This window comes from Ranitomeya variabilis, chromosome 3 (genome assembly GCF_051348905.1).
Source record: "Ranitomeya variabilis isolate aRanVar5 chromosome 3, aRanVar5.hap1, whole genome shotgun sequence".
Classification (NCBI taxonomy): Eukaryota; Metazoa; Chordata; class Amphibia; order Anura; family Dendrobatidae; genus Ranitomeya; species Ranitomeya variabilis.
In genome coordinates, this window is record NC_135234.1 from 452885971 (window position 1) to 453030149 (window position 144179).

The following is a 144179-nucleotide window of genomic DNA, read 5'->3' on the forward strand; positions in this document are numbered from 1 at the left end:
TCCCCCTTGTTCACATCTGGCAGCTGTTAATTTGCCTCCAACACTTTTCCTTTCATTTTTTTCCCCATTATGTAGATAGGGGCAAAATTGTTTGGTGAATTGGAAAGTGCGGGGTTAAAATTTCACCTCACAACATAGCTTTGACGCTCTCGGGGTCCAGACGTGTGACTGTGCAAAATTTTGTGGCTGTAGCTGCGACGGTTCAGATGCCAATCCCGGGGACACGCACGCACGCACACACGCACACACACACACACACACTTTGACGGAGCGTTTTCATTGCAAAGACATGTTGGAAAAATGAGCCCTTAAACAGCTGAAAGTGAGCTTCTAAAGAAGTTTGGAGGTCGAAAGCCTCGGTCCACAGTGTATTCTGTCCTTGGTGAATAACTTGGAACGTACAGGAAGATAACTATAGGCATGGTCCCATGATGGCGGCATCTGAGGAAACAATTCAAGATGTAAAACCGCGGCTTCTGGCATCTCTGGGTACATCATGCAGGAGACAGGCATGTCGTATGCCACATGTCAACGTGCGGCCAAGAAAGGTCGTGTTTCCCCGCTCTTTCAGGAAAGGAGTGGTGATTGCTGGATTTCTTCCTCTGGGGTCATTTGACGAGTCGGGTGCACAGTAACAAGCCAGGGACCTTACAGGCGCTCCGGGAGAACATACTGTGTAGTCTGCACTGAGCCAGCGCCGGCTCTGTGGTGCGCGCCCCCGGAGTCGGGACCGCGCACCGGCCGCAGCTCGTGCACTTGTGATGGGTACGCGTAAGGATTCGGGAATGAGCGCAGACGGTTGATCACCGGCAGCGGAGCCATATACGAACGGGAAACCGAAATACACAGGGCACGTACAGCTCTCATCAGGAAGGTTACAGGCTGGGGGAGCACCCTGGCCATGAGGAGCGAGCGGGAGACGCCGCTGGCCGTGCTGAGGGGGAACCGGGAGAACCGGAGCAGTGACAGGCGAGATGTGGACCTGACCGGGACGGCGACCGCCGCCAAGCACCGGGAGGAACGGAAAGCGGCTTTGAGCAAGGTGAAGCTGTGAGGCATCATCCGTCCTCATCCTCCTGTGTTATGTACTACTACTGCCGTGTATTGTGCTGGGGACCAGGCTGTGATTGGCCGGTGACGTCACGTGACCGGTCCCCGTCTTCTGCCCCTTTGTATACTTGTGTCTGCAGCTATTAGTCCTCAGTATGGAGGGCACAGGCTGTACCCATGGGGGATGGTGCTACACTGCAGCTAATGCCGGCACATGTCACTGGCATATAACGGCCATTCAGCACTGCAACATCACATGGGCGTGTAACACTGGCGTATAATGGGCATGTAACAGGTATATGGTATATATATGGTATGTGTATATAATGGGCATGTAACAGGTATATGGTATATACACTGGTATATAATGGGCATGTAACAGGTATATGGTATATATATGGTATGTACACAGGTATATAATGGGCGTGTAACACTGGCGTATAATGGGCATGTAACAGGTATATGGTATATATATGGTATGTGTATATAATGGGCATGTAACAGGTATATGGTATATGTATATATGGTATGTACACAGGTATATAATGGGCATGTAACAGGTATATGGTATATATATATATGGTATGTACACAGGTATATAATGGGCATGTAACAGGTATATGGTATATACACTGGTATATAATGGGCATGTAACAGGTATATGGTATATATATGGTATGTACACAGGTATATAATGGGCGTGTAACACTGGCGTATAATGGGCATGTAACAGGTATATGGTATATATATGGTATGTGTATATAATGGGCATGTAACAGGTATATGGTATATGTATATATGGTATGTACACAGGTATATAATGGGCATGTAACAGGTATATGGTATATATATGGTATGTGTATATAATGGGCATGTAACAGGTATATGGTATATGTATATATGGTATGTACACAGGTATATAATGGGCATGTAACAGGTATATGGTATATGTATATATGGTATGTACACAGGTATATAATGGGCATGTAACAGGTATATGGTATATGTATGGTATGTACACTGGTATATAATGGGCATGTTTCACTGGTATATAATGGGCATGTAACACTGGCATATAATGGGCATGTAACAGGTGCATGGTATATATATGGTATGTACACAGGTATATAATGGGCATGTAACACTGGTATATAATAGACATGTAACACTGCAACATCACATGGGCATGTAACACTGGCATATAATGGGCATGTAACACTTCAACATCACATGGGCATGTAACACTGGCATATAATGGTCATGCAACACAGGTATTTGGTATATATATGGTATATACACTGGTATATAATGGGCATGTAACACAGGTATATACACAGGGATATAACGGCGATGTAACACTGCAACATAACATGGGCATGAAACACTGGTATATAATGTGCATGTATCACTGACATATAACGGGCATGTAACACTGGAATATAACTGGCATGTAACTGCATTATAACGGGCATGTAACATTGGCATATAACACTTGAACATAACATGGGTGCATAACATTGGAACATATTACTGGCATGTAACATGGGCATATAACATAGGCATGGAACACTGGTATATAACACTGGAGCACGGGTGTATAACTTGGGCATATATCACTGGCATGTAACACGAGTATAGTTAAAACGGCATAAAACACTGGCATGTAACATGGGCATGTAACTCGGGCATGTAACTCAGGCCTACTATATGGACATTTGACGTTGGGAGATTAACATATTATTTGAGCATGCTGAAGTCACTTGGTTAGCATCCGAGCATGCTAAGATAACACCTTATCCCAGCCCGTTTGCTCATAACCCTCAGATTTCCTCTGGTGTGTAACGTGTGTTGGACCTTGCCCTCTAGTAGTCTGGCACCACTAGTGTGACAGGCGGGGTGTGTGGCAGCACCATGGACAGCACCTGTAATGTTATAACAGCTCCTTCTCCCACCTCTTATATGGCCAAGTCAGACTGTCCCAGGCAAGAGATTCACAGTACAGCAGAGCTTTCTGTACTAGTATTGGTATTGGTGTATTTATTCTTAAAAGGAGGTAGTGAAAATGAAGCAGTACGACATTTATACTGTGCTTGTGGTTAGATTTAGCTTTAACTTCTTTTCCTACTAAAATCCATTGAATGGAGCATGCTCTAAATAAAAACCACACAGCAGGGGCTCCAGATCAGACAGCCGGCACTGCACTGCACGCACTGCCGTTGGTTCCCATGCCTTGTGATTTGTAATATCTGCATTGTGTGATCTCAGGATCTGTCATCATTGCCAGAAATCTGTTAAAATGGATGAATTCAGTCCGATTTGAGGCAGACCACCAGCAAACGCCCCTAAACGCTCCCCCAATTTCTGTTACTCCTTTGCTTTGGAGGGCACTAGAGAAGAAGCTGCTCTTGCAGACTGCTCAGTGTTCTTGTGGGCAGTTGTACATTCATGAAACAACCATTGTGTATATTATAAAAAGTAAAAGAAAGGACAGATAAGTTCAAGATTGTGGAGTACAGAAAGATATCAAATGTTAGGGATATATTGGATAAGTTTGCCTTTTTATTACAAATGAAGCCACAATAATTTCATAGTCTTACAGTAACACATGACATCCTAAAGCTTCCATGTAAAAAAAAAGTTTTGTGGAATCCATTTGCATAAAAAGCTCAGTTGCCGGTGGTTCAGGAGCCGCATGTGGCTCACATGCTCATTATATGTGGCCCGTGGCTGCCAGCTTGGTGCATTAGCTAACAGCTACGAAAAATAAAACATACCAATGAAGGATGTAATTCATTAAATCAACTAAAAAAGTCGTTTGCATGCTATGTAGTGCTAGAACTGAATACAGGAACACAAACCTATGAAATATCCATAAATCCATATTCAAATGGATAAGCCACAGACATTGCACACAAATATGTACAGTATATATTTATAAATACACTAATGACCACACAGACTTATTAAAAAATACATAAACATTAAAAATTGATGAAAAGATGTACGGTAAGCAGAAGGGCATAATGATAATGGAGAAGTTGTAAAGACAAAAACACAACTGTTGTATAATTGATATGAAAGTATGCATAAAGTCTATTCTTTACAATAGAGTGTAAGAAGAATAAACATATATATATATATATATATATCAGGGGTGCACAAACTTTGTAGTCTGAGGGACACATTGTCATTTGTATCTACTTCCAGGGGCTTGCAATAAAACCTAAGCCTCATCGTGTGGTACGATATGGCAATGGTACTCTAGTGGAGGTATAATGAGATTCTCAAATATATTCATGTGTAGCTGCTGCTGTTCAGGTCCTATTCTATATAAGTGGTACTCGTATCTCTCACATATCAGACACATACAGCACATACACCGCTCACATATCAGACACATACAGCACCCACACCACTCACATATCAGACACATACACCGCTCAAATATCAGATACATACAGCACACACACCTCTCACATATCAGATACATACAGCACACACTACTCAAATATCAGACACACATTGCTCAAATATCAGACACATACAGCACACAAACTGCTCACATATCAGATACAGAGAGCACCCATACCGCTCAAATATCAGACTCGTACAGCATCCAACTGCTCACATACAGCACACACCGTTCACATATCAGACACATACAGCACCCGCATTGCTCACATATCAGACACATACAGCACACACACCGCTCACATATCAGACACATACAGGACACTCTGCTCACATATCAGACACATGCAGCTGATATGTTATATATTTTAATCACTAGTTACTGAGAGGCTCCTATCACACAGTCATATCCTTGCACTGTGTGACTGGAGCTTCTGCAGGGAAGGAATGCTCTGCTTTTGTAATGGAGGAGCAATATTCCTCCTCTGCTTGTGGATCGCCCCCATAGGGCAGTGGGGTACTCGGTACCGGGTCCTTCGGTTATCAAGGGGGATGTCACTGTGGCTGACCTGGTCCATAGCCCTAGGGACGTCCGTGTAAAAGGGGGAAAGGTCTTTAATGGGATAATGTTTGTGATGCCACCTGCTTAGGGGTCCGCTGGGGTGATGTTATGACAGCTAGATGGTATAGCTTCCCACAGGTGAAGTATGTCCCCAGGGCTTCCTAGTGTGTAGCTGGTGGATGGTGGGAGGCGCAGTGAAGAACGAGGACACAAGGTTGCAGTCTCTTTACCTTTTTACTGAAGGCTCCAGCATCCACAGTCCAGAGCACCAGATCACAGGGCAGGCAGAGTCCGGCCGGTTTGCAGGCAAATCCAGAGTCCCCTTATCCAGGTGGAAACCAGTAGCCTTCCTCTAGCGCCTGGGTGTTGTAGTACCTTACTGCTGAGCTTCTCATAAGGTCCTCACAACTGTGGTAGATGTTCTAGATGTTGTGTCTCTCTCTGTCCCCCGGATAGGATAGGACAAACCCGTATGACTGGTGGCTTGAGGCTGTTTGTAGGGACTCTAGCACGCCCCGGCCTCTGTGAGGTGCCACCGTGCCTCCTGGGTGTAGGTGCGGACAGGTAACCTGCAAGTAGCTGTCCTGCCAGTCTCTGAAGTAAAGCGTAGAGATCCTTACTCCCTCGGTATTCTGACTACCGGATTTCTGAGCTTCAGAAGGAGGCAGCCTGCTCCTGGCTGATCTCCCTCTGATATCCTCTCCTTTGCTCTGCTCTCCTTCACGCTTGCTGCAATATGTTCTGCTTTCTATCCGTCTGTTTCCTAGGAGCTGCGGAAATTCAGGCCACAGGGCTCCTCTGCCTCCTTTCCCTCTGTCTTCCTGACAGGAACTGAACTCTGAACTCCCTTTCCCTCCAGATCGGGATGTTTTATAGGGGAGTTCACCTTAAACAGGCTTAGAGCTCCCCCTTCTGGTCTGGAGTGTGAACATGTTGCATGGTTTGTGATACCTGGTAAAGAGATCTCCTTTATTGCCTTCAAACGTAACATCACTCCCCCCTAGAGGAGAATGACATTACTGCAACGACCAGGACCCTGGGGCGCTGCACTCACCCCCCGCCCCCGTTTAATCCAGTTCTCTGGGACTGGGAGAAGAAAACAGCACTACATTAGATGGGAGGTGAGGACACTTGAACGTTGCATTACAAGAAACATATTTACATTGCCAGCCTACTTCTAAGAATTGACCATACCAATAACAGATGTACTTAACTATCTATGAACTGTAGTTACCCATACAGGTATACTATCTATTAAGTGCAAAGGTAAACATTTTTATTTTTATTCAAGTGAAAAACAACTATTCTTTTCTAAATACAAAATTTGTAACTAGCCCACACGGGTCCACTTTATTTAAATGCAGAACAGTCTATCAACCCTCACGGGCTCACTGCATTTTCTTCAGTCTATTCAAAGTACATTATCTCAGACTATCTAACTTTTAACTCTATAATATTAACTACATTCTATTGACTATGTAAAACACAATGCTATCTAACTATTCAATACTTTCAAACATTATCACTTTTAAGTAAAGTGCAACAAATAAACATTCCCTTTAAGGGCAAACCCAAGTCTTTTCTGAGGTAGTGCAACATATGAATCTCATCATCAATATTCAAGTCAGTTTAGCAATAAAGGTGACGTGATGCGAGGGACCCATGACGAACCCCCATCATTGGTCTTGGGTGCGCTACAAGGCGTGTACCTGACCCGGAATTCTGCCACACCAACGGGTTTTTCTTCAGGTCTGAAAAGCAAAGCAAATTTTTACAAGAAGATTAACAGCAGTTTCTGTTAGAGGCAGTCTGTGTAAAAGCCTCCTTTGTAAAACCAGTAGGAAGCACCCTTAAGAAGGTGCCAACTATTTACAATGGACAATTTCTGATCATGTGCAGTTCATGATTCACAGTTCTTTTCAATTAACTTGTGCAAAGCTGTGGATCCCTTTAACACGGGACCCCTTTAAGAGTTAACCCTAGACGGGTTCAGTACTTGAAAGTAGCAAAGGATGAACGGTTAACTATTTACATTCAGTTCAAATTTCTTTTAGGCAGACGGCTTCCAAGGCTTCACTTGGCATTGAATCCTTCCTGGCCTGGGAAGGGTTGGATCTAGGGTTACACCTGGGGCCAGGTAAACACCGTTAGTCTGTCTTTCATGAATTGTGAGATCATGGGCCGCAATGGAAGTCTGCGTAGCTTTGGTGTAGACATTTGCTACAACGGGCTGCAGCTGCTGTCTCAGTGGCGAGCTCGTTTTCTTGGGCCCTAGGTGACGCCATAAGGGCTGCACATCTCTGGACATCCCGAGCCCACCAGCTGTTTCCTTTTCGGTGCCGGGTGTAGGTTACAGCATCCCCTGGGTACAAGTCTGGATCTGGGTATTCCCCTCTAAGGCATGGTTCCACTTCATCCCGGGTGACATGGACCCTCACTGGCAATCCAATCTCCTGGATGAAACCCTTCCCCTTCTGGAAATGGAAAAACACCACGACACCCCATTTTACTGAAAGGCTGTCCTGCACGTCACCCTGGGCCTCTTGTTCCGCTTCCTCCCTCCACTGGGATATTAAGTGTTGTTGGTACTCTCCCCAGGGGAGGACTCTAAGGTCGTGCCCCTGTGGTCCGGAGCCTGGACGAGGGGCTGTCGGGGTTCCCATGGTCATAGCGGGGGAAGGAGCGGTAATGGGGGGCAAGCAGGTCCCCGGGATGTGGCCATGTCTAGTACCTACGCATGATGCAACTCCACCGGCGCCGTTCCACTCCTCTGAGGAAGGCGCTAGGATCAGCGGCGGAGGGACTGCGACTCCTCCATTGACAGCTCTGAGAGGTCCACACTCTCCAGCGGCGACATGGGGGCAAATAATTACATACTGCTGCAGAATTTTTGCTTTCTTGGCCTTTTTTCAGAGAATATGAATGATAACACCAAAACTTTTTCTCCACTCACAGTTAGTGGTTGGGTGAAGCCATTTATTGTCAAACTCCTGGGTTTTCTCTTTTGAAATCATAATGACAACCCAAAACATCCAAATGACCATGATCAAAAGTTTACATACCCTGGTGATTTTGGCCTGATAACATGCACAGAAGTTGACACAAATGAGTTTAACTGCCTACCAAAGGTAACATCCTCACCTGTGACCTGTTTGCTTTCAAGGGAGTCCCAAAAATGGCCTATAAACTAAGGCCCCTGGCATCAGGGGCTTATCTACAGCATTCTGTAATGCTGTAGATAAGCCACCGATATAACCTGAAAGATAAGAAATGCAGGTTATATTATACTCACCCAGGGGCGGTCCCGCTGTGGTCCGGTCCGATGGGCATCGCGGTCCAGGTCCGGCGCCTCCCATCTTCATACGATGTCGTCCTCTTCTTTTTTTCCTGCGCAGGCGTACTTTGTCTGCCCTGTTGAGGGCAGAGCAAAGTACTGCAGCGCAGGCACTGGGAAAGGTCAGAGAGGCCCAATGCCTGGGCACTGCAGTACTTTGCTCTGCCCTCAACAGGGCAGACAAAGTACGCCTGCACAGGAGCCGCAGCATGAAGACAAGAGGATGTCATCGTTTGAAGATGGGAGGCGCTGGACCCGGACCGCGATGCCCATCGGACCCGGACCGCAGCGGGACTGCCCCTGGGTGAGTATAATATAACCTCTTTTTCTCATCTTTCAGGATACATCGGGGGCTGTAGATAAGCCCCTGATGCTGGTGGCCTTAGTTTATAGGCCATTTTTGGTGTGACAGATTCCCTTTAACCAGTGTGTTTGTGCATAAAAGCTGAGTGAGTTTCTTTGGTCCAGACAGACTCTTGCATCTTTTGTCCAGCTACTGACGTTTCTGGATTGTGAGTCTTGGGGAAAGCAAAAGGCTTTGGATCTAAGGTAGAAGGTAGTTGAACTGTATAAAACAGGAAATGGAGGAAATAAGATATCCAAGGAATTGATAATGCCAGTCAGCAGCGTTCAAACTGTGATTAACAAATGGAAAATCAAGGGCTCTGTATAAGCAAAACCACAGTCAGGTAGACCAACAAAAATGTCGTCCACAACTGCCAGGAAAATTGTTCGGGGTGCAAAGAAAAACCCGCAAATAACATTAGCTGAAATACAGGACTCTCTGAAAACTAGCAGTGTGGCTGTTTCAAGATGCGCAATAAGGAAGCACTTGAAGAAAAATGGGCTGCATGGTCGAGTCGCCAGAAGAAAGCCATTACTGCGCAAATGCCACAAAATATCTTGCCTACAATACTCAAAACTGCACAGAGACAAGTCTCAAAACTTCTGGAACAAGGTAATTTGGAGTGATGAGACCAAAGTTGAACTTTTTGGCCACAACCATAAATGTTACATTTGGAGAGAGGTCAACAAGGCCTATGATGAAAGGAACACCATTCCTACTGTAAAGCACAGAGGTGGATCACTGATGTTTTGGGGATGTGTGAGCTACAAGGGCACAGGAAACTTGGTCAAAGTTGAAGGAAAGATGATTGCAGCCTGTTATCAGCAAACACTGGAGGCAAATTTGCAATCAACAGCCCGTGAGCTGCGCATGGGACGTACTTGGATGTTCCAACATGATAATGATCCAAAATACAAGGCCAGTCGACCTGTAATTGGCTACAGCAGAACAAAGTGAAGGTTCTGGAGTGGCCATCTCAGTCTCCTGACCTCAATATCATTGAGCTACTCTGGGGAGATCTCAAGCTCGCAGTTCATGTTAGACAGCCCAGTAATTTACAGGAACCGGAGGCTTTTTGCCAAGAAGAGTGGGCAGCTTTACCATCTGAGAAAATAAAGAACCTCATCCACAACTACCCCAAAAAACTTCAAGCTGTCATTGATGTTATAGGGGGCAATACACGGTATTAAGAAATGGGGTATGTGAACTTTTGATCAGGGTCATTTGGATGTTTTGGGTTGTCATTATGATTTAAAAAGAGAAAACACAGTAGTTTGAGAATAAATGGCTTCACCCAACCACTAACCATGAGGGGAGAAAACATTTTGGTCTTATCATTCATATTCTCTGAAAAAAAGGCCAAGAAAGCAAAAATTCTGCCGTGGTATGTACATTTTTGAGCACAACTTTATGTGTCCGACTTGGAAGAGAAGGCAAGTAAGCATTACACCACGACTGAGGGCCTATTTATACTGGTGGCCATGGCTGTTAAATGACCGCCATTTATTGGCCTTTTTTAAAATGATTGTTGTGTGTGCATAGATTATTATATTATTGGCAGCACATCACCTGATTACACAGGACGATGTGCTGCGGAGAGCAGTGATTTTTAAGTAAGCTTAAGCAGTTATCCAGTCTCAGAAGAAAACTGCAGATTGTCAGATCATAACAGTGTGTAATACGAACGCTATCACGATTGTCCAGTAGTCACATGGCGGCATGTGTGAGATTTGCATACTTGGGGTCACATACTGACTAATCTCATCCCACTTCTCTCTATTTTCTTCTACTGGATGAGACCACCCATATGCATTGAGAATACAGGGGATTGGTAGCAACGTACATATCATAAATTGTTATGATTCGGCAGACTTTACTTCTGAGACTGAACAACCCCTTTAAAAATAACTTTACCTGACAAATGAGTTTTTTGGGTAACCTGTTTGTACTGTCCGATAAGAAGCAAGCGGCCCTAGGAACACTCACTCCTGATGGGCTGTCTGCCAGCTTAGTACATTAGCTCCAGGTTTCCAAATGATGATGACTTTATGAGTAGCCCTGTCCAGAAAGGCAGATCTGGATGAGCATGTACTGGCCTTGATATAGGATGATGCTACCATTCAGAGGAGGTGCTGGAAGCGATAGTGTGGTGGGAGTGCTTGATGGGAGAATGACAGACGTAAGGTGGGAGCCCCCTGGATGTAAGTATACTGCCTCTGTGTGACTTCTATGACAAAGCTTTGGTTGTCATTATATCGGTAATGGGAGCTCTGGATCAGCACATAATGTGGCTCTCATGGTAAGAAAGGCGGGGGACCACTGCACTAGAGGGAACATAGCTGCTGACTGTCAACCTGCTCAATAGTCACATAGGCATGCAATAATGTCGCTGGCTCCCTCTGCTGGTGTGTGCAGGTAGGATGTTTTAAACCAATGTCTATGCAGCAGGATTAGGTTAAAAAGAAACAATTGGGTTCCTTTAACTCACAAATCTAAAAAGTAGAAAATGTTGCATCTCCACAATTTTTACAATTTTAATGACATAAGTTAGACTTGCAACATGCAGGAAAGAAAGTTTGCAAATCAACCTGTACTGTATAATGGACCACGCATTAGCTTCAACACTGTATAGTGGTCCCCGCAATAGCTATCACGCTGAATACTGGCCCCCACATTAGCTCTCATACTGTATAATGGCCCCCGCAATAGCTATCATGCTGAATACTGGCCCCCACATTAGCTCTCATACTGTATAATGGCCCCCGCAATAGCTATCATGCTGAATACTGGCCCCCACATTAGCTCTCATACTGTATAATGGCCCCCGCAATAGCTATCACGCTGAATACTGGCCCCACATTAGCTCTCATACTGTATAATGGCCCCCGCAATAGCTATCATGCTGTTTACTGGCACCCGCATTAGCGCTCATACTGTATAATGACCCGGGCATTTGCTCTCATGCTTTATGATGACCTCCGCATTAGCTCTAACACTGTATAATGGCCCCCGCTGTAGCTCCCAAGCCTTTGATTCTGGTTTCTGTCTGGCTTTGACTGTGGGCTACAACTTGCACAGCCCTGATACATATATGACAAAGAGCTTAACAGAAAAAAATAGAAACAGCCAGTGGGTGTGTATAGGGGCCACTGTGTGGGTATAACTCCCTGAATGTATGCAGGTAACCCTAAAAGAAATACTCTTGTCTGGACAAGACCCCTAATAGGGGATGGAAAGAAAGAGGGAATTAGAAGAGGGGGAGGTGAAATATTACTCATGTATAGATGAAAGTTCTCCCCCTGGAACGTCTTCTCTTTTTTTCTCTTTTCTGCCTTTGGGGGGTCTTCTTGCCCAGACTGAGTATACGTTCAGGCACCTACACCTATATGTGAACATCTATATGCACCTATTTGCTGTTTGTATTTTTTTTCTATTTGGCACTTTATCATATACTGTATATTCATCCTCAACTTTGTTGGGATTTATTTTTTTTATGGTGTGTGTGTAGCAAACAGTGTATAATATACGGGTGCCAAACCTTCCAGGCATATACCGATCTTCAATATAATATCAAAAAAATAAAGGCAGCACACCATTGAGATAAAATGAAAAAATAGCATTACGGTTCCCCTGGAAAAAAGATTCTCAGTAGAACCAAAATGTCGCTGAGCCCCAATGGGCTATTTAAACACTATTTTTTAATTTTGTCAATGATGTGCTGACTTCATTTTTTTTCTACTATATAGTTTTACATTTATATACACAGTAAAAGAGGCATATTCTCATCTGTGCTGTCCTGCAACCGGGGTCATGTCTGTCAGTGCAGTGCATGATACTGACTACTTATGTCAGTCCCTCTATCTGAGGCACCATTTATGGCAGCTGCTTTGAAGTCTTTTACAGCTCCGTGATGCTTGGGCGATTTGCACTGACAGACTCCGATCTGTTCAAGTAACCAGCGTGAATCTGACGATGCCTCAGGTCAGATTGCAAGACTGCAAATACAAGAAAATAAATCATCCAGGACTTGTCAGGAGGTGATCAGACACCTTTGGCCCCGGGTGCAGGGAGATCATGTCTCCCTGCTCTACAGTGGAGCTCAACTACATCGGCTCCCTGTGCACGCCGATATAGTTAACATTGGCAGTAGCTGCACGGTGGCGCAGTGGATAGCACAGCAGCCTTGCAGCGCTGGAGTCCTGGGTTCAAGCCCCACTAAGGACAACATCTGCAAAGAGTTTGTATGTTCTCTCCGTGTTTGCGTGGGTTTCCTCCGGGTACTCCGGTTTCCTCCCACATTACAAAGACATACTGATAGGGAATTTAGATTGTGAGCCCCAACGGGGACAGTGACGATAATGTGTGTGCAACCTGTAAAGCGCTGCGGAATATGTTAGCGCTATATAAAAATAAAGATTATTATTATTATTATTATAATATGTTCATGTGGTACATTGCTCCGAAAAGTTTTTTCATCATGTTGAAAAGAGTTATCCAATTGCCAGCTATGGATAACATTTCTGACCTTTGCCCACATTAGTTTTCTTACACATTTCCAGTTTACTGTTCCATGTCTCTTGTAGGTGGTTATACGTCGTCTTCCACCAAGCATTAGTAAAGAGCAACTCGAGGAACAACTGCATCCTTTACCAGCATACGATTATTTCGAATTCTGCACAGCAGATCCCAGGTACAGTTGTGTGGCAATGATAAGCGCTGCATATGTCAATTAGATGCTTCATTTACATTGTGATCTTTTGTTTATTTCTTATTTTATATTGGGTGTTCTCATTTGCTGAATGGCGTAACTAGTCTGTTGTTTAGGCAGAAACTGCAAAAATAAATCTCACATATTTTACTTCAAATTACAGACACATTTCATTCCAATAACTGTTAAAATGCTTGAAATATATGGGGGTTCACCTGTAATTTCTTCATAGATAGAAACTACATTGGTGACCTGCAGTGATTTGTTATACATGTTTTGCCAAAACCTCACCCTACTGCTGCTCGTTTTGTACCCACTGTACATGTTCGACAGTGGCTCTCATGTAGCAAAGGAGTGCTCAACAGAGCGAGTTCTCCTGTGTATAAGAGACTCAGGTGAGATGGCTGCTGCCTGAACTATTAGACAGCTATTTAAATTGCATGGGGGCTTTACTGAAACACTTGTTTGTCTGACATATATATATCCTTTTTCAGACGGCTTTATTTTCAGTCTTTGTATTGTCAGTGTGTGCAACAGACCGCACACTGACCCTATAGTGATCTAATGTCATGTCTAATAAATTAAAGATTACTACTAGTGTTGAGCGATACCGTCCGATACTTGAAAGTATCGGTATCGGAAAGTATCGGCCGATACCGTCACAGTATCGGAATCCAATCCGATACCGATACCCGATACCAATACAAGTCAATGGGACTCATGTATCGGAAGGTATCCTGATGGTTCCCAGGGTCTGAAGGAGAGGAAACTCTCCTTCAGGCCCTGGGAACCATATTAATGTGTAAAATAAAGAATTAAAATAAAAAATATCGCTATACTCACCTGTCCGACGCAGCCGGGACCTCAGCGAGGGAACCGGCAGCGTTGTTTGTTTAAAAATCGCGCTATTACTTGGTTACGTGAATTCCCGGCTTGTGATTGGTCAGGTCGGCCATGTTGCCGGGACGCGGACCAATCACAGCAAGCCGTGACGAAATTACGTCACGGCTTGCTGTGATTGGTCCGCGTCCCGGCAATATGGCCGCCCTGACCAATCACAAGCCGGGACGTCACGGGAGGCTGGACACGCGCTCATTTTAAAATGGGCGCGTGTCCAGCCTCCCGTGACGTCACGGCTTGTGATTGGTTGCGCCGCGATCAACCAATCACAAGCCGGGAGGCTGGACGCGCTCATTTTGAAATGGGCGCGTGTCCAGCCTCCCGTGACGTCACGGCTTGTGATTGGTTGCGCCGCGATCAACCAATCACAAGCCGGGAGGCTGGACGCGCTCATTTTGAAATGGGCGCGTGTCCAGCCTCCCGGCTTGTGATTGGTTGACCGCGACGCAACCAATCACAAGCCGTGACGTCACGGGAGGCTGGACACGCGCCCTTTTTAAAATGAGCGCGTTTCCAGCCTCCCGTGACGTCACGGCTTGTGATTGGTTAATGGCGGCCATGTTGCCGGGACGCGGACCAATCACAGCAAGCCGTGACGTATTTTCGTCACGGCTTGCTGTGATTGGTCCGCGGCCCGGCAACATGGCCGCCCTGACCAATCACAAGCCGGGACTTCGCGTAACCATGTAAAAGCGGGAATTTTAAACAAACAACGCTGCCGGTTCCTGCGCTGAGGTCCCGGCTGCGTCGGACAGGTGAGTATAGCGATATTTTTTATTTTAATTCTCTATTTTACACATTTTAACATTAATGTTGTTCCGATACCCGATACCCGATACCACAAGAGTATCGGAATCCCGGTATCGGAATTCCGATACAGCAAGTATCGGCCGATACCCGATACTTGCAGCATCGGAATGCTCAACACTAATTACTACATCTACATTAAGACAGTATCAGAACCATCATCAGGACATGAATACAGCACCAGAGCCAACACCAGTCCATCAATACATCACCAGAACCTCCATCAGTACTTAAGTACAGCACCTGAACCACTATCAGTACATGATTTTAGCTCCAAAACTGCTGTCAACACACACGTGGTCAAAATTGTTGGTACCCCTCGTTTAATGACAGAAAAACCCACAATGGTCACATAAATAACTTGAATCTGACAAAAGTAATAATAAATAAAAGATCTATGAAAATGAACAAATGAAAGTCAGACATTGCTTTTCAACCATGCTTCCGCAGAATAAAAAAAAATAGAACTCATGAAATAGGCCTGGACAGAAATGATGGTACCCCTAAAATTAATGTGACAAAGGGGACATGTTAAATCAAGGTGTGTCCACTAACTAGCAACACAGGTGTCTACAATCTTGGAATCAGTGAGTGGGCCTGTATATAGGGCTACAGATACTCACTGTGCTGTTTGGTAACATGGTATGTATCACACTCAACATAGACCAGAGGAAGCGAAGGAAAGATTTGTCTCAGGAGATTAGAAAGAAAATTATAGACAAACATGTTAAAGGTAAAAGTTATAAGACCATCTCCAAGCAGCTTGATGTTCCTGTGACTACAGTTGCACATATTATTCAGAAATTTAAGATCCATGGGACTGTAGCCAACCTCCCTGGACATGGCCGCAGGAGGAAAGTCGATGACAAATCAAAGAGACAGATAATACGAATGGTAACGAAAGAGCCAAGAAAAACTTCTAAACAGATTAAAGGTGAACTTCAAGCTCAAAGAACATCAGTGTCAGATCGCACCATCTGTCGTTGTATGAGCCAAAGTGGACTTCATGGGAAGCGACCAAGGAGGACACCATTGTTGAAAAAAAATCATAAAAAAGCCAGACTGGAATTTGCCAAACTACATGTTGACAAGCCACAAAGCTTCTGGGAGAATGGACAGATCAGACAGAAATGGAACTTTTTGGCAAGGCACATCAGCTCTATGTTCACAGGCGGAAAATGAAGCATATCAAGAAAATAACACTGTCCCTACTGTGAAACATGGAGGAGGCTGTGTTATATTCTGGGACTGCTTTGCAGCATCTGGCACAGGGAGTCTAGAATCTGTGCAGGGTACAATGAAATCTCAAAAATATCAAGGGATTCTAGAGAGAAATGTGCTGCCCATTTTCAGAAAGATTGGTCTCAGTCGCAGGTCATGGGTCTTGCAACAGGATAATGACCCAAAACACACAGCTAAAAACACCCAAGAATGGCTAAGAGGAAAACATTGGACTATTCTGAAGTGACCTTCTATGAGCCCTGACCTAAGTCCTATTGAGCATCTTTGAAAAGAGCTGAAACATGCTGGAAAGCTGGAAAAGGCAACCTTCAAACACAAGACAACTGGAGCAGTTTGCTCTTGAGGACTGGGCCAAAATACCTGTCGAGAGGAGCAGGAGTCTCATTGACAGTTACAGGAATCGTGTGATTGCAGTGATTGCCTCAAAAGGTTGTCAAACAAAATATTAAGTTAAGAGTACCATCATTTCTGTCTAGGCCTATTTCATGAGTTTTATTTTTTGGTTAATTTTGTGGAAGCATGTTGAAAAGCAATTTCTGACTTTCATTTGTTCATTTTCATAGATTTTTTTTATTTATTATTACTTTTGTCTGATTCAAGTTATTTCTGTGACCATTGTGGGTTTTTCATTAAACGAGGGTACCAACAATTTTGACCACGTGTGTACATGACTACATCACTAGACCCACTATCATAGAAATATAGAACCAAGACTGCCAACGTTGCAAAAAAACAGCACCAAAACCACGATCAGTGCATGAATACATCACCAGATTCGTCCTCAGTACCTCACCAGAACGTGCATCAGTACATCAAAGCAGGACGGACAAAAGTTGTTAGGAGTTGTTATTGTTACCAGCAGCCATTATCAGACTGCAGACCCTACAGGAGCCACAGTACTGATTAGATGCAGACAGTAGCACTATTAACGCCTTTCTGACATCGGACGTACTATCCCGTCGAGGTGGGGTGGGCCCGTATGACCACCGACAGGATAGTACATCCAGCGCGATCGGCCGCGTTCACCGGGGGAGTGCGGTCGATTGCGGCCGGGTGTCAGCTGACTATCGCAGCTGACATTCGGCACTATGTGCCAGGAGCGGTCACGGACCGCCACCGGCACATTAACCCCCGGCACACTGCGATCAAACATGATAGGGAGGGGGCTCCCTGCGGGCTTCCCTGAGACCCCTGGAGCAACGCGATGTAATCGCGTTGCTCCGAGGGTCTCTTACCTCCTCCTCCCTGCAGCAAGCCCGGATCCAAGATGGCCGCGGCATCCGGGTCCTGCAGGGAGGTGGCTTCACTGCGCCTGCTCAGAGCAGGCGCTGGGAAGCCTCCAGGAGCTGTGCACGTCAGATCGCCGATCTGACACAGTGCACAGCAAAGTGTCAGATCGGCGATCTTACACTATAACATCATGCCCCCCCTGGGGCACTGTTATAGTGTAAAAAAAAAAAAATTCACATGTGTTAAAAAAAAAAAATCCCCAAAAAAATGCAAAAAAAAATAAATATGTATATATATATATATATATATATGTATATATATATATATATATATATATATATATTGTTCCTATAAATACATTTCATTATCTAAATTAAAAAAAAACAATAAAAGTACACATATTTAGTATCGCCGCGTCCGTAGCGACCCGACCTATAAAACTATCCCACTAGTTAACCCCTTCAGTGAACACTGTAAAAAAAAAAAAAAAAAACACGAGGCAAAAAACAACGCTTTATTATCATACCGCCAATTAAAAAGTGGAATAACACGCGATCAAAAAGACAGATATAAATAACCATGGTACCGCTGAAAACTTCATCTTGTCCCGCAAAAAACGAGCCGCCATACAGCATCATCAAAGAAAAATAAAAAAGTTATAGTCCTCAGAATAAAGCGATGCAAAAATAATTATTTTTTCTATAAAATAGTTTTTATCGTATAAAAGCACCAAGACATAAAAAAATGATATAAATGAGGTATCGCTGTAATCGTACTGACCCGAAGAATAAAACTGCTTTATCCATTTTACCAAACGCGGAACAGTATAAACGCCTCCCCCAAAAGAAATTCATGAATAGCTGGTTTTTGGTCATTCTTCCTCACAAAAATCAGAATAAAAAGCGATCAAAAAATGTCACGTGCCCGAAAATGTTACAAATAAAAACGTCAACTCGTCCCGCAAAAAACAAGACCTCACATGACTCTGTGAACCAAAATATGGAAAAATTATAGCTCTCAAAATGTGGTAATGCAAAAAATATTTTTTGCAATAAAAAGCGTCTTTCAGTGTGTGACGGCTGCCAATCATAAAAATCAGCTAAAAAACCTGCTATAAAAGTAAATCAAACCCCCCTTCATCACCCCCTTAGTTAGCTAAAAATTAAAAAAATTTATTTATTTCCATTTTCCCATTAGGGTTAGGGCTAGGGCTAGGGTTAGGGCTAGGGTTAGGGTTAGGGGTAGGGTTAGGGCTAGGGTTAAGGCTACAGTTAGGGTTGGGGCTAAAGTTAGGGTTAGGGTTGGGGCTAAAGTTAGGGTTAGGGTTTGGATTACATTTACGGTTGGGATTAGGGTTGGGATTAGAGTTAGAGGTGTGTCAGGGTTAGGCTGGTTTCACATTTGCGTTTGTTGCCGCAGCGTTTGTACCGCATATAAACGCATGCGTCGTGTATTCTTATATTTAACATTAAAAACGCATGCTTTTTTTTTGTTCGCGTTTTGCCACGTTTGACGACGCATGCGTCGTCTCGTCGTTTGCGGCTTGGCGCGGAAATGCAACATGTAGTAAATTCTAGAGGCGTCCATTTGCCGCCAGGAAACGCATGCGGTCGATTGCGCAAGGGTTGCGACAAAAAAACGCATTGCTGTCTATGTAAACGCATGCGTTTTTAAGCACATGCGTTTGGTTGCGTTTTTGAACGCATGCGTTTCAATTGAGAAAAACATGTCTAGACACTGATAAGCCACCCCCCACCATCAAGGTGATAAAAGGGAGGGTGTGGACAGTTGCAGGTCACTTCTCACCAGACTCTGAAGCAGACGGGACACAGACAGGCTAAATCTTGGAGGAAAACAAGACCCTGAACAATGTGAGTATAACCTAGCCAATGCCTTCATTTTCTATTTTCTGTCTCTACATGTCCTAATTTCTGCCATTTCTTTCTTTCTACATGCATCAGAATGTCTTCTTCGGATTCTTCACCTGGTGAGTAGTTTCGGCCAGGACAGTCGGAAGTGGAGCATGTCAGTGAGGTGAGTACTTGCCTCGTCAGATTGGTAAGTATTCACTGTCACATCGACACGTGACAATTTTTTTTTTCTTTTTTTTAGAGCTCTTCTACTGCGGCAGAGACAGGGCAGGAGCAGCGGAGTCAAGGTCCGGTGGCAAGACGGCAGCGGGTACGTATACAAGGCTGACTGTTTACTATATCCTCAGTGTAATATTCTTGAATCTTCCTTTCTTTCCACTCGTATTTCTTTACTTTTTTCTTCTGGAATCCTTTTGTATGTTGACTTTCCTATTCATGCCATTTCTCAGCATCTTTTTTCTTTCTTTTCCTTATGTTAATTGAGCAAACTTTAATTACTTTCTTTAATTTTTAGGTTTCACAACGGGAGGATGACCTAATCGAGAATGACCTCCTTATCACCCTGGTCCAGGAGCGAGTCCCGTTGTGGGACACCCGGGATCCACTGCACATGGCCCAAGCGATGTGGGATGGCTGGGACAACGCCTCGAAACGGGTCCGAGCTGCATTTGGTAAGTATTGCACTGCAGTGTGAAGCAGCAGAGACCTTGGCCGTGCTCACTCGACTGTGTGTGGTGAAAGAAACTCTCAGGAGTTTCTCTCATCACACACAGTTGTGTGAGCATGGCCAAAAGTCTTTTTTCTGACCACAATTTTTTTTTAAACAGTATCCAAAGTCAAAACACGTTGGCGTTCGATGAAGGACCGCTTCAACAAGGACCTGCGTGAAGAGAGCCGTGTTCCCAGTGATTCAGGAGCAAGGATCAGACGCTACAAATACCATCGAGTACTGTCATTTTTAAGACCGGTCCTTGCCCAGAGAACAAAAGTATTTATCATGTGCATTAGGTTGTATTGTATTGCCATAATCTGTATTTTTACATTCCACAGGATTTTGCGTCTGGTAAATTTTTGATAGTAATTTTCTTTTTCCTTTTTTCACAGCACATACAGCACTACTGTTGGCCCAGGTTCTGGAGCGGTCCTTCATCCGACAGCCACGGACCCGTCCCAGCCATCAAGCAGCGCAGCAGCAAGTGGGCCTTCCACACTAACTGGAGACCAGGGAGCTTCCCCTTTCGCAGTCCTCTTCCACTGCCCCCTTTTTTTTGGGCTCCTCCTGGCAGCGGCAGAGGGCTTCGGACAGGTCACTCATGCCCGAGTTTTTGCACTTGAGCTCGGTTTTACATGACGCAATCAAGGCTTTGGGTGACCGAATGGATGTTTCACATAACCTCTTGAATGCACGTATCCAGGAGGTCAGCAAAAGCCTTGATCAAGTGAAAGCCGACCTCCAGAGGCCAGGCATCCCACTGCACACCCACCTCAATTCCTTCCACAGCTGGACACCACTACAGCACCACCACCATGCCGAGTGCAGTTGGACATTCCACCGCCACCACCATGACATCCGCTGCTCCTGCTTGGACCTCCACTGACACTGGAGTGCCCCCAGACGCAGGACCACGGGGTACTCGATACCGGGCCTCTCTGTCTCAGTTCTGGGGTTGTCACGGTGGCTAGACCCGGTCCGTGACCCTGCTAAGGGGCGTCCAATGAAAGATGTGATGGTGGTGCGTGGTGCAAGTCGTGATGAATAACGAGGACACAGGGTTGCAGTCTCTTTACCTCTTTACTGAAGGCTTCAGGATCCTCAATCCAGAGTACTGCTAACAGGGCTGGCTGAGACCGGCCGGTCCGAAGGCACATCCAGAGTTTCCTTTGCAGGTGGAAATCAGTGCCTACCTTCTAGCGCCTGTGTGTTGTAGTACCTCCCTGCTGAGCACCACAGGATAGTCCTCACAACTGTTGTGTCTGTCTCTGATGTTCTTTCTCTGATGTTCTTTCTCACAACTATTCTGATGTTCTTCTCCGTCCCCAGATGATATGGAAAGGACGCACCCGTATGACGGGTAGGCCTGGAGTTCTTCCGGGACCCTAGCGTCGCCACTCTCCCACAATTGCCCCCTATGTCTGCTTAGGTGATTTAGGTGAGACAGCGAACCTAAAATTAACTGTCCTGCCGCTGTTTAAAGTATTGCTTGGAGCCAAATACTTCCTCGTCGTTCCGGCCACCGGCTACGCGCCTCAGTAGGATGTTGCCTCGATCTTACGGCACGACTCCTACTGGCTTTATCTCCTTTTTGCTGCGATCTCGTTTCTCACTTCTCCACAATAAACTTCTTTTCTTTTCCTTTCTTAGGATGCCGCCGCAACGGGTGCAGGTGCGGCTCCGTAACGTTTTGTTCTGTTCGCTAGGTCACTGCCAGGATCCCACCCCTGACAGAGACCCCCCTGAATCTTCCCCCGCAACACCCTCTGCCACAGGATGTTGCCTGGATCCAACCCAGTCAGCTTCTGACTAACTTCCTATCCAGCCCCCAGTTTTACCAGATTGTGAGGAGTGGCCTAATACATAGAACCCTTTGCTCCCCCTGGTGGCCAGAGTGTGAAATGTAGTGTGTGACTGTGATACCTGGTCAGGTGAACTCCTTAAGTGCCATCAGACGTACCATCACTCCCCTTAGTGGCGGAGTGTCAGTACTGCAGCGACCAGGACTCTGGGGCGCTGCACTACACCACGATGCAGCAGGACCCTGGCATGGCCTTCCGTACCGCCACCTCCCCGATGCAGCAGGACCCTGGCATGGCCTTCCGTACCTCCACCTCCACGATGCAGCAGGACCCTGGCATGGCCTTCCGTACTGCCACCTCCACGATGCAGCAGGACCCTGGCATGGCCTTCCGTACCGCCACCTCCACGATGCAGCAGGACCCTGGCATGGCCTTCCGCTCTACAAGCGCTATGGACTCTGGCATGGCTGCACGCTCTACGAGCGCTATGGACTCTGGCATGGCTGCACGCTCTACGAGCGCTATGGACTCTGGCATGGCGGCACGCTCTACGAGCGCTATGGACTCTGGCATGGCTGCACGCTCTACTAGCGCTATGGACTCTGGCATGGCTGCATGCTCTACGAGCACTATAGACTCTGGCATGGCTGCACGATCTACGAGCACTATGGACTCTGACACAGTGCAGCCGGACCCTGACAGGTCACCCGCCACCACGCCACGCCATATGAGCCCACCAAGACCTCCCACAACCAGGCAAACAAAAAAAAAAACGTGCGCCAAGAAACTTCGCCACACACTTACTTTTTGGGCCACATCATATCTCAACTAGTTAAAAATAAAAAGACTGCAGTTTTCTGTGTTTTTAGTATACAGATATGAGGTGGCCCAAAAAATATTACATGTATCTCCATAATCTCTTTTTGTCTGTGCCTAGTGTGGCAGTCTGAAGAGAAAAGGGTGGAAATACAGTGCAGACCTCTACTGAACAGGTCAGGTGTCAAAAAACTCATTAGTTATGACACCTGACCTGTTGAGTAGAGAACTGCCTTGTATAACCACCATTTTCTCTTCTTTATACATAATCTATTACACACAAATTGAGGGGACAATGGCGATCACACACTACATATCTATGCTCACCTGCACAGGTGTCAGAAATAGTGAATTCATGAGCCTGTATATGTTCATCATGAATTCATTATTTCTAACACCTGACTTGATGAGTATAGATAGTGTGACAGTGATTGTCGCTTCAGTTTGTGTCCAATGGAAACAGGAGAAGAGAATCATGACACAATGACGTCAACAAGCTTACCAATAAAGCAACATGGCTGCCATCACTAGCAGTATGTTTCCAGTGCTTTATATCAGTATTTGTAAGCCAAAACAAGGAGTGGAACAATTAGAGGTAAATTCTGATATTAACATAATAACTAGCACCTATGCTTTTATCACCCACTCCTGGTTTTTGATTACAAAAACTGATATTAAATACAGATCAAATACTTCCAGTTTTAGGACAGCCTTGGTTTGGAGAGGAAAAAGATAGGAGACACGGTCAACACAAACAAAACTAAAGTTTATTAATGAGACATATTATTATCATTGTAGAAAATTACTGGTACAGATGTAATTACAACAGGACATTTACACAACATTGTCCTGCAATGACACACATCCAATATCTGAATCAAAAAAGGCAGCAAATTGGTCCCGCATGAGACCAACGGCTGCAGTTGACCGCAGCTGGTGATGCTGGAAATCGGGCAGTGGGTGTGCAACTGGTTCATCCAGTTCAATGTTGGGTTGCTCCTTAACCACTATATAATTGTGCAGAACCACACAGGCTTTGACCACCTCGTCGACTGTTTCCACTTTTAGATTTATGGCTGATGCAAGAATGCGCCATTTAGCGACCAGAATGCCAAAGGTACACTCTACTGTTCTTCGGGCCCTGGTCAGTCTGTAGTTAAAGATCCTTCTAGTGTGGTTCAAGTCCCGATTGGAATAGGGCTTCAGTAGGTTTTCACACATCTGAAAGGCCTCATCCCCAACCATAACAAATGGCATAGGTGGACCTTGAGTGTTGGGAAGAGGTTGTGGCGGTGGAAAATTGAAATTTTTGTCATACACACGGTGGCCCATATCCGAGTTCTTGAAAGTCTGGGAATCGTTGCCACGGCCAAAAGCTCCAATGTCCACGGCGATGAAGCGACAGTTCGCATCGGCTATTGCCATGAGTACAACAGAAAAATATTTTTTGTAATTGAAGTACTCCGATCCTGTTCTGGCTGGTTTAATAATGCGAATGTGCTTTCCATCCACCGCTCCTAAACAGTTGGGGAAATCACACACACTCCAGAATTGTTCCGCAATTTCAAGCCACATGTCGACGGTGGGTAGGGGTATAAACTCATCCCGGAGTACATTCCACAAAGCCCGGCAGGTGTCCGCAACTATTCCGGACAGGGTGGATATTTCAAGCCGGTATTGGAAGTGGAGGGATGATAAACTCTCTCCGGTGGCCAGAAATCTGGAAGTAAAACAAACACAAAAAACATTACAATCTATTCTTTTTATGGTGTGGTTACGCTTAAGAAAGAAAGGAAAATACCCAAAATATACATGTCAGAAAACACTAAATTTGGACTGTCATTGGTTTAGATTTTGAACGTAACCTTAATGTAACCAGCAGACGTTCCTCGGGTGGAATCGCTCTACGGAGCTGGGTGTCCTGTCTCCGTATGGCTCCTTGGACACGAGCAAGCAAATCCCGGAACGAGTCTTGCGACATTCGTGTGTATTCCTGGAATTTCTCCGGGTTGGCATTAAGCTCGGCATAGAGCGTGTGATAGGCTCCACGGCTCTCACGTAGTTCGATAATGGGTGCCTCCAAAAACGCCTACGTTGTCTCCTTCTCCATCTTTCGTGATTTCTGTCTTGCTCCCAAGCAAAAGCACAGGCAAGAAACAGCTTGAAGCTCAAATCCAGGTTGAAATAACAGCTCTCCATGCGAAGATCCATCATGACACAGGATACAGTAGCAAACTGTTAAAATTTCAGTAGCCCTAGGGTCTATATATAGAGATCCCATAATACACTCCCTCTGTAGTCCCATTGGCGGTGTCTGGTTATCTTGATTTTTCTCTTGTGAAATTTCTCATCATGCGCACCAAAAATGCAAACGCAGGAAAAAACGCATGTAAACGATGCGTTTTTTTAACCGCATGCGACAACGCATGCGTCTAAAAAACGCAGCGTTTGTACGCGTTTATATGCGTTTTTTCCACCACTTGCGGATGCGTTTTAAACGCTGCGGATTTAAACGCAACTGTGAAACTAGCCTTAGGGGTGTGGTTATGGTTACCTTTGGGATTAGGGTTAGGGATGTGTTTGGATTAGGGTTTCAGTTATAATTGGGGGGTTTTCACTGTTTAAGCACATCAGGGGCTCTCCAAATGCGACATGGCGTCCGATCTCAATTCCAGCCAATTCTGCGTTGAAAAAGTAAAACAGTGCTCCTTCCCTTCCGAGCTCTCCCGTGTGCCCAAACAGGGGTTTACCCCAACATATGGGGTATCAGCGTACTCAGGACACATTGGACAACAACTTTTCGGGTCCAATTTCTCCTGTTACCCTTGGGAAAATACAAAACTGGGGGCTGAAAAATAATTTTTGTGGAAAAAATAATAATTTTTATTTTCATGGCTCTGCGTTATAAACTGTAGTGAAACACTTGGGGGTTCAAAGCTCTCACAACACATCTAGATGAGTTCCTTAGGGGGTCTACTTTCCAAAATGGTGTCACTTGTGGGGGGTTTCAATGTTTAGGCACATCAGTGGCTCTCCAAACGCAATATGGCGTCCCATCTCAATTCCTGTCAATTTTGCATTGAAACGTCAAACGGCACTCCTTCCCTTCCGAGCTCTCCCATGCGCCCAAACAGTGGTTTACCTCCACATATGGGGTATCAGCGTACTCAGGACAAATTGTACAACAACTTTTGGGGTCCAATTTCTTCTCTTACCCTTGGGAAAATAAAAAATTGGGGGCGAAAAGATCATTTTTGTGAAAAAATATGATTTTTTATTTTTACGGCTCTGCATTATAAACTTTTGTGAATCACTTAATGGGTCAAAGTGCTCACCACACATCTAGATAAGTTCCTTAGGGGGTCTACTTTCCAAAATGGTGTCACCTGTGGGGGGTTTCAATCTTTAGGCACATCAGGGGCTCTCCAAACGCAACATGGCGTCCCATCTCAATTCCAGTCAATTTTGCATTAAAAAGTCAAATGGCGCTCCTTCGCTTCCAAGCTCTATCATGCGCCCAAATAGTGGTTTACCCCCACATATGGGGTATCGGCGTACTCAGGACAAATTGTACAACAACTTTTGGGGTCCATTTTCTCCTGTTACCCTTGGTAAAATAAAACAAATTGGAGCTGAAGTAAATTTTTTGTGAAAAAAAGTTAAATGTTCATTTTTATTTAAACATTCCAAAAATTCATGTGAAACACCTGAAGGGTTAATAAACTTCTTGAATGTGGTTTTGAGCACCTTCAGGGGTGCAGTTTTTAGAATGGTGTCACACTTGGTTATTTTCTATCATATAGACCCCTCAAAATGACTTCAAATGAGATGTGGTCCCTAAAAAAAAATGGTGTTGTAAAAATGAGAAATTGCTGGTCAACTTTTAACCCTTATAACTCCCTAACAAAAAAAAATTTTGGTTCCAAAATTGTGCTGATGTAAAGTAGACATGTGGGAAATGTTACTTATTAAGTATTTTGTGTGACATATCTCTGTGATTTTATTGCATAAAAATTCAAATTTGGAAAATTGCGAAATTTTCTAAATTTTCGCCAAATTTCCATTTTTTTCACAAATAAACGCAGGTAATATCAAAGAAATTTTATCACTATCATGAAGTACAATATGTCACGAGAAAACAGTGTTAGAATCACCGGGATCCGTTGAAGCGTTCCAGAGTTATAACCTCATAAAGGGACAGTGGTCAGAATTGTAAAAATTGGCCCGGTCATTAACGTGCAAACCACCCTTGGGGGTAAAGGGGTTAAACATTAGCTTAGCTTTTAGAAGATATCTTATATGGAACCCGAAAACACCAGCAATAGCACAAAATACCTCTTACAAGTGGGCAGCTCAGGAGACAGGAGCACACTCAAAGTGGAGTATGAATGCTGTAGAAAGTCAAATGCTCCTGTCTCCTGAGCTCCACACTTCTACTTCTTTATACCACATCCATACTCCAATGTGTGTGCACTCCTGTCTCCTGAGCTGCACACTTCTACTTCTTTATACCACATCCATACTCCAATGTGTGTGCTGTTATGATCCGGTGACCTTGGAGCCGCATGAGAGACTTTCTCAGGAGTAGGTGGTACCTGTACTGACCGCAAACCCTAAACTAACACCGCAACTAGAAGTAGCCGTGGGATGTACCTAACACGTCCTAGACACCTCGACACAGCCAGAGGACTAAATACCCCTATAGATGGAAATGGGAATTCTATCTTGCCTCAGAGCAGACCCCCAGAGGATAGGCAGCCCCCCACAAATATTGACTGTGAGTATAAGAGGAAAAACACACGCAGGCAGAAAAACAGGATTTAGCAAAAGAGGCACTTCTAGCTAAACAGAAAAGGATAGGACAGAATTCTAAGCGGTCAGTATTAAAATCCTAAAAATATCCACAGCAGATAATACAAATATACTACATCTAACTAAAGACATAGAAAGTATATCTGCATCTCCTGAGAATCCAGCATGACTGAAAAATCCAAACAAAGTCTAAGCTGGACAAAAACACAATGAATTGCACTGAATTGCAAAGCACACTGCATGTGTGCACAGAGACAAAAACCAGACACTTATCTTAGCTGAATTGGCAGCAGGGCATGAGGAGCCAGAGAGAGATGCAATCCCTCCAAGTACAATGGACAACTGGCGAGGACTCATGGATCCTGCACACCTAAATACCTAATAGAGCTGAAATCAGCAGAAACACCTGTCCAGGATTACAACCCCAAGACAACTACACTACCACCAACAACCACCGGAGGGAGCCCAAGAGCAGAATTCACAACAGTACCCCCCCTTGAAGAGGGGTCACCGAACCCTCACCAGAGCCCCCAGGCCGATCAGGACGAGCCAGATGAAAGAAACGGACCAAATCAGCAGCATGGACATCAGAGGCAAAAACCCAAGAATTATCCTCCTGGCCATATCCCTTCCATTTGACAAGGTACTGATGCCTCCGCCTCGAAAAGCGAGAATCCAAAATCTTCTCAACCACATACTCCAACTCCCCATCAACCAACACAGGAGCAGGAGGATCAACAGAGGGAACAACGGGCACCACATATTTCCATAATAAAGATCTATGGAAAACATTATGGATGGCAAAAGAGGCCGGAAGGGCCAAACGAAAGGACACAGGATTGATAATCTCAGAAATCCTATAAGGACCAATAAACCGAGGCTTAAACTTAGGGGAAGAAACCTTCATAGGAACATGACGGGAAGACAACCAGACCAAATCCCCAACCTGAAGCCGGGAACCAACACACCGACGACGGTTAGCAAAACGCTGAGCCTCCTCCTGAGACAACACCAAATTGTCCACCACATGAGCCCAAATCTGCTGCAACCTGTCAACCACAGAATCCACACCAGGACAATCAGAAGGTTCAACTTGCCCCGAAGAAAAACGAGGATGAAAACCAAAATTACAAAAGAAGGGCGAAACCAAGGTAGCCGAACTAGCCCGATTATTAAGGGCAAACTCGGCCAATGGCAAGAAAGCCACCCAATCATCCTGATCAGCAGACACAAAGCATCTCAAATAAGTTTCCAAAGTCTGATTAGTTCGCTCGGTCTGGCCATTTGTCTGAGGATGAAATGCGGAAGAAAAAGACAAATCAATGCCCAGCCTAGCACAAAAGGCCCGCCAAAACCTAGAAACAAACTGGGAACCTCTGTCGGACACAATATTCTCCGGAATACCGTGCAAACGAACCACATGCTGAAAAAACAAGGGAACCAAATCAGAAGAGGAAGGCAATTTAGGCAAAGACACCAGATGAACCATCTTAGAAAACCGGTCACAAACCACCCAGATAACCGACATCCTCTGGGAAACAGGAAGATCTGAAATAAAATCCATAGAAATATGCGTCCAGGGCCTCTCAGGGACCGGCAAAGGCAAAAGCAACCCACTAGCACGGGAACAACAAGGCTTGGCCCACGCACAAGTCCCACAGGACTGCACAAAAGAACGCACATCACGCGACAAAGAAGGCCACCAAAAGGACCTACCAACCAAATCTCTGGTACCAAAAATACCAGGATGGCCAGCCAACACAGAACAATGAACCTCAGAAATCACTCTACTAGTCCATCTATCAGGAACAAACAGTTTCCCCACTGGACAGCGGTCAGGTTTGTCAGCCTGAAATTCCTGCAGAACCCGTTGCAAATCAGGGAAAATGGCAGAAAGGACCACCCCTTCCTTCAGAATGCCGACCGGCTCCAATACCTCAGGAGAATCAGGCAAAAAACTCCTAGAGAGGGCATCAGCCTTAACATTCTTAGAACCCGGAAGATACGAGACCACGAAATCAAAACGGGAGAAAAACAGGGACCATCGAGCCTGTCTAGGATTCAGCCTTTTGGCAGATTCGAGGTAAATCAGATTTTTATGATCGGTCAAGACCACAATACGGTGCTTGGCTCCCTCAAGCCAATGTCGCCATTCCTCAAACGCCCACTTCATAGCCAACAACTCCCGATTGCCGACATCATAATTGCGTTCAGCAGGCGAAAACTTACGGGAAAAGAAGGCACACGGTTTCATCAAGGAACCATCAGAATTCCTCTGAGACAAAACGGCCCCTGCCCCAATCTCAGAAGCGTCAACCTCAACCTGAAACGGGAGAGAAACATCTGGCTGACGCAACACCAGGGCAGAAGTAAATCGGCGTTTAAGCTCCTGAAAGGCAGAGACAGCCACAGGGGACCAATTCGTTACATCAGCGCCTTTCTTCGTCAAATCGGTCAGGGGTTTAACCACACTGGAGAAGTTAGCAATGAAACGGCGATAAAAATTAGCAAAGCCCAAAAATTTGTGAAGGAAGGCTCTTCACAGATGTGGGCTGAATCCAATCATGAATGGCCTGAACCTTAACCGGATCCATCTCTATAGATGAGGGAGAAAAAATGAAGCCCAAAAAAGAAACCTTCTGCACTCCAAAGAGACACTTAGACCCCTTCACAAACAAAGCATTATCACGAAGGATCTGAAATACCATCCTGACCTATTTCACATGAGACTCCCAATCATCGGAAAAAATTAAGATGTCATCCAAATATACAATCATGAATTTATCAAGATAATTCTGGAAGATATCATGCATGAAGGACTGGAAAACAGATGGAGCATTAGAGAGCCCGAATGGCATCACAAGGTATTCAAAATGGCCTTCGGGCGTATTAAACGCAGTTTTCCATTCGTCACCCTGCTTAATACGAACAAGATTATATGCCCCCCGAAGGTCAATTTTAGTAAGCCAACTAGCCCCCTTAATCCTGGCAAACAAATCGGAAAGCAAAGGTAAAGGGTATTGAAACTTGACCGTGATCTTATTCAAGAGGCGATAATCAATACAGGGTCTCAAGGAGCCATCCTTCTTAGCAACAAAAAAAAATCCCGCTCCCAACGGTGAAGAAGATGGCCGAATATGCCCTTTCTCCAAAGACTCCTTAACATAACCCCACATGGCGGTATGTTCTGGCACAGACAGGTTGAAAAGTCGACCCTTAGGAAACTTACAGCCTGGAATCAAGTCAATAGCACAATCACAGTCCCTATGCGGTGGAAGGGAACTGGACTTGGGCTCATCGATTACATCCTGAAAATCAGACAAAAGCTCTGGAACTTCAGAAGAGGAGGAAGAGGAGATTGACATCACAGGAACGTCATTATGAACCCCCTGACAACCCCAACTAGTCACAGACATAGACTTCCAATCCAACACAGGATTATGTATCTGCAACCATGGAAAACCCAGCACAATAGCATCATGCAAATTATGCAACACCAGAAAACGACAATCTTCCTGATGGGCTGGCGCCATGCACATGGTCACCTGTGTCCAAAACTGGGGTTTATTTTAAGCCAAAGGTGTAGCATCAATGTCCCTTAAAGGAATAGGGTTCTGCAAAGACTGCAAGGGGAAACCACAATGCCTGGCAAATTCAAAGTCCATTAAATTCAAAGCGGCGCCCGAGTCCACAAACGCCATGACAGAAAATGACGACAATGAGCAGATCAAGGTCACAGATAACAGAAATTTAGGTTGTACAGTTCCGATGGTAACAGAACTAGCGATTCTCTTTGTACGCTTTGGGCAGACTGAAATGACATGAGAAGCATCGACACAATAAAACACAACCTATTCTGATGTCTGAATCCTTGTTGTTCCATTCTAGACAGAATCCTATCACACTGCATAGGCTCAGGCATCTGCTCTGAGGACAACGCCACAGCGCGCACAGTTCTGCGCTCCCGCAAGCGCCGATCAATCTGAATGGCCAGAGACATAGAATCACTCAGACCAACAGGCGTGGGAAACCCCACCATAACATCTTTAACAGATTCAGAAAGACCCTTTCTGAAAATTGCCGCCAAAGCATCCTCATTCCATTTAGTCAGCACAGACCAGTTTCTAAATTTCTGACAATACAATTCTGCCGCTTCTTGACCCTGAGACAGGGCAAACAAGGTCTTCTCCGCTTGATCCACAGAATTTGGTTCATCATATAATAATCCTAGAGCCTGAAAAAAGGCATCTACATTATGCAAGGCCGGATTCCCACATTCCAGGGAAAATGCCCAATCCTGAGGGTCGCCACGCAGCAGGGAGATGACAATTTTAACCTGCTGAATGGGATCACCAGAGGATCGAGGCTTCAGAGCAAAAAACAGTTTACAATTGTTTTTAAAACTCAAAAATTTGGACCTGTCCCCAAAAAACAAATCAGGAGTAGGAATCCTAGGCTCTAAAAGCGGAGTCTGAACAATATAATCAGAAATACCCTGTACCCTAGCAGCAAGCTGGTCTATACGAGAAACTAATCCCTGAACATCCATGCTAGCACAAGACTCCTCAGTCACCCAGAGGAAAAGAGGGAAGAAAAGACAAAGCAGGCTACAGAAAAAAAATGGCTCTTTCTTCCCTTCTTCTGAGATGCATTTAACTCATTGTGGGCCAGTTGTACTGTTATGATCCGGTGACCTTGGAGCCACATGAGAGACTTTCTCAGGAGTAGGTGGTACCTGTACTGATCGCAAACCCTAAACTAACACCGCAACTAGAAGTAGCCGTGGGATGTACCTAACACGTCCTAGACACCTCGACACAGCCAGAGGACTAAATACCCCTATAGATGGAAATGGGAATTCTATCTTGCCTCAGAGCAGAACCCCAGAGGATAGGCAGCCCCCCACAAATATTGACTGTGAGTATAAGAGGAAAAACACACGCAGGCAGAAAAACAGGATTTAGCAAAAGAGGCACTTCTAGCTAAACAGAAAAGGATAGGACAGAATTCTAAGCGGTCAGTATTAAAATCCTAAAAATATCCACAGCAGATAATACAAATATACTACATCTAACTAAAGACATAGAAAGTATATCTGCATCTCCTGAGAATCCAGCATGACTGAAAAATCCAAACAAAGTCTAAGCCGGACAAAAACACAATGAATTGCACTGAATTGCAAAGCACACTGCATGTGTGCACAGAGACAAAAACCAGACACTTATCTTAGCTGAATTGGCAGCAGGGCATGAGGAGCCAGAGAGAGATGCAATCCCTCCAAGTACAATGGACAACTGGCGAGGACTCATGGATCCTGCACACCTAAATACCTAATAGAGCTGAAATCAGCAGAAACACCTGTCCAGGATTACAACCCCAAGACAACTGCACTACCACCAACAACCACCGGAGGGAGCCCAAGAGCAGAATTCACAACAGTGTGCACTCCTGTTTCCTGAGCTGCACACTTTTGAGTGGTCGATGAGGATCTTAGAACCTGTGACCCTCACTGATCTGCTCAGAATTAAAAAGTCCATTTATACTGGCCTAACGGACTATCTAAACAGGCTGCCAATCACTTGATGCACAAGCAAAATGTTTGTTCGGCTGGTGAAATGACTTTTAAATATGTTCTCGGCAACCCATCGTCTTGTGTAAACATGGGCTGCTGAGAAAAATGCTATTCGATGCCCACAAAAGAATCATGTTATCGTTCGATCTGTACACATGAAAATGTAGATGGCCTGTCTAAGAAGGCAATTAAATGACTGCTGATCGACTTCATATAGCAGATTGTTAGTCGTTTAAAGTTGTGATTGGTAAGTGTAAATGCATCCTTAGATCTAGGTACCTTATAGTTGACATCTTCTCTGTTTGGAGTCGTTCTCATCCATTTCTTCTTCCTCTGGTCTCCATGTCATGATGAATTTTCAAAGCCAAAGCTCAACCTCTGCTGATTTCCCTTTTCTCTGTTTTTCTCCAGCGCATCCCAATACATTGTCCTCAAAAATAACAGCCCTCTCATGTAAAATATTCTTTCTACACATTACCCCTATATACTATAACTGTGACACTGAAACCCCTTGTGAACTATGACCACCAAACCGTCTACCTTATGAACTGCAGGCCTCACAATTCCCTCCTTATGTACTATGACTGCACACTGTCCTCCCTTATAAGCTACAGCCGCCACAGCACTCACCTTATGAACTGTAACCACCACACTGTCCCCCTTATGAATTATACCCACCACACCTTTCTGACTTATGAACTATGGACTCCACCTTGTTAACCCACAATGTCTCCTCTATACCGAGCTCCCTGTACATACTGAGCCCTCTTTCACACTGCCCCCCCTCCATATAGAGTTCACTGTTCACACTATTTCCCACATACTGCCCCATCTCCATATTAAGTACTTTCTTCACACTGTCCCCCCCCGACGCTGCCCCCTCTCCATAGTGAGTAGTTTCTTCAAACTGTCTCCCCATTCTGCCCCCTCTCCATACTTATCCCACTTTTCACTCTACTCCTCTCCATACTGAGCCCTCTTCACACTGTCCCTCCATGCTGCCCCTTTCCATGCTTCCTCTCTATACTGAGCACCCTCTTCACATTATCTTCCCCCATTCTGCTCCCTCTCCATACTGTGCCCTCACTCTCATTAATGACCCTTTCCCCTTGTATCCTTGACTCTACAGAGCATTGAGCGTTTATCGGCTGCTGCTCCAGCATCTTCCCTCCTCTGCGGTTCTGTAGCAACGTCTGTAGCATGATGCGGTGACCTCATTGGGCTGCAGTGATATCAGCAGCATGATGATGCCGATGCACGTTTATGACATCATAAATGCCGACACACATCTTCATTTGTATTTGGGTCTTTAAGCAAGTAATCTGCATCACCCCTTGTCTCACAAAGACACTGTTTTTTCTATTTCGTATAGTGGAGAGGAAGTGTTATAACATAACAAATATGTATATTTTTTAAGCTAGCGTTGCCCCGCAACCTTCTGCCTTAGACACCAGCCCTCCAGTTCCTAGTGGCAAATACGACCCTGGGTTTTTGCTTCTCAGTCTGAGCAAAGCATATAATCAGGGCAGAGACCCTGATTCAGCTGATGTATGATGGGTCACGTACTGAGCTTCTTGCTCTAGTTTTGACAATTTCACAATTTTATCTTCTAGCCTCTCAATAGGGAGCTCTGTACTGTATTAGTCCTCTCAATGATGAGCTCTGGAATCAGCTCTCTGGCCCTACATTATGACACTTTTATATGGGATAACATCAACTTAGTGAAATATTATCTTTAAAGAGGTTTCTCACACAAGAACACCTATCTGCAAAATAAATGATAAACGTCTGATTGCTGGGGACCCATCTAGAGCACGAGTATTGAACTTGTGTCTCTTCTCACTTCACCAATGCAGTGAGGAAAGGTTAAAATGGAGTGGTGGCTAAGCATGTGCTCTATTCAACGGCTATGCGACTGAGAAAAATACCAAAAAGATCACGGTGCTGGTTGGGGTCTCGGTGATGAGGCCTTCAATGTTCTCTTAATTTCCTTTTGGGACGCTCTGTAAAATTCTTCCACAATTTGTAAGCACAGTTGTTTACCGATTGGTGAACCTATGACTGTCTTTGCTTCTGAGAGACTCTGCCTTTCTACCATGCTCTTTTCATTTATAACAAAACAAGGCATAATTAAAGCGGGACGATCAGAGTACTAAATAGTGCTCAGAAGACCCGCAACCAAGAAGACAAACTTGCTCCATATGAATCATTGAAAGAAAGAGTACCAGCAGAGCCGAAGAATAAATGCAAAAAGTGTAAATATTTATTAATTCACAAGCATAAAGATGCATAAATACATAATATACAAAATAGAAAAGGGAAGGTTAAAACAGAGTGAGTCACTTGCCAAGATCACACCGCAAAAAAAACCCCATACATATAGTGTTGCTAGGGAAGCAAATGCATATTCAGGCCATGTCACCACTGTGGGAGACAGATGCACACACCACACTAAGTAATGAAGGTAACAAGACACTGCTTACCGCTGAATTGTAGGGGGGCGGTGTGGACCAGGCAGGGACCGATCTGTGGAGGACCCCAACGCGCGTTTCGCAACGCGAATGCTTGGCTTTCTCAAGGGGAGGTGCCCAAAGGCAGATCAGGACTCTTCAAATAGTGCACAATCTTACCCATGTGACAGTGTCACGTGGGATGCCTGGACCAATAACCGCCGGTTATTGGTGACATGGCCTGAATATGCATTTGCTTCCCTAGCAACACTATATGTATGGGGTTTTTTTTGCGGTGTGATCTTGGCAAGTGACTCACTCTGTTTTAACCTTCCCTTTTCTATTTTGTATATTATGTATTTATGCATCTTTATGCTTGTGAATTAATAAATATTTACACTTTTTGCATTTATTCTTCGGCTCTGCATGCTCTTTTCATGCAGTAATATGACTTAGTAAAAAATGTACCCTCCAGCTGTTTTTTATTAGCATCACTTAATTGTTCAGTGTTTTGTTAAGCATGACCACACTTTTTCAGATGTGTTGCTGCCTTGAATTTCCAAATGATTTAATTTTTTTCATGTGAAATGGAGACTTCCAAAAGAGTGCAGGACGATGATCGTTTAATACTGATTCTGGAACAATGCCGATGCATGTACTATACTCTTGTTTTTCTTGCAGTCTATACCCACATCTCTTCTCAAGAGCCTACATCAATTTTAGAAACCCCGAAGACATTGTTCTCTTCAGAGACAGATTTGATGGATTTATATTCATTGACAGCAAAGGTTAGACATGTTCTACTTCTTCTCTGTTATATATCCTTGTTTACACTGATATGTACTGTATCATTAGAGATTATTAGTAGAAGAAGCAGCATACCATTCAATGTAAGCTATAAGTCAAAGCACAAGAGACATGGAAAATATTTCTGTTCCGAACATGCACATTTCAGTACGTTATTTCCCTGTTGTTTCAGTCCTTCGTGGTCTCACCCGATCACTTGTGATCCACATGTTCAGTTCTTATTTAGTGGTGTTCTGTTAGGGGACATTCACTCGTACACGTTTTTTCTTTGTGGACCACAGCAAATCTGAATGCGTGAAAAGCAGATTTTATGTGCACCTCCTGTTATAGAAAAAAAAATTAAACTATTTCTAATACAAATTGCTAATACTTGATTTCATTTGTTTTCTTTTTACATGATGACGTGAATAAGAGAAAACACTACAAAACACCAATATAAAGGGAAATGACCTATAGTTTCTGACATCTAATCCTTTGTATGTAGACTTATTAAAGGGTCATAAAAGGCTGGAATAACTCCGTCCTTGCTCTGACAACTGGAAGTGGAGCTAAGGAACCATCCCAGAGCAGCTGAGCTACTGTATGCTGTTTCCCATGTATTTCTATGGGAGTTATGGAAACAGTGCAGTTTCTCTTGGCTGTTTCCGTAGCTCCACATGGACACAGTAAGGACAGAGCTATTTCCATCTCCACCATGAAAGGCTGATATGGGAAAAACCCTTTAACATGTTACATTCTGGTAAATTCTGGGGTTGCTATATGAGCCCCTTATCATCTCCACCCTTTGCAGACAAAACTGTAGTCTGTATTGTGGCCTGCCATGCTAATAACACCTATAATACGTTTCCCCAGGTCAGGAGTATCCGGCGGTTGTTGAATTTGCACCTTTTCAGAAAATCTCAAAAAAGAAACTAAAGAAAAAAGACACAAAAGCTGGAAGCTTAGCAGATGGTAAGCATTATCCCTTTAATGTACACAGCTTTCTCCTACACCTTTACAACTTTAATAATAGAATACCTATTGTATGGGTATACAGGTGTATGATATAATTTAATAGGAAAACAATATTTTCCAGCTCCAATAAAAACATGGATTTATTCAAAAATTCTTAAAATGACATATCCACAAAAGGAAAGAAGAGATGATGGTTTGATGGACAAAGGTGACGCGTTTCGGACGCTATTCCTGAGTCTTTTATCAAAGCTGCTCTATTGCATGTGAGCAAACATTAAATATATTCTTGATTATGTGCACCTTATGGAATTAGATCTTGTGATCTCCCCTTATATGAGGGAGGTGTTCCGGGACACATCACTGCGATATCACATACTAATGTGAACTGCAATGAAAATAAGAACAACATTAATGAAAGAAACATAAAAATAAACAAATGAAATGAACGAACAACATAGCGCACAGCAAAGAAGAATCAATAAGCTATTTATATATTACTGGTAAAGAAACATAACCTCTTCGCACGTATTCAGACCATTGGGAACACAAGTGCCTAAGTTGTACTTCCAATAGGCTTCCCTGGTTCGTAAGTGTCTTCTGTGATCTCCTCCTCTGTCTGATTTCCTAACCTTTTCTATGCCAAAACTCGGAAAGATGCAATTTGCTTATTGTGGTGAGCAATGAAATGTGACGCATATGAAATAGTGCAGTTGGCAACATTATCACTGATATCGTCCGTCATGTGATCCGAAATGCGGACCTTCAATGTTCGTGTTGTGCAGCCAGCATACATTAGATCACAATTAAAACAATTAATAATGTATCCTACATTCTTAGTGTTACAGGTATTTTCTATGTAATCTTAGAGCAGCATGATCTACAGGTTAAGAGCCTGACTCCAGTGATGTGTCACTTACTAAGCTGGGTGTTGTTGTTTCATTAAAATCAGTGTTTTATAGCAAGATATTGTTACTGCAGGATTAGGTTTCTCCCTGTCTATAACGTCGCCCCTACCCCTGATTAGCAGCTTTCTGCCAATGTACAATGTATACAGAAAACTGTCAGTCAGTTAGTGGTCGGTGTGGGGTTAATACAGACCTCAGCATGCTGCATTTGCAGTAGACTGATTGTATCTTGTTTCACAACTGCTGCACCCAGTAAACTAAATGATACATAGCTGGAATCAGGGTCTCTGCCTCTAAATCATGTTGTTTTCAGATTACATAGCAAAAACCTGCTAGCAGAATCCATGTAAGATCATTACGATCTATGCAAGTTGTCAGTGAAAGCAAACATTTACAAAGTAGAAAGACTATTAAAGGGAATCTGTCGTGTCTGATAATGTTATTAATCTGCAGATATAGGGTTAATCTGAAGGTTAATGGTGTTATGAATATTGTGGAGAATAAACGTGGATTTTCTTCATTACTAATGAATTGATGAATAGGTCCAGGGTACACAGATGAGTGGTGTATCCTGACGAAGTGTCTCTACTGCAAAGCTTGTCGATAAGTAAACTGCTATTTAATACAGTCCTGTGTACCCTGGACCTATTCATCAATTCATCAGCAGCATGGAAAATCCATGTTTTTTCTCCACAACAATCTCATCTGGTCTGGTGGCCTATGGATCTGCAGCAGCTGAGCATAAACGTATTGGAAACAGTGGTGTGAAGTGAACACAGCCTTATCAGGTTACCATAGCCTTTATAGAAATGTAACTTTATACTGGATACAACTCTATTGCGCTCTATGTGCTCCCTAGCTCCTGTCCCAATAGCGTTATGAAAGTGGCGTCCACTGTACTGAAAGTGCGAGAAGTGGGAGAAAAGGAACTTTATTCACTGATAGTACTGATCTGATGCCCCGCATAGCCGGCTGTCAGTCAGTGCCGCGGTATGGTTACAGTACAGCTGCTGCTCTGTGCGCTGTAATTGCTCCAGGCACGCCTGCATGACTGAAAGCCGGCAGCACCTGGGAGGAATATAGTTAATTTTCTTGACGTAATGACAAAACATACATTAGTATGTGTGTATATATACTTTATATATATATATATATATATATATATATATACAGTATATTGTGGGATTTAGCTCCATTCCTGTATATATAAAACTAGCTATTGAACCCATTCTATGACCATGTGGCAAGTATTTTTAGTGTTACATTTATACAGTGTCTTTAATAAATGTGCTGACTCTAGCGCAATTTTATCGAAGTAATGTACTGCAACGTATATGGCTAATGGCGATGGCCGGCACATGCGCACTGCTATGTTGGCGCTGTAGTAGAATTCTTAAAAAAAATGATGCCGGAGTCAACGCGTGTGAATCCCGCAATATCAGGCTCCATTTTTCTGAAGTAATGTACAACAGCGTCAACATAGCAGTGCACACGTGCCGGCCATAGGCATAATGGCAACTGTCGGCGCGTGCGCACTACTATGTTGGCGTTGTAATACATTTCTTCAATAAAATGATGCCGGAGTCAACTTGTGTGCATCCTGTAATATCAGGCTCCATTTTGTTGAAGACATTGTGTCTGTAAATTCGCATACACAGTGTCTTCAATAAAATGGCGCCATAGTGCAGTATGCGCATGCGCTGACTTCGGCGTCACACTGTGCAGGCACCGCCTATCCCAGCTTCAGACAGAAGGACACATCCACCGATCTATCTATATAATCGTCTAAGGGGTACTTCCATCTGTTTGTTTGTCTGTAACGGAAATCCCGCGCCGCGACCAATCAGCGACAGGCTTAGTCCGGCCGCGAATTGGCCCCTCTCTACTCTCCTCCAGTCAGGGCCCCCTCCCTACTCCCCTCCAGTCAGCGCCAGTGTGTCGCCCCATCCCGGACCACTTTTTACTAATAGTAAAAAGATATAATGTTAAAAATAATAAAAAAAATAAAAATCATGCTTTTCTCACCTTCCGTCGACTCCGCAGCTTTCCCAGCTCTTCGTGATGCGGCCGGCAGCTTCCTTTCCCAGAGATGCATTGCGAAGTTACCCAGATGACTTGGCGGTCTCACGGGACCGCTACGTCATATGGGTAATTTCGCAATGCATCACTGGGAACAGAAGCTGGCGGCAGCATCGCGCGCATCGGGACAGCTTCGCTAGATGCCGAAAGGTGAGTATATAACTATTTTTTATTTTAATTCTTTTTTTCACAGGGATATGGTGCCCACACTGCTGTATACTACGTGGGCTGTGTTATATACTACGTGGGCTGTGCTATATACTACGTGGCCTGTGTTATACACTACGTGGGCTGTGTTATATACTACAAGGGCTGTGTTATATACTACAAGGGCTGTGTTATATACTACGTGGGCTGTGTTATATACTACGAGGCTGCTATATATAACGTGGCTGCTATATACTACGTGACTGCTATATACTACGTGGCTGCTATATACTACGTAGCTGTGCTATATACTATGTGGGCTGTGTTATATACTACTTGGCTGCTATACACTACATCGCTGTGCTATATACTACGTGGCTGTGCTACATACTAGTTGGCTGCTATACACTGTGTTCCAAATTATTATGCAAATTGGATTTAAGTGTCATAAAGATTTAATTGTTTTGTTTTTCAAATAAACTCGTGGATGGTATTGTGTCTCAGGGCTCAATGAATCACTGAAATCAATCTTAAACACATGTGATAATTAGTTTTCCAGGTGATTCTAATTAAAGGAAAACTACTCAAAAATGATGTTCCACATTATTATGCAGGTCATAGGTTTCAAGCAATATGGGAAATAAAAAGGATCTCTCTGCTGCTGAAAAGCGTTAAATAGTGCAATGCCTTGGACAAGGTATGAAAACATTAGATATTTCACGAAAACTTAAGAGTGATCATCATATTCTGATGAGATTTGTGACTGAAACAGAGCACAGACAGAGTTCATGCAAATAAAGGCATAATGAGGAAGTTTTCTGCCAGACACATTCATTGGATTAAGAAAGCAGCTGCCAAAATACCATTACAAAGCAGCAAACAGTTATTTGAAGCTGCTGGTGCCTCTGGAGTCCCTCGAACCTCAAGGTGTAGGATCCTTCAAAGGCTTGCTATGGTGCATAAACCTACTATTCGGCCACCCCTAAACAGTGTTCACAAGCAGAAACGGTTACAGTGGGCCTAGACATACATGAAGACTAATTTTCAAGCAGTCTTGTTTACTGATGAGTGTCGAGCAACCCTGGATGGTCCAGATGGATGGAGTAGTGGATGATTGGTGGACGGCCACCATGTCCCAACAAGGCTGCGACACCAGCAAGGAGGTGGAGGAGTCATGTTTTGCGCTGGAATCATGGGGAACCAGCTGGTAGGGCCCTTTAAGGTTCCTGAAGGTGTGAAAATGACCTCGGCAAAGTAAATAGTTTCTGACTGACAACTTTCTTCCATGGTCTAAAAAGCAGAAACGTGCCTTCAGGAACAAAATCATCTTCATGCATGACAATTAATACCTCTGAGTAATTGGCTTCTATGGGCATAAAAGGAGATAAACTCATGGTGTGGCCACCATCTTCCCCTGACCTCTACCCTATAGAGAACCTTTGGAGTATCATCAAGCAAAAGATCTATGAGGGTGGGAGGCAGTTCACATCAAAACAGCAGCTCTGGGAGGCTATTCTGACTTCATGCAAAGAAATACAAGCAGAAACTCTCCATAAACTCACAAGTTCAATGGATGCAAGAATTGTGAAGGTGATATCAAAGAAGGGTTCCTATGTTAACATGTAACTTGGCCTGTTAGGATGTTTTGGAGTTAAATAGCTTTTTTGTTCAGTGAATGTGACCTCCTAATGCTGCAAATTCCACAAATGAGTGTTTTCAGTTCTTTAAAACATATCAAATGTTTAGAAATACTACTGTGCCTAATAATTTGGAACAGTGCGTTTTGAGTTTTTATTCATTTTTGAGATTATATTGTTATCATTGGGAGGTTTCTTCAATAAAATTCGATGTATACTCTAATGGGTGATTACTTTTATTAGACTGACTGTCATTTGCACCGACCATTTAGGAAAATCCGAGAAAAATGTAATTTGCATAATAATTTGGAACATAGTGTATATTACGTGGCTGCTATATACTACGTGGCTGTCTTTTATATACTACATGGTTGCTATATATTATGTTGCTGTGCTATATACTACATGGGCTGTGTTATATACTACGTGGCTGCTATATATTATGTGCCTGCTATATACTACGTGACTGCTATATACTACGTGGCTGCTATATACTACGTGGCTGTGCTATATCCTACATGGGCTGTGTTATATACTACTAGGCTGCTATACACTACATCGCTGTGCTATATACTACGTGGCTGTGCTATATACTACGTGGCTGCTATATATTACATGGCTGCTATATACTACGTGGCTGTCTGTTATATACTACGTGGCTGCTATATATTACGTCGCTGGCTATATACTACATGGGCTGTGTTATATACTACGTGGCTGCTATATGTTATGTGGCTGCTATATACTACGTGACTGCTATATACTACGTGGCTGTCTGTGTTATATACTACGTGGCTGCTATATACAACGTGACTGTGCTATATACTACATGGGCTGTGTTATACTGCGTGGCTGCTATATACTGCATCGCTGTGCTATATACTACGTGGCTGTGCTATATACTACGTGGCTGCTATATATTACGTGGCTGCTGTATACTACTTCACTGCTATATACTACGTGGCTGTCTGTTATATGCTACGTGGCTGTGCTATATACTACGTGGCTGCTATATTTTACGTGGCTGCTATATACTATGTGACTGCTATATACTACGTGGCTGTCTGTGTTATATACTACGTGACTGCTATATATTACGTCGCTGTGCTATATACTACATGGGCTGTGCTATATGCTATGTGGCTGTGCTATATACTACGTGGCTGCTATATATTACATGGCTGCTATATACTACATGACTGCTATATACTACGCGGCTGGCCGTGACCAATCAGCGATATTGGCACGGAATTTAACCCCCACTCACAGCGCGACGTACATACATGTTCTAGAATACCCGATGCTTTAGAATCGGGCCACCAACTAGTATATATATAAGATGCTAAATAAAGTAAAGGACCTTTGTAATTTCCAACACATTAAACTGCTAAGAAACTATAAATGTTCCTACTAGGACAATGGCAACTAAACAAGCTTTTTTATTGTACAGATGTGGAATATAAGAAATTTTTGGAGAACTACTGTGCAGAAGAGGAAAAGATTTGTGCAAATCCAGAAACACTATTGGGAGAAATTGAAGCCAAAACAAAGGAGCTGATTGGTGTGTACATCTCCGTCTATTGCTGTGTGTCTATCTAATGCTGTCATCATGTCTAGTTCCATTTCCATTGATAAAGAATACTTTGTATAATATTATTGCAATTTTGATTTTCAGCGAGAAGAACGACTCCACTTCTCGACTTCATCAAAAATCGGAAGTTAGAGAAACAGGTATGGTAAAACACAATGCCAGAACAGGTGTAATGTAACACAGATTCTTGTATCACTTCATGTTGGCGGCTTTATGTAACCTTGTTATAGAGAATACGAGAAGAAAAAAGGGAAGAGAGGAGGAGACGGGAGTTGGAAAAAAAGAGATTGAGAGAGGAAGAAAAAAGGAAAAGGCGAGAGGAAGAAAGGCGTAAACGGAAAGAAGCAGACAAGCAAAAGAAATTGTGTGAAAAAGAAATACGTATAAAGGTAGCAATGTATATCTTCTTCTGTGTAATTTCATGAATAATACGTAGTAAAATAGAACATAGAGTTATAGGCGCCAATTCAGCAAACAGTATTTGTCAGAATTTTACTGTAAAACTGATTTTTTTTTACAAAAGTATTTTCGTAAAAAAAAGTGACTTTTGGAATATTTATGCCAGCCTGGCCAGATCCACCACCTCATTACAGGGGATCAAAAGTAATTGGGCAAATTATCTTTATCATAAATAAAATGTTTATTTTTAATACTTCGTACAGAATCCTTTGCAGAAAATGATTGCCTGAAGTCTGGAAGCCATGGATGAAAGCAAACGCTAGGTTTCCTACATTGTGATGCATTACGAGGCCTATACTGCAGCTGACTTCAGTTGTTGCTTATTTGTGGGTCTTGCTGCCTTAAAAGGGTAATCCCGTCTCCAAGATCCTATCCCAATATTGAATAGTTGAAATAATAACAATATTAGCAAATATCTCCACTTTGAAATGTAGTATAGTTCTTCTGATTCACTATGTTGCTTACCCCATGTGCAGGGCATTGCAGTAGCTTAGGTATCCATTGTTACAACCACTCATAAAGTGACAGTTAGTTGTTAAGTGGTCAAAGGGTTTGCGATGTGGTGATTGACTCTTCTTTGCCTTAAATATCTCCGGGGTTGCTTTTGCAGTATGTTCTGGGTCACTGTCCATCTGTACTGTGAAGCTCGGTCCAATCAACCTTTCTGCATTTGGTTGAATCATTCTGGTACAGGTTGATCTTAGTTTCATCTTTACAAAGATTGCTTTTCCAGAACTAAGCTAGCTTCTTTAGATATTTTCTTGGCAAAGTCTAATATCACTTTTCTATTTTTAAGGCTGTTTAATGGTTTGTACCTTGTGGTGGTCCCTCTGTATTTGCTCTCATGAACTTTTATCTTTATAGTACATTTTTCTACTGAAAACCTTCCTGGAGAGTGTTCTTCACTTAGGTGGACGTTGTGACGGGGTTTTCTTCACCATGGAAAGGATTCTGCGATCATCCACCACTGTTGTCTTCTGTGCACGTCCAGGCCTTTTTTTAATTTCCAGGTTCACCAGTGCGCTCTTTTATTCAGAATATACCAAACTGTTGATTTGGCCACTCCTAAAATTCCTTCTATTTCTCTGATGGATATTTTCTGTTTTCAGCCTAATAATGGTCTGTTTCTTTTTTTTTCATTGAGAAATTCTTTGGCTGCATGTTGTGGGTTCACAGCAACAGTTTCCAAATGCCAATGCCAAACATGGAATCAGCTCCAGACCTTTTACCTGCTTAATTGATGATGGCTTAACAAGCGAATAGCCCGTGCAGCCCATTAAGGAGCTTTAGAGATAACTGTCCAATTACTTTTGGTCCCTTTAAAAAGAGGCATCTACATATTGAATAATAATTCCTAAATCCTTTCTCTGTTTGAAATGTGAATACGCATTAAAATTAAAGCTGAGAGTCTGCACATTAACCCTGTACTAGTTATATAAGTGTATCTTCAATATATTTTTTTAAAAAGCTAAAATGCCAAAACTTGTGTTACTGTACAAATATTTCTGGACCTAAATGTATATAAGTTTTTATGTTAGAGCTATTTGAGACTCTAAAGCCATTAATTATTATGTGGGTAAATCAATACCTAAAGTACTATAAAATGTAGGGTATATACAGTGCACGTGTCCATATACTTACAATCACTGTCCTCCTGTTATCCATTCCATTCCGGTCCATTTCTGCACCGCATGACTACAGTTTAGACTAGCCAGATCACACAGTATTTTCTTTGTGAGCCAGAAAGGCCTCTCTCAATACAATCCTATTAGAGTCTTGATGTACCAGTCTGCAATTAAAATTGCTGTGTCTTTCGGCCAGTTTAAATTCTAGTCACGTGGTACAGAAGAGACCTTTCTTTTGATCGATTAACAGATATTAATCTTGCTGGACAATGCATTGATAAGGATTCAGTATGTTGGAAATATTTATATGCGTTTGCATAGTACTGTAGGCATTAATTCCGCCACATAATAATAAAAACACATTCCCAATTGGCTCTAATATAAAAGGTTTTATACATATGAAGATTAAATACAAGACCCAAAAATAAATCCTGTGATCATAGTTACACATAAAGTAAAGTTATATGTAGAATCATATTCTAAATTTTTTCACTATATGTTCACTTTAATATATTTCCACATTTAGCTCCTTAAGAAACCTGAAAGAGGAGATGAAATCATAAGTGAGAAACAAAAGGAAAAAGTAGATGAAATTGACCATGAAGAATTAAAATGGGAAAAATCATCTGGGAACAACAAAGTGAGAGCATTTGAAAACTTTGTGAAGGAACTCAAAGAAAAGTAAGAATAATTACTGTGTTTTTTTTCTACATATAAATTAAACATTTATTATATTTTTGGTATTTCATTCACATTTTACATTTTTTACAGTGAATAATATAAAAAGCAGATTAGAATGTGTCATCACTTACTACCATAATTTAAAGATATGTATATATTAAATTTTTTGGACTATAAGATTCACTTTTGAGCAAGAAATGCTCTTGCTAAAAAGTGTGTGCGTTTTCTAGTCCAGAGGCAGCTTCTTGTGATGGAGGAGAACGCAGACCCCTCATCCTTCCTGATCACTGTGAGAACTGCTCTCTCTCCTACCCAACACTAATTTATGTGATCAGTGCAAAGTAGGAGTAGAATCAACCAGGACCTGCACAGAGGCTTCACATCCTGAGTAGCTGAAGGACCTTCCACTCAGGTCCTCCAGGATCTTTCAAGTCATGTGATCAGTCACATGCCTGCAAGGAACTACAAGATATGGTAATGTACTGTGTGTGTGTGTGTGCGCGCGCGCGCGCGCCCAGATGTGCATGTAGCAGAGAAGTGTGTATGTAAATGTGCATGCAGCAGAGCTGTGTGTAAGTAAATGGGCATGTAGCAGAGCTGTGTGTGTCTATAAATGCACATGTCAGAGAACAACTACAGGAAAAAAAGCGCAATAGGGTCTTATCCGATGGAGAGTTTCAAAAGTACAATAAGATTGCACTCACCTATTTGATGTAAAAAAACGCATAACAAACTCAGAGTTTTGACTGCTGCCGCAGATCCACTAGGTCAGGTCAGCTCGTGACCAAGTCAGGGTAAAGATGAATGTCCGGACGTATTGAAGATAAAGATGATGGTTTATCCTGGAAATTCTTCTTTACAGCAGCGCGGATACTAATCACGTAATCTCCAGATTGATTATAAATGCACATGTAGCAGAGCAGTCTGTGTATATATGTGCATATGTAGCAGAGCGGCGGCTGTCCGTGTGGTACTGATGCGGCACAAGGTTGCCACACGTGTGCTACACGTAGTACACACACGGACACAGATATCTCCTGTAGCGTTTTTTCCGTTACTGGAAATATCAGGATGTGTGAAACCAGCCTTACCATCAGTGTATCATCAGTGTGTCCATTTTTTTCCATCAGTGTGTCATCAGTGTGTCCGTTTTAACCATCAGTGTGTCATCAGTGTCCGTTTTTACAATCAGTGTGTCATCAGTGTGTCCGTTTTTACCATCAGTATGTCATCACTGTGTCCGTTTTCACCATCAGTGTGTCATCACTGTGTCCGTTTTCACCATCAGTGTGTCATCAGTGTCCGTTTTTACAATCAGTGTGTCATCAGTGCGTCCGTTTTTACCATCAGTGTGTCATCAGTGTCTCTGTTTTTACCATCGGTGTGCCATCAGTGTGCCCGTTTTCACCATCAGTGTGCCATCAGTTTGTCCGTTTTCACCATCAATGTGTCATCAGTGTGTCTGTTTTCACGATCAGAGTGTCCGTTTTCACCATCAGTGTGTCCGTTTTTACCATTAGGGCTCATTTCCACTAGCAAGGAAAACGGACGAGTGCAATCCGATAAAAAATCGGATTGCACTCGGACCAATGTTATTCAATAGGTGTCTTTTCATTTGCGTTTTTTTTCTCAGCCGAAATCGGACTAAGAAAAAAATCGCAGCATGCTGCGTATATTGCTGCGAGTCTCAGACGAGACTCACCAATGCAAGTCAATGGGTGCGAGAAAAAAAACGGACGGAATACAGACCATCCGTATTCCGTCCGTTTTTTACGGATACATCACCATTCTGTGGCCTAGAACACTGTCCATGGTCCTGTAAATGACTGTAGAAAAATAGTTGCAGAAAAATAAAACGGATTGCATACGGATGTCATACGGATGTAAAACGGATGGTGCGATTAAAAATCGCATTGCACTCGCATTACACTCGCTTGACAATCGCAGACGCTACATCCCTTTTTTCGGTCCAGATTACGGACCGATTTGTCTCTCGCCAGTGGAAATGAGCCCTTAGTGTGTCTGTTTTCACCATCAGGGTGTCATCAGTGTGTCTGTTTTTACCATCAGTGTGTCATCAGTGTGTCCATTTTTACCATCAGGGTGTCATCTGTGTGTAGGTTTTTACCATCAGTGTGTCATCACTGTGTCTGTTTTTACCATCAGTGTGTCATCACTGTGTCTGTTTTTACCATCAGTGTGTCATCACTGTGTCTGTTTTTACCATCAGTGTGTCATCAGTGTCCGTTTTTACCATCAGTGTGTTATTAGTGTGTCCGTTTTTACCATCAGTGTGTCATCAGTCTGTCCATTTTTACCATCAGTGTGTCCATTTTTACCATCAGTGTGTCCGTTTTTACCATCAGTGTGTCATCAGTGTGTCCGTTTTCACCATCAGTGTGTCCGTTTTTACCATCAGTGTGTCATCAGTGTGTCCGTTTTCACCATCAGTGTGTCATTAGTGTGTCTGTTTTCACCATCAGTGTGTCATGAGGGTCTCTGTTTTAACCATCAGTGTGTCATCAGTGTGTCCGTTTTTATCATCAGTGTGTCTGTTTTAACCATCAGTATGTCTGTTTTTACCATCAGTGTGTCATCAGTGTGTCCGTTTTTATCATCAGTGTGTCTGTTTTAACCATCAGTATGTCTGTTTTTACCATCAGTGTGTCATCAGTGTGTCCGTTTTTACCATCAGTGTGGCTGTTTTTACCATCAGTGTGGCTGTTTTTACCGTCAGTGTGTCATCAGTGTCTCCGTTTTTACCATCGGTGTGTCATAAGTGTGCCCGTTTTTACAATCACTGTGTAGGTTTTTACCATCATAGAACACGTACATGCTACACGTATGTGTGAATGAGGCCTAATGTAGCAGCACAGTGAGATTATGCCACCGAAAATAGCAGCATGATATTACCATTTGTGATCGCCACTATTTCAGTACTTACCTTCAGGCACAGCACGTGGCAAGTCTTTTTATTATACTATTAATTATATATACCGTATATACTCGAGTATAAGCCGAGATTTTCAGCCCAAATTTTGGGCTGAAAGTGCCCCTCTCGGCTTATACTCGAGTCATGGTCGGCGGCGGGGTCGGCGGGTGAGGGGGAGAGAGGACTGTCGCATACTCACCTGCTCCCGGTGCTCCTAACGCTGTCCCAGCCTGTCCCATCGTCCCCCGCGCTGCAGCTCTTCCTCTATTCAGCGGTCACGTGGTACCGCTCATTAAAGTAATGAATATGGACTCCACTCATAGGGGCGGAGCTGCATATTCATTACTGTAATGAGCGGTACCAGTGACCGCTCATTACAGGAAGAAGCTGCGGTACCATGGGACATGCAGGGACAGCGTCAGGAGCGCCAGGAGCAGGTGAGTATGTCATATTCACCTGTCCGCGTTCCATCCGCCGGGCGCCGCTCTGTCTTCCCGTCCTCTTGCTGTGACTGTGCAGGTCAGAGGGTGCGATGACGTATTAGTGTGTGCGCCGCCCTCTGCCTGAACAGTCAGTGCGGAGAGACGGGACGCTGAGGAGCAGCAGGCAGGGACGAGAGGCGAGTATGTCATTTTTTTTTTTTATTGCAGCAGCAGTATTACATGTGGCACAATGCTGTATGGAGCGTCTATGGGGCCATAAAGAACTGCATGGAGCATTATATGGGGCATCTATGGGGCCATAACTGCATGGAGCTTTATATGGAGCATCTATGGGGCCATAACTGCATGGAGCATTATATGGGACATTATATGGGGCCATAACTGCATGGAGCATTATATGGGGCCATAACTGCATGGAGCATTATATGGGGCATCTATGGGGCCATAACTGCATGGAGCATTATATGGGGCATCTATGGGGCCATAACTGCATGGAGCATTATATGGAGCATCTATGGGGCCATAACTGCATGGAGCATTATATGGAGCATCTATGGGGCCATAACTGCATGGAGCATTTTAAGGTGCATCTATGGGGCCATAACTGCATGGAGCATTATATGGGGCATCTATGGGGCCATAAAGAACTGCATGGAGCATTATATGGGGCCATAACTGCATGGAGCATTATATGGGGCCATAACTGCATGGAGCATTATATGGGGCCATAACTGCATGGAGCATTATATGGGGCATCTATGGGGCCATAACTGCATGGAGCATTATATAGGGCATCTATGGGGCCATAACTGCATGGAGAATTATATGGAGCATCTATGGGGCCATAACTGCATGGAGCATTATATGGAGCATCTATGGGGCCATAACTGCATGGAGCATTATATGGGGCATCTATGGGGCCATAAAGAACTGCATGGAGCATTATATGGGGCTCCTGATTCAATATGGATATTCAGAAACACTTAACCTACTGATGTCTCAATTAATTTTACTCTTATTGGTATCTATTTTTATTTTTGAATTTTACTGGTAGCTGCTGCATTTTCCACCCTAGGCTTATACTTGAGTCAATAAGTTTTCCTTGTTTTTTGTTGCTAAATTAAGGGGGTCGGCTTATACTCGGGTCGGCTTATACTCGAGTATATAGGGTATATATTATTTTGCCTCTATGTGAACAAAAATACCCTGGTAAACTCATCTGTTAAAGAAATAATGGTTAATATTGAAATGTGTCTATGCATGTATAACTTATAAAGCCTATGTTTTGGGGAAAAAGGTACATTTTTTCAAGCTCTTTCTGTTATATTTGAAGGGGTTTTTGGACACTCTAAAAAGTTCTTTGCCTGTTATCCTAATGTAAATGAATAAAGCTTGTGTTCTATACGTCAGAGTATTGCACTTTCAGATGCTCATCACTATTGTTCCAACACCTACAGAGAGACTCCTCTTGGGCTAGCTGTCTGGCTCAGTTCATTAGCTAAGCTAGCCCCCTATTCTGTCTATGCATCAACTGTGGCAGAGAAGGGGGATGACAACTAATGAATTGGGTCAGAGGACCCGAAAAACACATCACTGACACAGACAGGTGGCGGAATAACAGCAGAAAGGGAGCTTAAAGAACTATTATAGGGGCCCTGAAATTGGGCCAGTAGTTCAGAAGTAAAGAACATAAGTAAGTTGTATTAATTCACATTTGGACAACAACCAACAAAAGATTCTTAGCTTAGGTCATCAATGTCTGATTGGTGGGGTCCAGCTCCGAGCATCCCCACTGATCAGCTGATATCAGCTCCAACAGTAGCCAGATGTGACCCGTGTATGGACAGCCCAAGGATTGGTAGTGGACAACCTCTAGAAGTGACATTACACAAAACATAAAATAAATACCATGTTTTCTGGTTGTAGAACACAAAATGACAGTGACAAGGAGCAAAGAGATATAGAAAGGAGATACAGAGATAAAGATCAAGATCGACAAAGGTATCATCGGATGGATGATGGCAGAAAACCGAGAAACCACTATGAGTTTGACAAGTTTCTTAGAAGGAACGAAGATGACCAGAAATGGGCAAAAGGATTCAGCCAAGATCGGGCCAGGAAAGGGAGCCACAACAACAACTTTGCAGCGGATGCTGTAGACAAACTGGGTAAAGAGGACAAGTGTGATGACATGGCATCCAAAAAGGAGCGCATAAGAAATAAGGTTCTTTTATTCTTTTAGGATCATTTCTCATTAGCTAACTATGCCCCCTATAAAGAGTGTTCTTTATGAACCGGGAATAAAGCATAAAGACCCACGTGTAAAAAAAAAATAACCGCATTTATCATTTCCATGTAGCATCTTTTCTGGATGTTATTGGTTTCAGTTTTAGTAATGTAGATTGTGTTTTATAAACCCAAAGATACACATCATGGTGAGTAGAAGTAAAAATGTGTGATTCATGGCATAGAACACAGTATCACACAGGAAACATCACAAAGAAAAATGGCGCTATTCTCCATAGAAACTATTCAACTGGATGTTTTTTATGGACTAAACACGAGATATGACAAATTGAATTCAATGTTTGCTATGAAAGTTTTTTTATTCATTACTTAGGAGGAAAGATATAAAAACTGCTTTTGACTCCCAAAAGCTACAGTCAGAAACACTTTTTTTTAAATATTTCAGTACTATATTTCTAATATTTCGAATTAAAAGTGGACACACCTTTTGTGACCTAACACAACAAAAAGGCAGCAAAATGCTGTGTGGTTATTTCTTTCTCTCGACAACAAATGTGGGGTAAAGGAGGATTGGGCATGTTATGCTTGAAAGTTAAAGGTATGTGCCCAGAAAATTCTGCTGCAAATCATGTGTTAGCAGAAAGAACACTGCTTAAAATAAGCACATTATTGCCTCGTTTTTGTCACATTTTTTGCATGAGTTTTTCTTACAGATATTTCATCAGTCATTATTATGGATGAAATCTGCTGCAAAAACGCTGAAAGAATTGACGTACTGTAGATGTAAAGGGGTATTCACATCTCAAAGATCCTATCCCAATATGTAATAGGTGTAATAATAATAATAATAATAATATTAGCAAATACCTCCAAATAGACTTATAGTATAGTTATTTACTCCATGGGTACAACCACTCATATTGTGATAGTTGTTAGTGATCACAATTCCTAAGCTACTGCAATGCCATGCACATGGAGGACTATAAACATAAGGATGAATGACCTCGGGGAGATGAAAACATCCAACACCGCGGAGACATCATCACGTGTTTCTCAGCGCAGTGATCCAGAACACCGCCCCCATCCCTTAAGGGAAATATGCAAATGCATGTAGAAAAGCCACGGAGACACCATCACGTGTTTCTCAACGCAAGCAATGAATAGCCAGGTCTTTCACTGGGAAGGAACAACCACGGGAAGGGCAGCATCCAATAAAGGAACACCACCTATGCCAAAACATGGTATCCATCCACAGACAGCTGTTTCAGGGTATTTGCCCCTCATCACTGTGGAGTAGGAAACTGGCTATTAGGAGCAGTGCCTAGTGAAAGTACTATAAACAAAAGGAAGAATGACCTCGGGGATATCAAAACATCCAACACCGCGGAGACACCATCACGTGTTTCTCAACGCAGTGATCCATAACACTGCCCCCATCCTTTAAGGGAAATATACAAATGCATGTGTCATGTCGGACGCTGTTCAGACCAGGTCGTCCGACAGACAGCGGTAATTCCGCTTTTGTCCACTATGCGCTCATTGGCGTCGGCTAGATTTTGTCTAGCTGGTCCGGGGTTAATTTACCTGGTGATCGGATTGGAAGCTGGGCCATGCCCACTGCCTTTAAATAGTTCTCCTGAACATTGGGCGTCGCCGATTCTAGCTTCAGTCTAGTGCTTGGTTATCTCGGTCTGGAGTGGTGAGCTAGTAGTTGGAGCATCGTATCTGGTGGTGTATTTCCCTTTGTCTTATTTACTCCTTCCTATATTTGTATTTATTTTGCCCTGCGCATTTATAGTGTATTCCTGAGTGACTGCGGCGTGGTGTATATTTTCCGTTATCCTTGTCTGTGCTAACTGTGGGTATTGGTGTATTATCTTTTCACTGGGTGGAGGGCGATGGTTTCAGCCTAGGGTTGAAACAGGAGACAGGGCGAGGGTCGAGGCCTAGACATGCACACCATCAGTGTAAACTCTAGGTAGAGGGTCAGTCAGGATTTCCCTAGTCTGAGGGAAATTGCAGGGGCCCGGGTTATTAGCTCTTACCCACCTAGTCTTCCCGTGACATTATAATCGGCCAACATTATTTCCATGGATCCCATGATTTCCATAAACCACCAGTTGAGGGCGCTGTTCCTACAGGTCACTGAGTTGAGGGGGGCAGTGCAGCAACAGGGACTAGCAGTATCTAATGTGCAAGCCGGAGTTTCAGATAAAGTTGCTGAGCCTAAATTTCCTTTGCCTGAAAAATTTGCTGGGGAACGCAGTAAATTTGTTACTTTTCGTGAAGCTTGCAAACTGTATTTTCGGATGCGTCCGATCTCCTCCGGTAATGAGGCTCAGCGTGTGGGCCTGGTGTTGTCATTATTAAGCGGGGATCCCCAAGCATGGGCGTTTTCTTTGCCATCTGATTCTGCTGCATTTGACTCTGTGGAGAGTTTTTTTTCCTTTCTTGGAAATATTTACGATGAACCTGGCAGAATGGCTCTAGCAGAATCTAAGATACGCACTATTCGCCAGGGGGAGCAAGTTGCAGAGGATTACTGTTCTGAATTTCGCCGCTGGGCGGTCGACACTCAGTGGAATGATTCTCCGCTGCGGAGTCACTTTATTCATGGAGTTTCTGATAGGGTTAAAAAAGCCCTCCTGAGGTACGAGACTCCTACTTTACTAGATTCCGCTATGAGTCTTGTTGTCCGCATTGATCGCCGTTTGCGTCTGGGGGAGCATGAGACGCCGCCTGTGGGAGGAGGTTTAGGTTCATGTGAGGTTGCTGCAGGTGAGCCCACGGAACCTATGCAAATCGCAGGGGTATCACATGTTAAGCATCGTGCTCTTGTACTCAGGAAGCAGGGAGCCTGTTTTTTCTGCGGTAAAACTGGTCATTTTATTAATATCTGTCCTCTGCTGTCAAAGAAAAATGCAACGGCGGAAAAACTTCTAAGCTCAGAGGGTGTGGAGGAGTCCAATCTGAGCTTATGTATATCCTCCATGATGGTTTCTCAGTGCATGCTCCCTGCCAAAGTTGTTGTCGCTGGCAGAGAGCTGCCAATCACAGCTTTTGTGGATAGTGGTTCTGCCACAAATCTCATTGATGAGGAGTTTGCGCGCACTGCTGGTTTTAGGATTGAAAAACTGCCTCATCCTATCCGCGTGGTCACCATCTATTCTGCTCCTCTCCCACAGGGGGAGATTACTGAGTTTGTGGCTGAGATTAAACTCCACATTGGGGTTCTTCATTTCGAGCAGGTTACATGTAAGGTGCTCAAGAGTCTTCCGGCACAATTGGTTCTGGGTTTTCCATGGTTGTCTACACACAACCCGGTGATTGACTGGAAAACTCAGGACATAATTCAGTGGAGTGATTTCTGTCAGGAGAATTGCCTGGCCACATGTGTGTCTGCTGTGACTTCAAGCGTTCCTGAGTCACTTCTGAATTTTGTGGATGTGTTCTCTGAGAAGGGTTGTTCAGAGTTGCCACCACATCGCTCCTATGACTGTACTATCAGGTTTAAACCAGGGGCTAAATTGCCTAAAGCAAGGATGTTTAACATCTCCGGTCCGGAGAGACAAGCGCTAAAGGATTACATTGCTGAAAGTTTGAGCAAAGGGCACATCAGGCCTTCATCCTCACCTGTGGCAGCAGGGTTCTTCTTCGTTAAGAAGAAAGATGGTGGACTACGGCCGTGTCTGGATTTCAGGGAGTTAAACCAGATTACGATTCGTGATCCATACCCTATGCCATTGATACCGGATTTGTTCAACCAGGTGGCAGGTGCTAAGTGGTTTACCAAGCTTGACCTCAGGGGGGCGTACAACCTCATAAGAGTCCGTCAAGGTGATGAGTGGAAGACGGCTTTTAATACCCCTGAGGGTCATTTTGAAAATTTGGTGATGCCATTTGGGTTGACAAACACACCTGCAGTGTTTCAGCATTTCATAAATGATGTGTTCTCGCATGTTTTGGGGAAATTCGTTATTGTGTACCTAGATGACATCCTCATATATTCTTGCGACCGTGATACTCATTTAGATCATGTCAGGCTGGTGTTACAGCTTCTCAGAGAGAATAAGCTATATGCAAAACTGGAGAAATGTGTGTTTTCGGTACAGGAGTTGCCTTTTTTGGGCTATATTGTGTCTGCTTCTGGTTTTAAAATGGACGCCGCTAAGGTGCAAGCGGTGTTGCATTGGGAACGACCTGATAACCTGAAAGCACTTCAGCGGTTCCTTGGGTTTTCTAACTACTATAAGAAATTTATCAAGGATTTTTCCATCATTGCTAAACCGCTAACTGACATGACTAAAAAGGGTACCAATTTCTCCATTTGGCCTGAGGCTGCTGTGTGCGCATTTGAATCTCTTAAGAACAGGTTTGTTTTGGCCCCCATTCTTGTGCAGCCAGATGTATCGAAACCTTTTGTGGTGAAAGTCGATGCGTCTGAGGTTGGTGTAGGGGCGGTGCTGTCACAAGGCTCATCCTTGAGCGGTTTTTCGTCCATGCGCCTACTTTTCCAAGAAACTGTCGCCCGCCGAACGTAACTACGATATCGGCAACAGAGAGTTGTTGGCAATCAAATTGGCCTTTGAGGAATGGCGACACTTCTTGGAGGGGTCGATTCATCAGGTTACTGTTATTACCGACCATAAGAATTTGCTTTATTTGGAGTCTGCCAAGCGTCTGTCTCCCAGGCAGGCTCGCTGGGCATTGTTTTTCACGCGGTTCAACTTTGTTGTCACTTACAGACCTTGTTCTAAAAACAGTAAGGCGGATGCCCTGTCCAGGTGTTTTCTGGGGGGAGAGCCTCGGGAAGATCCAGTACCCATCCTCCAAAAGGGTGTTGTGGTTTCGGCTCTCACTACCGAGGTTGAGGCTGAGATTGGCGAGGCCCAGGAGGAGGTACCATCTGAGCTTCCCATCAACAAAACGTTTGTACCGCTTTATCTCCGCTTAAAGGTTTTGGCGGAGCATCATGATGCTGTCCTGGCTGGCCATCCAGGGGTTAGAGGTACTTTGGAGTTGGTGTCACGTCGGTTTTGGTGGCCCAAGATCCAACAGGACGTGGTCTCATACATGTCGGCTTGCACCACGTGTGCTAGGACTAAGACGCCCCGCTCCCGTCCTGTTGGCACACTACTTCCTCTCGAGGTACCTAGTAAGCCATGGACGGAAATCTCCATGGATTTTATCACTGACTTGCCCTCCTCAGCTGGGAACACGGTCATCTTGGTGATTGTTGATCGATTCTCAAAAATGTTGCATTTTGTGTCTTTGCCTTCGTTGCCAAACGCTAAGACTCTGGCTCAGGTATTTGTGCAGGAGGTGGTCAGACTTCATAGGGTTCCGTCTGACATCATTTCTGATAGGGGTCTCAGTTTGTGGCAAAATTTTGGAAAGCATTTTGTTCATGGCTGGGGATCAAGTTGTCTCATTCTTCGGCGTTTCATCCTCAGTCAAATGGTCAGACCGAGCATATAAACCAAAATTTGGAACAGTACTTACGCTGCTTTGTTTCGGATAACCAGGAGGAGTGGTCGAAGTTCCTTCCTTTGGCTGAGTTTGCCATCAATAATCACCGCCAGGAGTCGTCTGGGGAGTCTCCGTTTTTTTGTGTTTACGGGCTTCATCCTCAATTTTGTACTTTGAGTCAGGGGGGCTCTTCCGGCGTCCCGGAGGAAGACCAGTTAGGAGCACAATTATCATCTGTCTGGAGGAGAGTTAAACAGCGCCTGTTGAGTGTGGGTGCTAGGTACAAACGTGTGGCTGACAGTAGGCGTGTGCCAGGTCCGGACCTGAGTGTGGATGACTTGGTGTGGTTATCCACAAAAAACATAAGACTCAAAATACCATCCCTTAAATTGGGTCCACGGTTTACTGGTCCATTTAGGGTCGCCGCTGTCATTAACCCAGTATCGTACCGGTTGGAGCTTCCTATGGTGTACAAAATACACAATGTGTTCCACAGATCATTGTTAAAGATGGTGGTGGGTCTTGTGGACGCGACACCAATGCCTTCTCCAGTCTTGGTGGATGGTAACCTGGAATTTGAAGTCTCCAAGGTGGTTGACTCTCGTGTAGTGCGCCGCACTTTACAGTACTTGGTACACTGGCGTGGTTATGGGCCAGCCTCGGACGTTCATGCGGATCGGCTGGTCAGATTGTTTCACCGCCGCCATCCGGACAAGCCGGGTCCTATAAGCCGTGAGGGCCCTGGGGTCCCTCGTAGAAGGCGGGGTACTGTCGTGTCGGACGCTGTTCAGACCAGGTCGTCCGACAGACAGCGGTAATTCCGCTTTTGTCCACTATGCGCTCATTGGCGTCGGCTAGATTTTGTCTAGCTGGTCCGGGGTTAATTTACCTGGTGATCGGATTGGAAGCTGGGCCATGCCCACTGCCTTTAAATAGTTCTCCTGAACATTGGGCGTCACCGATTATAGCTTCAGTCTAGTGCTTGGTTATCTCGGTCTGGAGTGGTGAGCTAGTAGTTGGAGTATCGTATCTGGTGGTGTATTTCCTTTGTCTTAGTCTTATTTACTCCTTCCTATATTTGTATTTACTTTGCCCTGCGCATTTATAGTGTATTCCTGAGTGTCTGCGGCGTGGTGTATATTTTCCATTATCCTTGTCTGTGCTAACTGTGGGTATTGGTGTATTATCTTTTCACTGGGTGGAGGGCGATGGTTTCAGCCTAGGGTTGAAACAGGAGACAGGGCGAGGGTCGAGGCCTAGACATGCACACCATCAGTGTAAACTCTAGGTAGAGGGTCAGTCAGGATCCCTAGTCTGAGGGAAATTGCAGGGGCCCGGGTTATTAGCTCTTACCCACCTAGTCTTCCCGTGACAGCATGTAGAAAAGCCTTGGAGACACCATCACGTGTTTCTCAACGCAAGCAATGAATAGCCAGGTCTTTCACCGGGAAGGAACAACCACGGGAAGGGCAGCATCCAATAAAGGAAAACCACCTATGCCAAAACATGGTATCCATCCACAGACAGCTGTTTCGGGGTATTTGCCCCTCATCACTGTGGAGTAGGAAACTGGCTATTAGGAGCAGTGCCTAGTGAAAAGGCTATAAACAAAAGGATGAATGACCTCGGGGAGATCAAAACATCCAACACCGCGGAGACACCATCACGTGTTTCTTAACGCAAGCAATAAATTGCCAGGTCTTTCACCGGGAAGGAACAACCACGGGAAGGGCAGCATCCAATAAAGGAAAACCACCAGTGCCTAGTGAAAGGACTATAAACATGGACATGCACATGGAGGAAGCAACATAGCTTATCAGGAGAACTATACTACATTTCTAATTGGAGGCATTTGGTAATATTATCATTATTACACCTCCTATATATTGGGATAGGATCTTGGAGATGGGAATACCCCTGCTACAAATCAGCAAGGAAAATATAAGCAATGTATGCATGAGAATTCAGGAATCTCATTCATTTTGCTGGGGCTAGAAAATCCTTCAGGTTTTGTGACAAGACAGTGCAGAAAATAGTGCCAAAAACTCACCGAATGCACATACCTTTATCCTTACAGGAGCATTCTCCTCTCCACAAACGTACATATACAGGTGATTCTCACAAAATTAGAATATCATCAAAAAGTTACTTTATTTCAGTTCTTCAATACAAAAAGTGAAACTCATCAATTATATAGAGTCATTACAAACAGAGTGATCTATTTCAAGTGTTTATTTCTGTTAATGTTGATGATTATGGCTCACAGCCAATGAAAAAGTAATTATCTCAGTAAATTAGAATACTTTATAACACCAGCTTGAAAAATGATTTTAAAATCCGAAATGTTGGCCTACTGAAATGTATGTTCAGTAAATGCACTCAATACTTGTTTGGGGCTCCTTTTGCATCAATTACTGCATCAATGCGGCATGGTATGGAGGCTATCAGCCTGTGGCACTGTTGAGGTGTTATGGAAGCCCAGGTTGCTTTGATAGCAGCCTTCAGCTCGTCTGCATTGTTGGGTCTGGTGTCTCATCTTCCTCTTGACAATACTCCATAGATTCTAAATGGGGTTAAGGTCAGGTGAGTTTGCTGGCCAATCAAGCACAGTGATACTGTTGTTTTTAAGCCAGGTATTGGTAATTTGGCAGTGTGGACAGGTGCCAAGTCCTGCTGGAGAAATACATTTCCATCTCCAAAAAGCTTGTCGGCAGAGTGAACAATGAAGTGCTCTAAAATTTCCTGGTAGACGGGTGCGCTGACTTTGGTCTTGATAAAACACAGTGGACTTACACCAGCAGATGACATGGCTCCCCAAACTACCACTGATTGTGGAAACTTCACACTAGACCTCAAGCAGCTTGGATTGTGGCCTCTCCACTCTTCCTCCAGACTCTGGGACCTTGATTTCCAAATGAAATGCAAAATTTACTTTCATAATAATAATAATAATCTTTTTATTTATATGGCGCCAACATATTTTGCAGCGCTTTCATCTGAAAACAACAGCTTGGACTACTGAGCAACAGTCCAGTTCTTTTTCTCCTTGGCACTGGAAAGACGCTTCTGGCGTTGTCTATTGGTCATGAGTGGCTTGACACAAGGAATGCGACACTTGTAGCCCATGTCCTGGATACGTCTGTGTGTGGTGGCTCTTGAAGCAATGACTCCAGCAGCAGTCCACTCCTTGTGATTCTCCCCCAAATTTTTGAATGGCCTTTTCCTAACAATCCTATCAAGGCTGCGGTTATCCCGGTTGCTTGGGCACATTTTTCTACCACACTTTTTCCTTCCATTCAACTTTCTATTAATATGCTTGGATACAGCACTCTGTGAACAGCCAGCTTCTTTAGCAACAGACTTTTGTGGCTTACCCTCCTTGTGGAGTGTGTCAATGACTGCCTTCTAGACATCTGTCAAGTCAGCAGTCTTCCCCATGATTGTGGAGCCTACTGAAACAGACTACGGGACCTTTTTAAATACTTAAATAGCCTTTGAAGGTGTTTTTTGTTAATTATTCTAATTTACTGAGATAATGACTTTTGGGTTTTCATTGGCTGTAAGCCATAATCACTTGAAATACATCACTCTGTAATGACTACATATAATATATGAGCTACACTTTTTGTATTGAAGAACCGAAATAAATTAACTTTTTGATGATATTCTAATTTTGTGAAAAGCACCTGTATATGGGATAGTCGGGAGGAACATCTATCGGCTGGATAAGCTTTTGGCTGACATTTTAAATCTGTGGGCAGCGCTTTACACACTTACTGTATTGTTAGTCATGGGCCATTGACATGGTCTTTACATTTGCTTCAATGGTTGTTTGCCCTAAAGTTTCCCTAATGTGCAGCTTTACTTCAGCAGTGGATTTTGGCATGTCATATAATAATACTATGAAAAATTTGTTATTTTGATATGGCAATTCTTGTATCATTGTAAGTGTGTTCTCGCTAACAGGATCGCCCGGCCATGCAGCTGTACCAGCCAGGAGCTCGCAGTCGCATAACTACCGGATTTACAAATAAACATGTGGAGGAACCACCTTTCATTAAGAATGATGCAGACAACATATCTGGAAGAAGCTCAGAGAAGAGTGAAGATGCTGGATAAAGCACAGGTCCTGGATAGAAAAGCATTTATGCAAGTTCTCTGATGCCACTTTTGACTATGGCCAAAAGAAGCTGAAGCCAAACCACGTGTTGCCTGCCTCATTCTTCCCCTGGAGAGTAGAAAAAATGGTGCATACTTTCTGCTAACCCATTTTGTGCCAAAGAGCTCCTAATAAATTGTACCGCAGCCCATTTACTGAGTTGATCTTTACGTTTCAGGGAGAGAACACACTACTAGTAGCTTTGAGCAATCTTTATATTTATTATTCTTATTTAATGTGAAATACTAGTCAACCTTTTAGTCTGATCGAAAAGAATGCAGAGATAGCACATGCAGTTTCATAAAGTTGTGTCAATGTTTTTTTCCCGTGTACTTCGGTGAGGTTAGTGACACTTGCAGCATTTCCAATGTTTCTGTATGCAAGTAAATAAACGTCATACTGTACCAATGTGCTGTTACAGTCCTTGTAGACATCTTTTTTTTTACCACTAAGGTATTGTCATTTTAATGCTGTAAATGTAGTAATAACAAACAACTTGAAGAGAATTTACTGCAACAAAAGAATCCACAGGTAACTAAAAATTTGTGTTCAACCTTTTTTTAGGTATAACATTTTATTATAAATGGAATTTTTAACTGTATGATGCCTGGAGTCTTTCCTGCAAAGTAACTTCATAATAGTCTTCTAGTGTCGTTTGGGTGCCTAGAAAGCCAGACACTGCGTTCTTTGATTTTTGTGAATGGACTGCTCTGCGTTCAGTCCTACTCATTCATACATTAATTTTTAATGAAAACAACAGATATTATGTAATGTCAGTGCCGGCATCCCTGCACCATCCCTCTTCCTCTTCCCAGCAGGGACGCCAACATGCTCACCCATTCAACCACTCTACTCTAGTCCCTCTTCCTCCCAGGACCTGCGCAGGTCTCCTGGATGTGTCCTTAGTGCCCACGTGTGGCACTCTCTGCATCCTAAAGGGGCAGCGTGCACACTTCTGAAATATAAATCATATATACCAGACCATAAAAACACCTCAAATACAAATTCCAGGGTGCCAAGATGTACTATACCGGTTCAGTGCACAAAAGATAGAGAAAACCTATAAAGGACAAGAGCACCAAAAGAACCACATTTTTATAAAAAATATATTTACTTTATTAGATCAGAGTAACATTACAAAATATAAAAACATAATAGAGATAGCAGGGAGATGACAAAGATTCACCACAAAAGGTGGCACAGCAGTTCCCAACAGGCAATTACTACCATATAGATTAGTCATGTACTCAGATAGTCAGCTCAGGAAAGTGCCAGTGCATTGTGCAGAAATGTATAACATCAAATATATTCACCAAATACAGGGTGAGTCTAAAGCGTAAAGATGCACTGGACACCGTACAAACTCATCTAAGTGTCATGCCCGACATCCGAGTGAGAGCAGAGCGCGACCAGTGAAAGTAAGTAATACATGGATTACCTGGGGAACCACGATGCCACCCACCAACCCCGGGAGAAGGCACGAGGCTGAAACACGCGTTGGGGTGTGTGGCATCGTGGTTCCTCAGGTAATCCATGTATTACTTTCACTGGTCGTGCTCTGCTCTCACTCGGATGTCAGGCATGACACTTAGATGAGTTTGTACGGTGTCCAGTGCATCTTTACGCTTTAGACTCACCCTGTATTTGGTGAATATATTTGATGTTATAAATTTCTGCACAATGCACTGGCACTTTCTTGAGCTGACTATTTGAGTATATGACTAATCTATATGGTAGTAATTGCCTGTTGGGTACTGCTGTGCCACCTTTTGTGGTGAATCTTTGTCATCTCCCTGCTATCTCTATTATGTTTTTATATTTTGTAATGTTACTCTGATCTAATAAAGTTAATATATTTTTTATAAAAATTTGGTTCTTCTGGTGCTCTTGTCCTCCTTTATAGGTTTTCTCACACTTCTGAAATATCTGCAGCCAATAGAATAGCTGGGAGACATAAGATATTTAAGGCACCCTCCCCTATATGCAGCAACTTTAGTGATTAGTGTGTACACTACCATCTTAGTTGTAAGGTCTGTATCCGTGCTCCCTGAACCTGATCCTGACCGTCCTATCTAAACCGTACTGCGTTTACCCAGTCCTGATCCTGATCTGCCTTCTCTGCATCTGTATTTCAACCCTTCTCCCATCCAAGTATGCACCTGCACATGTGATCCTATACCTGGGTCCAGCCTGTGTTTGTGGATCTGTCCTGTCTGTACCTGTTCCAGTATAAGCTCCGTCTTGCCAGCCGTACAGTATATATTCCTTCTGTTCACCAGTTCTTGGCCGGCCTGACTCTCTGAGTCCATCCATGCTTCCCTTCCCCTTTGGAGTCAGCTGCAGCAGCTTCGGGGTCTGTCCTGGAGTACCTCCTGGCGTCCACCTGCGCATCAAGTCTAACCACACAATCTGGGGCTCTAGTGAAGAACCAGGTGAGTGCTTAGTTACACCCCTCAAGGCTCTCCCCGGCACTTGGCACAGTGGTCCCACAACCACTAGTCCTAACATATTACTCTAATTAATATATGAAATTGCAGAGCTGCAGAAAATATTAAATTTTCCAGCTGCCAAATCTGAGGCTGGTCCTGCTAATTAGGCAAATATTGGATCAACACACTGATATTGGCATGGTTGGTCAACAATCTGATGTGCGTCATGGTGTCCTGACTCTCTACCAATGGCAGATATTTTTTAAAAAAGAAGGGTTTGGATATGTTGGATTGAATCCTTTTTCTCAAAATGGAGGTAAGCCACAGCAATCACTTATTTATCTGCCCATTGAGAACACAATACGGCTGAGATTAGTGCGCATGTGAATAGCGGGGTTGAGAGGAATATAAGTTGATTAAGCATTCAGCTGTCAGCTATCTTTAGACAAGAGTGGAGAATGGAAATAATAAATAATTGCAATATAGGAAGGGATGGGCAGGAATGCTTTTCTGTACTTGTACAGAGTGAATTCAGTTAGAACATATATCAGTGTCCATTGCAGAATAGGTAAACTCCAGTCAATAACACCATGTCTTGCATTTCACTAAAATAATGTGTTTCTTCTTCTTCGCATCCACACTGGACCTGGAACCTTCTCATTGAGCTTCCTTGTCTTTATAGAAACAGAATCGATTTTTCTGTTAACAGGATTAAAACTTATTTCTGATTTTGGTTTCATTTTTTCCCAAAATTCCTCACTGCTGCAGAGCTGTAAAAAAAATATGCAACACCTCAAAAACATGTTTGCTTGTTACATATACATCACATTGAAAACAATTTTTGGATTTAGGATGAAATAAACAGTCGGTGCCGTGTGCTAATATTACATAATGCAAAGGAGTGATCATGCGTGATGTGACACATATATTAGGCAATTAGCTGTAGGAACACTTAGAAATAAAAACATTCATAAGAAAGCGTACTTATGTAATGCATTATTAATGTAGGTAGTCATATCGACCATACATTATACAGCATGTTGGCAGTATACATCAGGAATAAGGGAGTTGGGGAACTTGTGCAATACACTGAATGTTGGTACAAGTTCATCTTTCTACCACATTAAGATTACATCCATAAATGTCGTATATGCTTAGGATTTTGCTGTTACTTCGTTGACGTTTTATTGCAATTTTTACCCTTTGCAATACAAATCTGTGAAAATCCGCAACATAAATTGTCAGATGGTGGATGTCAAATCTGAATACCTACCACGAAGTACTGTAATGCGGAGTAGAAACTTTGGATGGAGTATCCATTGCTTACACAAGCCATGTGACCCTAACCTAAAACTATCCACTAATGTAATCTGCTTTTTCACTAAGGCTGTGTGCACACGTTGCAGATTTTTCAAGTTTTTTCGCTATAAAACGCGAAAAAAACGCATACATTATGCATCCCATCATTTAGAATGCATTCCGCAATTTTTGTGCACATGATGCGTTTTTTCCGTGAAAAAAATGCATCGCGGTAAAAAACGCAGCATGTTCATTAATTTTGCAGATTTCCCACTATATTTATTGCATTGGGAACCTCCGGAAAAAATCCGCAAAAAAAACGCACGAAAAACGAGGTAAAAACGCGAGAAAAACACTCAAAAAACGCATGCGGATTTCTTGCAGAAAATGTCCGGTTTTGCTCGGGAAAATTCTGCAAGAAATCCTGAACGTGTGCACATAGCCTAAAAGTGTGTTTGGTACAACTATAGTTTATGGCGTAAAGGAGTTGGACAAATGTAATTGCAGTCTTGTGCATAACTGATTGCCGCAATTATCTTAAAGAGGAAGCAAAGCATACCAGTTATTTTACCATATGTGCCGTGTTTATGTTGGCGGCTCCATTAGAAGTCTCTGTCGTAGATTCCATCCAAATGTCTTTTAGAATCAGTTGTGTAATGGATCAGCACTTCAGTCATTTTCGTTGTTCTAAACAACGGAAATGAATAATGCAAATGTGAACAGAGCCCAGCTCGCAATTCTGCCTTTCTAGGAAGATGTTGATGCTCATATTTTCTTGTTTATTAATGGGTTTGGCATGAATGTTAGATCAAGCCAAAATATTAGAGGTTTTTGAACAGTACACGTAAAGCTCTTCTTTCAATCAATGTATGACTAATAGAGCTGGGCAGATCTTTTGAAATTTAAATCTCCAGCTTTGTAAAAATTTGCAGCAAATCTCAATATTGTAAAGCCTGTTTTTGTCTGGAAAATACAATAATAACACTCTAAGGTCTCCTAGGATTCTATTGAACCCCTTTTGAACTTTTTAATGCAAACACAGCTTTATTAATGACCAAGTGAAATCAGTTTACCTGGCTAGAGAAAAATGGTTGGTAACTGGTGATAACTAAGTACCTATTGAACACACTGCTGTATCAGATTTTTTAAACTACTTAAATTGTTAAAATGGTCAAAAAATTATCCATTTTAGGGGCCAGATGCCTTCCTTGCTAGTATTTATACATAGGCAGTGTAAATGGAAGAAGCTGTGGCTTTTTCAAAATTGGTAGGGCAAAAATTATCCCTGGTTTGGTGAGTATCAAGAGCTTTTTTCGTTATTAAGAACCAATAGCTGTTCAAAAACTATAGCTTCATTTATGGAACACAAACAAGTGAGCTGTTCTGAAATTTAAAAAGTAATGGCTTCCCAACTAATAGTGAAAAAATATCTCTTTTTTTGAGATCCACTGCAGGTTTGCTATTCCCAAATGATTAAAAAATGTAAAAGGTTGTTTTTCAAGCTGTCCAAAAGTTACCTTTTTTAGGAAGCAGGAACCAGCTAGCTGGTCTCAAAGTGAAGCAGTGTCTTGTCAACATGTCCCCTACACTTTCCTGTGTAAAAGGCAAAGGACAAGCAGGCAGATGTTATGGCCAATTTCATCATTGGCATTGGATGTAGGTGAGTGAAAGTCAGCACCGATACATGCCTGATTCATTTTGACAAATGTAAGGTTTTTTCAAACTTGTAACCTGGTACATTTGGATGTGACAAAGCCACTTGCCGAGCTGAATACCCTCTCTGATATTACACTGGAGGCTGAGCGTGGCAGTATGCCCATAGCAGACAGGACCAATTGTTGTCACTGGTGTAGTCAGCTGACCAGAAGTCCATGGGATCGAGTCTTAGGGTATATGCCTGAGAAAAGGACACAGTCTAGGTATAACTAAACCTGGCTGTTAAGCCAATGCATCTCTTTTTGCTGAAGTGCATCATTTTGGCTCAATGACAGATAAAACATCTGGTCCATCATGTAAAAATGTCAAATATACTGTTGATGTTGCTACAGCCTTGGCTACTTGTTTGTGGCCCTAACACTGGCTCATGTGGGGGGGAACTGTTGGGTCTGCAGGGATTGCAGAGAAGTCTGGTCAGTTGTGCGATCAGTTGCTGTTGAATATCCTCCACCAACAGAATGTGCAGCATCACCTGATATAGAGATGAACAACAGATTTTGCACAAGAGCATCTGTTAGGATCCTACAGTCAGAACAGTTCATGCTTCAAACAAATAGTATAAGAGCAACCAAACTCTGGACCGTAAGGAGGTAAGTGGAAATCCCATCTACTTTATAGCCTGGAAGGAATGCTGTCCCGTAATGCTGAGTACCCAAAAAGGACATTAAAGCTCCAATCTTGTCAGGAAATTTCACTCTAAGCATCTTCTTTTTCTTACTACTGACTCCTCTAAAAGGAGCCCCAATAGGGTTTTACTTTAATGCACCTGTCTGGGCTAGGCTCTGCTCACCTCATATATGGCAGTAACTCATTGCTGTGCTCCACGTCAGACTTTACAAGTTACCCCGTGTATGTCAATGAAATCTGTCTAGGCCTTTTAAGACCCAGTTGGATACATCCCTATGTCTTGCGTATTAAAATAGCTCTGTGAAAAATTTCACAGAAGCTATTAGGGTCTCAGTTCCTAGAGGGCACTAATTGAACACCATTTTAGTAAAATGGTGCTATTTATAAAGTCATTAAACCAGAAATTGAATGGATATTTACACAACGGGTCTGTTGTACCCAATGTCCCAGTTTATCAGTATAAGACATATTACAAATGAAATTAATAGAATGCTCCATATGATAATTACAAATCCATGGTGTACAATTGCTAAATTGGACAATCAAAACAGATATTCCAAAAAATTAAAAGTATCCTTATTTTAAAAGATTTCTTTTAAATAACATTCCCAGGCCTTTAGCAAAAAAGACAGGACAAAAAAAGCTAGGTAGTTTTATGTCCTAAAAGTATGTACCTTCAAGAGGTCACTGTATTCGGGTGGCATGTATGGGTGTAATGTTGGACTATTACACCATGTACCCAAAAAAATACTGGTTTGTTTTTTTTTTAACACGAACACATTGCAAGGTAGACAATTTCATTTAAATTTCTTGAATGTGAAAGTTTTTATTTATCTTATATAATATAAAATTATTTTTGGCATGCCCATCTCACAGGCCAGGAAGAACACTTTCTCTGATACACAAGCCTTGGTTTCAGGATTTTATTTCAGAAACAAAATAAGGACAGAGCGGTGTTAAATTTCCCCCCTTGTTTGCAGTATATGAAGAATAAATAAATGCTGTTGTTAATCTACTGTTAACCCAGCATATCACAGATGAATCAATTCACAGTCACACTGACTATATAGGTACAGCACCTCCCTATCATTTGAATCTTTGGATTATTGTTCCCAGACTGAAGCTTACACTCCCATTTTCTATGTGCTTCAGCACTGTACTACTACACCACAATCTAATTTATGCTTTTTCTATCCCTATGTAGAATGAACTGTCCACTGATTGGCTGTGCTAGACATTTGACATGATAGCTGCAAGGCATTATGGATAAGGCCACCTGGCCGCTTCTAACATCAGTCCGATCCCTGGCTGATGCAGTCTGCACCAGTGTATGAAATGGCGCAGGCATTTTTTTTCAATTCTCGCAAATAGAATCACAAATTATTTCAATTCATGGGGACCTGCAAATTTCTGAAAATTTGACTCAAAGTCAATCATCTTATTATCTTTAAGTACTACTCCACTAACCTTACAGTGTTGGACATGAAAAAAAGTTAGTTATGGTAATTAAATTCTATGCCTTCTATTAGTGAGGACAGCTGAAATATTTAGCGTGGTTATTGTTCAGCACTATGGGAAAGCAGCCAGAATAAAAGAGCACAATAACTAGAACATGACCTTTAGAAGACCAACATCTTAACATCACTTGCAGCTTACCTGCTGGAAAGCTTTGCATGTTTCTGACAGCTGCTTTATGTCTTCTGTATCAAGAAATGTTAAGATCCGTATCTTGAGGCTATCAGGTATCCGAACAATGAAATCAAATTGTCCTCGGCATAAATTTAATACATATTCCATTGTGCCTTTGCCGAAGATCTTTTCTAATTGTCCTAGATAGGTTAAAAAAAAGCCACATTGTAAATAATTTAACATGAAACTGAGACAAGGAAAATACTTTTTAAGAGAAAGCATAGTCTTAATAAATTAGATAATGATATGGTACCTGACCGTGACCCACCAGTGCACTTTTTTTTTAGGCACATCAGAGACTCTGCAAACGCAACATTGCTTCCGCTATCAATTCTAGCCAATTTTACGCTCCAAAAGTCAAATTACGCTATTTCCTTTCTGAGCCTTGCTTGTTATGATCTGGTGACCTTGGAGCCTCATGGGACTTTCTCAGGAGTAGGTGGAACCTGTACTGACCGCAAACCCTAAACTGACACCGCAACTAGAAGTAGCCGTGGGGTGTACCTAACACATCCTAGACACCTCGACACAGCCGGAGGACTAAATACCCCTATAGATGGAAATGGGAATTCTATCTTGCCTCAGAGCAGAACCCCAAAGGATAGGCAGCCCCCCTCAAATATTGACTGTGAGTATTAGAGGAAAAGACACGCAGGCAGAAATCAGGATTTAGCAAAAGAGGCCACGCTAGCTAAATAGGAAAGGATAGGACAGAATACTAAGCGGTCAGTATTAAAACCCTAAAAATATCCACAGCAGATAATACAAAAATTCCACCATCTAACTAAAGACATGGAATGTATATCTGCTTCTCCTGAGAATCCAACTTGACTGAAATATCCAAACACAGTCTAAGCTGGACAAGAAAAAACCATGAATAGCACTGAATTGTAAAGCACACAGCATGTGTGCTGTAGAAACAAAAAACAGACACTTATCTTTGCTGATTTGGCAGCAGGGCAGGAGGAACCAGACAGAGATGCAAAACCTCCAAGAACAATGGACAACTGGCAAGGGCTAATGAATCCTGCACACCTAAATATCCCAGTTAGAGCTGCAATCAGCAGGGACACCTGCCCAGGATTGCAACCCAGGGACAACTGCATTACTATCAACAACCACCGGAGGGAACCCAAGAGCAGAATTCACAACAGTACCCCCCCTTGAGGAGGGGTCACCGAACCCTCACCAGAGCCCCCAGGCCGATCAGGACGAGCCAGATGAAAGGCACAGACCAAATCAGCAGCATGGACATCAGAGGCAAAAACCCAAGAATTATCCTCCTGGCCATAACCCTCCATTTAACAAGGTACTGAAGCCTCCGCCTCGAAAAGCGAGAATCCAAAATCTTCTCAACCACATACTCCAACTCCCCATCAACCAACACCGGGGCCGGAGGATCAACAGAGGGAACAATGGGCACCACATATTTCCGCAATAAAGATCTATGGAAGACATTATGGATAGCAAAAGAGGCCGGAAGCGCCAATCGAAAAGACACCGGATTAATAATCTCAGAAATCCTATAAGGACCAATAAAGCGAGGCTTAAACTTAGGGGAAGAAACCTTCATAGGAACATGACGGGAAGACAACCAGACCAAATCCCCAACCCGAAGCCGGGAACCAACACACCGACGACGGTTAGCAAAACGTTGAGCCTCCTCCTGACACAATACCAAATTGTCCACCACATGAGCCCAAATCTGCTGCAACCTGTCAACCACAGAATCCACACCAGGACAGTCAGAAGGCTCAACCTGCCCCGAAGAAAAACGAGGATGAAAACCAAAATTACAAAAGAAGGGCGAAACCAAGGTAGCCGAACTAGCCCGATTATTAAGGGCAAACTCGGCCAATGGGAAGAAAGCCACCCAATCATCCTGATCAGCAGACACAAAGCATCTCAGATAAGTTTCTAAAGTCTGATTAGTTGGCTCGGTCTGGCCATTTGTCTGAGGATGAAATGCGGAAGAAAAAGACAAATCAATGCCCAGCCTAGCACAAAAGGCCCGCCAAAACCTAGAAACAAACTGGGAACCTCTGTCGGACACAATATTCTCCGGAATACCATGCAAACGAACCACATGCTGAAAAAACAACGGAACCAAATCAGAAGAGGAAGGCAATTTAGGCAAAGGCACCAAATGGACCATCTTAGAGAACCGGTCACAAACAACCCAGATGACCGACATCTTCTGGGAAACCGGAAGATCAGAAATAAAATCCATAGAAATATGCGTCCAGGGCCTCTCAGGGACCGGCAAAGGCTAAAGCAACCCACTAGCACGGGAACAACAAGGCTTGGCCCGCGCACAAGTCCCACAGGACTGCACAAAAGAACGCACATCACGTGACAAAGAAGGCCACCAAAAGGACCTACCAACCAATTCTCTGGTACCAAAAATACCAGGATGGCCAGCCAACACAGAACAATGAACCTCAGAAATCACTCTACTAGTCCATCTATCAGGAACAAACAGTTTCCCCACTGGACAGCGATCAGGTTTGTCAGCCTGAAATTCCTGAAGAACCCGTCGTAAATCAGGGGAAATGGCAGAAAGGACCACCCCTTCTTTCAGAATGCCGACCAGTTCAAGGACCTCAGGAGAATCAGGCAAAAAACTCCTAGAGAGGGCATCAGCCTTAATATTCTTAGAACCTGGAAGATACGAGACCACGAAATCAAAACGGGGAAAAAAACAAGGACCATCGAGCCTGTCTAGGATTCAGCCATCTGGCAGACTCGAGGTTAATCAGATTTTTATGATCGGTCAAGACCACAATACGGTGCTTAGCTCCCTCAAGCCAATGTCGCCACTCCTCAAACGCCCACTTCATAGCCAACAACTCCCGATTGCCGACATCATAATTGCGTTCAGCAGGGGCGAAAACTTACGGGAAAAGAAGGCACACGGTTTCCTCAAGGAGCCAACAGGATCCCTCTGAGACAAAACGGCCCCTGCCCCAATCTCAGAAGCGTCAACCTCAACCTGAAACGGAAGAGAAACATCCGGTTGACGCAACACCGGGGCAGAAGTAAATCGGCGTTTAAGCTCCTGAAAGGCAGAGACAGCCACAGAGGACCAATTCGTCACATCAGCGCCTTTCTTCGTCAAATCGGTCAAGGGTTTAACCACACTGGAGAAGTTAGCAATGAAATGGCGATAAAAATTAGCAAAGCCCAAAAATTTCTGAAGGCTCTTCACGGATGTGGGTTGAATCTAATCATGAATGGCCTGAACCTTAACCGGATCCATCTCTATAGATGAGGGAGAAAAAATGAAGCCCAAAAAAGAAACCTTCTGCACTCCGAAGAGACACTTAGACCCCTTCACAAACAGAGCATTATCACGAAGGATCTGAAATACCATCCTGACCTGTTTCACATGAGACTCCCAATCATCGGAAAAAATTAAAATGTCATCCAAATATACAATCATGAATTTATCAAGGTAAGTCCGGAAGATATCGTGCATGAAGGACTGAAAAACAGATGGAGCATTAGAGAGCCCGAATGGCATCACAAGGTATTCAAAATGGCCTTCGGGCGTATTAAACGCAGTTTTCCATTCATCACCCTGCTTAATACGAACAAGATTATATGCCCCCCGAAGGTCAATCTTCGTAAACCAACTAGCCCCCTTAATCCTAGCAAACAAATCGGAAAGCAGAGGTAAAGGGTATTGAAACTTGACCGTGATCTTATTCAAGAGGCGATAATCAATACAGGGTCTCAAGGAACCATCCTTCTTAGCAACAAAAAAAAAACCTGCTCCCAACGGTGAAGAAGATGGCCGAATATGCCCTTTCTCCAAAGACTCCTTAACATAACTCCGCATGGCGGTATGTTCAGGCACAGACAGGTTGACAAGTCGGCCCTTAGGAAACTTACAGCCTGGAATCAAGTCAATAGCACAATCACAGTCCCTATGCGGTGGAAGGGAACTGGACTTGGGCTCATCAAATACATCCTGAAAATCAGACAAAAACTCTGGAATTTCAGAAGAGGAAGAAGAGGAGATTGACATCAAAGGAACATCATTATGAACCCCCTGACATCCCCAACTAGTCACAGACATAGACTTCCAATCCAACACAGTATTATGTACCTGCAACCACGGAAAACCCAGCACGATAGCATCATGCAAATTAAGCAACACCAGAAATCGACAATCTTCCTGATGGGCTGGCGCCATGCACATGGTCACCTGTGTCCAGAACTGGGGCTTATTTTTAGCCAAAGGTATAGCATCGATGCCCCTTAAAGGAATAGGGTTCTGCAAAGACTGTAAGGGAAAACCACAACGCCTGGCAAACTCAAAGTCCATTAAGTTCAAAGCGGCGCCTGAATCCACAAACGCCATGACAGAAAATGATGACAATGAGCAAATCAAGGACACAGATAACAGAAATTTAGGTTGTACAGTACTGATGGTAAATGAACTAGCGATCCTCTTGGTACGCTTAGGGCAGACTGAAATGACTTGAGAAGCATCGCCACAATAAAAACACAACCTATTCTGACGTCTGAATCCCCGTTGTTCCGTTCTAGACAGAATCCTATCACACTGCATTGGCTCAGGCATCTACTCTGAGGACAACGCCACAGCGCGCACAGTTCTGCGCTCCCGCAAGCGCCGATCAATCTGAATGGCCAGAGACATAGAATCACTCAGACCGAAAGGCGTGGGAAACCCCACCATAACATCTTTAACGGATTCAGAAAGACCCTTTCTGAAAATTGCCGCCAAAGCATCATCATTCCATTTGGTCAACACAGACCATTTTCTAAATTTCTGACAATACAATTCTGCCGCTTCTTGACCCTGAGACAGGGCCAACAAGGTCTTCTCCGCTTGATCCACAGAATTTGGTTCATCATATAATAATCCTAAAGCCTGAAAAAAGGCATCTACATTAAGCAAGGCCAGATCCCCCGATTCCAGGGAAAATGCCCAATCCTGAGGATCGCCACGCAGCAGGGAGATGACAATTTTATCCTGCTGAATGGAATCACCAGAGGATCGAGGTCTCAGAGCAAAAAACAGTTTACAGTTGTTTTTAAAACTCAAAAATTTGGACCTGTCCCCCCCCAAAAAATCAGGAGTAGGAATCTTAGGCTCTAAAACTGGAGTCTGAACAATATAATCAGAAATACTCTGTACCCTAGCAGCAAGCTGGTCTACACGAGAAGCTAATCCCTGAACATCCATACTAGCACAAGACTCCTCAGTCACTCAGAGAAAAAGAGGGAAGAAAAGACAAAGCAGGCTACAGAAAAAAAAATGGCTCAACACCTTTCTTCCCTTCTTCTTAGATGCATTTAACTCATTGCTGGCCAGTTGTACTGTTATGATCTGGTGACCTTGGAGCCGCATGGGACTTTCTCAGGAGTAGGTGGAACCTGTACTGACTGCAAACCCTAAACTGACACCGCAACTAGAAGTAGCCATGGGGTGTACCTAACACATCCTAGACACCTCGACACAGCCGGAGGACTAAATACCCCTATAGATAGAAATGGGAATTCTATCTTGCCTCAGAGCAGAACCCCAAAGGATAGGCAGCCCCCAACAAATATTGACTGTGAGTATTAGAGGAAAAGACACACGCAGGCAGAAATCAGGATTTAGCAAAAGAGGCCACGCTAGCTAAACAGGAAAGGATAGAACAGAATACTAAGCTGTCAGTATTAAAACCCTAAAAATATCCACAGCAGATAATACAAAAATTCCACCATCTAACTAAAGACATGGAATGTATATCTGCTTCTCCTGAGAATCCAACTTGACTGAAATATCCAAACACAGTCTAAGCTGGACAAGAAAAAACCATGAATAGCACTGAATTGTAAAGCACACAGCATGTGTGCTGTAGAAACAAAAACCAGACACTTATCTTTGCTGATTTGGCAGCAGGGCAGGAGGAACCAGACAGAGATGCAAAACTTCCAAGAACAATGGACAACTGGCAAGGGCTAATGAATCCTGCACACCTAAATATCCCAGTCAGAACTGCAATCAGCAGGGACACCTGCCCAGGATTGCAACCCAGGGACAACTGCATTACTATCAACAACCACCGGAGGGAACCCAAGAGCAGAATTCACAACACTTGCTGTGCTCTCAAACAGTAGTGTAATAATTATAGGGGATAACTCAGGAGACTCTTGCGTGGAACAAGACAACTACAGGGCACAGTTTTATAAGTGGTAAAGTCTATATTATAACACGGTGATTCAAACAGGTGCAGAGAGAAACTCAAGTCCACAACACTTGGTGCAAATAATAAATGCAGCTTAGCAGTCTTCAGAGAAAAATGCAATCAAGCAGAAAGTCTATGAAGCACAGTTATTCTTGAGGATACTTGACACGAATAAATCCTTGTCTTAGTCCAGACACAGATAGATATGCTTATAGGCAGTTCAAATCATATCTTAGCTCAACCAGGGAGGCCTGGTTAATAGTCTCAGGTTATAGCAAAGCAGCAGCAGCTTACATGTCCAGCAAATGCAGATGAAGTAAACACAAGCAGCAGATGAAGCAGGATTACTTTTATCTTGTGTATACAGCAGGAACTCAGCAGAGTAGCAGGATCACCACACAGGTTCACAGGAGCAGGTATATAGCCAGGGAGTAATCAGAGGTCAGGAGTTGGATGCAAGGCAGAATACTCTAGCACAGACTGAAGGCTGGGGTGGAGTTTTATAGCAGGAAGACAAGTGCACATGAGACCAAAGACGCCATCTTGGAAGAGGGCAGTAATGCACAAAAGGTAAAAAATGTTCAGAGTCCTGACAAGTAGTTTTCCACCTCATACAGTGAAGGAAATAATTATTTGATCCCTTCATGATTTGTAAGTTTGCCCAATGACAAAGACATGAACAGACTATAATTTTAAGGGTAGGTTAATTTTAACATTGAGAGATAGAATATCAAAACTAAAATCCAGAAAATCACATTGTATAAATTGTATAAATGTATTTGCATTTTGCAGTGAGAAATAAGTATTTGATCCCCTACCAACCATTAAGAGGTCTGCCTCCTGCATACCAGTTAGACGATCTTAACCAACTTGTTACCTGCATTAAAGACAGCTGTCTTACATAGCCACCTTTATAAAAGACTCCTGTCCACAGACTCAATTAATCAGTCAGACTAAACTCTACAACATGGGCAAGCCTTAGGTTTCTAAGGATGTCAGGGACAAGATCATACACCTGCACAACACTGGAATGGGCTACAAAACCATACGTAAGACACTGGGTGAGAAGGAGACAACTGTTGGTGCAATAGTAAGAAAATGGAAGAAATACAAAATGACTGTTAATCGACATCGATCTGGGGCACCATGCAAAATCTCACCTCGTGGGGTATCGTTGATCATGAGGAAGGTGAGAGATCAGCCTAAAACTAAAACTGTTAATGATCTCAAAGTAGCTGGGACCAAGAAATACACCGTAAAGGTTTAAAATCTTGCAATGAGCATATTAAGACTCTCTGCACCCATCCCTCTTTTCAGAATGGATTCACAGACTGGACTCTCACCAGTTTTCCTATACAGGATTACCCTGTATCCTTTTGTAATATCCCATTTCCATAACAACAAATGTAACCTTTGCACTTAAAGTACCCTTTTTCCTCTCACATGTCTATTTTTTCTCCCACTGTTTTTCAGTACCACCCCTTTATTTTCCCCTTTTTTCTCCTTATTTTCATTGACTATCATGGAGTTAGATTTATTTTCTCTACACAGGTTTCAAGGAGCTACCATATTAATTTTTCTTTTTGCGTATTATTTACATGTTTTTTGTTATGAACCCCAAAAATTATTCAATTTTTTTTATTTGCATGTACTTTATTTGTCTAATTGTCAATATGATTGTATGACACACCCTCTCCCTTCTTTTTTTTCCTGTTTTTCCCCCACCCTTCTATTTAGCTCTGACGAAGGTCCCTATGAGGACCAAAAACGTTTAAAATTGAATGCTAAATAAAAAAAGGAACTTCATTTCACATATCAATTCTATTTGAGTGGCAAGTTTTTTTGACATTGTGATTTACGGCCTTGATACCCTACTTGGGCACCTCATCCTCAATTACGAGAGTGCCGTATATGACATTACACAGGGCTTTCTAAGGATGTCAGGGACAAGATAAAGCTACACGAGGGAAACTTGTTAATGATCTCAAGGCAACTGGGACCACAGTTACCAAGAAAACCATTGGTAACACATTATGCCATAAAGGTTTAAAATCTTGCAGTGCCCGCAAGGTCCCCCTACTCAAGAAGGCACATGTGCAGGCCCATCTGAAGTTTGACATTGAACACTTGGATGATTCTGTGAGTGCTTGGGAGAAGTTGCTGTGGTCAGATGAGACAAAAATTGAGGTCTTTGGCATTAACTCAACTCACCGTGTTTGGAGGAAGAGAAATGCTGCCTGTGACCCAAAGTACACCATCCCCACTGTCAAGCATGGAGGTAGAAACATCATGTTTTGGGGTTTTTTCTCTGGTAAGGGCATAGGACTACTTCAACGCATCAATGGGACAATGGGAGAACAGATGGAGCTATGTACCATAAAATCCAGAGTGACAACCTCCGTCCCTCCGCCAGAATATTAAAAATGGGTCGTGGCTGGGTCTTTCAGCAAAACAATGACCCAAAACACACAGCTAAGGCAACAAAGGCGTAGCTCAAAAAGAAGGACATCAAGGTCATGGAGTGATCTAGCTAATCCCCAGACCTTAATCCCATAGAAAACTTATGGGGGTAGTTGAAGCTCCGAGTTGCCAAGCGACAGCCTCAAAATCTTAATGATTTAGAGTTGATCTGCAAAGAGGAATAGACCAAAATTCCTCCTGACACGTGCACAAGCCTCATCATCAACTACAAAAAAAGTCTGACTTCTGTGCTTTCCAACAAGGGTTTTGCCACCAGGTATTAAGTCTTGTTTGCCAGAGGGATCAAATACGTAATTCTCACTGCAAAATGCAAAAAAATTTAAATAATTTATACAATCTGATTTTCTGGATTTTATTTTTGATATTCTATCTCTCAATGTTAAGATTAACCTACCCTAAATGTCTTTGTCAGTTGGCAAACTTAAAAAATAAGCAAGGGATCAAATAATTATTTCCTTCACTGCATGGGTTATCAGTGCCCTCAGGAGAAATTGCACAAAAAACTATAGGTCCATTGTCTACTGTTACACTTTTGAAAATTAAAAATTTGGGGCTAAAGGAACATTTTTGTATGAAAAATTAAAATGTTCATTGTTTCCTTCCACATGGTTTTAATTCCTGTGAAGCACATACATGGTTACTAAACTTATTGAATGTTGTTTTGAGCACTTTGAGGGGTGCAGATTTAAAAAAGCTGTCACTTTTTTGCATTTTCTGTCACATAGGTCCCTCAGAGTCATTTCAAATGTGATATGGTCCCTAAAAAAATGGTTTTTAAATTTAGATGGAAAAATTACTAATTGCTGATCAATTTTTGACCTTTCTAACTTTTTAACAAAGAAAAATTATGATTTAAAAATGATGGACATGTAAAGTAAACATTTGGCAAATGTTATTTACTAACTATTTTGTGTGATAAAACTACTTGACTTTAAGGGTATGAAAATTATAAAGTTTGAATATTGCAAAAATTTCACCAAAATTCTGATATTTTCAGAAATAAACAGACAAAATATAAATTAAAATTTACCACTTAAGTTAAGTACAATATTTAACGAAAAAAACATTCTCGGAAACATTGAGATCCGTTTAAGCGTTCCAGAGTTATTACCTTTTAAAGTGACACTGGTCAGAATTGAAAAGATTGGCCTGGTCATAAAGGTGAAAACAGGCTTGGGAGCAGAGGGGTTAAAATAAATCCAAAGAACTTCTATGAATATATTAATGTCAAAAAAGAAAAAAATCCAATGTCATCGGCCCCTTAAAAGGTGACTATAGTAATATTATTGTGGAGAACAAAGGGAAGGCTGAGATATCAAAGTGTTAATACCAGAATTGCATTATTTTTCATAAAGTACAAAACTGAATACTTATTGTTAATATACAGATTAAGCTCAACATAACGTTTATTTCCTGTATCTGCCTTTTTTAATTTATATTTGCCACTCTTTACATCCTGCTTCACATAGCTGAATGGGCGGTCCTATTTTTTTCTGCTAGAACTACATTACCCAGCAGCACTTGTTTCTCCTTAGTGCTGCGGTTCCTTCCCTCTCTCCTGTGTGCTGCTGACTAGCACCGTCTCGCTGAGTAATAATCAAACCAATCTGAGTGTAGAATTAATGTTTTGCTTCTGTGCACTGTCTGCTCCAGTTCAGTACAATACATATTTTTATGTCTCACCTGGGGGTTGGGGTGGTAAGACAGAAGCGTTTTCTTACAAAGAAAAACATCGAAGACTGAATATATTTTGCTTAACCCAGCATCAAGTCTTCCAAAAGCAAATGGGAATACATGTTATGGTCTGATGAGACCGAGGTTAAACTTTTTTGCCCATAATTCTAAAAGGTATATTTGACGCAAAGCTAAAACTATGCATCCCTAAAATAACACCATACCCATATTGAGGCATGGTGAAAAACATAACTAAACTCTATCTTGTTCCAACAAGGCAGAATGGCCAGCTAAGTGAGAGGGTCATGTGACACAGTCCATTATACTCTATTGTAAGGGGATGGGGAGGAGGCATGAGGAACAGGGAGAGGAAACAGATGGATGGAAACATGATGATCATGGTCAACTTTCTAATACATCTTTTACCCCACCCCAGAGCAGACTGACATGTAGACAATTAAGCACTACTGTATAGTATCTTTCATGTTCCTCTTGCTTGTCTCTGTGTGCTAAAAATAATGAAAATGAAGAGTAGGAATTCCTCTCTGTGTTTTAGAAAAAAAATAAAAATTGAGAGTCCTCAGTGGTTGATACCTTTTAATGGCAAACTGAAAACATGGTAATAAATAGCAAACTTTCGAGGCTACACAGGTCTCTTCATCAGGCATCAGTATAACCCAAAATCAGAAGAGTCACATATTCTACACAATAGGACATAAGATAGTGCAGTAAAATATTGTCAATGTACCGTTAATAGGCCAGAGGCCTAATGGGAAAAGAGGACAGAAAGTCATCTCCCAGATTGGCCATGAAAAGACTTGCATATTGCTGAGCAATCTTACTTCCCATTGCTGTACCACTCATGTGGGTGAGGATGAATTTTGAAAGTTTCACCACATCACCAATCAGCATCAACTCCCGTATTTTCCATGAAGACTTTGTGGGCATTTAATCCATCCTGGTGTCGGATATTAGCGTACAAAGATTCCACCTCCACGCTGGCAAGGATAGTTCCTTCTGGAAAGGACCTATAGGATTCTCTATATTTTGAATATTTTTCTATCTACTGGCTAACAGAACAAATATATATTTTCTCTGTGTGCTGTGTATAGAAGTGATCATGCAGCTAGTTATCTTCCCCCAGTTCCCTGGGGATTACAAGTTGAGAGAACATGCAAAAAAGGGGAAATTGGTGAAAATTCAGGATACGATCCATATATTTATACTCTGATCTCAGAACTGTCTCGTTTAACCATTGATTAACTCCTTCATGCCCTGTTGGATATGACCCTGCAAAATCCACTATCTAGAACCTAGTTTTTATATTGACCTTATTTCTGTCTTTTTTTCTAATCTTGTTGGTTCTGACCCGGTTTGTTGGCTATTCTTCTATTAACTCACTACACTAGCCAGAAGCTACTCTACAGACATAACCAGAAGGATACATCTCTGTATAGGGGTAAAAGGATGGAAAAATAGACAGAGGAATCCCTGGCACCTCCTAAGCTGAGTAGCTAGTGGCAAGACTGTCTGTGGAAGCATCACCATGACATACATATATATATCTGTCTCAAAGTAACAAGTAGTTGTCATTTCCTAAGCATGATTACCGTAACTGCAAACGCTGAGAGCTGACCAAGCAATGTCCAGGCTTGCCTGACTATTATTGTTTGCCATTAGAACAAGGTAAGAGCATATGGATACAATAGACAAGAAGAACATATTTTCTTGAATAAACAGTGCATAACTACTCATGAAATCATCACTTTATTTATTGTAGCACAGGGGGTATGAATACTTAGAATGAAATTTGAGTCTCTGATGTTGTAATTCTGCAATTTAATTGTTGCACTATGGTAACAGATACGCTAGACACATTTGCCTAATGTAATACATCAAACTATATCATTCACTTGTGAAATACTCATTCAAAGTATGTTGTGCTTGGCACTGGACTAAACCAATTCAAAGGCTGAACAAAACAGTGTCTGACATGTAGACACGGCCGAAGCCAACATTTCCCAGTGTTAGGCTATGTTCTCACTATCTTTGCCCCAACATCCTGTAGATTGTACGTCTGTATATATATATATATATATATATATATATATCTACTATATAATTGTCTAAGGGTCACTTCCGTCTGTCTGTCCTTCTGTCTGTCTGTCACGGATATTCATTGGTCGCGGGCTCTGTCTGCCACAGAATCCAAGTCGCTGATTGGTCTCGCCAGCTGCCTGTCATGGCTGCCGCGACCAATCAGTGACAGCCACAGTTCGATTAGTCCCTCCCTACTCCCCTGCAGTCAGTGCCCGCTCCATACTCCCCACAGTCACCGCGCACACAGGGTTAATGCCAGCGGTAACGGACCGCGTTATGCCGTGGGTAACTCACTCCGTTACCGCCGCTATTAACCCTGTGTGACCAAGTTTTTACTATTGATGCTGCCTATGCAGCGTCAATAGTAAAAAAATCTATTGTTAAAAATAATTAAAAAAATAAAAAATCATTATATACTCACCTTTCGCCGGCAGGTTTCGGTGGCAAGGATGGTTTGCACGAAGGACCTGCCATGACGTCACGGTCATGTGACCGCGACGTCATCACAGGCCCTGCGCACCTGCGCGAGAAGGACCTGCCATGACGTCACGGTCATGTGACTGCGACGTCATCACAGGCCCTGCGTGAGAAGGACCTGCCATGACGTCACGGTCATGTGACCGTGACATCATGGCAGGTCCTTCTCGCGCAGGCGCGAAGAAGCTGCGGTACTATGGGACAGGCAGGGACAGCGTCCCGTCCTCTTGCAGTGACTGTGCAGGTCAGAGGGCGCGATGACGTATTAGTGTGCGCGCCGCCCTCTGCCTGAACAGTCAGTGCGGAGAAACGGGACGCTGAGGAGCAGTGACGAGAGGTGAGTATGTGATTTTTTTTTTTATTCCAGCAGCAGCATTACATGTGGCACAATGCTGTATGGAGCGTCTATGGGGCCATAAAGAACTGCATGGAGCATTATATGGGGCATCTATGGGGCCATAAAGAACTGCATGGAGCATTATATGGGGCATCTATGGGGCCATAACTGCATGGAGCATTATATGGAGCATCTATAGGGCCATAACAGCATGGAGCATTATACTACGTGACTGGGCAAAATACTACGTGACTGGGCAATATACTACGTGAACATGCATATTCTAGAATACCCGATGCGTTAGAATCGGGCCACCATCTAGTATATATATATATATATATATATATATATATATATATAGTAAACAATAAGGGAAATAGCACAAAAAGATGTAAAAATTAGGACTTTAATGCCATGTGGTGTGGCAACGTTTCGGATAAAACAAATCCTTTCTTAAGCTTGAGAAAGGATTTGCTTTAACCAGAATGTTGCCACACCACAGGGCATTAAAGTCCTATTTTTTGCATCTTTTTGTGCTGTTTCCCTTTTTGCTTACTGTCTGAACGGCCATTGGAATATTGGTAAGGGAAGCGTGCACGCTTTAAGGTATTTTTTCTGGTGCTGTTCCTCTTTTTCCACTATATATATATATATATATATATATATATATATATATATATATATAGGTGCTTCTCACAATCTATGGGGTATTGTCAAGAGGAAAATGAGAGACACCAGACCCAACAATACAGATGAGCTGAAGGCTGCCATCAAAGCAACCTGGGCTTTCATAACACCTTAGCAGTGCCACAGACTGATCGCCTCCATGCCACACCGCATTGATGCAGTAACTGATGCAAAAGGAGCCGTGACCAAGTACCGAGTGCATTTACTGAGCATACATTTCAGTAGGCCAACATTTCAGAATTTAAAATCATTTTTCAAGCTGGTGTTATAAAGTATTCTAATTTACTGAGACAATAACTTTTGGGTTTTCATTGGCTGTAAGCCATAATCATCAACATTAACAGAAATAAACACTTGAAATAGATCACTCTCTGTTTGTAAGGACTCTATATAATATATGAGTTTCACTTTTTGTATTGAAGGACTGAATTAACCCCTTCACCCCCAAGGGTGGTTTGCACGTTAATGACCGGGCCAATTTTTACAATTCTGACCACTGTCCCTTTATGAGGTTATAACTCTGGAACGCTTCAACGGATCTTGGCGATTCTGACATTGTTTTCTCGTGACATATTGTACTTCATGATAGTGGTAAAATTTCTTCGATATAACTTGCATTTATTTGTGAAAAAAATGAATATTTGGCGAAAATTTTGAAAATTTCGCAATTTTCCAACTTTGAATTTTTATGCCCTTAAATCACAGACATATGTCACGGAAAATACTTAATAAGTAACATTTCCCACATGTCTACTTTACATCAGCACAATTTTGGAACCAACATTTTTTTTTGTGATGGAGTTATAAGGGTTAAAAGTTGACCAGCAATTTCTAATTTTTACAACACCATTTTTTTTTAGGGACCACATCTCATTTGAAGTCATTTTGAGGGGTCTATATGATAGAAAATACCCAAGTGTGACACCATTCTAAAAACTGCACCCCTCAAGGTACTCAAAACCACTTTCAAGAAGTTTATTAACCCTTCAGGTGTTTCACAGGAATTTTTGGAATGTTTAAATAAAAATAAACATTTAACTTTTTTTCACACAAAATTTATTTCAGCTCCAATTTGTTTTATTTTACCAAGGGTAACAGGAGAAAATAGACCCCAAAATTTGTTGTACAATTTGTCCTGAGTACGCTGATACCCCATATGTGGGGGTAAACCACTGTTTGGGCGCATGGCAGAGCTCGGAAGGAAAGGAGCGCCATTTTACTTTTCAATGCAAAATTGACTGGAATTGAGATGGGACGCCATGTTGCATTTGGAGAGCCCCTGATGTGCCTAAACATTGAAACCCCCCACAAGTGACACCATTTTGGAAAGCAGACCCCCTAGGGATCTTATCTAGATGTGTGGTGAGCACTTTGACCCAACAAGTGCTTCACAGAAGTTTATAATGCAGAGCCGTAAAAATAAAAAATCATATTTTTTCACAAAAATGATCTTTTCGCCCCCAATTTTTTATTTTCCCAAGGGTAAGAGAAGAAATTGGACCCCAAAAATTGTTGTGCAATTTGTCCTGAGTACGCTGATACCCCATATGTGGGTGTAAACCATTGTTTGGGCGCAGGGCAGAGCTCGGAAGGGAAGGAGCGCCATTTGACTTTTCAATGCAAAATTGACTGGAATTGAGATGGGACGCCATGTTGCGTTTGGAGAGCCCCTGATGTGCCTAAACATTGAAACCCCCCACAAGTGACACCATTTTGGAAAGTAGACCCCTTAAGGAACTTATCTAGATGTGTGTTGAGCACTTTGACCCAACAAGTGCTTCACAGAAGTTTATAATGCAGAGCCGTAAAAATAAAAAATCATATTTTTTCACAAAAATGATCTTTTCGCCCCCATTTTTTTATTTCCCCAAGGGTAAGAGAAGAAATTAGACCACAAAACTTGTTGTGCAATTTGTCCTGAGTACGACGATACCCCATATGTGGGGGTAAACCACTGTTTGGGCGCATAGCAGAGCTCGGAAGGGAAGGAGCGCTATTTTACTTTTCAATGCAAAATTGACTGGAATTAAGATGGGATGCCATGTTGCGTTTGGAGAGCCCCTGATGTGCCTAAACATTAAAAAACCCCACAAGTGACACCATTTTGGAAAGTAGACCCCCTAAGGAACTTATCTAGATGTGTTTTGATAGCTTTGAACCCCCAAGTGTTTCACTACAGTTTATAACGCAGAGCCGTGAAAATAAAATTCTTTTTTTTTTTCACAAAAATGATTTTTTAGCCCCCAGTTTTGTATTTTCACAAGGGTATCAGGATAAATTGGACCCCAAAAGTTGTTGTTCAATTTGTCCTGAGTACGCTGATACCCCATATGTGGGGGGAACCACTGTTTGGGCGCATGACAGAGCTCGGAAGGGAAGGAGCGCCATTTGGAATGCAGACTTAAATGGATTGGTCTGCAGGCGTCACGTTGCATTTGCAGAGCCCCTGATGTACCCAAACAGTACAAACCCCCCACAAGTGACCCCATATCGGAAACTAGACCCCCCAAGGAACTTATCTAGATGTGTTGTGAGAACTTTGAACCACCAAGTGTTTCACTACAGTTTATAACGCAGAGCCGTGAAAATAAAAATTCCTTTTTTTTTCACAAAAATGATTTTTTAGCCCCCAGTTTTGTATTTTCACAAGGGTATCAGGATAAATTGGACCCCAAAAGTTGTTGTTCAATTTGTCCTGAGTACGCTGATACCCCATATGTGGGGGGGAACCACTGTTTGGGCGCATGACAGAGCTCGGAAGGGAAGGAGCGCCATTTGGAATGCAGACTTAAATGGATTGGTCTGCAGGCGTCACGTTGCATTTGCAGAGCCCCTGATGTACCCAAACAGTACAAACCCCCCACAAGTGACCCCATATTGGAAACTAGACCCCCCAAGGAACTTATCTAGATGTGTTGTGAGAACTTTGAACCCCCAAGTGTTTCACTACAGTTTACAACGCAGAGCCGTGAAAATAAAAAATCTTTTTTTTTCCACAAAACTTATTTTTTGGCCCCCAGTTTTGTACTTTCCCAAGGGTAGCAGGATAAATTGGACCCCAAAAGATGATGTCCAATTTGTCCTGAGTACGCTGATACCCCATATGTTGGGGTAAACCCCTGTTTGGGCACACGGGAGAGCTCTGAAGGGAAGGAGCACTGTTTTCCTTTTTCAACGCAGAATTGGCTGGAATTCAGATCGGATGCCATGTCCCGTTTGGAGAGCCCCTGATGTGCCTAAACAGTGGAAACCCCCCAATTATAACTGAAACCCTAATCCAAACACACCCCTTACCCTAATCCCAACAGTAACCCTAACCACTCCTCTAACCCAGACACACCCAACCCTATTCCCAACCGTAAATGTAATCCAACCCCTAACCCTATCTTTAGCCCCAACCCTAACTGTAGCCCCAACCCTAGCCCCAACCCTAGCCCTAACCCTAGCCCTAACCCTAGCAATAACCCTAGCCCTATCACTAGCCCTAACACTAGCCGTAACACTAGCCCTAACCCTAGCCCTAACCCTAGCCCTAACCCTAGCCCTAACCCTAGCCCTAACCCTAGCCCCAACCCTAGCCCTAACCCTAGCCCTAACCCTAACCCTAACCCTAGCCCCAACCCTAGCCCTAACCCTAGCCCTAACCCTAGCCCCAACCCTAGCCCTAACCCTAGCCCTAACCCTTGCCCTAACCCTAACCCTAGCCCTAACTCTAGTCCTAACTCTAGCCCTAACCCCAACCCTAACCCTAATGGGAAAATGGAAATAAATACATTTTTTAATTTTTTTATTTTTCCCTAACTAAGGGGGTGATGAAGGGGGGTTTGATTTACTTTTATAGCGGGTTATTTAGTGGATTTTTATGATTGGCAGCTGTCACACACTGAAAGACGCTTTTCATTGCAAAAAATATTTTTTGCATTACCACATTTTGAGAGCTGTAATTTTTCCATATTTGAGTCCACAGAGTCATGTGAGATCTTGTTTTTTGCGGGACGAGTTGACGTTTTTATTGGTAACATTTTCGGACACGTGACATTTTTTGATCGCTTTTTATTCCGATTTTTGTGAGGCAGAGTGATCAAAAACCAGCTATTCATGAATTTCTTTTGGGGGAGGCGTTTATACCGTTCCGCGTTTGGTAAAATTGATAAAGCAGTTTTATTCGTCGGGTCAGTACGATTACAGCGATATCTCATTTATATCATTTTTTTTATGTTTTGGTGCTTTTATACGATAAAAGCTATTTTATAGAAAAAATAATTATTTTGGTATCGCTTTATTCTCAGGACTATAACTTTTTTATTTTTTTGCTGATGATGCTGTTTGGTGGCTCGTTTTTTGCGGGACAAGATGACGTTTTCAGCGGTACCATGGTTATTTATATCAGTCTTTTTGATCGCGTGTTATTCCACTTTTAGTTCGGCGGTATGATAATAAAGCGTTGTTTTTTGCCTCGTTTTTTTTTTTTTTCTTACGGTGTTTACTGAAGGGGTTAACTAGTGGGGCAGTTTTATAGGTTGGGTCGTTACGGACGCGGCGATACTAAATATGTGTACTTTTATTGTTTTTTTTATTTTATTTAGCTAAAGAAATGTATTTATGGGAATAATATTTTTTTTTTTTTCTTTATTTAGGATTTTTTTTTATTTTTTTTTTACACACATGTGGGGATTTTTTTTTTACTTTTTTACTTTGTCCCAGGGGGGGACATCACAGATCATTGATCTGGCAGTGTGCACAGCACTCTGCCAGATCTACGATCTACTGTGCAGGGCTGCAGGCTTACCAAGTGTCTGCTCTGAGCAGACACTCGGTAAGCCACCTCCCTCCCTGCAGGACCCGGATGCCGCGGCCATCTTGGATCCGGGACCTGCGGTGAGGAGGGAGGTAGGAGACCCTCGGAGCAACGCGATTACATCGCGTTGCTCCGGGGGTCTCAGGGAAGCCCGCAGGGAGCCCCCTCCCTGCGTGATGCTTCCCTATACCGCCGGTACACCGCGATCATGTTTGATCGCGGTGTGCCGGGGGTTAATGTGCCGGGGGCGGTCCGTGACCGCTCCTGGCACATAGTGCCGGATGTCAGCTGCGATATGAGCGCAGGCCGATCGCGTATGACGTACTATCCCGTCGGTGGTCATAGGGGCCCACCCCACCTCGACGGGATAGTACGTCAGATGTCAGAAAGGGGTTAAATGTACTTTTTTGATGATATTCTAATTTTGTGAGAAGCACCTGTGTATATATATATATATATATATATATATATATATATATATATATGCTGAAAAAAGAGAGTGGACGGCTCCTCCAAAGATCATGCAGTGATCTAATGCCGCTAGGCAAAAATATATATAATTGAACAAGATGTCCTTAGTTTAACATTCTGATCAGACTGTGTGAATCCCATTGCCATGTCATGATAAACCTCGTAATGGGTCCCTATCGCCATAACGGAGCGGAGCTGCGTGCCGACCACCGCCACAGCGGCAATGCAGCGGCAGGGCAGATGGACTGATGCCCCACAGCACCCATGCTGCAAGACAGAGTCCCCATGACTCCAGACCGCGCCACACCATCAGCACAAAACCACAGCAACAATGGCCGCCACACAGCACCAACACCAAATGTAAGGAGCTATGAAACTCACCTCCATCAAGCTCTTCTGTGAGAGCAGAAATGGGCTAGACCCCTTACTTTGTAGTCTCCTGCTAATTAAAATCACCTGTGCCAAATGGGAAGGGGGGAGTGCACTTCCAAAGAAAAAAAAAGGACAGATCATACAATATGCTGGAAAAAGAAGAGGTTCCCCGTGAAGTGGCAGTGGGCTTCATACAGTCTGATCAGAATGTTAAACTAAGAACCTCATGTTCAGTTACATATAAATTTTTGCCTAGCGGCTTTAGATCAACGTATTATTTTTGGACGTGCGGTTCATGCTCTCTTTTTGGTGTATAGCATATTCTTTCCCTTTTCTTGGACTAGCACTCCTCCCATTTGGCACAGGTGATTTTAATTAGCAGGAGACTGCAAAGGGTCTAGCCCATTTTTGCTCTCACTGAAGAGCTTGAGGAAGGTGAGTTTCAGTGCTCCTTTCATCTGGGGTTGGAGCTGTGTGGTGGCCATTGTTGCTGTGGTTTTATGCTGGTGGTGCGTCGCAGTCTGGAGTCATGGGGTCTCAGACTTGCAGCATTGGTGCTGTGAGGCACCAGGCCATCTGCCCTGTAATATGCATTAATTAAATCTTGTACCTTGTCTCTTTAAGAAAGATGAGATGTAGAGAATTGTGGGTAGTTACAGAGAGGAGGGGGAGAAGTTACTTTCACTTTGTCATGCATGCAGAGACAAGCTTATGCAACCTGCTAAAGAGAAATAAAGATAATGAAGATTTACTAGTGTGGATTACTTACAAAGTGTGGACATTACAACTGGCGACGAGGATGGGATCGAAAATCTTCTGCTGCAGTGAGTACTAATCCCTATTTTACTGATCCACACGGCTGCACCACTGAAAAACTTCATCATGGCTGAATACTTACACAGTTTCCCACAGTTTGATATGACTGATGTCACTAATCTCTCCCATAACTGGAGAAAATGGTTGAGCAGATTTGAGAACTTTCTAGAAGCCATAGATATAAAAGAGGAGAAAAGAAAGAAAGCATTACTTTTACATTGTGCAGGCACAGGAGTCTATGATATCTACTGCACATTACCTGCATCTGAGACAGATACATACAGCGATTGCAGCAAAGCTCTCACTGATTACTTCAATCCCAAACAAAACATCAGATATGAGAGATACAAATTCAGAATTGCTAAGCAGCTTCCCGAAGAATCCATAGACACCTATGTCACACGACTGAGGGAGCTAGCACATGGATGTGCATTCACAGATATAGATGATGAAATCCTAACTCAGGTAATCGTCACCTGCTCATCTAACAAAATAAGGCGCAAAGCTCTGCAGCAAGATCTCTCTTTACATGAATTACTCAAAATAGCCCGTGCTACGGAAATAGCAGATCATCAGGCTACTACAATGGAGAATGGGGAAAAGTCACAGGTACATAATCTCGTGCATAAAAATACACAAGACAAGCAAACCCCGAAACAGAAAAAATGCTATAGATGTGGACAGGAGTTCCCTCACCGCCTGGACAGATGTCCAGCTATAGGACAGACATGCAATAAGTGTGGAAAAGGGAACCATTTGGCAGCTGTCTGCAGATCAGCACAATACAAGCCTTCTCTGCCTATGACACGGCCTGCAGATGTAAAAATGGTAAATCAGGATACAGAAGAAGCATCTGGAGCAGAAAACTATGTGTTCACCACCTCTGCCACTGGCTCTGTACAGTCCCCCTGTATCACACTCCCAATCTGCGACACCAATATCACGTTTACAATAGATACGGGAGCGTCAGTGGACATCATAGACAGCACTACCTATGAGCAATTGAAGACAAAGCCAGTTTTGCAGCAAGTACATACTAAAATCTTCCCATATGTATCTAAAATACCTCTAACTACCAGAGGGCAGTTTGATGTTGAACTGAGCTATAAAGACAATAAGCAGAAAACTACCTTTCATGCGTTACAAGGATCAGGAGGCTGTCTTCTCAGCTATCACACTGCCTTGAAGCTAGGTCTCATCCAAATTATCCATACCATAACTGATCCTGCGGACATGGATATACAAACCATGGTGAATAATTTTCCCTCCCCTCCCTATTTAGTGGCTTGGGGAAACTAAAAGACTCTCAAGTACATCTTCATGTGGACGATAGTGTTCGCCCAGTGGCCCAGTCACATAGGCGCATTCCATTTCACCTGAGAAGGAAAGTAGAAAAAGAACTCCAATTCCTCATGGACGAGGACGTTATCGAAACCGTTACTGGGCCCACTCCCTGGGTCTCACCACTGGTGGTAGTTCCTAAACCAAAGGCTCCTGACCAGGTGAGATTGTGTGTTGACATGCGCCTACCCAACACTGCCATTCAGAGAGAAAGACATATCTCACCCACAATTGATGACATCATTCATGTGTTAAATGGAGCGACCGTCTTTTCAAAACTCGATCTCAATAAGGGCTATCACCAGTTAGAGCTGAGTCCAGAATCCAGATATTTGACAACATTTTCCACACATGTGGGCCTCAGAAGATATAAAAGATTGACTTTTGGGGTCTGCTCTGCAGCGGAAATTTTTCAGGATGCAATAAGGGGCGTTATTCAGAACATTCCAAATGCCTTTAATTACAGTGATGACATACTGGTGTTTGGCAAAACTCAAGCTGAACACAATCGTGCTCTATATGCCGTCTTTGAATGCCTCCTCTCTGCTGGACTCACCTTAAACAAGGAAAAATGTGAATTTGATAAAAATTCATTAGAGTTTTACGGTCATATTTTTTCGGCAAAAGGGGTACAACCTGATCCCAAGAAAGTGGAATCCATTAAATCAGCCTCAATTCCACAAGATGCCAGTGAAGTACGCTCGTTTCTTGGAATGGCCAGTTATTGTGCTAGATACATTCCAAACTTCTCAACAATTAACAGTCCATTAAGGGAACTTACAAAACAGAGTTGTGTTTTTCAATGGTCTCCAGACTGTCAAAATGCATTTGAAACAATTAAAACTGAACTTTGCTCAACAACCACAATGGCCTATTTTGATCCAGCTCTCCAAACTGAGCTAATTGTGGACGCCAGTCCCGTGGGGCTGGGTGCCATCTTAGCACAATATAAAGATAACAATCAAAATCCTCAGATTATTTCTTATGCAAGTAAAAGCTTAACAAGCACGGAACGGAAATATTCACAACCTGAAAAAGAAAGCTTGGCAGTTGTCTGGGGATGCGAACATTTTCACTTATTTCTGTATGGAGCTCCCTTCACTGTTGTCACAGATCATCAAGCACTCCTTACGATCTTTGGAAATCCCAGAGCTAAAATGCCTGCACGCATAGAACGGTGGGGTCTACGTCTACAGGACTACAACTACAAAATTGTCCACAAGCCTGGAAAATTCAGCAATCCCGCTGACTATCTGTCAAGACATCCGATGACTGATGATCTACCTGAGCATTCCGCCATTGAAGAATACATATGCTTCATTACAGCCCATGCAGTACCAAAAGCTCTTTCCATTGATCACTTTGTGAACGCCACAACAAGTGACAAGACACTACGTGCTTTAATACAAATCATCCGAAATCGAAGGTGGCATGAAATTCAAAGAGAAAAATTTCCCGATCCTGAGATTGATCTGACAGAATTAAAACTATTCTCAAGTGTACGGTATGAACTATCTGTCACTGAGGAATGCCTCATCCTTCGAGGTACCAAATTGGTTGTACCTAAGACTCTGCGCAGCTTAGTAATACAGATAGCGCATGAAGGTCATCTGGGAATTGTTGGCACAAAGAAATTACTCAGAGAAAAAGTGTGGTTCCCAAACATGGATCAATTGGTGGAAGAGAAGGTTAAACACTGTTCCACCTGCCAAGTTATCACTCCATCATCACAGCTGGAGCCTTTACAAATGTCACCTCTACCCACTGCTGTCTGGGAGGAGGTGGCAGTCGATATATATGGACCGTTACCAAATGGCCAATACATTCTAGTAACAATTGACGAATATTCCAGATACCCTGTCATTTCTTTTATCTCTTCAACATCTGCTACTAGTGTGATACCAGAACTGGATAACATATTTTCAGCATATGGCATTCCAAGAGTGGTCAAAACGGACAATGGACCTCCATTCAATGGACACGTGTTCACACAATTTGCTGAATACTTGGGGTTCAGTCACAGAAAAATCACACCGTGCTGGCCGCAAGCAAATGGAATAGTCGAACGCTTCATGCGCACCATGGGGAAACGAATCAAGGCAGCTAGCCTGGAGCACACCCCACTGAAACAGTCATTGTACAAATTCATGCGCAATTACCGCAATACGCCACATTCTACTACCAATGCTGCTCCAGCGCATCTAATGTTTGGCAGAACTCTGCATATACGAATCCCTGACATAGTCAGTCGTCCTGTACCAAGTGACTCCTCTGTGCGCTTAGCAGACTCTTCCAACAAACAAACCATGAAACACTATGCAGACAGAAGGCGAAGGGCACAGCCAAATGCTATCAAAAGAGGTGACGTCGTTGTGGTGCGTCAGAGACCAACCAACAAGACTTCAGCTGCATATTGTCCCGCAAAATATAACGTTATTGACAAGAAAGGCAGCATGGTCACGGCTGAGAGGGATGGACACTTCATAACTCGAAACTCTTCACATTTCAAAATTATTCCTCAAAATAATGACAATGGACATTCTCTGGGGGAAGATTCGGCACTCAACAGTGGAGAGAATCACCAGGAGGCAACAAGTTCTTCATTAATGGACACCATCGCTGAGCCCAGACGTTATCCATCAAGAGAGAGAAGGGCTCCATCCAGACTTATTGAAGAAGCGTGACTTCTTTTCTTTAACAGGGCAAAATGGACATACGTTTTCTTGGACATTTTTCTTGTTGCATCATTAGTTCATGTTATTTTATTTTAGCTTTATTCGTTTAAAAAAAAAAAAAAAAAAGGGGGATGTTGTAATATGCATTAATTAAATCTTGTACCTTGTCTCTTTAAGAAAGATGAGATGTAGAGAATTGTGGGTAGTTACAGAGAGGAGGGGGAGAAGTTACTTTCACTTTGTCATGCATGCAGAGACAAGCTTATGCAACCTGCTAAAGAGAAATAAAGATAATGAAGATTTACTAGTGTGGATTACTTACAAAGTGTGGACATTACATGCCCTGTCGTCGCAGTGCCGCTGTGGCCTTGGTCGGCGCATGGCTCCGCTCCGTTGGGGCAGTGTGGTGGCCATTGTTGTGTGTGGTATTGTGTGGTATTGTGCTGGTGGCACGGCGCGGTCTGGAGACATTGGGCCATCGGCACTGCCAGTGTATTGCCACTGTGGCGGTGGTTGGCCCACGGCTCAGCTCCATTAGGGCGATAGGGACCCACTAATAGGTTCGCCGTGAAGTGGCAGCGGGCTTCATACAGTCTGATCAGAATGTTAAACTAAGAACCTCATCAGTTCAGTTATATATAAATTTTTGCCTAGCGGCTTTAGATCAATGTATGATTTTTGGAGGTGCGGTTCATGCTCTTATTTTGGTATATATATGTATATTTTGTAGGGATTCACTCGCTCTGGTAGGCATTAGGCATTAGATAGCATTCACACAGACAATACAGCTTTGATCCGAACCTGTGCAGTTTTTATTGCTTTCCAGAGGTTGTATAGCACCAAAACAACAAAGTCATAGGGTACGTGCCCACAATCAGGAAATGGCAGAGTTTTGGATGCAGTATATTTTCGCTGTGTCCAAAACGCTTCATTCTGATCATGCAGCCAAATCGATATGTGTTTATTGAACCATGCGGATTTAATGCATCCAATACATTCTATTGTGGAAATTTCTGTTGCTGAAATTGAACTGAAACTGAAATTGACATACTGCAGCTCGTAACCCGCGCCACAGGTGAGTTTACACCGTGTCAAATAGAAGCACAGTGGGCATGGGATTTCCACCCTTTAGGGCCCATGCCACTGTATAAGAAACTTGCTCTCTCCTGTCGGCACTAACACAAGTGCCTGATCCCCAGGTTTAAACTGTCTCAGATTATACTCCCTGGATTTTTCTCTTGGGTTTTGAGGAGGCGCTCTTTTACTAGTCTTTTCACTTTGTTCTCACGAAACAATAAATCATTATGCCTTGCCCTTGTGGAAACCGACTATTGGCACCACATTTCAATTTTCCTTGGTCACTTTTAATTTCAAGTCTCTTAGCTAGGCAGTCCCAAAGTTGTCCTGGGACTCTTCCAGGTCAGATATATTAGCTTCAGGAGATCTTCCTTTCTAGCTAGTAGAGTGAAAGAAAATTCCCCATTTACATCATGTGCCTTTGCTACCATAGCTGATTCCTGGTGACATACTGAACTACTGGGTGTTACAGCTTTAGCATATAAGTATAAAATCCCTGCCGCCATCACTGCAAGGCTTCCCATCTCACCTCTTACTTACCACTCCGGGCCATGCTGTGGGCCTCATGTCCTTGCTTGCTGCATACTTCCTGGCTGGATGCATAGGCAGTGGCCCCGGCACTTCCTGGTTCTTATAGAGACTGTATGCACCTTCCTAAGGTGTCTCCAGCCAATTGCCAAGAGGCATCAGGTACTCAAGGCATCTCCACCCCTAGGGGGATGCCTGAGCAACAATCTCTCTCAGTCAGTGCCTTGCTGCTGAGTTGCCTGGGACTGGGGAGGCTTGTCCCTTTTGGTAGCGCCAGAGGTGCATCCGTTGTGCTCGGTCTGCCAGGGTGACACCCAAACATGCCATAATCTCCGCCTCCAGCTTATCGTACTTCTTGGCATCCTGTAGTGGTCGTAATAACCTTCCTGCAGTTCCCCACTAAGGTATAGGATCTCTGTCCATTGCTCTGGGGGCAGTTTTTCTCTATCACACCTTCTCAAGTACAGTCAGGAAACCCTCAACGTCATCCTCTGTAAGGACTCCTATACTATTCACTTCACCCAATTACCTTCGGTTTGGCTGGTGGGTGATGCAATCTCCCTTGCTTGGGCAGTTTCTGCCAGAGGTCCATCTGCTGCTGCTGTTGAACCTGCTGCTGCTAATGCTGCTACTGCTGTTGTAACTTCTGCAGTAACTCCTGCAGCAGCTGCTCAAACTTGCTGTAATATATACAGTTAGGTCCATATATATTTGGACAGAGACAACATTTTTCTCATTTTGGTTATACACAGTACCACAATTTAATTTTAAACAAAACAATTCAGATGCAGTTGAAGGTCAGACTTTTAGCTTTCATTTGAGGATATCCATATTAAAATTGGATGAAGAGTTTAGGAGTTTCAGCTCCTTAACCTGTGCCACCCTGTTTTTTAAAGGGACCAAAAGTAATTGGACAATTGACTCCAAGGCTATTTCATGGACAGGTGTGGGCAATCCCTTCATTATGTCATTCTCAACTAAGCAGATAAAAGGCCTGGAGTTGATTTGATGTGTGGTGCTTGCATTTGGAAGGTTTTCCTATGAAGTAAACATGCGGTCAAAAGTGCTCTCCATGAAGGTGAAACAAGCCATTCTTAAGCTGTGAAAACAGAAAAAACCCATCCGAGAAATTGCTACAATATTAGGAGTGGCAAAATGTACAGTTTGGTACATCCTGAGAAGGAAAGAAAGCACTGGTGATCTCATCAATGCAAAAAGACCTGGGCGCCCACGGAAGACAACAGTGGTGGGTGATCGCAGAATAATCTCCATGGTGAAGAGAAACCCCTTCACAACAGCCAACCAAGTGACCAACACTCTCCCGGAGGTCTGCGTATCAATATCCAAATCTATCATAAAGAGAAGACTGCATGAAAGTAAATACAGAGGGTTCACTGCACGGTGCAAGCCACTCATAAGTGTCAAGAATAAAAAGGCTAGACTGGACTTTGCTAAAAAACATCTAAAAAAGCCAGCACAGTTCAGGAAGAACATTCTTTGGACAGATGAAACCAAGATCAACCTCTACCAGAATGATGGAAAGAGAAAAGTATGGCGAAGGCTTGGTACAGCTCATGATCCAAAGCATACCACATCATCTGTAAAACACGGCGGAGGCAGTGTGATGGCTTGGGCATGCATGGCTGCCAGTGGCACTGGGTCACTAGTGTTTATTGATGATGTGACACAGGACAGAAGCAGCCGAATGAATTCTGAGGTATTCAGAGCCATACTGTGTGCTCAGATCCAGCCAAATGCAGCAAAACTGATTGGTCGTCGTTTCATACTACAGATGGACAATGACCCAAAACATGAAGCCAAAGCAACCCAGGAGTCTATTAAAGCAAAGAAGTGGAATATTCTTGAATGGCCAAGTCAGTCACCTGATCTCAACCCAATTGAGCATGCATTTCACTTGTTAAAGACTAAACTTCAGACAGAAAGGCCCACAAACAAACAGCAACTGAAAACCACCGCAGTGAAGGCCTGGCAGAGCATCAAAAAGGAGGAAACACAGCGTCTGGTGATGTCCATGAGTTCAAGACTTCAGGCAGTCATTGCCAACAAAGGGTTTTCAACCAAGTACTAAAAATGAACATTTTATTTAAAATTATTAAATCTGTCCAATTACTTTTGGTCCCTTTAAAAACAGGGTGGCACATGTTAAGGAGCTGAAACTCCTAAACCCTTCATCCAATTTTAATGTGGATACCCTCAAATGAAAGCTGAAAGTCTGAACTTCAACTGCATCTGAATTGTTTTGTTTACAATTCATTGTGGTAATGTCTATAACCAAAATGAGAAAAATGTTGTCTCTGTCCAAATATACTGTATATGGACCTAACTGTATATATATATATATATATATATATATATATATATATATATATATATATATATATATATATATATATATATATATATATACACTCACCGGCCACTTTATTAGGTACACCATGCTAGTAACGGGTTGGACCCCCTTTTGCCTTCAGAACTGCCTCAATTCTTCGTGGCATAGATTCAACAAGGTGCTGGAAGCATTCCTCAGAGATTTTGGTCCATATTGACATGATGGCATCACACAGTTGCCGCAGATTTGTCGGCTGCACATCCCAAAGATGCTCCATACAAGGCAGGATGGATCCATGCTTTCATGTTGTTTACGCCAAATTCTGACCCTACCATCCGAATGTCGCAGCAGAAATCGAGACTCATCAGACCAAGCAACGTTTTTCCAATCTTCTACTGTCCAATTTCGATGAGCTTGTGCAAATTGTAGCCTCAGTTTCCTGTTCTTAGCTGAAAGGAGTGGTACCCGGTGTGGTCTTCTGCTGCTGTAGCCCATCTGCCTCAAAGTTCGACGCACTGTGCGTTCAGAGATGCTCTTAGGCCTACCTTGGTTGTAACGGGTGGCGATTTGAGTCACTGTTGCCTTTCTATCAGCTCGAACCAGTCTGCCCATTCTCCTCTGACCTCTGGCATCAACAAGGCATTTCCGCCCACAGAACTGCCGCTCACTGGATTTTTTTTCTTTTTCGGACCATTCTCTGTAAACCCTAGAGATGGTTGTGCGTGAAAATCCCAGTAGATCAGCAGTTTCTGAAATACTCAGACCAGCCCTTCTGGCACCAACAACCATGCCACGTTCAAAGGCACTCAAATCACCTTTCTTCCAAATACTGATGCTCGGTTTGAACTGCAGGAGATTGTCTTGACCATGTCTACATGCCTAAATGCACTGAGTTGCCGCCATGTGATTGGCTGATTAGAAATTAAGTGTTAACAAGAAGTTGGATAGGTGTACCTAATAAAGTGGCCGGTGAGTGTATATATATATATATATATATATATATATATATATATATATATATAGTGTGGCCAGCTGGTAATAAAGAGAGTCAAGGTAGTCAAGACTGATTGAGTGGAATTACCGGAAGGGCACATAGCAGATGTACAGACATGCTACAAGTACCTCGACATCCCACAGGGATACGGTAACCATGATGAGGAGGCAAGGAAAGCAGCAACATCCAAATACAGGGTAAGACAGGTCTTGAAGAGCCAGCTCAATGGGAAGAATAAAATCCGTGCCATCATTACATATGCCCTACCAGTTATCACATACCCTGCTGGCATAGTGTGCTGGCCAAAAGAAGAGATGGAAGCTGCAGATGTGAAGACATGAAAACTCATCACAATGCATGGAGGTCTCTACCCTAAGTCTAACACCCAATGATTGTGTACCAACAGAAAGGAGGGTGGTCGAGGCTAGATAAGCATCCAAGCCACCATTACGGATGAAACAAAGAGTATCCAGGAATACATCAGAAAAATGGCACCAAAAGATGAGATGCTGAGAGAAAGCCTAAGGCAGCAACAACAGATCTGGAACAAAGAACAGGAACATGAAGCGCCATGGCAAGACAAGCTGCTGCATGGGATGTATCATCGACAGATAATGGCGGTGGCTGACATGGAGAAATCCTACCAATGGCTGGAGAGAGCTGGACTCTGAGACAGCACAGAGGCACTAATCATAGCAACACAAGAACAATCACTAAGTACCAGATAAATAGAAGCAGGAATCTACCACATAAGATGATACCCAAGGTGCAGACTATGCAAAGAAACCTCAGAAACAGTCCAACACATAGTGGCACGATGCAAAATGCAAGCAGGAACAGCGTATGCCAAACGCCACAACCAAGTAGCGGGAATTGTTTTCAGGAACATCTGCACAGCATATGGGCTAAGTCCCCCTAAGTCCAGGTGGGAGACCCCAGAAGAAGTGGTGGAGAATAAAAGGGCTCAAATCCTGTGGGACTTCAAGAACCAACCAGACATTGTGATAGTAGACAAGACCAGAAGACAGCAATGATAAGAGATGTGGCAGCGCCAAGTGACAGCAACATCAGAAAGAAGGAATATGAGAAGCTGGAAAAATACCAGGGCCTCAAAGTAAAACGGGAGAAGATGTGGAAGGTGAAGGCAACAGTGATTCCAGTGGTGATAGGAGCACTTGGAGCAGTGCTTGGGAAAATGGCTACTACAGATCCCAGGAGTAACATCTGAACTGTCTGTCCAGAAAAGCGCAATGCTGGGAACAACTAAGATCCTGTGCAGAACCCTCAAGCTTCCAGGCCTCTGGTAGAGGTCCCGAGAATGAGAAAGGACAAAAAAGACCACCCCCATTGGGGGGTGATAAGGAAGTTTTTTTTTTAATAAATATAATACATGTAACCACATTCTCACATGTACATAACTCTGGAACTAAGGGTGTTTTAAAAATAAATTATAATAATATTGATAAAAATAATAATATAACATAGTGCCTGCAGATAGGACTATATTTTCTTTATGACAGGTTCCATTTAAATGTAAAGCATAAGCACATTACAACTGCTTGCAAAGATTTATTTACTATAAATCAATAAAAACCTAAACATTTAGAAACAGAAATTGGAAAATGCTCACCCTATGTGAACAAAGGGCCCAACAGCCATCATTATTGCCTACAAGTTGTATAAGTGTTCTATCTTGTAGGGTGTGAAATGTTTGTTATCAAGTATCTGTAACCTATACAGTATTTTTAGTCTACCTAGACCTCTTTAGAACATTAAAGAGAAACTGACTCTAGGTCAAAAGTGGTCAGTTTTTCTCTTATTTTATTCCCACTGCTCCCCTATTCTGTTTTCCTCTTTTTCAAAATCCACCATACAGTTCCAGAGATATGGAAATTTTATTTAGTGCTATTTTTAATAGTCTCTAAAATGAGTGTTGCTCACAGGATGTGCCTTTAGACTGCTCTTCATCACTTAATTTTGAAGATCAAAAATGATGATCACTAAGTACTCTATGTTATTCATATGCACTATTGCTGTTACTGATTTACTTTCAACAGGGAATATGATCATTTTGTTTCTGTCTAAGGTTTTGTCTATTTATGATCCTATTTTGCATGCATACCAACTTATACGCCAGTTCATTTTTCGGTTAAGTTTCAGATTTCTGGACTTAGTGCAGATAATGGTGTGTCCTCCCTTTCTTTGAGCTGGACCTTAAGTTTATATAGCTTCCCCTTTCCTGTGTATCCATATTCGGGATCCGGTCCTGCTCTGCCCTTATTCAAAGTGATGTCATGTTGACACACGATAAGGTTGTAATACTAGAGGTTAGGACCATCCCTCTGGTGGGATGGCATTCACACATTTTTTGTTCAAAACCAATGTTCCCTATGTTATTTATAGGCACTATTTATTTTACTTATTTACTTTTATTTACTTACAGCAGGGTATATGTTAATTTTGTTTCTGTCTTAGCTTTTGCTCTTCATTACTACCCTGTGAGCACTGCCTACTTGTAGAGACTATAAAAATTAAAATATTGGTTGCAATAAATAAAAAAACCCATATCTCTGATGATGGATTTTAAAAATGAAAAAAGTGGAATACTCAAAATGTCAATCAAAATCTTTGCAAAGGTGTCCCCATATATTATAGATAACTGTCATCTAAAAATTTATTTATCTAATAGTTATCTTTCTTGACCTCCTATAAACACTGCTTAGTTAGTTATTTAACCCCTTTCCGACATACGTATACCGATGTCGGACTCCCCCTGTTTTGTGCGGGCTTCGGTGATGAGCCCGCACCTTTTTGGGCACATGACAGCTGATATATAAGAATCACACCCATCAGTGACCCAGTCCCATGATTGCAGGTCACCGATGGGTTGGTATGACAACCAAAGGTCTCCAGCAGGACCTCCAGTGGTCGGCGCTCACAGCAAGTGAGCATTTCTGCTACATGCAGGCGATCTGATCATCGCCCGTATGTAGCAGAGCCGATTGGACAAGTGCAGATTGTAGTCTCCCATGGAGGCTATTAAAGCATGCAAAAAGTAAAAAAATGTTTAAAAAAATATTAAAAAAATAAGAAAAATATAAAAGTTCAAATCACCCCCCTTTTGCCCCATTAAAAATAAAACAATAAAAAAAATCAAACCTACACATATTTGGTATTTCTGCATTCAGAATTGCCCGATCTATCAATATAAAAAAAGATTTAACCCGATCGCTAAACAGTGTAATGAGAAAAAAGTCAAAATGCCAGAATTATGTTTTTTGGTCGCCGTAGCATTGCATTAAAATGCAATAACGGTTTGTAGCGCCCCCACTGCCGCAGGGCCGAGGGGTACCCGGTACCGGGCCTCCAAGTCTCTGCTCTGGGGTTGTCACGGTGGCTAGACCCGGTCCGTGACCCTGCTGAGGGGCGTACAGTAATAGATGTGGATAGTGGTGGTGCGGTGCAGTAAATAACGAGGACACCAGGTTGCAGTCTCTTTACCTCTTTACTGAAGGTCTCTGGGTCCTCAGTCCGGAATACGGTTCACCAGGCTGCGCAAGTCCGGCCGGTCCAATGGCACCTCCAGAGTTCTCTTTGCAGGTGGAAATCTGTGCCTTCCTGCTAGCGCTATGTGTTGTGGTCCTCCCCTGCTGTGCTTACGGGATAGTCCCCACAACTGTTGTGTCTGTTTCTCGTGTTCCCTCACAACTCGATTAGATGATGTTCTGCTAATCCTCCGTCCCTCCCTGATGTTACGGTTGGGACGCACCCGTATGACGGGTAGGCTCGGAGCTCTTCCGGGACCCTAGAGTCGCCCCTCTCCACAGGTTGCCCCCTATGTCTGCGTAGGTGATTTAGGTGAGACAGCCCGCCTGTGACTGACTGTCCTGCCGTTGGTTTGAAGTATTGCTTGGAGCTAGATATATAAATACTTCCTCAGCGTTCCGGCCGCCGGCTGTGCGCCTCAGTAGGATGTTGCCTCGGTCTTACAGCACGACTCCTACTGGTATTCTCCTTCTTGCTTTGATCCCGTTTCTCACTCAGCACAATATATCTCGCTTCTTGTCCTTTCTTAGGGCACCGCCGCTATGCTGAGCAGGCACGGTCCCGTGACGTTCCCTCTGTTTGCCAGGCCTCTGTCAGGGTCCCAAACCTGACAGGGACCCTACCGAATCTTCCCCCACAACACCCTCTGCCACAAGGTGTTGCCTGGTTCCAACCCAGTCAGCTCTCTCCCTAACTTCCTGCCTGACCCCCAGTTTACCCACACAGTGAGGAGTGGCCTAATAAATAGCACCCTTAGCTCCCCCTGGAGGCCCGGCTGTGAAATGTATTGGTGTATGTGATACCTAGTCAGATGAACTCCTTCAGTGCCATCAGACGTACCATAGCCCCCCTTAGCGGCGGAGCCACAGTACTGCAACGACCAGGACTCTGGGGCGCTGCAGGTTTATCAAAAGATTGTATCTGCACCAAAATTGTATCAATAAAATTGTCAGCTCGGCACGCAAAAATTAAGCCTTCACCCAACCCGAGATCACAAAAAATGGAAATGCCACGGGTATCGGAAAATGGCACAATTTATTTTTTTTTAACAAACTTTGGAATTTTTTTTCACCACTTAAATAAAAAAGAACCTAGACATTTTTGCTGTCTATGAACTCATAATGTCCTGTACAATCATAATGGCAGGTCAATTTTAGCATTTAGTGAACATGGTAAAAAAAATATACCTGTGGGTTTGCACTTTTTTGCAATTTCACAGCACTTGAAATTGTTTTCCCGTTTTCCCGGTACATTATATGTTAAAATCAATAGTGTTTTTCAAAAGTACAACTCGTCCCGCAAAAAATAAGCCCTCACATGGCAAAAAAATTAAAAAGTTATGACTCTGGGAAGAAGGGGAGCGAAAAATGAAAATGCAAAAACAAAAATACTTCTGGTCGTTAAGGGGTTAAAAGTATGCCACTAAGAGACAACTCTGGAGGCTTATCTTCTAAGGCTACTTTCACACTTGCGTTTTCTGCTGTCCGTCCTTGTACAGCAAAATGACGGATCGACGAATGTCACGAAAATAGGGAAAAACGTGTGTGGCGCTTCCAGTGTAAAGACGGATGCTTCGTCCACAAATTCTGGGAATTAAATGTCCGGGACTCGAGAGAGAGAGACTTTTTCCCGGACTTGAAAATCCTTCCGGGCATGCTCAGAGGGGAAAAACGTGATACGTCGCTGGATTCCTGTGTGTGACGGTCAGCGACGGATCCTGCGTCCATAGACTTCCATTGTAGCCGACGACGGGCAGCGCAGGATGCATCGCTGACCGATTTTCCGACGTGCACAAAAAACGTTCCTATGAACATTTTCTCTGCACGACGGATGAAACGGATGGCCATCCGTCACAATCCGTCGCTAATACAAGTCTATGGGAAAATGCAGGATCCTGCAAATTTTTTGCAGGATCCTGCATTCTCAAAAAATGACGGATTGTGACGGATTCAAAATAACGCAAGTGTGAAAGTAGCCAAAGAAAGCAAAAGAATTGGACATTAAAATTCAACATGGGAGGATTCATAAATTTTAGATGGTCGGCTGGTCCCATTGAAAGTTATTTGTCAGAAAATGTCTTTTTCCATTTTTATTTTGAGTTAATATTGCCTGTTTTCATTTTTCTGATACATTACCACTATACCAACATATGGAAAGGCTGAGGTTTGGTTGGGACAGAAAGACACATTATGGCAGTGCCGCAAGAGAGATAAGAGAGGGTGAGAGTGTTGTTAGTGCTCATCTGGTGGCATTATATAGGGAAAATACACCTGTAAGGAAGGCCGGCATCATCACACTGGCGTATTGTATCCGATGCGAGAACATCGGATGCGATATGCTAATGACACTCGGCTCCTGCTCGCAGCAGAGCAGGAGCCGAGTGTCAGGCGTCTGTGCTCCGATTCTCTCGCACAGGGAGGATCGGAGCACAGCTGTGGAGGAGGCGGAGAAATGAATTTCTCCATCTCCTCCATTGCTGGGGTCCGCTTACAACGCACGTCACTCGGATGATGTCCGAGTGGTGTGCGCTGTCTCACTCGCACCCATAGGCTTATATGGGTGCGAGTGAGCCCAGAGTTTTCCTCGGTCCGAGACAATCGCAGCATGCTGCGATTGTCTCGGACCGAGGAAAACTGCTGACAAAAAGTCGGCTGCTGGGAGCTGCCCCATATGTTAACATTGGTCCGAGTGCAATGCGATTTTTTATCGCATTGCACTCGGCCGTTTAAAACGCCAGTGTGACGCCGGCCTTAGTCTTAGAATCAGTGGCTGTGGCCCCGTGGTTGGAGGAAAAATTCTTCCAGATAGCAATTCACTTAAGTGTAGATAGCACGGTATCTGGGCTGCGCTTGCGGTAATAAAGAACCCTTTATGGTATAAAATGAAGGTTTTTATTACTCAAATACAGTACTTGCCGGCTTTTTAAAGGTTTTTTTTTACCTTGAAAGAGGTGGCAGTCAGGTGCTGATGTAAGAAAAACCTCAATTTTATACCATTGAGGATTCTTCATTCCCCAAGCACAGCACAGGTATCGTGATGACCCCAGCAAAGTGAAAATATGAAAATGATAATTCATCTTTTCCAATATGGCTATAGATAGCTCTATATATCTTAAGGAACTATGCACACAGCATTTTTTCCATCCTGTATGAAAAAAAAGAAACTTTGTGTACCTTTAATTTTATTTGGACCACACTAAGGTACACTGTGGATGTACCTATAAGAATAGACCAACTGGTCTGCTGACATTACTACGTATAACATGTGCTTACAGTTTCTTCTATGCAAACAGAAGAATTCTAAGTGTACTTTTTACTGAATGGTGTGTAAACCATAATTACATTCAGCATTTCTATATGGGGTTTGCTATATACTTCAAACTTACTGTGCATCATTGTTTCGTATAAAAATTCATTATGCGTTTTCCTTACTTCCCTTGGTAGAATTTTCCTGTGCTCGACCCGGGCAGAAATTTTCCAAGATCTTAAAGTAACCTAGGAAAGATAGGAGTCAAATGTTGATTTTTAAGCATTACTTTACAATAAGTGAAAGAATGGATTTGTGTCAAAGTCTTTATGTAAAAGCCAATTCATTGTAATCGTAACGTAGCTACACCACCAGGGCTAACAAAGTCCACCAGATTTTTGATAAGTATTGGAGTGTTGACTGCTTTTTCTACTTTTATATTGTTTTTCAAAAAAGGGATTTTTTGCAGGGGAGACCTTGCACCTGTTATGCTTATATTTAATGTTTTGTTCCACTTTTTTGCCACAAAATTCTCTATGTAGACACAGCAATCTCTATAGCAAACTTTTTTTAGAATATAAGTGCAAGATATGCAGATGAGATATCGAAATATGGGTATATATCATGTTGTATTAAGCAGCTAAAAGTAAGCCTTTGGACTATATCTAAAAGGGTCTTAAGAATTGGTAATCAGGATGGTCCATATCTATGTTCACAGTATCTTGAAGTACAAAGGCTCCTGAGTCCACAAGAAATTCCCCACTGTATTACAACTAATAGGGGGTGATACCACCTGGTCAACATGTCTCTGTGTAAATGAAATACAGTGTGTGAATGAGGAAGAATTAGGATGTCATTATTCTTTATAAGCGTATAGTTGGGAAAGAACAGGTAGTTCAATACAGTTCTTGGTTCACAAGTTGAGACTTAGTGTCTCTAGGTTGGTGGGGGCAGGGCCGGACTGGCCATCTGGCAATTCTGGCAAATGCCAGAAGGGCCTGTCTGGTCGTTGGCCACCTTGTCTGCTAAGTTGTTAACAGAATCGGTGTTCTCAAGGCACACATACTCTTAGGAGTTATGACGGAGGTATCATTAGAAATATTAGCCTTGTAGTAAATCTTGCTTTCTTTCACGCAGGGTAATATTAGTAATATATCCCATCTGGTGCTTGGGGATGGGGACAACATGGGCCTGTGTGATTTCAAATGTCAGGGCTAAATTTCCGCCCCAGTCCGTACCTGGGTAGGGGAGATGTACAGCTGAAGTCGCAAGGAAAGAACTCAAGTGGGACAAAGATGAAAGAAGAAAACAAATTGAGAGACTGAAGGAAAGTTGCCATTCATGGATGCATTCCTGAGAAAGATATTCCATACCAAGGAGATGAGGGCCACACCTAGGTGGCATAACCAGGAGGCGCTAGGTGAAGGGTTCCCTTTTGGTAACCATGACAGAATGTGAATGACCGTAAGCTTAAGGAATGTAGGTTTCTTTGATTATTTTGTGATTTGTTTAATCAATTTTATACTGCGCATTTGATTCAGAATATAAAATCTTTCAGTTTATATATATACTTTTGTTGGTGAGCTTTCTTTGCTGACTGTCCCCAAGAATCTACATAGGGATATTGTTATTGTGTGATATTCTAATTATTTGATATTGGTATGGTCAACAATAAAGTTTCCTGATGTTGTTATTGTTCAGTATCTTTGACGTTCGATGTCGATATTGTCCTCAATAATGCTATTTCTTACATAAAGATTTTAAGGGGTTGTCCAGTTGACACAAGTTGTCACATATCGTGCTGGGATCCACAACAAGCAGCAGAATTGGGAGTTTTTATTCTTGACTAGACACTTTTATCCCTGTTACAAAACGGAGCAACAGGTCGCATGCCTGACTGCCACGACATTCATTTTTAATGGGGCTGTTGGAAAAAGTCGAGTGCAAAACTTCGCAGCCCCATAGAAAATGAATGTAGTGTCGGTCGAGCGTGCGCACTGCTACTCCATTCTCACAAGGATAAAAGTTTCCAGTTCTGCAGGATCAGAGCTGATCTCAGAGGTCTTAACCCAACTAATTACCAAGTTAACACCTTCGGAAAGGTGGTATCTTTTTGATTGGTGGATGTTCAAGTTCTGAGATTCACACCAATAGGAAGAACTGGAAACTTTTATCCATGATAGAATAGAGCACCTGTACGCATGCTAGACCGCTGCAACATTTGCCTATCCTTTGGAAAGGTGATAACTTGCTTTCACCAGACAAACCCTTTAGCTATAAGATGTAACCAAATTTAGGTAACTAAAAATAGAGATTTTACCTGATCCAAATTTGTATGATTGCATTATGTGAACATTTCTTCTCTGTTTCTTTGAATATTACATTTATTATTTTAGTGTAATTGGATTTACCAGAAGTTATTTTACTTTTGTTTCTTGTTTAATAGGTATCTTTATGAAACTCTTTTTGTTCTTGAAAACTTTATTATGTCTGGTTTTTAGAACTTCACTCATCAGATGAACAATGACTGTAATGCATTTGTGTATAAATTGTTTGTTCTATATGGTCACTGGGAAAAAGCCCAATAGAGTTAAGATGATGGCACATGGTGCTTTCGAAGTACCGCTACCACTGCATTCTGGCTACCAATTACGCATTGGCGGCTTAGGTTTATACTAGCAAAGAGCCAGCAATGATTTTGATGGGAAAACTCAGAAACAAGATAAAAGCTAATATACAAAATTTGGATAATAAAAAGAAACTAACCTCATTCTTTGTGATGACAAGATGGTGAAAATCCTTGCTTGGGGCAGGAGCTTGACTTTGGATTTCGAACAGAGTTTCTTGCAGAAGGGATGCCATAGCCAATATGTGAAATGTTCCACAAGTTTCTGATGTCTTTCAAACTTAATCTGTGACCTGTACAAAACTCCCTCCTTCTTTATATCGACTGCCAAATCTACCTTGATTAGAGAGCATCAGATTCTTTGGTTCCACCTGCTGAATGTAAGTGCTAATCTTTTATTCACTAAGTAAACCAGCCTTTGTTTACAGAGTAACCTGTGCAGTTTCTGGCAGGAGGACAGCAAGTGTAGCTCAAACCTTTGAATGAAAATCCACAGGCAGATTAATCCTTACAATGTAACAGCATTTCGGCTAATTGTAAAAGGGTCATTATCCTCAGTCACAAACAATAGCGAATTACATAGATACATAATTGCACAAGAATGTAAACAGATTTAGGTTTTATAAGGGATTGTACCACACATAGCACACAGATATTACAGGGGCAGATGATATATAAAATCTGGCTCTTCAATGCAGGGAAATTAAAAGATACTGTGTTTTTATAATGTATATGAAAACATTATCAATTGAAAAATCAGTATACAATAACTACTATGCTAAAAGCATAAACTTACAAATCAATGCAAATTGATCTGTTGAAACGTTTACATTTATACATTATAAATTATATACTTCACCATATACATTTATAAGTGTGAGAAGATAACATTTGTGAAGTCTCTAATCTTGGGCTACGCTATAAGAAAACAAAAACGCTACATAAAGTGTTTAAAAGATAAGCAGGTCACCTGAAATGTACTTTCTAAATATCTATCCTTATACCCTAACTAATATTGCAGTTACAGTAGCTTTATTATAAAATATCATAAACTTCTCCTTATCTATCTAATCTCTAAATGTGTTTTTTTTATTGTACTTCCTGTGACGTTTCGATTGAGTGGAGTCCTAAATGTGATGTCACATTAGACTTGGGCTGCACTCACTCTCTGCAGTGTCTATCACCCCTTGCTGAGCAGGATGTCACCAGGGGGCAGTGCTGCAGTTACTCATTTGTTTCTTTCTTCATCACTCCTGCATCAAGGGTGATGGACGCTGTGGTAGATGTGTAGATGTGAGTGCAGTGCCGGCACTCTCCTTCCTGCTGCCGTAGCTTTTATAAAAGGCGTTGTCAGAGGAAGGAGAGAGAAGCCGTGAGTGACACCAGTGGTGACCCACAGCTTCTGGCACTGCCCTCAACCAAATCAACGGGGGCGGCGTTGGTATCATACGCTGCGTCTATCACCACCCCTTGCTGACAATTCATTTGAGGGCAGTGCTAGAAGCAGTGAGTGACACCAGAGTTCCCCCTGATGACTATTCATTTGAGAGTGGGGAGTGTTAGTGTCACTCACTGCTTCTATCGTCTTCGCCCACTGCAAAACCTCCTTTTGTGTTCAGAGCATCAGAAAACGCTGCATCAGAGCATGGGGCAATCACATAAACAGAAGATCCAGCACAATGAACTTTATTCACCAAAGTGCTCATTGGAGGATAAAACACAATCAGCGATGCAGGTTACATGATGATCAATGCATTTCAGTTGGCTGTGCACCCTTAATCATGATAGAGTTATGGAGTTCATGCTACTTTTTAGTGCTGTCACTCTTCACAGTGGCACAAGAATCTAGTCAACTATATACTTGTGCCCCTTTGAAAAGATGGACACCACCATAAAGGATCACAAGTGGCACCTATTTGGTCTCCGCTTGTCTGTTTGTAATGGATGGCTCTGTCAAGGGCTCATATGAATCCTGTTTTTCAGAAATTCAGATGGAAGCCTTGGAAAGAAGCCATCAAATCACTGGTGAATGCAGTATTAACAGTCTAAAATTCAATCAACACAGGGCAACTAAAAGTCCATAGCCACTTTCACTCACCAAGCCCATTCACCCACTCAAGAAACTCAACTATAAATTAGTGCCATTATATAACTGTTGTGCGTCATTTTCAACAGATATCATTATTTGCAAAAACTTTTAATCAATAAGTCCTTCAGACTTGATTTTAATCAACTGCTGCAAGCATTTGGACTTTCTACGGTCACTTCTTTCCCAGACTGAGACTATTGTTTGATAGCTCACCAAGTTCTTATTGACCTACCCCAGCTGATGTCGAATAACCTGACGTGATAATTGGAGTAGGGGCCAGCCCTCCTCTCCCTCAACTAGGCTGTTTTCCAGGTTTTGATACTTAAAGGGTTGTACAATACATCACTATCTAATATATAAAGGTGTGTGTGTGTGTGTGTGTGTGTGTGTGTGTGTGTGTGTGTGTGTGTGTGTGTGTGTGTGTGTGTGTGTGTTTATTTATGTCCGGGATTGGCATCTGCACCGTCGCAGCTACAGCCACAAAATTTTGCACAGTCACACATCTGGACCCCGAGAGCGTCATAGGCTATGTTGTGAGGCGAAATTTTAACTCCACACTTTCCAATTCACCAAACAATTTTGCCCCTATCTACAAATTGGGGAAAAAGTGAAAGGAAAAGTGTTGGAGGCAAATTGACAGCTGCCAGAAGTGAACAAGGGGGACTTAAAGAATGAGAGTGATGGCGCCAAAGAATATATACCGTACAGTTGCTAAGGTGGGGCCCCTACATGGGATATTCACCACACACAGGGATATGAACACACACACAAAATGCGCCACACACTACCACGTGCTTGAATGCATATACCACCCTCAGCACACATTTCACCACACATACACCAACCTCGCCACATAAAAGTCGAAACACAAAAGTGACCGCTCAAAACTCGCCACGCGCACAATTCGTCACATGCAAAACTCGCCACATTCAAAACTAGCCACAAGTGCAAAACTCACCTCATGGAAAATTCGCCACACGCAAAACTTGCACACACGGAAAAATTGCCACATGCACAAAAGTTGCAACACATGCAAAAGTTGCCTCACACAAAACTTGCACATACTCAAAACGCACCACACATAAAACTCTCCACACGCAAAACTCACCATGCGCAAAACTTGCTGCACACAACTTGCTACACTAACCTGTCACATTTACTAAAGTTTAAATGAATATTTTAGAGTAAGAATTTATTGGAAAGCATAGGTTACTCAAAAAAAACTAATTTTTTTAATTAAATATAACTTTAAAAACCACCAACCTGTGGCTGTACCGAAAACCCAAAAAAACACTGTGAACAAAACTAGTGAGGAGAGATAGGTATACCCTATAAACTGTCTACGTAATGATCTGCCTATCAGCGGGGGTTGGCGCCCTATGGGATAGCGTTATGGCGCCCCCGCTCCACGACGGCTCGCCCTAGGGTCCCTAGAAGGCCCTAGCCAGCCGTTGGGCCCCTCTACCCACACAATCGTGTACTAAAGGACCCCTGCGGACTAAACATAGACCAAACCTACGTCTAGGGAATCCTAAACCCCACACCGTGATTTAAAAACAAAGTAGAGCACATGTAGACAAAGGCATATGTCAGCCTTTGTCTACATGTGCTCTACTTTGTTTTTAAATCACGGTGTGGGGTTTAGGATTCCCTAGACGTAGGTTTGGTCTATGTTTAGTCCGCAGGGGTCATTTAGTATACGATTGTGTGGGTAGAGGGGCCCAACGGCTGGCTAGGGCCTTCTAGGGACCCTAGGGCGAGCCGTCGTGGAGCGGGGGCGCCATAACGCTATCCCATAGGGCGCCAACCCCCGCAGATAGGCAGATCATTACGTAGACAGTTTATAGGGTATACTGTTGTGAATTCTGCTCTTGGGCTCCCTCCGGTGGTTGTAAGTGGTAGCGCTGCTGTCTCTGAATCACAGCATTTATCAGGTGTGTTCACTTTTTGCAATTCTGACTGGGCTATTTAGTCTTGCTTGACCCTTTAGTCAGTGCCAGTTGTCCATTGTTCCTGGAGGATTCACATCCCTGCCTGGTCTCTCCTGCTTTGCTGTTCATTTCAACAAAGATAAGTTCTGGCCTTGATTTTTGCTGTCCACATGCTGTGGCCTTATTGTTCAGTTCTTTTCCATTTTTTTGTCTTGTCCAGCTTGGTCTGTATAAGGATTTGTTTAGCCAAGCTGGTATCTCTGGAGATGCAGATATACCCTCAATATGTTTAGTTAGCTGTGGAGATTTTGTATTTTCTGTGGTGGATATTTTCTAGTGTTTTAATACTGACTGCATAGTACTCTGTCCTATCCTTTCTATTTAGCTAGAAGTGGCCTCCTTTGCTAAATTCTGATTTCAGTCTGTGTATGTTTTTTCCCTCTCCTCTCACAGTCAATATTTGTGGGGGGCTGTCTATCCTTTGGGGATTTTCTCTGAGGCAAGATAGTTTTCCCTTTTCTATCTCTAGGGGTAATTAGTCCTCCGGCTGTGTCGAGATGTCTAGGCAGTGATAGGTACATTCCACGGCTACTTCTAGTTGCGGTGTTAAGTTCAGGGTCTGCGGTCAGTACAGGTTCCACCTTCTCCAGAGTACGTCTCATGCTGCTCTTAGGCCACCAGATCATAACAGTACAACTGGCCAACAATGAGTTAACCGCATCTCAGAAGAAGGGAAGGAAAGTGCTGAGCCATTTTTTTTTCTGTAGTCTGTTGTGTTTTTTTTTCCCTCTTTACCTCTGGGTGGCTCAGGAGTTCGGCACTGGTATGGATGTTCAGGGATTGGCTTCTCGTGTGGATCAACTTGCTGCTAGAGTACAGGGTATTTCCGATTATATCGTTCAGACTCCGGTTTTAGAGCCTAGAATTCCAACTCCTGATTTGTTTTTTGGGGACAGGTCCAAATTTTTGAGCTTTAAAAATAACTGTAAACTGTTTTTTGCTCTGAAACCCCGTTCCTCTGGTGATCCCATCCAGCAGGTTAAAATTGTTATATCTCTGCTGCATGGTGACCCCCAGGATTGGGCATTTGCCCTGGAACCTGTGAATCCGGCGTTGCTTAATGTAGACACCTTTTTTCAGGCGCTTGGGTTATTGTATGATGAACCTAATTCAGTGGATCATGCTGAGAAGATCTTGTTGGCCCTGTGTCAGGGTCAAGAATCGGCAGAATCATATTGCCAGAAATTTAGAAAATGGTCTGTACTGACTAAATGGAATGAGGATGCCTTGGCGGCAATTTTCAGAAAGGGTCTTTCTGAATCCGTTAAAGATGTTATGGTGGGGTTCCCCACGCCTGCTGGTCTGAGTGATTCTATGTCTCTGGCCATTCAGATTGATCGGCGCTTGCGCGAGCGCAGAGTTGTGCACACTATGGCATTGTCTTCCGAGCGGAGTCCTGAGCCTATGCAGTGTGATAGGATTGTGTCTAGAGCTGAACGACAAGGATTCAGACGTCAGAATAGGTTGTGTTTTTACTGCGGCGATTCTGCTCATGTTATTTCTGATTGCCCTAAGCGTACCAAGAGAATCGCTACTTCTGTTACCATCAGTACTGTACAACCTAAATTTCTGTTATCTGTGACCCTGATCTGCTCATTATCGTCATTTTCTGTCATGGCATTTGTGGATTCAGGCGCCGCTCTAAACTTAATGAAATTAGAATTTGCCAGACGTTGTGGTTTCCCCTTGCAGCCTTTGCAGAGTCCTATTCCTTTGAGGGGCATTGATGCTACACCGTTGGCTAAAAATAAACCTCAGTTTTGGACACAATTGACCATGTGCATGGCGCCAGCCCATCAGGAAGATTGTCGTTTTCTGGTGTTGCATAATTTGCATGATGCTATTGTGCTGGGTTTCCCATGGTTACAGGTGCATAATCCGGTATTAGATTGGAAATCTATGTCTGTGACTAGTTGGGGTTGTCAGGGGGTTCATGGTGACATTCCTTTGATGTCAATTGCCTCCTCCCCCTCTTCTGAAATTCCTGAGTTTTTGTCAGATTTCCAGGATGTATTCAATGAGCCCAAGTCCAGTTCCCTTCCACCGCATAGGGACTGTGATTGTGCTATTGACTTGATTCCAGGCTGTAAGTTCCCTAAGGGCCGACTTTTCAACCTGTCTGTGCCAGAACATACCGCCATGCGGAGCTATGTTAAGGAGTCCTTGGAGAAGGGGCATATTCGGCCATCTTCTTCACCATTGGGAGCAGGTTTTTTTTTTGTTGCCAAAAAAGATGACTCCTTGAGACCCTGTATTGATTATCGCCTCTTGAATAAGATCACGGTCAAATTCCAATACCCTTTCCCTTTGCTTTCTGATCTATTTGCTAGGATTAAGGGGGCTAGTTGGTTTACTAAGATTGACCTTCGAGGGGCATATAATCTTGTTTGTATTAAGCAGGGTGACGAATGGAAAACTGCGTTTAATACGCCCGAAGTTCATTTTGAATACCTTGTGATGCCATTCGGCCTCTCTAATGCTCCATCTGTGTTTCAGTCCTTCATGCATGATATATTTCGGAATTATCTTGATAAACTCATGATTGTATATTTGGATGATATTTTGATTTTTTCAGATGATTGGGAGTCTCATGTGAAACAAGTCAGGATGGTATTTCAGATCCTTCGTGATAATGCCTTGTTTGTGAAGGGGTCTAAGTGCCTCTTTGGAGTACAGAAGATTTCTTTTTTGGGCTTCATTTTTTCTCCCTCATCTATAGAAATGGATCCGGTTAAGGTTCAGGCCATTCATGATTGGATCCAGCCCACATCCGTGAAGAAGAGCCTTCAGAAATTTTTGGGCTTTGCTAATTTTTATCGCCGTTTCATTGCCAACTTCTCCAGTGTGGTTAAACCCCTGACCGATTTGACGAAAAAAGGCGCTGATGTTACGAACTGGTCATCTGTGGCTGTTTCTGCCTTTCAGGAGCTTAAACGCCGATTTACTTCTGCCCCTGTGTTGCGTCAGCCGGATGTTTCTCTTCCTTTTCAGGTTGAGGTTGACGCTTCGGAGATTGGGGCAGGGGCCGTTTTGTCTCAGAGGAATTCTGATGGTTCCTTGATGAAACCGTGTGCTTTCTTTTCTCGAAAGTTTTCGCCTGCGGAACGCAATTATGATGTCGGCAATCGTGAGTTGTTGGCTATGAAGTGGGCATTTGAGGAGTGGCGACATTGGCTTGAGGGGGCCAAGCACCGTATTGTGGTCTTGACCGATCATAAGAATCTGATTTATCTCGAGTCTGCCAAACGGCTGAATCCTAGACAGGCCCGATGGTCCCTGTTTTTCTCCCGTTTTGATTTTGTGGTCTCGTATCTTCCGGGTTCTAAGAATGTTAAGGCTGATGCCCTCTCTAGGAGCTTTTTGCCTGATTCTCCTGGGGTCCTTGAGTTGGTCGGTATTCTGAAGGAAGGGGTGATTCTTTCTGCCATCTCCCCTGATTTACGACGGGTTCTTCAGAAATTTCAGGCTGATAAACCTGACCGCTGTCCAGTGGGGAAATTGTTTGTTCCTGACAGATGGACTAGTAAAGTGATTTCGGAGGTTCATTGTTCTCTGTTGGCCGGTCATCCTGGGATTTTTGGTACCAGAGATTTGGTTGGTAGGTCCTTTTGGTGGCCTTCTTTGTCACGGGATGTGCGTTCTTTTGTGCAGTCCTGTGGGACTTGTGCGCGGGCCAAGCCTTGCTGTTCCCGCGCTAGTGGGTTGCTTTTGCCTTTGCCGGTCCCTGAGAGGCCTTGGATGCATATTTCTATGGATTTTATTTCGGATCTTCCGGTTTCCCAGAGGATGTCGGTTATCTGGGTGGTTTGTGACCGGTTTTCTAAGATGGTTCATTTGGTACCTTTGCCTATGTTGCCTTCCTCTTCTGATTTGGTTCCGTTGTTTTTTCAGCATGTGGTTCGTTTGCATGGCATTCCGGAGAATATTGTGTCCGATAGAGGTTCCCAGTTTGTTTCTAGGTTTTGGCGGGCCTTTTGTGCTAGGCTGGGCATTGATTTGTCTTTTTCTTCCGCATTTCATCCTCAGACTAATGGCCAAACCGAGCAAACTAATCAGACTTTGGAAACTTATTTGAGATGCTTTGTGTCTGCTGATCAGGATGATTGGGTGGCTTTCTTGCCATTGGCCGAGTTTGCCCTTAATAATCGGGCTAGTTCTGCTACCTTGGTTTTGCCCTTCTTTTGTAACTCTGGTTTTCATCCTCTTTTTTCTTCGGGGCAGGTTGAGCCTTCTGATTGTCCTGGGGTGGACTCTGTGGTTGACAGGTTGCAGCAAATTTGGGCTCATGTTGTTGACAATTTGGTGTTGTTTCAGGAGGGGGCTCAGCGTTTTGCTAACCGTCGTCGGTGTGTTGGTTCCCGGCTTCGGGTTGGGGATTTGGTCTGGTTGTCTTCCCGTCATGTTCCTATGAAGGTTTCTTCCCCTAAGTTTAAGCCTCGGTTTATTGGCCCTTATAGGATTTCTGAGATTATCAATCCAGTGTCTTTTCGTTTGGCCCTTCCAGCCTCTTTTTCCATCCATAATGTTTTTCATAGATCTTTGTTGCGGAGATATGTGGTGCCCGTTGTTCCCTCTGTTGATCCTCCTGCCCTGGTGTTGATTGATGGGGAGTTGGAGTATGTGGTTGAGAAGATTTTGGATTCTCGTTTTTCGAGGCGGAAGCTTCAGTATCTTGTCAAATGGAAGGGTTATGGCCAGGAGGATAATTCTTGGGTTGTTGCCTCCGATGTTCATGCTGAGGATTTGGTTCGTGCCTTTCATTTGGCTCGTCCGGATCGGCCTTGAGGCTCTGGTGAGGGTTCGGTGACCCCTCCTCAAGGGGGGGGTACTGTTGTGAATTCTGCTCTTGGGCTCCCTCCGGTGGTTGTAAGTGGTAGCGCTGCTGTCTCTGAATCACAGCATTTATCAAGTGTGTTCACTTTTTGCAATTCTGACTGGGCTATTTAGTCTTGCTTGACCCTTTAGTCAGTGCCAGTTGTCCATTGTTCCTGGAGGATTCACATCCCTGCCTGGTCTCTCCTGCTTTGCTGTTCATTTCAACAAAGATAAGTTCTGGCCTTGATTTTTGCTGTCCACATGCTGTGGCCTTATTGTTCAGTTCTTTTCCATGTTTTTGTCTTTGTCCAGCTTGGTCTGTATAAGGATTTGTTTAGCCAAGCTGGTATCTCTGGAGATGCAGATATACCCTCCATATGTTTAGTTAGCTGTGGAGATTTTGTATTTTCTGTGGTGGATATTTTCTAGTGTTTTAATACTGACCGCATAGTACTCTGTCCTATCCTTTCTATTTAGCTAGATGTGGCCTCCTTTGCTAAATTCTGATTTCAGTCTGTGTATGTTTTTTCCCTCTCCTCTCACAGTCAATATTTGTGGGGGGCTGTCTATCCTTTGGGGATTTTCTCTGAGGCAAGATAGTTTTCCCTTTTCTATCTCTAGGGGTAATTAGTCCTCCGGCTGTGTCGAGATGTCTAGGGAGTGATAGGTACATTTCACGGCTACTTCTAGTTGCGGTGTTAAGTTCAGGGTCTGCGGTCAGTACAGGTTCCACCTTCTCCAGAGTACGTCTCTTGCTGCTCTTAGGCCACCAGATCATAACAGTATACCTATCTCTCCTCACTAGTTTTGTTCACAGTGTTTTTTTGGGTTTTCGGTACAGCCACAGGTTGGTGGTTTTTAAAGTTATATTTAATAAGAAAATTTTGTGTTTTTTTGAGTAACCTATGCTTTCCACTAACCTGTCACATGCAACTTGACACACAAAAAGTTGCTACACGCATGTCGCCACACAAAACTCATCTCACAAAAGTCGCTACATGCATGTCGCCACACGCAGCTCAACACACACAACTTGACACATGAAACTCGCCCTAAAACACACACAAGTCTGGTATTATCCTTCAAAAATAAAAATCTGATTAATAAGCAGACAAACTACAAGAGCAACAAATGTACCATATAGGAAATATGGCAGCTGTCAGTCACATGACCTGTCTATTATGTGTATGTGTGAGCTAATATATACTGCCATGGGGGAGGGCTACCTGTTGGCTGGGGATTTATCAGGCTGCCAATTTGGCTTACAAATACTGAGGTAAAAATACTGAGCAAATAACATGTGAACGAGGTCTAATACAGGAGGAGATGATATACAGGTACATACTATATACAGGGGAGATGACACACAGGTATATACTATATACCGGAGCAGATGACACAGGTATATACTATATACAGGAGGAGATGACACACACATATATACTATATACAGGAGAGATGACACACAGGTATATACTATATAGAGGAGGAGATGACATACAGATATATACTATATACAGGAGCAGGTGACACACAGGTATATAATATATACAGGAGGAGATGATTTACAGGTATATACTATATACAGGAAGAGATGACATACAGGTATACACTATATATAGGAGGAGATGACATACAGGTATATACTATATACAGAAGAGATGACATACAGGTATATGCTATATACAGGAGGAGATGACACATAGGTATATACAATATACAGGAGGAGATGACATACAGCAGGTATATACTATTTACAGGGGAGATGACATACAGGTATATACTATATACAGGGGAGATGGCATACAGGTATATACTATATACAGGAGATGACATACAGGTGTATACTATATATAAGGGAGATGACAAACATGTATATACTGAGGTGAAAATGAGAGGTGTGAGGTGAAAATGAGAGGTGTGAGGTGAAAATGAGAGGTGTGAGGTGAAAATGAAAAGGTGTGAGTGCAAAATGAGAGGAGTGAGAGAAAATAGTGGAGTGATTGGAAAATGACAGATGTGAGGTCGAAATGACAAGTGTTAGGGGGGAAAGAGAGGAGTGAGGGGGGAATGAGGAGTGAGGGGGGAAATAAGGCTACGTTCACATTTGCGCCTTTGGGCGCAGCGTTGTCAACGCAACGCATGATGCACTGAAAACACACACAAAACACGGCATCTTTCAACGCATGCGTCGGAAAACGCTGCGTTTTTTGTGCGTTTTCAATGCGTTTTTGTAAAAAATGCACCGTTTTCTGACGCATGCGTCGTCATTCAATGATGTCATTCTTTAACCAATAGCAGGAAAAAAAGCCCCAAGTAGTGTCTAGACACTAGATAATGACCACCAATGGCTAGAAGAGGGTGGGTGTAATGGAATTTGTATATATATACCCTGGCAGAGATGAATTCCTCAGATTTGGCTGTGGTGCATCATGATGGCGCGTCCTATGGAGAGTATCTACATGGATATGGAGTTGGAGTTTGCCTTGGCTAATGCCTATGCTATTGCCTGTTACGAGAAAAGGAAGAGAGATAAACAACGGAGAAGGAGTCATCGGCGCTTTTGGCTACACCCAATAGTGGAAGTCCGGGAGAGCCGTGGAGCCTACCATTGCTTGTTTGGAGAGCTAAATGACAACCTGGAAAAATATTTAGAATATACCAGAATGTCTCAAGACAGCTTCCGGTATCTGCTGCGTCTGGTGGAAGGAGCCATTACCAGGCAGGACACGCAGCTCCGGAGATAAATTTCCGCAGAGAAACGGCTGCTGGTGACTCTAAGGTACGTAATGTAAGTAGAACGATTGTGATATGTTCTGCCCTTTTTTTTTTTTTTTTGTGGTGGGTATGGTAAATGAATTTTTTTTATTACAATGTACTTTAATTTATTTATTTTTCTTCTTGGCAGTTTCCTGGCTACCGGAGAGACCTTAAGATCCCTGCATTTCCAATTTCGGATTGGAGTCTCCACTCTTTCTGGAATTATTGCCGACACATGCCGCGCTTTGTGGGAAAATCTCCGTGAAGAATTTTTACCCCTCCCTACAACAGAAATATGGGAGGCCAACGCCAATACATTTTAACAACTGTGTTCTTTCCCCAACTGTATTGGAGCTGTGGATGGGAAGCACATTAGGATTACAAAGCCTGCAAGGTGGATCTCTGTTTTACAATTATAAAAAATATTTTTCCACCGTGCTCATGGCAATTGCAGGTGCGGACTGCAGGTTTCTCGCCGTGGACATTGGAGCATTTGGCCGGACAAATGACTCGCGGACATTTAAAGAGTCTGATATGGGCCGAAGATTGTATGGGAACAATTTTAATTTCCCCCAGCCACGACCTCTTCCCAACACCGAAGGCCCAGCAATGCCATTTGTTGTGGTTGGGGATGAGGCATTTCAAATGTGTGCCAACCTACTGAAACCCTACTCCAGTCGGGGCTTGGACCACACCAAAAGTATTTTTAATTATAGACTGTCCAGGGCCAGAAGAACTGTGGAGTGCACCTTTGGGATCCTGGTCTCCAAATGGCGTATTTTAGGATCCGCCATTAATCTGAAAATTGAGACAGTGGTGGTGGTGGTGGTGAAGGCTTGTGTGGTTCTACACAATTATATTATTGCTAAAGAGAGACTGAATGTGGAACTAGATGAACCCATACCAAACCCATTGCCCGATTACCAAGATCATCCTCTGAGGACAACTGTTGAAACTGGGCAGATGAGGGATCGATTTGCTTCCTATTTTGTTTCTGATGTTGGCCGTGTGTCATGGCAAGATCAAATGGTGTAGTGTTTATGTTTAACAGTTCTACTGTATCCTGCTTTACTTACAATAAATTTATTGTGATTAAAATCAAAGAAAATTTAGACATTTAAAGATATTAACAGTATTGTGTCCATGACATGTAAACAGTTGGGTGGCTATGTATTGTTCTTTCAATTTTGTAATATACCTAGGTTTTCTACTGTGTTGTGTTTTGAGTAAACGTATTGTGCCTTTCCTTTATAAAAACTGCTCCCCTTTTTTAAAAAATGTTGTGGTCAATAAAAAAATATTTTGAACTATTCCAATGTCCATTTATTACCAACTGTGTGTCCCACAAAAAAATGTACTCAGGTTATCATCAGTTCCCAAATAGACTCTGCCAAACCACCCCACTTATGTTCACATAGCCGTGTGTTCCATAGTTGAGCGAACATGATCGGCTCCCTCCTTGTCAAGCTATGAAGCTTGCAGATTAGTTGCATATGGAACACGGCTTCATGTATCGCGGTGGCTGAAGCAGTTTTCAGCAGCCGCAGCTGCATGTGCCGCGGCTGTGTAGGAACTACACATGCATAGCGAGGCCAACAAAGAGGCTTGGGTTGTGCATGGGTTCTGCTTGTCACACTGCCTCGGAACATGCGACTGCGGTGGAGGAAAAATGCAGATCATAATCGGCACTCAAGGAAGCCCTGTTCCATATGCTAGTAGTTGGCAACTGTTAGCTTGCCAAGGAGGGAGCCGATCATGTTCGCTCTACTCTAGTGAGTTAACACTATTGAACTCAGGAAGCTGGAAAACATCCTGAGTCAAATAGTGGCGACACTTGGCCACGTGACCATTGCTATCACCTCACCTGACCCATTACCTTCAAGTATGTTTTAAAATTGTAATATTTTGTAATCCTCTTTGTGTTTAACACCTCATAGTACAATGATAGACACGGAAAAAATGGAGATTAAAAACTTGATAAAGTAGTGGCTGACATTGCAGATGTGAGGTGTGAAAAACCAAAGATTTGTGTACACGGCACACGGTGTGAGTTGCCGGCAACTAATTTAACTACAATAAAAATACATTGATTTTGAAACAAAACTTTTTTATTGGGGGACACAAGAAAAAAAGGGGTAGGGGTAAAGATTCAAGGGGTATCCACGTCGGCTATTAAGGGCGACTGATATCCACCGGTTTGGGATTCGGTAGAGGAGGAGGAGGAGGATGAGGAGGAACCATACTCTAGAATACTCGACGGTATCTCACTCCACCCTGTGGCCGTCGGTGGTGAGATTGCCAATGCAGGAGGGGAGGGAGGAGGCACGACCAGTCTGCGAGTGACTGTTGACTGGCTCTGGCTACTCCTGCTCCGCCTTGTACCTGGCCGAGAGCTCGGTGTGGGTGTTGGAGCAGCCAGAGCCGCAGTCGCTGTCCGTTTCCGTCTCTTCCTGTCTCCCTCTGGGTGTTCCTCTTGATGCCGTCTTCAGGAACTTGAGGGCCTGGCAGGAGCAGGACTCGGCGGCTTGGTGTGACGGTGTCGGTGGAGGCATCCCTCGGCACCCGGACCTCGGTAGAGTTGCTCTGCAGCAGGACTAGGAGTCATGCTTGCCAGTGTTGGTACAACAAATATAGGAAAACTGACTGAACAGCCATCTAGTCTGAACTGGTGCATAACCAAAAAGTCTTAAATAGCAAATAGATAATGGCTGCACTCAATTTTACTGTGCTAAAGCAAGGAAATGTGCGATACATGAAATGTGAATAGCATACTGGCTTGTGAAACCTAGATCTGAGATTACCTTGACGTTTGGTGGATGGGCTCACAATTTTTAGCCAAATCTTGTGCTAAGCATTTCATGTGTTTTTTCATAGATTTCACAAGCCAGTATGCTATTCACATTTCATGTATCGCACATTTCCTTGCTTTAGCACAGTAAAATTGAGTGCAGCCATTATCTATTTGCAGTGTTGGTACAACAGGCATTGTACTCGCTGACTGAATGATCCTAGCCTGCTGCAGAGCACTCACATAGGCGTTGTTGCAGGCCTGCATCACCGAAATCTGGAGTTCCGGTGTAAGGTGTTCCACCATGCCCTTAGCAATGGCACTAAAAAAATGTTTCGCCGGCCTCATGAGCTCGGATTCCATTGTTTCAAGGCGCCAGTCGATAGTGGTCAGAGCAGTGTCCATTCTATCTCCCAGCGCCTTGAAACTATTTTGGAATACCGTGCCCAAATGAAAATATTCGGGCATTAGCGGCCTGTCCGAGGCCCGCTGGCGCTGGCGTGAATAGCCAAAAGAAGGAGTGCCAGAGGCCTCGGCCAGGGGAACACCAGATGGACCGGCTGCCGGTTCTCCAGATGGTGGTGCATGCCTGCTCTCGCTGTGGGATGGCTGTGACGGGTCAGATGGCGATTCATGAAGGCCTGCTCCAGATGGCCGAACAGGCTCGAGGGTGCTGCTGTGTGTTCTGTGAAAACATAAGGAAAACATTAGTATACAAAATATAACATTTAACATTCGCCAACTCCTGTGTAATATAAAGTTAACATTGCATCCTACAGCACTATCAAAAAATTTTACATAATTGTAAAGGGTCAGTTCCGTCTGTCTGTCTGTCCTTCAGTAACGGTTTCATTTGCTGATTGTTCTGGCCAGCTGCCTGTCATGGCTGACGCGACCAATCAGCGAAGGGAACAGTCCAGAATAAAATGGCCGCTCCTTACTCCCCGCAGTGAATGCCTGTCGCCCGCATACTCCCCTCTGTCATTGCTAAACACGGCGGTAACCGTTGCCGCCGTTAAACCTTGATGTCACCAACTTTTTACTATTGACGCTGCCTATGCCGCATCAATATTAAAAAATGTATAAATTTTGATTTTAAAAATTAGCATGCTATACTCACCCATGGTTGCCGTTTGTGACGGCCGCCATGGTTTACGCTTATCGTCAGACCTGCCATGACATCACGGTCATGTGACCAAGACGTCATCACAGTTCCTGCGATCAGACCAACCCTGGGAACGGAACCTGCCGTGGACTAGAAGGTCTCCCGTGTCAATTTTTTTTTTGAAAACTGTGACAAACCTGGATGGGCAATATACTACGCCACTATGAAATATTGTACGTGGCTGGGCAATATACTATGTGTCTCTGTGCTGTATACTACGTCACTGGGCAATATACTAAATGGCTGGGCAATATACTAAGTGGCTGAACAATATACTACGTGAACATGCATGTTGTACAATACCCAATGTGTTTGAATAGGTACTAAATACTTACTCTCGGCGGGCAAGGACCGGTCTCAGGAACTGTAGAAGTCGGGTGTACTTATACGTGGATGTCCTTGCCGCTGCAGCCCCACTACGAGCCTGTTCCTCCTCCTTCCGCAGGCCCCGATTGAAACGGTCCTTCATGGAACGCCATCTTGTCTTCAATTTTTTGACTGTGAAAAAGCCCCCCCAAAAAAACATTAGAGAAACATTTTCAAATGATAACGCAACCGTGTGCGTTGCAACAAACTTGCAGGAGTTGATCACATCACACACGGTTGTGTTCCTGGCCTGATGGGTCAGAGCGGCGTTTCAGCTATACTTACCAAAGTTATCTTTGTCCGTGGATGAAGCTCTGTCAAAGCCATCCCACAGCGATTTGGCCACCTCAGCCCACATACGCCTCAAAACGACCTGGTCCGCGTGCCGGGGGTCATGGCTGTCCCACAACGGGCCCCGCTCCTGGATAGAGGCGACCATGATATCGACGTCTATCCCCTCATCTTGGTCCCGTTGTGAAACCTAGAATAATTGGAAAACATTAATGTTTGCAATCTAAATAAAAATAGCTCTCCCCCCCCCAAAACAAAAAAAAATTAATAAAATTAAAAAAAAAAAAAAAAAAAAAAAAAAAGGTTGTTTGAAAAAATACTTACTCGCCGTCTTGCCACCACAGCTTGGCCCCGAGGTCACTGCTCCTGCTGGCTCGCTTCCTCCTCACTTGAAGAAGCCTGGAAAATAGCTTAAAAAAAATTTAGTAAAAAACACGTCTGCAAATGACACCGAATAGTAAGCAACAGTAGATCATGTACTCACCGGACTCCCCTGCGGTGTAGTGTGGCTTGAGTCGCTTGCCATGGTAACAAGATAAATTCTGCAAGGAAAAAAAAAAAGTTATATTAACAGAATGCACAATACACAGCCACATAGAGGAAAATATCCAAAAATCCATACATAAACATTACGACCACAACGAACAGTGCACTCATAGTACAATGCCAACTGAACAAGCGCTGAGCAAACCACTCCGCCATACATTGAAATAAAAACAATGGCAGAGACGACACAATGCCAGAGTATAGCAAAAGCAGAATACAACAGTCCCAGAAAAGATAACAAAACAAATAAACAACAGCCCCTATGTACAAATCAAAAAAAGACACATATATCTTTTTTTACAGAATAAATAGTTTTCTTTCAGAAAGGCACAAGAAAAGGCAATCCATACCGCCATACTTTACAATTTTTTAAAAAAAACAAAAAAACAATATAACGGTTACATATAAACCCCTGAAATTCATCAGAACCTGATAAAAAAATAAAACATTTCTATTAAAAAGAAACACAGTGGAACAACCGCATGCACAGAACAACCCAAAATACATTTAAAGCACCAAAGATTGTAAGAGAAAAAAAAAAAAGAACACCCCAAAAAAAAAAAAAGGAAAAGAAAAGTAAATCCTGGATAGACCACCATACTTTACAATAAAACCAACAAGGCCGGAGACAATGAAACGCCATCATATAACGCCAGAAATACATCACAACCAGAATAAAAAAACGCCAATTTCAATTAAACAACCACAGTATAGCCGGATTAAAGTGCAGAACAAACATTTAAATTAAACATACACAACTTGCAATAACATTTTTTTAAAAATAAAACACAAAGAAAATGCACAGATACATTCTATACTTACATCTCTTGAAAGCAGATGAGAGCTTGTCTGGTCTGTGTCCTATGCTGCATCCAATTGACAAACAATGCATTTTAACCTTTAGGCCGGAGACACACTGGTGCGAGAGACGGCCGAGTCTCGCTGGTTAAAAGCAAGCTGTGGCACCTGCACTCCGGAGCGGAGCGTGCGGCTCCATAGCAATACATGGAGCTGCACGCTCAGCTCCGGAATGCAGGTGCCACAGCTTGCTTTTAACCAGCGAGACTCGGCCGTCTCTCGCACCAGTGTGTCTCCGGCCTAATACATATATGGGATGTCTTGTTATTGTCTAGACACCGTCTAGACACTTTTTTTGTTATTTTATTAAACGACGCATGCGGCGCACAACGCACTACGACGCACGCACTTGCGTACTCTGCGTTGTCCATTGCTTTTAATGGGGATTGTAACGCAAATACGACGCACAGGCGACGAATGCGTTTTTTGAAAAAATTTCGACGCTACAAAAATGCAACATGTAGCGTCGGCCGCGCCCCGCCAGGTGCGCCGATAGAGACGCATGCGTCGCGAAACGCAACAAAACGCATGACAACGCATGTCCATGCGCCCCCAATGTTAAAGATCGGGGCGCATGACGCATGCGTCGCTATGCGTCGCCGACGCTGCGCCCAAAGGCGCAAATGTGAACGTACCCTAAGAGGAGTGAGGGGGAAAATGAGAGGTGTGAGGGAGAAAATGAGAGATGTGAGGGGGAAAATGAAAGATGTGAGGGGGAAAATGAGAGAAGTGAGGTGCTATAACTAACCACAGATATTTACTATGCCCAGGCAACGCCGGGCTCTTCAGCTAGTTACATATAAAACTGCATGACACTGTACATACATCGTGCTTGTTGACTTCAGGGGTAAGTAAATGTCCACTCCTGCCTCGGACATTTTCTTGAAGCCCAGAGCCTATGGCCACACACGGTTGGGACATCATCTCCTCCCAGCTCGAGGCCCGTAGCATCGCCCCATTCCTGCTGCCAAGTCGGCTTCCTGCAGCAGCGACTCTGCCTTGTGTGAACCCGCTCCACCTCCGCTGCCAACCCCCCATGAGCTACATTGGGATTATAAAACTAATCCCCATTTTACTCTCATATTTTTGAGGAAAAAGTGCATCTTATAATCCCAAAAAATAGGATATCCAGAAAAACAGAACAGCACTGCTATATTTTAGCTCTCTATGGAGCCTTTCTCATTATTTTGCATATAAATATATCTATAAATTGTGACTAAGTCACTGGTAAAGTGCTGGAAGGGATATATGTTTCACTATGCTTAATGGTGCCAGTGATATAAAACCCAGAGTTTTTCCTTCAGCACACTAAGTGCTGTGAGTGGTTAAGATAATTATTATAAGGGCTGGCTTTTATGTGGAAATCCATAGAGTAGGTGGGAGGATGTCCACCTTATCTCCACTCCAGGGTGTGGTCTGGGGCATAAGTAGCTGGCCTCCAAAGGCAGCAGTGTTCAGTGTCTGGAGAGGAACACTCCAGAGAAGTGTTTTGTGTTTTGTTTATCCTTGAACCATGGGTCTTGATAACCCTGAGTGAACTGATCCCCGCTAATACAAGGACTGTGCTTAGTGCTAGCATTTTGTTTTTTTTGCTGTTTTTTTTCCCAGATGGCCGTTTTTACTTTATGCTACCGTTTGGTTTATGCTGCATCTGAATAAACCAAGTGCATTTCTAAAGCTGCAGTGTTCCCGTGTCTACCTCCGTATACTGCTGAGTGAGCCGATCTACCACAATATATATATAGTGGCATGTAAAGGTTTGGGCACCCCTGGTCAAAATTACTGTTATTGTCAATAGTTAAGCAAGTTGAAGCTGAAATGGTCTCTTAAAGGCCTAAACATTTTAACAATTACAAAAAGGAAAAATGTTCTGATGCAAAAGTTTGAGCACTCTTGGAGATTTGTGTGTTCAGATAAATTTGACCAAGGTTTCAGACCTTAATTAGCTTGTTACGAACGGCCAAGTGATGCAAATAAAAACCCAACCTTCTCTAACCTTGTGCCAAATAACAGCAGCCAAGGGTTCTTTTAAGCAGCTGCATAGCACTCTGAAAATGAAAATGGTGTAGGCCCACAAAGAAGAAGAAAGCTATTAGAAAATACCAAAGCATCTTCAAGTTGCCCTTCAGGGAGTTCGAAATGTAATTAAGAAATGGCAGTTAACAATTACAGAAAGCTAAATGTGGTGTCCAAGTTCGACGCATATCCAATGCCCCGGGTTGGTGAGCTCATTGAGAGGCTAGGGTAAGCGAGATATATCATTACCCTAGACCTAAATAAAGGGTACTGGCAGATTTTCCTCTCCCCAAGTGCAAAGGAGAAGACGTCCTTCTCTACACCTGATGGATGCTTCCAGTGTACCAGAATGCAGTTTGGACTACAAGGAGCCCCAGTGTCAGGACTCTGAACATTTTGATTACCTTTTGTGCATTACTACCCTTTTCCAAGATGGCGTCTTTGGTCTCATGTGCACTGTGTCTTCCTGCTATATAACTCCACTCCAGCCTTTAGTCTGTGCTAGAGTATTCTGCCTTGCATCCAGCTCCTGATGACTCCCTGGCTTTGCACCTGCACCTGCACCTGCTCCTGTGAACCTGTGTGGAGATCCTGCTACTCAGCTCTGAGTTTCTGCTGCATACATCGGTTTCCAGTAATCCTCCATCTGGCTGCTTGTGTTTGTTTCCATCTGCATTTGCTGGACATGTAAGCTGTTGCTGCTCTGCTTAAACCTGAGACTTTTACCCAGGCCTCCCTGGTTGTGCTAAGATATGATTTGAACTGCCTTATAAGCATATCTTTCTGTGTTTGGACTACCAAGGACTTATTCGTGTCAAGTATCCTCAAGAATAATTGTGCTTCATAGACTTTCTGTGTGATTGCATTTTCCTCTGAAGTTTCCTATAGACTGCTAAGCTGTGTTTAATATTTACTCCAAGTGTTGTGGACTTGAGTTTCTCTCTGCACCTGTTTGAATCACCATGTGATAATATAGACTTTACCACTTATAAAACTGTGTCCTGTAGTTGTCTTGTTCCATGCAAAGAGTCTCCGGAGTTATCCCTTATAATCATATATTAGATCAGGAGTGGCGCACTCAAAATGAAAAGGTGCTCAAAGGAAAAATAGATAATCAAATGGAATAACCTTTAGCACTCAACTGATCCACAAATGGATATTCTTTGAAGAAATACTTTTTATTTTTTCTCAGCCAACATTAAAGAACAACAGACTTCATCATTCGACGTTTCGGCAGACCATGCCTTTTTCAAGGAAGTCTATAATCATAGAAAAATATTTCCACAAATATATATATACATTTTTGACCTCATGTCAAGACATCATGTATGGCTGAATCAAGCCCAAACAGAAAGATAGATAAATGGAAAAGTGAAAATAACACAAAAGAAACCTAAAACCAATCATATCACACATATACTTATATGTTTAAACTAGATTCCTCTATCATATCTATATGGTCCGACAAATGGAGGGACCAAGGACAAGCAGAGGACAAAGACCGAAGGATAGAAAAGAAAAAGTGGAATTATGTCCCCAATATAAACGATAAAGAAAAATACCTATGCAAGATTGCTGACGTGCGATAGGTGTCCTATGCCCAAGGCATATGTGATGAGTGGCACTCTAATATGGGACCAAAAAACATATCATAAGTCCTCCACAATTGCCGTACTAATGACAGCTATAGAAAGTAAAAAAAGTAAAAAACCGGCAAATAGATGAAAGCACCCCGCAGTGAGCAGTATTTACCTACGCGTCTCGGCGTGTGTCCAGAGGCTCAGAGAAGTGAGGTGTACGGCGTTCCAGGAAGTCGGGTAAAAATGCCGTGTGATCTCTGACATCACATCCGGTATAATCATTACACCCAGCTACCTTCCAGAGGGCTAGTGACCAGATCCTAGCCTCTCACAAGAAGTACGCTGCCATTTATTTGGATGACATAGTGATCTTCAGCCTGCAGTGGGGAAGTCACCTGCAGAATGTCTAGGTGGATGCCTTGAGGAAGGCAGGGTTTACCATAAACCCAAAGATGTGCGTCCTCGGAAATGAAGAGGCAAAATGCTTGGGCTACATCGTCGGAAGGGGCGAGATAAAGCCACAGATCGACAAGGTGTAAGCACTCCACAGCCGGTCTCTAAAAAGCAGGATAGGGCGTTTCTGGGAATTGTGAGACATAATCAGCGATTTATCCAGAATTTCGCCATCATTGCTGCCCCCCTGATGGCTCTGCTCAAAGGCACAAGAACGTTGATGGTCAAGTGGTCCTCTGAAGAAGAGATGGCATTCCAGGAGTTAAAGCATCGGATTTTGCCAAGGAGTTCGTGCTCCAGACGGATGCCTCTGACGTCGGGGTGGGAGCTCTGTTGTCCCAGGAGACAACTGGGGATAAACTTCCAGTCCTATATCTCTGTAGGAAGCTCTTCTCCCGTGAGAAAAGTTATGCCATCATTGTTAAAGGGTGCTTGGCCATCAAATGGGCAATTGACACCATGAGATACTATCTGCTAGGCTGTAAGTTCAGGGTAATGTCAGATCATGCGCCCCTGAAATAGATGAGGGAAAGGAAGGGGAAGAATGCCTGGGTGACTAGATGATTTTTAGCGCTCCAGGATTTGAATTTTCTTGTCGAATGCAGGTCAGGGAAGCTGCATGAGAGTGCAGATGTTCTGTCCAGACTCCCCTGTTTAGCGAGTTAAAGTGCCAAAAACCCCAAATTTGTGCAGAGGGGGGTATTATGTGATGAAGTCACTGGTAAAGTACTGGAGGGGAGATATGTTTCACTACGCTTGATGGCGTCAGTGATATAAAACCCAGAGTTTTTTCTCCAGCCCACTAAGTGCTGGAAGGGTTAAGCTAATTTGTTATAACGGGCTGGCTTTTATGTGGACATCCATAGAGCGGGTGGGAGGATGTTCATCTTATCTCCACCCCAGCTCGAACGGTGAGAGCCCCATAGAGGCCTGAGGGACTTCCCTGATAGAGAACAACAGGTATGGCAGCAGACAATCCCAGTCTCGGCCATCCCTCTCCATAACCTTCTTAAGAATGGACTTCAACGTTCTGTTGAATCTCTGCACCAGACCGTCTGTCTGCGAATGGTTCACTGGCATGCAGAGTTGTGTAACCTGGAGAAACTTACATAACTCCCTTATCAGTTTGGGTATAACTGGTGTGCCTTGGTCCATCAGGATCTCCTTTGGCAGGCCCATCCGAGAAAAAATACTAACTCTCGAGCAATGCTCCTGGCGGAGGACTTTCTAAGGGATACCACCTCCGGGTACCGTGTTGCATAGTCCATCAGCACTATAATGTATTGGTGCCCTGTGTTAACCTGGGGCCCTACAAGGTCCATGGCAATCCGGTCAAATGGGTAACAGCGGCACTAGGGGACTTTGGAAATGGAACAAAGGAGGAACTAGGGCAGGACCGACAGTAGTTATCAACCTCTAACTGACAACCAAGCCAGTAGAACCTCATAAGGACCCTTCTTATGTTTTGTCTACTCTCAGATGTCCACCCAAGACATGGGAATGGGCCAAGTCTAATACCCTATGCAGATAGGGACCCAGTACTAACAACTGCTCTACCACTTCCTCTCTCAGCTTAGTGACTCGATATAGCAGCTCTACATTTAAAGGAAAATGTGGAAATCTGGTGTCAGCCCTCGGCTCTTGGGCAACCCCGTTTATCACAGTCACATTTTCCAATTCCCCTTTAAGGGTTAGATCCCCCATTTGAGCAGTCCCATAATTTCCACCAGAATCCCCCAGTTCAGGAAACTCAGCCTCACTGGTCACCGTCTCTTCCTCGTCACCAGCTAGGATACACAAGGGGAACTCATCCACCTCCGACTGCGATGGGATTTAATAAGGGTTGAGCTGGCTTCCATCTGATACACTTGGTACGCGCACATTCCCCCATAAGTCCCAGAACAGGATAAAGTCCTGCCCTGTTATCACCGGGTGTAGCAAATCCTTAGCCATCTCGACCTCATGCGATTCAACCCCACAGTGAGTTTTTATAGTCACTATGGCAACAGTATAGTCCTTGGAATCCCCGTGGATACAGCGGACACCTACATATTTCCCATGGATCAACTGGTGGGGGAGTATGGCCCTTATCAGGGTCAACAAACTCCCTGGGTCCAAGAGTCCTGACACCAGTATTCTGTTTATTGTCACGGATATGACTGCGGCCCCTCTCTAGGCTGATAGTCTGCACTGCAGGCGGGATAGGTATAATACAAAGTGCACCTCCCTAGGCTGCACTTGATCTGCTCAGAGGACAGACATAGGACAACAGGCGGCTATGTGTCCAGGCATATGGCATCTCCAGATGATCAGGTCTTTGCTAGCAGCCTTTGGCAATGCCTCAGCGACTCCTTGGGATCTCGGACTCCCCCCAGTGGTGGCTCTACTACCCCTCTTTTAGGACTTTCTTTGGGACTTCTCGACCACCTGGTACCTTTCTACGAGGCTTACCAGGTCATCGGCATTCCGGGGGTGTCCCTGGGCAACCCAGGTTTGCACCGGCCTGGGAAGGAAATGAATAAATCTGTCCATGACCACCCACTCGACCATCTGGGCTGGAATGGAGGACTCTGGCTGCAACTATTTCTGGACCAAATGCAATAAGTCAAACATCTGAGAGCGGGTAGGTTTGTCAGCATAATACGCCCAGTGATGAACCCTTTGAGCTCTGACATAGTGACCCCTGAACGTGCCAATATCTCTGTTTTTAACTTGGCATAATTCCGGGCATCCTATAAGGCCTGTCAAAATAAGCTTTCTGTGGTTCGCCAGTCAGATAGGGGGCCAGCTCCTCTGCCCACTGCCCTGGGGTCAGCCTCTCCAGCTCTGAAACACACTCGAAAACAGTCAAAAATGCCTCTATATCATCTCCTGGGGTCATCTTTTGCATGGCATGTCTTAACGCTTTCCAGACGTATATGTCATCACTAGTGTTGAGCATTCCGATACTGCAAGTATCGGGTATCGGCCGATACTTGCGGGTATCGGAATTCCGATACCGAGATCCGATACTTTTGTGGTATCGGGTATCGGTATCGAAACAACATTAATGTGTAAAATAAAGAATTAAAATAAAAAATATTGCTATACTCACCTCTCCGACGCAGCCTGGACCTCACCGAGGGAACCGGCAGCATTCTTTGCTTAAAATGCGCGCGTTTACTTCCTTCCGTGACGTCACGGCTTCTGATTGGTCGCGTGCCGCCCATGTGGCCGCGACGCGACCAATCACAGCAAGCCGTGACGTAATTTTCAGGTCCTCAATGCCTAATTCTAGGCATTCAGGATTTTAAAATTACGTTCCGGGTTGTGATTGGTCGCGTCGCGGTCACATGGGCGACGCGACCAATCACAAGCCGTGACGTCACGGGAGGCAGGAAACGCGCGCATTTTAAAATTACGTCACGGCTTGTGATTGGTTGCGTGCCGCCCATGTGACCGCGACGCGACCAATCACAGCAAGCCGTGACGTAATTTCAGGTCCTGAATGCCTAATTCTGCATTCAGGACCTGAAATTACGTCACGGCTTGCTGTGATTGGTCGAGTCGCGGCCACATGGGCGGCACGCGACCAATCACAAGCCGTGACGTCACGGCAGGAAGTAAACGCGCGCATTTTAAGCAAAGAACGCTGCCGGTTCCCTCGGTGAGGTCCAGGCTGCGTCGGAGAGGTGAGTATAGCAATATTTTTTATTTTAATTCTTTATTTTACACATTGATATGGATCCCAGGGCCTGAAGGAGAGTTTCCTCTCCTTCAGACCCTGGGAACCATCAGGGATACCGTCCAATACTTGAGTCCCATTGACTTGTATTGGTATCGGGTATCGGTATCGGATTAGATCCGATACTTTGCCGGTATCGGCCGATACTTTCCGATACCGATACTTTCAAGTATCGGACGGTATCGCTCAACACTAGTCATCACCTTTATGAGGAGGGAATTTCTATGCTTCAGACATCTCCCACTAGGAGTTCTGCCTGCTTCTGCTGCTGTTGTATCTGTTGAATCAGGAGTTCATTTGTATCCTGCTGTATCTGCTGCTGTTGCTCTTGGTGTTGCTGCTGCTTTCGATGCTGTTGGTGTTGCTGCTGTTGGCTCAGGATCAGGTGCTTGATTAGCTCCTCCATTTTGTCCTACCGATGTTCCATTCCTGTAGCAACCTTCACCCTAGGATATATGATTTGTCCACTGCTGCTACCCGTGTTCCTGGAATGTTGTGGACGAGCAGCTCACTGAGCTAACACAGAGGTAGGCACAGGAACACTGTCTCTTTAAGTCCTTTCACGGGTTTATTATATATATATATATATATATATATATATATAGTATAAACCTCGGTGAGGAAAATGTAAACACGACCCCATAGGGCAAACAGGAAAATAAAACAAAATAATATAACCCAGTCTATTCATGTGCGGGAAAAAAACACTCACTCAGCAGAAATCAGCATCCAAAGGTTCAGCTTTCTTTCACAGGACACAAAGCACTAGAGCTTCTCTCTCTCCAGGCCTACCTGCTGACATGACCTGTGTGGTGTCACAGTCATGTCATCAGTCACATGGGCGGAGGAGTCACATGGTCTGGGTCTTAACCCCTCAAGCCCCGAGGGTGGTTTGCACGTTAATGACCGGGCCAATTTTTACAATTCTGACCACTGTCCCTTTATGAGGTTATAACTCTGGAACGCTTCAACGGATCTTGGCGATTCTGACATTGTTTTCTCGTGACATATTGTACTTCATGATAGTGGTAAAATTTCTTTGATATTACCTGCGTTTATTTGTGAAAAAAATGGAAATTTGGCGAAAATTTTGAAAATTTTGCAATTTTCCAACTTTGAATTTTTATGCCCTTAAATCACAGAGATATGTCACACAAAATACTTAATAAGTAACATTTCCCACATGTCTACTTTACATCAGCACAATTTTGGAACCACATTTTTTTTTGTTAGGGAGTTATAAGGGTTAAAAGTTGACCAGCAATTTCTCATTTTTACAACAAAATTTACAAAACCATTTTTTTTAGGGACCACCTCACATTTGAAGTCACATTTAGGGGTCTATAAGCAAAAAATACCCAAAAGTGACACCCTTCTAAAAACTGCACCCCTCAAGCTGATCAAAACCACATTCAAGAAGTTTATTAACCCTTCTGGTGCTTCATGAGAGCTAAAGCAATGTTGAAGGAAAAAATGAAAATTTAACTTTTTAGTCATGAAAACGAACTTTTAGCAACAATTTTTTTTATTTTCCCAAAGGTAACAGGAGAAATTGGACTGCAAAAGTTGTTGTCCAATTTGTCCTGTCCTGAGTACGCTGATACCCCATATGTGGGGGGGAACCACTGTTTGGGCGCATGGCAGGGCTCAGAAGGGAAGGAGCACCATTTGACTTCTTCAAGCTAAAATTAGCTGGAATTGAGATCGGACGCCATGTCGCGTTTGGTGAGCCCCTGATGTGCCTAAACAGTGGAAACCCCCAACAAGTGACCCCATTTTGGAAACTAAACCCCCTAAGGAACTTATCTAGATGTGTGGTGAGCACTTTTATCCCCCAGGTGCTTCACAGAAGTTTATACCGCCCGTACGTGAAAATAAAAAAACGTATTTTTTCCACAAACATGATCGTTTAGTCCCCAATTTTTTATTTTCACAAAGGTAACTGAAGAAATTGGACCACAAAAGTTGTAGTCCAATTTGTCCTGAGTACGACAATACCCCATATGTGGGGGGTTCCACTGTTTGGGCGCATGGCAGGGCTCAAAAGGGAAGGAGCGCCATAAGACTTTTTCAAGCGAAAATTAGCTGGAATTGAGATCGGACGCCATGTCGTGTTTGGTGAGCCCCTGATGTGCCTAAACAGTAGAAACCCCCCACAATTGACCCCATTTTGGAAACTAAACCCCCTAAGGAACTTATCTAGATGTGTGGTGAGCACTTTTATCCCCCAAGTGCTTCACAGAAGTTTATACCGCCCATGCGTGAAAATAAAAAAACGTATTTTTTCCACAAACATGATCGTTTAGTCCCCAATTTTTTATTTTCACAAGGGTAACTGAAGAAATTGGACCACAAAAGTTGTAGTCCAATTTGTCCTGAGTACGACAATACCCCATATGTGGGGGGGATCCTCTGTTTGGGTGCATGGCAGGGCTCAGAAGGGAAGGAGCGCCATAAGACTTTTTCAAGCTACAATTAGCTGGAATTGAGATCGGACGCCATGTCGTGTTTGGTGAGCCCCTGATGTGCCTAAACAGTGGAAACCCCCCACAATTGACCCCATTTTGGAAACTAAACCCCCTAAGGAACTTATCTAGATGTGTGGTGAGCACTTTTATCCCCCAAGTGCTTCTCAGAAGTTTATACCGCCCATGCGTGAAAATAAAAAAACATATTTTTTCCACAAACATGATCGTTTAGTCCCCAATTTTTTATTTTCACAAGGGTAACTGAAGAAATTGGACCACAAAAGTTGTCTAATTTGTCCTGAGTACGACAATACCCCATATGTGGGAGGATCCTCTGTTTGGGCGCATGGCAGGGCTCAGAAGGGAAGGAGCGCCATAAGACTTTTTCAAGCTAAAATTAGCTGGAATTGAGATCGGACGCCATGTCGTGTTTGGTGAGCCCCTGATGTGCCTAAACAGTGGAAACCCCCCACAAGTGACCCCATTTTGGAAACTAAACCCCCTAAGGAACTTATCTAGATGTGTGGTGAGCACTTTTATCCCCCAAGTGCTTCACAGAAGTTTATACCGCCCATGCATGAAAATAAAAAAAACTTATTTTTTCCACAAACATGATGGTTTAGTCCCCAATTTTTTATTTTCACAAGGGTAACTGAAGAAATTGGACCACAAAAGTTGTTGTCCAATTTGTCCTGAGTACGACAATACCCCATATGTGGGGGGGATCCTCTGTTTGGGCGCATGGCAGGGCTCAGAAGGGAAGGAGCGCCATAAGACTTTTTCAAGCTACAATTAGCTGGAATTGAGATCGGACGCCATGTCGTGTTTGGTGAGCACCTGATGTGCCTAAACAGTGGAAACCCCCCACAAGTGACTCCATTTTGGAAACTAAACCCCCTAAGGAACTTATCTAGATGTGTGGTGAGCACTTTTATCCCCCAAGTGCTTCATAGAAGTTTATACCGCCCATGCGTGAATATAAATAAACGTATTATTTCCACAAACATGATCGTTTAGTCTCCAATTTTTTATTTTCACAAGGGTAACTGAAGAAATTGGACCACAAAAGTTGTAGTCCAATTGGTCCTGAGTACGACAATACCCCATATGTGGGGGGGAACCACTGTTTGGGCGCATGGCAGGGCTCGGAAGGGAAGGAGCGCCATAAGACTTTTTCAAGCTACAATTAGCTGGAATTGAGATCGGACGCCATGTCGTGTTTGGTGAGCCCCTGATGTGCCTAAACAGTGGAAACCCCCCACAATTGACCCCATTTTGGAAACTAAACCCCCTAAGGAACTTATCTAGATGTGTGGTGAGCACTTTTATCCCCCAAGTGCTTCTCAGAAGTTTATACCGCCCATGCGTGAAAATAAAAAAACATATTTTTTCCACAAACATGATCGTTTAGTCCCCAATTTTTTATTTTCACAAGGGTAACTGAAGAAATTGGACCACAAAAGTTGTCTAATTTGTCCTGAGTACGACAATACCCCATATGTGGGAGGATCCTCTGTTTGGGCGCATGGCAGGGCTCAGAAGGGAAGGAGCGCCATAAGACTTTTTCAAGCTAAAATTAGCTGGAATTGAGATCGGACGCCATGTCGTGTTTGGTGAGCCCCTGATGTGCCTAAACAGTGGAAACCCCCCACAAGTGACCCCATTTTGGAAACTAAACCCCCTAAGGAACTTATCTAGATGTGTGGTGAGCACTTTTATCCCCCAAGTGCTTCACAGAAGTTTATACCGCCCATGCATGAAAATAAAAAAAACTTATTTTTTCCACAAACATGATGGTTTAGTCCCCAATTTTTTATTTTCACAAGGGTAACTGAAGAAATTGGACCACAAAAGTTGTTGTCCAATTTGTCCTGAGTACGACAATACCCCATATGTGGGGGGGATCCTCTGTTTGGGCGCATGGCAGGGCTCAGAAGGGAAGGAGCGCCATAAGACTTTTTCAAGCTACAATTAGCTGGAATTGAGATCGGACGCCATGTCGTGTTTGGTGAGCACCTGATGTGCCTAAACAGTGGAAACCCCCCACAAGTGACTCCATTTTGGAAACTAAACCCCCTAAGGAACTTATCTAGATGTGTGGTGAGCACTTTTATCCCCCAAGTGCTTCATAGAAGTTTATACCGCCCATGCGTGAATATAAATAAACGTATTATTTCCACAAACATGATCGTTTAGTCTCCAATTTTTTATTTTCACAAGGGTAACTGAAGAAATTGGACCACAAAAGTTGTAGTCCAATTGGTCCTGAGTACGACAATACCCCATATGTGGGGGGGAACCACTGTTTGGGCGCATGGCAGGGCTCGGAAGGGAAGGAGCGCCATTTGACTTTTTCAAGCTAAAATTAGCTGGAATTGAGATCGGACGCCATGTCGCGTTTGGTGAGCCCCTGATGTGCCTAAACAGTGGAAACCCCTCATAAGTGACCCCTTTTTGGAAACTAGACCCTCTAAGGAACTTATCTAGATGTGTGGTGAGCACTTTTATCCCCCAAGTGCTTCACAGAAGTTTATACCGCCCGTGCATGAAAATAAAAAATCCTATTTTTTCCACAAACATGATGGTTTAGTCCCCAATTTTTAATTTTCACAAGGGTAACTGAAGAAATTGGACCACAAAAGTTGTAGTCCAATTTGTCCTGAGTACGCCAATACCCCATATGTGGGGCAGAACCACTGTTTGGGCGCATGGCAGGGCTCAGAAGGGAAGGAGCGCCATAAGACTTTTTCAAGCTAAAATTAGCTGGAATTGAGATTGGATGCCATGTAGCATTTGGTGAGCCCCTGATGTGCCTAAACAGTGGAAACCCCCCACAAGTGACCCCATTTTGGAAACTAGACCCCCTAAGGAACTTATCTAGATGTGTGGTGAGCACTTTTATCCCCCAAGTGCTTCACAGAAGTTTATACCGCCCATGCGTGAAAATAAAAAATCCTATTTTTTGCCCACAAAAATGATCTTTTCGTCCCCAATTTTTTAATTTCCCAAGGGTAACAGGAGAAATTGGACCACAAACGTTGTTGTCCAATTTGTCCTGAGTAGGCTGGTACCCCATATGTGGGAGAAAACTACTGTTTGGGCACATGTCAGGGCTCGGAAGGGAAGTAGTGACGTTTTGGAACGCAGGCTTTGATGGAATCATCTGCGGCCGTCACGTTCCGTTTGACGAGCCCCTGATGTGCCTAAACAGTAGAAACCCCCCACAAGTGACCCCAACTTGGAAACTAGACCCCCTAAGGAACTTGTCTAGATGTGTGGTGAGAACTTTGAACCCCCAAGTGTTTCACTAAAGTTTATAACGCCCGGGCGTGAAAATAAAAAATCCTATTTTTTGCCCACAAAAATGATCTTTTAGTCCCCAATTTTTTAATTTCCCAAGGGTAACAGGAGAAATTGGACCACAAAAGTTGTTGTCCAATTTGCCCTGAGTACGCTGGTACCCTACATGTGGGAAAAAACTGTTTGGGCACACGTTGGGGCTCGAAAGGGAAGTACTGACGTTTTTGAATGCAGACTTTGATGGAATCGTCTGCGGGCGTCATGTTCCGTTTGCAGAGCCCCTGATGTGCCTAAACAGGAAAAAAAACCACAAGTGACAACATTTTGGAAAGTAGACCCCCAGAGAACTTACGTAGATGTGCCAACTTTGGAATTATTCTATTTTCTGTAAAGTAAATTAGTAGTGCATGGAGCTGTGGTACAATTTAAAGCAATCCTTCATACACAGGCCAGGTTTGTCAGGGCAGGTGTCGCATTGATAGATGGTGTCCCTTCAAATTCCTCTTTTGTAGCACACTCGGCACCTTTTTTGCGGCTTACCTTTTTTTCAGTTGGCGGGACCACCCCAGGAAAATGCTGGCCTGGTATAATACGTGCACCTTCAGTTCCAGAAGTACTGGGGCCCGCTCCTTCCCTCGTGCCAAACATCAGGGCCTTAACCACTATCTCCTGGAGATGAAGGTACGACGTATCGGTGTTGCGTGCACATCGTGACAGCAGGAAAGCGTTGAGCATTGCCATTTGTACGATGTGCACGGACAGCTTTTTGTACCACACCCTGGCCTTTCTCAAAGCACTGTACGGTTGGAGGAGTTGATCGGAGAGATCAACGCCCCCCATGTTTTTGTTGTACCCAAGTACACAGTCCGGTTTGAAGACCTGTGCAGAGGTACCCTGTACAGTGCTGAGGGCGCTGCCATCACCGTGTATGGTGGTCAACAGAAGGACATCCCTTTTGTCCTTGTACTTGACAACCAGCAGGTGGTCGCTGCATTGGGCTTTGCTCTCGCCTTTTCTGAGAATCTGCCCAAGTAGCGTCTTCGGGAGGCCTCTCTGATTTTTGCGGACAGTACCGCAGGCTGCGGTACCTCGCGCAAAGAGAGATTTGTAGAGTGGGATGCTGGAATAAAAGTTATCGGTATAGAGGTGATAACCTTTATCCAGCAGTGGGTGCACCAAATCCCACACAATTTTCCCACTCACTCCCAGGGTAGAAGGACACTCAGGCGGTTCAATCCTGCTGTCCTTCCCTTCGTAGACTCTAAAGCTGTGGGTGTACCCTGAGGTACTCTCACACAGCTTGTAGAGTTTGATTCCGTACCTGGCCCTCTTGCTGGGCAGGTATTGACGGAATCTAAGCCGCCCCTTAAAATGAATTAAGGACTCATCCACGCAGATGTCCCTTTGAGGCACGTACACTTCTGCAAACTTTTTGTTGAAGTGTTCGATGACCGGCCGAACTTTGAACAGACGGTCAAAGTTGGGGTCATCTCGTGCGGGACACCGTGCATTATTGTTGTAATGCAGGAACTTATGGATGGCCTCAAAACGCGTCCGGGTCATGACCATTCTGAATACTGGAGTGTTATATAAAATATCCACACTCCAATATTGCCGAAGTTCAGGCTTCTTCAGGATCCCCATGTGGAGGACCAGGCCCCAAAACTGCATCATTTCAACTGCGTCTACAGGAGACCAGTTAGAATATGATGAAACCGAGTTTTGGTCCAAAAATTGCCGAGCATACAGATTAGTTTGCTCCACCATGAGGTTGACAAAAGCTTCAGAGAAAAAGACTTTGAAAAAGTCTAGTTCTGTGAGGCCGGTGGTGTCAAACTTGATTCCTGATTCTGCCACAAAATCAGGAATCAGTGGCTCGTAATTTTCGGGTGGCGAGGTCCATGTGGGGTCCGCAGTGGGGTGCGCTGGTTCGTCTTCAGCAATGGTGGGCGCTTCATCTTCATCAACGATGGGCCTAGCCTCATCTTCTGTCCTGCGGCGTCTGCGTGGCGGTTCCACAGGGCCGGTGGAGGAAGATGAGGAGTGGGAGGAGGATGAGGAAGAATCAGAAAAATAAAGAAAAGTGGGATCCTCTCCCTCGCTATCAGTGTCGGAGGCAAGGAAAGAATATGCCTCCTCCGCTGAATAGCGCTGTTGGGACGAACGGGACGAGCGGGACATTTTTTTTGTAAGTGTGGTGCTTGGGTGTACTTTATTGGTAACTATGTGTAAGTGTGGGGGGATAGTGCTTGGTGCAAACTACTCTGAAAAGAAAAAGCTAAAGGAAAAAAAAATACCCGTGAAAGAAAAGTATAAAACAGCAGGCCCTAGCTCTGATAAGTGAACCGCGTCACTTATCAAAGTTCAGTGGCTGCTGGGTGTGCGAACGGGGATGTGAAAAAAAAACTGCAGGCACAAGAGCTCTGATAAATGAACCGCGTCACTTATCAAAGTTCAGCGGCTGCTGGGTGTGTGCACAGGGATGTGAGAAAAAAAAAAGAAAAGGAAAGCACGGGTTAGACGCGGCGGGGTGAGCGCATGGAGATGTGGGGAAAAAAAAGAAAGGGAAAGCACGGGTTAGACACGGCAGGGTGAGCGCACGGAGATGTGGGGGAAAAAAAACAAACAAGGAAAGCATGGGTTAGACGCGGCGGGGTGAGCGCACGGAGATGTGGGGGGAAAAAAAAAAGAAAAGGAAAGCACGGGTTAGACGCGGCGGGGTGAGCGCACGGAGATGTGGGGGGAAAAAAAAAGAAAAGGAAAGCACGGGTTAGACGCGGCGGGGTGAGCGCACGGAGATGTGGGGGAAAAAAAAGGAAAGCACGGGTTAGATGCAGCGGGGTGAGCGCACGGAGATGTGGGGGAAAAAAAAAGAAAAGGAAGGCAAGGGTCAGATGCGAAGGCTGGGTGAGCGCACGGGGATGTGTAAAAAAAAAAAAAAAGAAAACGGCAGGCACGAGAGCTTTGATAAGTTACCCGCGTCACTTATCAAAGTTCGGCGGCTGCTGGGTGTGTGCACAGGGATGTGAGAAAAAAAAAAGAAAAGGAAAGCACGGGTTAGACGCGGCGGGGTGAGCGCACGGAGATGTGGGGAAAAAAAGAAAGGGAAAGCACGGGTTAGACACGGCAGGATGAGCGCACGGAGATGTGGGGGAAAAAAACAAAACAAGGAAAGCATGGGTTAGACGCGGCGGGGTGAGCGCACGGAGATGTGGGGGGAAAAAAAAAAGAAAAGGAAAGCACGGGTTAGACGCGGCGGGGTGAGCGCACGGAGATGTGGGGGGAAAAAAAAAAAAGGAAAGCACGGGTTAGACACGGCGGGGTGAGCGCACGGAGATGTGGGGAAAAAAAAAGGAAAGCACGGGTTAGATGCAGCGGGGTGAGCGCACGGAGATGTGGGGGAAAAAAAAGAAAAGGAAGGCAAGGGTCAGATGCGAAGGCTGGGTGAGCGCACGGGGATGTGTAAAAAAAAAAAAAAAGAAAACGGCAGGCACGAGAGCTTTGATAAGTGAACCACGTCACTTATCAAAGTTCGGCGGCTGCTGGGTGTGCGCACAGTTGTGGTGAAAAAAAAAGGAAAACGGCAGGCACAAGCTGATAAGTGAACTGCGTCACTTATCAAAGTTTGGCGGCTGCGGGATGGGTGTACGGAATTGGGCAAAGGGGGCTGCTGAAAAAAAGCGAGCACGAGTGTTGATCGGTGAACTGCGTCACCAATCAACGCTCGGCGGCTGCTAAACGTGCGCACGGAGGTGGCGCAAAGAGGGACGGAGGGGGTAAAAAAGAGGGGGGAGGGGGAAAGGGGGGGATGGGTGGATGGAGGGGGGAAGGGGGGGGATGGGTGGATGGAGGGGGGTGAAGTGAGACCGGGTAGGGGCTGTTAGCACTTACCTTTTGTAGTCTCTCTTCTTTCTTTGGTTTTCTTTCTTCTTTCTTTCGCTTTTTTTGTATCGCAGGGGATTGTGGCGTTACAGGCTTCTGTAGCACCACAAGGCCCAGCAAGACAGGATCTGACTGTGTGACCGCTCAGCAGGAGTCCCTCAGCTAGAGTGAGGACCCCTGCAGAGCGGTCACACAGGTTACCTGCAGGTGACAGACAGGTCACAGAGTGGTCACACCGCTGCTGTGAGCTGTCATTGGTGGGATCGAATGATAACATTGATCCCACCAATCCCTGCAGGGCTTGGTGACCATGGCAACTGCCTAGGATCCCTCCGATCCTAGGCAGGTCACTGCCAGGTCACCAGCAGGGCACACAGCGGTCACAACGTGACCGCCACTGTGCCCTGTGATTGGCGCGATCGTCGATCGCGCCAATCAGCTCCTGAACTGGCCTGTGATCAGTGCCATTGCAGCACCGATCCAGGCCCATACAGGATACAGCAGGGGACCGGAGGGTACAGTGGGGCACAGCATGGCAGAGGGCGGTAATACCGCCGCTGTGCCCTGTGATTGGCACGATCGTCTCGATCGCGCCAATCAGCTCCTGCAGGCCCTGGCCTACGATCGGTGCTATTGCAGCACCGATCCAGGCCAGTACAGCAGGGCACAGCAGCGGTAATACCTGCGATTGGCGCGATCGATACGATCGGCGATTGCGCCAATCCGGGGGGGTTTTGCCGCTGCCTGGCGTTGCCAGGCACCGGC

The 144179-nt window shown here is 43.5% G+C and overlaps 2 protein-coding genes across 3 annotated transcripts; one reads left to right on the forward strand and one right to left on the reverse strand.

Annotated features, from left to right (window-relative positions):
* Nucleotides 1-662: 662 nt before the first annotated feature.
* Nucleotides 663-62271, forward strand: UPF3A (UPF3A regulator of nonsense mediated mRNA decay). Of its 2 annotated transcripts, none has more exons than XM_077296567.1 (10): nucleotides 663-1042; nucleotides 13287-13393; nucleotides 36307-36413; nucleotides 37285-37383; nucleotides 43605-43715; nucleotides 43830-43885; nucleotides 43976-44134; nucleotides 46356-46510; nucleotides 51812-52053; nucleotides 61568-62271. In XM_077296567.1, exons 1-10 carry the CDS (start codon nucleotides 902-904, stop codon nucleotides 61633-61635), a joined length of 1245 nt encoding a protein of 414 aa, XP_077152682.1. In that variant the 5' UTR covers nucleotides 663-901; the 3' UTR covers nucleotides 61636-62271. The 2 variants fall into 2 exon arrangements, with proteins under 2 accessions (XP_077152682.1, XP_077152681.1); XM_077296566.1 differs by having other exon boundaries at nucleotides 737-1042; nucleotides 51812-52109.
* Nucleotides 62272-64470: 2199 nt separating this feature from the next.
* On the reverse strand, nucleotides 64471-108558 carry LOC143816333 (F-box only protein 36-like). The gene is made up of 4 exons (XM_077296568.1): nucleotides 108463-108558; nucleotides 105836-105944; nucleotides 69488-69660; nucleotides 64471-64959 (listed from the first exon to the last, which is right to left on the reverse strand). Exons 1-4 carry the CDS (start codon nucleotides 108556-108558, stop codon nucleotides 64795-64797), a joined length of 543 nt encoding a protein of 180 aa, XP_077152683.1. The 3' UTR covers nucleotides 64471-64794.
* Between the last annotated feature and the right edge of the window lie 35621 nt (nucleotides 108559-144179).

What these genes read in the sequence shown, in the direction of transcription:
- LOC143816333 (XM_077296568.1), bottom strand. Translation starts at nt 108,558, where the DNA reads ATGGCATCCCTTCTGCAAGAAACTCTGTTCGAAATCCAAAGTCAAGCT. An exon ending in TTGTCATCACAAAGAATGAG is followed by an intron (nt 105,945 to 108,462) that starts GTTAGTTTCTTT and finishes TATCTTTCCTAG; the next exon opens with GTTACTTTAAGATCTTGGAA. An exon ending in ATACGAAACAATGATGCACA is followed by an intron (nt 69,661 to 105,835) that starts GTAAGTTTGAAG and finishes TAACCTATCTAG; the next exon opens with GACAATTAGAAAAGATCTTC.
- UPF3A (XM_077296566.1), top strand. Translation starts at nt 902, where the DNA reads ATGAGGAGCGAGCGGGAGACGCCGCTGGCCGTGCTGAGGGGGAACCGG. An exon ending in GGAAAGCGGCTTTGAGCAAG is followed by an intron (nt 1,043 to 13,286) that starts GTGAAGCTGTGA and finishes TGTCTCTTGTAG; the next exon opens with GTGGTTATACGTCGTCTTCC. An exon ending in TTCTGCACAGCAGATCCCAG is followed by an intron (nt 13,394 to 36,306) that starts GTACAGTTGTGT and finishes TTTTTCTTGCAG; the next exon opens with TCTATACCCACATCTCTTCT.